Source organism: Delphinus delphis, chromosome 1 (genome assembly GCF_949987515.2).
Source record: "Delphinus delphis chromosome 1, mDelDel1.2, whole genome shotgun sequence".
NCBI lineage: Eukaryota > Metazoa > Chordata > Mammalia > Artiodactyla > Delphinidae > Delphinus > Delphinus delphis.
The window spans coordinates 16650865-16791097 of NC_082683.1; the positions used below are offsets into that span (position 1 = coordinate 16650865).

General features: G+C 55.4%; 3 protein-coding genes across 3 annotated transcripts; 1 reads left to right on the top strand and 2 right to left on the bottom strand.

The window, feature by feature from the left end:
- The first annotated feature begins 9353 nt into the window (after window positions 1-9353).
- Window positions 9354-19044, top strand: LDLRAD2 (low density lipoprotein receptor class A domain containing 2). Its single transcript, XM_059996839.1, is given in 8 exon segments — window positions 9354-9438; window positions 11866-12258; window positions 15383-15454; window positions 15457-15519; window positions 18457-18593; window positions 18595-18640; window positions 18828-18917; window positions 19016-19044. Coding segments are annotated over 8 exon segments (915 nt in total).
- Window positions 19045-19310: 266 nt separating this feature from the next.
- HSPG2 (heparan sulfate proteoglycan 2) lies at window positions 19311-121348 on the bottom strand. Its single transcript, XM_060015721.1, has 98 exons — window positions 121240-121348; window positions 85758-85893; window positions 84491-84535; window positions 78532-78641; window positions 78372-78430; window positions 77907-78067; window positions 76693-76743; window positions 76137-76265; window positions 75686-75940; window positions 75489-75608; window positions 73357-73488; window positions 73061-73205; window positions 72815-72966; window positions 72573-72719; window positions 71047-71210; window positions 70350-70529; window positions 70058-70254; window positions 69802-69949; window positions 68956-69083; window positions 68523-68609; window positions 68376-68434; window positions 68141-68208; window positions 67091-67231; window positions 66789-66965; window positions 66471-66650; window positions 66233-66351; window positions 65478-65589; window positions 65194-65307; window positions 64968-65095; window positions 64498-64584; window positions 63959-64008; window positions 63548-63642; window positions 63093-63233; window positions 62541-62732; window positions 56813-56905; window positions 56407-56487; window positions 55952-56182; window positions 54162-54275; window positions 52623-52750; window positions 52398-52484; window positions 51323-51381; window positions 50965-51132; window positions 50701-50811; window positions 48625-48725; window positions 48346-48526; window positions 47337-47462; window positions 47038-47190; window positions 46815-46957; window positions 46354-46489; window positions 46119-46273; window positions 45750-45900; window positions 44827-45014; window positions 44600-44741; window positions 44006-44157; window positions 43693-43828; window positions 43444-43595; window positions 42162-42297; window positions 41885-42036; window positions 41375-41513; window positions 41132-41283; window positions 40405-40540; window positions 40136-40287; window positions 39797-39935; window positions 39031-39182; window positions 38669-38816; window positions 37482-37633; window positions 36928-37069; window positions 36447-36598; window positions 35919-36060; window positions 35652-35792; window positions 35188-35322; window positions 34754-34935; window positions 34046-34241; window positions 33616-33795; window positions 33046-33306; window positions 31439-31643; window positions 30800-30897; window positions 30113-30379; window positions 29268-29377; window positions 28918-29065; window positions 28719-28835; window positions 27953-28064; window positions 27036-27180; window positions 26853-26952; window positions 26600-26709; window positions 26367-26475; window positions 25702-25800; window positions 25092-25313; window positions 24556-24800; window positions 24044-24215; window positions 23827-23949; window positions 23684-23740; window positions 21846-21921; window positions 21685-21763; window positions 21489-21559; window positions 21206-21289; window positions 20695-20798; window positions 19311-20548 (listed from the first exon to the last, which is right to left on the bottom strand). Exons 1-98 carry the CDS (start codon window positions 121300-121302, stop codon window positions 20376-20378), a joined length of 13275 nt encoding a protein of 4424 aa, XP_059871704.1. The 5' UTR covers window positions 121303-121348; the 3' UTR covers window positions 19311-20375.
- Window positions 121349-132644: 11296 nt separating this feature from the next.
- On the bottom strand, window positions 132645-133507 carry LOC132414561 (uncharacterized). Its single transcript, XM_059997214.1, is given in 2 exon segments — window positions 132645-133357; window positions 133360-133507. Coding segments are annotated over 2 exon segments (861 nt in total).
- Between the last annotated feature and the right edge of the window lie 6726 nt (window positions 133508-140233).

Here is a 140233-nt window from a genome sequence, read left to right on the forward strand (position 1 = left end):
ATAATGTGTATGAGAATTTAACATTCTCAAACCCTTGCAAGTACTAGGCCACTTGTACATCCCTCGGATAGTTTCTGAAATGTCTACTGTTTTCTTTGCCAAGTAAATGCAAATTGGGCTTAGTGATCTTGGGATCTGGAGATAATAGTATTACAAAAAAAGATATTACTAGTATTTATGGTAGACGTTATTTTCTTGGATATATATAGAGATTTTCTGGGATTTCTTTTTTTAAATAAGTATTTATTTATTTGGCTGCATCAGGTCTTAGTTGAGGCATGAGGGATCTTTCATTGTGATGCTCAGGCTTCTCTCTAGTTGTGGTACATGGGCTCTAGAGAGTATGAGCTCAGAGCGTGAGGGCTCAGTAGTTGTGGCACGCGGGCTTAGTTGCCCTGCAGCATGTAGGATCTTTTTTCCCTGACCAGGGATTGAACTCATGTCCCATGCATTGGAAGGGGGATTCTTAACCACTGGACCACCAGGGAAGTCCCTGGGATTTCTAATGTATTAGATAAGAGCTCACAATACTTTTTGTACATCTTGTTTTATTTTGCACGTTTATTTTACTTTTATCTTTGTTTCTATTGTCAATCTTCATTTTTCTTCCAGCCAATCTAATGACTTGTAAGGGCTTAGGTTCACCTAATAATGCCTTCTTTCTCTAATTCAGTAAAAATGACTGTGATCTCATTATTTCATCCTCGACCTTTGTGTTGTAGGATATTAACAACCTTTGTGAAGATCTGGACAGTGGAAAGGGAACAACTATCTCCCCACATGACTAAATGTTGACAAACCTTGCTTAAGATTGTCGTCATGGAGCACTTCCCTGGTGGTCTAGTGGTTAAGACTCAACGCTTCCAATGCAGAGGGCACGAGTTTGATCCCTGGTCAGGGAAGTTCCACATGCATGTTATCATGGAAAGAGCATGGATTTGAAAGTCAGAAAGACACAGGGTCCAAACTCTGGCTCTGCCCATTTTGGCTGTGAAATGAATCTTTCCGCCATGCTTGGCCTGTGTGGAAACTGGGTCAACTGTGACCAGAAAGGTGGGCACTGTCTCAGGTTGCCGGGCAAAACTACAAAGGTGGGCTTTCCCAAGCCTTCTCAACTTTGTGCACACTTCTCCTTCTGCCTGGAACACTGTTGAGCCTCTCCTCATCCACCTAGGTCTATCCACACTTCATCTTTCAGCTCAGACAATTCCTCCTCTGGGAAGCCAGACTGCTTCCCCACTTCCTAGTTATATTTAGCACCCCTGTGCCTCACCTTCTTCATCTGTAAAATGGGGATGATAATACTACCTTCTTCATGGCATTATTGTGAAGAGTAAATGGGCCAATACATGACAAAAGTCCTTGGCAAACAGAGCGCACTCAATAAATTATGAATAACTTATCATTAATAATAATGTTAATTATTATTATTTATTCACTTTATTAAAACTCGTTAGTTTTAGTATTCTCCGTATTCTCTGCTCCAGAGCAGGCTGTGTTCCCTCCTCTCTGTTTCCATGGCCCTGTCTCTTATAATGCTGAAGTGTACTTCTGTTTTTTGTGTCTACTAGGCTCTGAGCTGCTTAAGGGCAGAGGTGTGTCCTTTACCTCTTTAACCCAGCTCCTAGTACAGGGCCAGGTACTTTTGGACTCAAGGTCAAAGTGGGATGATATACTAGGAAGAGAATGGGGTCTGGAGCCCCTTGAAAATGGGCACCTAACTTTGCCTCCCATTTCTGGGGCTACTTTGAACAAGGCCTCTAACCTCGCTGCATTTGGCTTCCTAGTCTATAAAAGGAGATGATTATACCTGTCTCAGGGCTTTTCTAGAGTGAAGGTATTCAAAGCACCAGACTTGGAACTGGCAACAATGAATAGTTATTTACTAGTAGCTTATCAAACTGTAAGTTGCATAAAGAATGTGGCAGATGAGATGTGACAGCCTTGGTGTAGGAATGTCAGCCCATATCCAGGACTCGAGGAAGGTCTGAGGGGAGAGAGCCCTTGGAGATGATCCAGTCTGGCTGACCTATTGTACACAATAAGAGTGCATTGATTGGTGGGGACAATGGTCCTTCTCTAGAGTTACCTGAACATGTAGTGAAGTGACCAAAGCCTCAGTCTCAAGATGCTGAGTACTTGGTTTCTTGGTGAGCTGCCACCATCCCCAGCCCCTAAGCTGAATGGCGTACTGCCACCTCCCAGGGGCAGTTTCTAGGGTACACAAGTTTCCTCATCCTCGTCTTGGTATTGACTGCCCCCTAGTGGACATTTCCTCCAGAACCATGCGTACCACCTAAATACCCCGGAAGGGTTGGGCACTGTCCAACCTATTTGGTCCTCCTCTTCTCTTTCTATGCTCACTCCTGTGGCTCTCTTGCCCCATCTTGTGGCTTTACGTATTTTTCATGTGCTGACTACTCCCAACATTGTATGCCCGGTCTGCACTTCCCCCCTCAATTCCAGACTTGGAGATCCAACCTCCACTTGTCCTCTCCACTGGAATGTCAAATGGGCATCTCAGTCTGAATGTGTCCAGAACAGAACTCATCCTCCCCCAACCCTGCTCCTCTCACAGTTCTTTCCCTCCCACTTATGGCAACTCCATCCTTCCAGATGCTCAGGTTAAATCCCAGGGTACCCTCCTTGACTCATCTCTTTTCTTCACACTCCAAGTCCAATCTGTCAACAGATCCTATTGGCTGTACCTTCAAAGTATGTTCGTTCAGAATCTGACTACTTCTTCCTATTGCAATCCTGGTCCAGGCCACCACCATTTCTTTCTTTCCTTCTTTCTTTCCTTTCTTTCTTTCTTTTTTCTTTCTTTCTTCCTTCCTTCCTTCCTTTCTTTCTTTCTTTCTTTCTCTGCACCACGTGACATGCGGGATCTTAGTTCCCCAACCAGGGATTGAACCCATGCCCCCTGCAGTGGAAGCGCAGATTCTTAATCACTGGACCGCCAGGGAAGTCCCCAGGCCACCATCATTTCTAGACTTATTATTAAATTGGTCTCCTATCTGGTCCTGCAGCATCTGGCCTTGCCCAGTGGTTCTCATCTCAGAGAAAAAGCCAAAGTTCTTACAATGACTTCTAGGGCCCTACATGATCTGACTTATCTCCTATCACTCTCCCCTTTGCTGCATTCACTCCACACTGTTATTGCTTGTGCCAGGCATGCTCTTGCCTCAGGGCCTTTGCACTTGCTATTCTCCCTGCCTAGTATATTCTTCAAAGAACTGCATGGCTGGCTCTCTCACTCCTTCAGATCTTTACTTAAAAGGCCCTTCTCTGCGAGGCCTTTCCAAGCTATCCTATCAAAATTTCAACATCTCTCTGACATTTCACATCTCCTGGCCTTGCTTTATGTTTTTTCTTCTTAATATTTATCACTATTCAATACATCATACATTTTACCCATTTATCCTTCTCTGGAATGTAAGTTCCACAAGGGTAGAATTTTTGTTTATTTTGTTCCCTGAAGTATCTCCAATGCCTCACACAGAGGTCAGTGGTATTTGAAAAATGAATTTACATCTTTCTTTTTTTTTTTTTGGTATGCGGGCCTCTCACTGTTGTGGCCTCTCCCGTTGCGGAGCACAGGCTCTGGATGGGATCTTCCTGGACCGGGGCACGAACCTGTGTCCCCTGCATCGGCAGGTGGACTCTCTACCATTGCGCCACCAGGGAAGCCCTACATTTTTCTTTTAATTTAACCTTCCCAACAATCCAGTAGGATACTTTAGTATTGTCTCCAATTTGTAGATGAGAAAACTGAGGCACAGAGGGGTTAAGTCACTTGCTTACGGGTTACACAGCTAGGAAATGGGACCCGGGGGAATACTGTACCCCCCCTTACCTACCAACCTTATTTATTATCATTATCTGCACTCAGATTTCTCACCAGTTAAATGAGGCTCATAAGAGTGTCCTCTTTGTAGGTTCATTGTGACGATTATGTGTGATAAAGCATGTGACAAGCTTACAGCCAGTGACTGGAGTGTTGCAAACACTTAAGAAATGGTTGCTAGGGATTTGCTGGTGGCGCAGTCGTTAAGAATCCGCCTGCCAATGCAGGGGACACGGGTTTGAGCCCTGGTCTGGGAAGATCCCACATGCCAAGGAGCAACTAAGCCCGTGCGTCACAACTACTGAGCCTGTGCTCTAGAGCCTGTGAGCCACAACTTCTGAGCCCACATGCCATAACTACTGAAGCCCACGCACCTAGAGCCTGTGCACCGCAATGAAAAGTAGCCCCTGCTTGCAGCAACTAGAGAAAGCCTGTGTGCAGCAAAGACCCAACACAGCCAAAAGTAAAAAAGAAAAAAAAAAAAAAGAAGTGGTTGCTAGAAATATGAAAAGGTTGACATGGAGTTCATGAAAGGTAGGGATGTTTCAGGCACAGAGCCCAGTCAAGGGGCCAGGAAGTTACTATTACTGCATTTAACACAGTTTCTGCATGGAAACTCCTATGCATCCTTCAGAGCCCAAGTCAGAAATGCTCTTCTAAAAAAAAAAAAAAAAAAAAGAAATGCTCTTCTCTGGGAAGCATTTCCTGACTTCCCAGGCTACCTCATGTTCCTGTTAAGATTGGGATTTATTTAATGGTTGTTTTTATGTTTATTTATTTGTTTAATCTGAAGCTGCTACCAGGCTATGACCTCCCTGAGGGCCAGGTTATTTGGGTCCTGAAGCATAGACACTTTGACGGCCCCCTTTAAAAATATGAAATTATAAACACAAAAAAATTTGAAAGTGAATATTTATTCAGGATGAGAAAAAAATTCCAGCAATATATATTTTTAAAACCTACATGAGGTTTTTAATGCAAAGATACATCAGTCGTGAATTCCCTGGCTGTCCAGTGGTTAGGACTCCACACTTCCACTGCAGGGGGCATGGGTTTGGTCCCTGGTCAGGGAACTAAGATCCCACATGTCAGGTGGCACAGCCAAAACAAACAAACAAAGAAGAGATACATCAGTTTGTTCTCTAGTCCTTTTAGGAAACCAACAAAAGGTACTTTGACTGGTTTAGTTTGACTGTGAAAAGCAACACCACTTTTGTGTACTGAAAGAAAAATAAAATTTACATTTGGCTCATTGGTTCCATACTTCATCTACCAGTGTATTTGCTGCTACTTACAAATGGAAATGTCTATTTAGTTCTATGTATTAATCTGAATAACAGATGCATATTACAATATTTGAGGCAGATGGTAAACTTTCTTATAGGTCTTACCATGGGGCAAACACTATTTTACAAAGTATAATAATGCTTCATTTTTTAAAGCTGAGGTAAAGAACTTGAGCAACAAAATAGCAAAGCTTCACGGGCAGTGAAATGTAACCTCACGCTCCGATTATGCTCTCTGCCTTTCCATTAGGCCAGTGTAGCTTTCTACCTGCTACAGTGGAAAACAGGAACTGCTTATAAAGCCTGAAAATAAGATGTTCTAAACCCAAATCCCAGAGCGTTTTAGTAGGATTGGCATCTTTGAGAAAAGTACTAATTGCCCAACTACTCCTTCAAAACAGCTCCAGAGAAAAGCTCTGCTTTCTCAGAAGACTTATTCCATTCCATTCTGTTCCATTCACACCTTTTGCTAACTAGGGTGAAGAGCTTTAGACCAAACAGCATTTTTATTAATACTATTTTTCTCTCAAAGCAAGTTCTTCATGCTGACATTTCCAGTGTCAGGAAGCACAAATACTCTTACATTCAAAAGTTTTTATTTTTATTTTTCTAAAATGTATTTTATTGAAGTATGGTTGATTTCCAATGTTGTGTTAATTTCTGTTGTACAGCAAAGTGATTCACATATATATATATATATGTATATACATACATATATATATTCTTTTTCATACTCTTTTCCATTATGACTTATTACAGGATATTGAATATAGTTCTCTGTGTTATACAGTAGGATCTTGTTGTTTAGCGATTCTATATGTAATAGTTTGCATCTGCTAATCCCAAAGTCCCACTCCATCCTTCCTCCCTCCCCCTTGGCAACCACAAGTCTGTTCTCTGTCTGTGAGTCTGCTTCTGTTTTGGAGATAAGTTCATTTGTGTCATATTCTGGATTTCACACATAAGTGATACCATATGGTATTTGTCTTTCTCCTTCCGACATACTTCACTTAGTAGGATGATCTCTAGGTCCATGCATGTTGCTGCAAATAGCATTATTTCATTCTTTTTTATGACTGAGTAGTATTCCATTTGTATATACACCACATCTTCTTTATCGATTCATCTGTTGATGGACACTTAAGTTGCTTCCATGTCCAACAACTTTTAAAGTTTAAAAAACAGACAGGAACTTCCCTGGTGGTGCAGTGGTTAAGAATCTGCCTGCCAATGCAGGGCACACAATTTTGAGCCCTGGTCTGGGAAGAACCCACATGTTGTGGAGCAACTAAGCCCATGTGCCACACCTACTGAGTCTGCGCTCTAGAGCCCGTGAGCCACAACTACTGAGCCCATGTGCTGCAACTACTGAAGCCCGCGCGTCTAGAGCCCGTGCTCCACAACAAAGGGAAGCCACTGCAATGAGAGGTCCACTCACCGCAACAAAGAGTAGCCCCCCCCTGCAACTAGAGAAAGCCCGCGTGCAGCAGCGAAGAAACAACACAGCCAAAAATAAATAAAAAAGAAAAACAAAAAAACTGACAAATACTATGAACAATATAAATTAAAAATAATAGCACATTTTAATTAAAATACTGCTTAAACCTCTTCTATGATACTTTTTTCCTTACTTTTTTTGGCTGCACACCCTTTTATGATTTCTGAGACAACACTACATGATATTTTCTATAACAGGACTAGAAAGATAAGTCAGTCTTTCCTTTTGCATGATTGACCAAAATTAGTTTTTTATTAGTGATCATTTAGACTTTTTTTCTTGAGCTTTGCCATTCGTTATTAGTAAGATTATTTATTCTCTTAAGGACTGTTAAACTTGGGATAACCTCTATCAAATTTCTTACATATGTGAGCTTTAAGATTTGAAAGACTTTTCCATAGACTGGCTTCTGGCTTCATATGTTTCCAACCTTATTTCTCCTCCAATACCCTCACACCAGGGAGGCCAGTCATAATGAATGGTCTCTGATTCTGCACCTTCATATCACAACATATCACAGCATAGAGGGCATGAGGAGGACTACTGGAAGGCATTCTGGGGCATTTATTAGAAATAATAAACCTATACCTGGAAGGAGCTAGGACCCCATAATTATATCCCCCCCAAACCCAAACCCAAACCCAAACCCAATGCCACCTCCCCTTAGCCAGATTTCAAAAATGCCCGTGACCATCTGAAGAGAGGTGCAATGGAGGAGATCGGGGTGGAAAGAGACAGTGATCTGAATTGACTGTGGTTGAAATACCTTAATTTTGTAAATTTTATAAAAATATATAATCTCATGCAAATAATATGTCCTGATGGGTAAGCTTCACGGGTTTCTTTCTTTTTTAAAGTGAAATCAAGTTTATTTAGAGAGATACACATTCCATAGGCAGAATGTTGTCCGTCTCAGAAGGGAGAGCGGCCAGCTTCAAGAGTTTCATGATAAATCCACTCCTGCCAAAGAAGTCCCCCAAGGCCTAGCCTTGGACATCACACACAGTGGGGTATCAAGTTTGCATCAAATGTCAGGTCTAGAAAGAAGAGCATTAGAGAGCAGCAGGGCCAGTGGTTTTAACCTTCTCATGCAGTCTTCAGACTCTGAGGTGGTGTCTCAAAGTCTGAGGTGGGGACGTCTTGAAACATACATGACCTCTGTTTAAGTAATAATGATGACATTAAGGGTCATCATCAGCCTGACGTGCATTGCGCACTTTACTATGTGACAGACACTGTTCTAAGTAAGTAACTTGATACCCCACTGGTATCAAGTTACTTACCCTTTACAATATACCTACAAAGTTGGAACTATCATTATTCCATTTTACAGATAAGGAAACTGAGACTTGAAAAGTTTCAGCTTTATATATTAAGGTTCCATGTATAATGCCTTTGTAAAAAAATGGTTCTACTAATTACAGATTTTGAAAAAGGCTGAAATGGCCCAAGCCCTTCCTTTTACACATGGGGAAGTAAAACCCAGAAAAAAGGGAGGTCATTTGCTCAACGTCACACATTCGTCCTTTTTCTTTTTTAAAACATTATTTATTTATTTATTTATTTTTGGCCGTGTTGGGTCTTCGTTGCGGTGCGCATGCTCCTCACTGCGGTGGCTTCTCTTGCTGCGGGGCACGGGCTCTAGGCGCGTGGGCTTCAGTAGTTGTGGCACATGAGCTCTAGTTGTGGCCTGCAGACTCTAGAGCGCAGGCTCAGTAGCTGTGGCGCACGGGTTTAGTTGCTCGGCAGCATGTGGGATCTTCCCGGACCAGGGCTCGAACCCTGTCCCCTGCATTGGCAGGTGGATTCTTAACCACTACGCCACCAGGGAAGTCCCCACACATTCGTTCTTATTTCCTGGATGCCTGCTCTGTGCCAGGCACTGTTCTATGACCTAGGGCTTCAGAGAACAACAAGACACTCACAGAACACAGTTTTAGTGGGTAGGGGGCGGTCAGAGGACAGTACATACAAGATAGATATAAATAAGCAAAGTAATTCCAGTGAGTGCTGAGATAAATTCGTGGACATGGGACTGAGTGACAGGGAGGGAGAACACTAATTCAGACTGAGAAGTGGTCAGGGAAATGTGGTCTGAGCAGGTGACATGTGAGCTCGGAATCTGAGTGAGCCGGAGAAGCCAGCCATGGACCTCCATGGGAGAGGAGCACCCCAGGTGGAGGAACGGTGAGGGCAAAGGTCCTGAGGCAGGAATACTTTGTCTGTAAAATAGAACAGACTCCTGGGCCAGTGCTCATTCACCACTTGCTGTCTCTCTAGGCCCTCAGAGAGGGCCTTTGATGTCCTGGGCCTCCCTTAAGCTCAGCCCTAAAATGCCAACTTCTCCAGGAAGGCAGCAGCTCTCTGAGGCTGTGGGTCCCCCTCCCAGAAGCCCTGTGGCTGAACCGGATCTGAGTTTCCTGGTTCCTGTCTGGCAGGGGATGAGCAGACATCCTCCCCGCCTTCTCTCCCCAGGCTCCAGCCCCAGTCCCACATCTCCATGGCAACCCTAGACACAATCCTGATCTGAAGAAGGATCTGGAACAGGGAGCACAAACATCACTGAAGAGACCAGAGGAGCTGGCGTACCTGCCTCCCTTGCTCTCTGTGTCCTGCCAATCCCTCCACTGGCCTAACCAGGCCCCTATACCCCAGCCTCCCCAAAGACCCTCAACTGAAGATTCTGCAGGACTTCCCCATCGCTGGGCACAGGAGGGCCTGGATGGAAGCCTGTCCTCTGCAGCTGCCCCAAAGGCTGCTCCTGCTGGGGGCAACTGCCCTGACTGCGTCTGCTCTGCACACAGGGGAGTACAAGGTAGCTTGGCTGGGGCAGGCAGGAGATTCAGGTCCCACCACCCTTTGAGATTGTGTTTCCTCAATCAGCACTCACCCTGATGAGCTGGGATCCCTTGAGTTGGGGGACACTGGGAAACCCTGTGCCTGGTCTTGGCTGGCACCCTCAAGTCCACCCCCACCCCTCTGGGTGGCTGGAACTCCAAGTCACCCAGAAGCAGGTGTCTGGGGGCGGGTGGGGCAGTCTGGCACCGGGAAACACTGTGGGCTTTGGAGTCAGACGGCCCTGCGTTCACACACACACCCTTGACATTACTGTTTCCACTGTCTAAGACTTGGTTTCTTCAGCAGTAAAATGGAAAGAATAATAGGCCCTTGCCCCTTAAGGCAGAGGTCCCCAACCCCCAGGGCCAGTCCGCGGCCTGCTAGAAACCGGGCCTCAAAGCAGGAGGTGAGTGGTGGGCAAGAGAGCGAAGCTTCATCTGTCACTCCCCGTCGCTCCCTGTCACTCCCCGTTGTTCCCCGTCGCTCCCCGTCACTAGCATTACCACCTGAACCATCCCCACCCCCCGACCCCCGTCTGTGGAAAAATTGTTTTCCACAAAACCAGTCCCTGGTGCCAAAAAGGTTGGGGACTGCTGCCTTAAGGGACTATTATTATTGTGCATATAAGGTGAGATAAACCATGCAAGACACATAGACAGTGCCCAGCTCATAGAAGGTGCTCGTTCACCCACTCTCTGAACCTCCGCCTGTCCCGCGTGCCTCCAGGGCAGGTTCTGGCTTTAGTAGGTCTGCACAGATATGAGAAGATGTTCCCACATCCTGAGTCCTAACGGAGAATTTCTCCCCCGAAGACCCACATCCCGGCTTGTCCTCAAGCACCACCGGTGCCCCTACCATGCACCAGAAAAGCCACGTCTTGTTCTCCTTCTATCCTTACAAAAATCAGATGGTTTGAGTACTTATACGTCATCTCATTAATCCTCACAACAACCCTGTACCAGTGAGGATGTTTTGGGTTGTAAGTAACAGTTACCAGACTAAACAGAGCTTAAACCATAGGACAGGGCTTCCCTGGTAGTGCAGTGGTTGAGAGTCCGCCTGCCGATGCAGGGGACGCGGGTTCGTGCTCCGGTCCGGGAAGATCCCACATGCCGCGGAGCGGCTGGGCCCGTGAGCCATGGCCGCTGAGCCTGCGCGTCCGGAGCCTGTGCTCCGCAACGGGAGAGGCCACAACAGTGAGAGGCCCGCGTACCGCAACAAAAAAAAAAAATTAAAAAAATAACAACAAACAAACCATAAGGACATTTATTATTCCACTTAAGAAGAGAGGCCATAGATGAGTCCAGAAATGGTTAATTCAGCAGCTCACCCATGTCAGGGCTCCTCCATAATTCTCATGACCTCATCCTGGCAAGATACCTGCTGCAGCTCTGGGCGTCGCATCCTCAGTCAATAGCTTTCAAAAGCAGGAAGAAAAAGGGGCTCCTCATCACACAGCTCTCCCTCCTTTTTTTTTTTTTTTTTAAATCAGGGAAGAAAACCTTTCCCAGGAACGCTCAGCAAACCTCTCCTTAAATCTCATTGGCCAGAATCAATTCACAGGCCAATCCCTAAACCTGGCAAATGGAATTAGGATTACAAGGCTTGGTTTAGGCCAAAGACCAGGGGGGCTCTCTGATAATTGAGGGGAATTAAGTTTCTCTTAGCAAGGAGAAACGGAATGCCTGTTGGCTGGGCAGGTGCCCAACCGTGTCTCCCCCATCCTTTTATTTTTGGTTGCACTGCGAGGGTTGTGGGATCTTAGTTTCCCGAACAGGAATTGAACCTGGGCGCTCCACAGTGAGAGTGCGGAGTCCTAACCACTGGAGCGAAGGCCAGGAAATTCCCTCCCCCATCCTTGAATAACACTTCCGTGATGCTCATTAAATGCCAGGCACTACCCTAAGCACTGAACCCATACACGTCCACAATCCTTTAGTTTCCACTACAAAATATGAAAAGCTCTGACAACCAAAATTTGTTCTTAGCTAACTAACTGGCAACACCTGACCTGAACTGACAGGAGGCTGTTTACAGTCTGTATTTGTCCTACTTAGGGTAAATGTTCTGTGCAATCGCTCTAGAAAATGTGTTTGATCGTGGAGGGCTGTGGCAGACTCCATTTGGGGCTGCAACATATTATATATCTTTCTAAAACCTGAAAAATTCTGAAACACATCCTAGGGTTTTTGAATACGAGATTGAGGACTTGAATTACATTTTTTAATCCTCACAAAAATTCTGACATTGCTCAATCATCCCCATTTTCCCGACAAGAAGACTGAGGCTCAGAGAGGCTGAGTGACTCACTCGGGGGTCACACAGCGGGCAGAAGGCAGGGCCAGGCTTGGAAGGGGACCGCGTGGTTCCAGGGACGGTGCTTTTCGCCGCAGCCTACCTGGTGGACCTGTGCGGCCGGACGTGGCAGGCGGACGGGCTGCTGCTACACTCGCACTCCGCGTCGCGCCGCTTCTACTTCGTGGCCCCGGACACCGACAGCAGGCTCTGGATGCGGGCGGCGACCCCCGGCGACAGGATCCGCTTCCAGTTCCGCTTCTTCCTGGTCTACAGCCTGACCCCGGCGGCGCCCAACACCTCCTCCCCGGCGCCGGCGCCGGAGGACCCCTGCGCACCCGGGTCCTACCTGCAGTTCTACGAGGGCCCACCGGGGGCGCCATGGCCCTTGGGGGCCCGGTTCTGCGGCCTGACCATCACTGGGCCGGTGGCGTCCTCCGGGGACTTCCTGGGCCTGCGCCTGGTCACCTTCGTAGGCGAAGTCTCTCTTTCCGGTTGGGTGGGTGCGGGCTGGTCCTGAGAGAGGGCGGGGGCTGGGGCCTGGCGGCAGGGTCAGGGGCTTCAGGAAGGGGTGGTCCAGACCCAAAGAGCCAACCCCATAAACCTGACTTCCATGGATGCACGGACCACAGCTGTTCACACACAGCTCCCACTCCCACACGATTCCCACATGCTCACACACCTCACACTCCAGCACCCACCCCACTCACACACACTGTACCTGTGCGCAACTCACACCTCGCACACACACCTGGCACACCCACCTGCACCACACACACTGAAACACCCAACCCACAGGCCTGGCGTACTGTACACTCTCTCCCACACACGGTTCACATCATGCACACCTCATCGTACACAATACCACTTTGCACACTGCCGTGCAACTCACACACTCTCATGTTTGCACACTGGCTTCTCTGTCCTGGGTCCACCCGATGGCAGAGGGGCCGAGAGTTGGGACTCTGGTGGCTGTAAGTGACAGAAACCCACTTAGGCAAGGAAAGGGAACTGAGAATAATAATCCCTCGTTGAGCACTGCCTGTGGCCCTTCTCATGCCAGATCCCATCTGTTCTCACAGCAGCTCTGCTGGGCCAGTGCTCATATCCTCGTATTTATTGATGGGAAACAGGCTTGGAGAGGTTGAATGAAGCAGCACAGGACTCCCAGCCCAGAGGTGGAGGAGCTGGGCTTTAACTGCTAGAGTTTGTCCTCTGCTCCAACTGAGTCAAGGCTTTAGTCCCAGCAGGTTTCCCCAGGACTGAAGACACTCACTGATGTTTCAGCAGAGGAGCTGCCAAAGCCCAGAAGTTTCCAAAACCTCGGAGAAGCATCATCGCCCTCGCTGGCAAAATGTCCAGACTGGAGAATTAAACATGGGTTTGGGGCTTCCCTGGTGGCGCAGTGGTTGAGAGTCCGCCTGCCGATGCAGGGGACGCGGGTTCGTGCCCCGGTCCGGGAAGATCCCACATGCCGTGGAGCGGCTGGGCCCGTGAGCCGTGGCCGCTGAGCCTACGCGTCCAGAGCCTGTGCTCCGCAACAGGAGAGGCCACAACAGTGAGAGGCCCACGTACCGCAAAGAAACAAAACAAAACAAAACAAACATGGGGTTGTGAGCACTTCAAGGCAAGAACAGGGGGGCCTCTGAGAGCCAACACAGGTTCACCAGGAGCTGGACCTCGACATGCCAGGCCCCGGACGGCCCTTCAACCTGAGCTGGTCAGAGAGCACCCCCTGCTGTCTCATGTGTGTCTTTGGGGCCATGACTGATGGTGCCTGGGTTCCCCTTTCTGGCTCCTGGCTGTAGCGTGCCAAGGGTCCTATTATATTGTTTTGCAAGCAGATCTCACAGGCTAACTGGAAATCAACCCCTCCCTCCCTCCTTTCCTCCCTCCCTCCCTTTCTCACCTTCCGTGAGGTACCAGCCAAGCATGTTGCGGCTGCTGTGTGTTCAGCAGGGTTGGACTCGAAAGCAGGCGGCAGTGGCGAAGCCCTGTCACAACTCTGGCTTCCTTGGATCACTTTTCACCACTTTTTACTTGGATTACTCTTTGTGTTTTCTCTCTCATAGATATTCACTCTTACCCCTGCACATCTTTTATAAATCAGAGCATTCATTTGCACATGAAAAAACCCCAAGTCAAGTCGGCTTAAGCCAAAGGAGAATTTGGGGGGGCTCCTATAACTGGGATATTAAGGTGTTCGTTCAGGTATAGCTGGATTCAGGAGATCAAGGAATGCCACCTGGGCTCTATCTCTTTGTTCTCTCCCTTTGCATTGCACTGGGTCTGTTTGGCTTCCATCTCAGGCAGCTCCAGTCCCTCTTTCTACTTGGCAGCAAGGTGACCCTGCAGCTCCAAGCCCACAGTCCCCCTTATAACTCTCATCTCAGTGAAATAAAGAGCGAGGATCTTTTCTCTCTCTCTCACTTTTTTTTTTTTTTTGGCTGCACCGAGTGCCTTGCAGGATCTCTGTTCCTGACCAGGGATTGAACCTGGGCCCCCAGCAGTGAAAGAGCTGAGTCCTAACCAATGGACTGCCAGGGAACCGCGAAGATCTTTTCTTATGGTTCTAGCAAAAGTCCTCGGGGCCAAATTTGATTAGTCACATGGGCCATGTGTCTGTTCCCGGGGCCAGGAATGGAATGCTCTGATCCCCATGTCCACCTCTGAGCCATGGTATTGGTCAGTCCCTCCTGAACCAGCTTTTCTCCACAGAATGGGGTGCTGGGTAAGCCAACCTGTCTGCCACACCCTGTGCACCAAGTCATACCCTTCTCTCACCTGTGTGCCTATTCATTCATTTAACAAAGATTGAGTACCTGCCCTTGTGCCAGGTGCTGTTCTAGGCTCCAGGGATACATGCAGCAGTGAAAGAAAGAGAAGTCCCTGCCCCATTTGAGCTGACATTCTAGTGGGGGAGGCAGACCATAAACAAAGAACCAATCAAATCCATAATCTGCAGAGGTGGTAAGTGCTGCAGAGGAACCCAAATCCGGATAAAGGGGTGGTGGGGGAGGGATGGTGTGCTGTTCTCACGTGGAGGTGAGGGCAGGCCTTCCAACATGATGACATTTGAGTGGAGACCTGAGGGGAGCAAGCCATGCAGTTACGGGCAGGGCTGATGGCAGGTGCAGTGCCACGAGCCGGGATGAGCTTGGCGTGTTCAGGTTGCTGGGCTACCATAGGCTGCATGCATGCACACGTGCACACACACACACACACTGGGTGCCACAGTGCTCATGAGCATGGGGCTGAATTCCTATCCTGCTGCTTAGATACAAGCTGTGTGGCCTTGGTCTAGTGACCTAACCTCCCTGTGCCTCGGTCTTCTCATCTCTAAAATGGGATTGATACTATTGACCCTACAGGGTTAATGTGAGAACTTAATGAGCTGGGATGTGAACCATGCCTGGCTTGGAAGGAGCTCAATAAACGTTAGCTGCCATCATCATCCCCGTCCCCACCATCATCTTTATGATCATACACCTGCCTCATCCGTACTCTCATCTGCACGCACATGGAGACAGCCCCTCCTGCTCACACCTCCCGCATCCCCTCCCCATAGGGCCAAACATTCTGCGGTGCTCAGCATCCTCGTCGTGCCTCCCCTCTCAGCCCCAGGATGCTGTTGTGCCTACTTCCGATGTCAGAACAGCCGGTGCGTCCCCCCGAGGCTGGTGTGCGATCCCCGGGCACGGACAACTGTGGCGATGGCAGTGACCAGCCTTCTTGGCCAGCAGCTAACTGCAGCGGTCAGTGACAGGTGTGGCTTGGGTCCTGCTGAGCAGCTGGGTTAGAAGCTGGAGGCCGGAGGCACGGGTGCGGCAGGAGAGGATGAGGTGAAGCACAGTAGTGGCGAATCCAATCAGACCAGACTGCCTGAGGACCAGAGGATGTTAGAGCTCAAATGGTGATCGAATCCAGCTGCTTCCAAATGTCGTTTCAGTGGTGGAAGCTTTTCCTACACAGAGCCTTGCAGAGGCCCTAGACATCACAAGGAGAGATGCCCTACTTAACTGGACGTGGGAGGCCTGGGCCGCGGCTGACTGATGTCCCACTGAGAGACTTGAGTTTGACCTTCAAGACTTTGAAAACCATTGATCCAGCCTGACTCCCACATTTTATAGATGGGGAAACTGAGGCCTAGGGAGGAGAAATGACTTGCCCAAGGTCATAGAGTCACTGAGTGACATAACCAGGAATGACCTCTGTGGATGGACAGAGGGGACCAGACTAGGTCACCCCTGATTATCCTTCTTAGGAATCTGGACATGCCCCACTCCCAGTCAGGGTTGCCATGTCCTGTTGAACAGGTTGTTCGCTGCAAAAATGCACCTGGCTGAGGGGTAAAACCCAGCTTCCCGGGAGCCCACACTCTCCCCTCCCCAGGCACTCCTCAGGGTCCTCCCTGACACTATGCTCTGTGCGCAGAGGCCCGGGCCCTATGTCCTCTCCTCCAGCTGCCACACCCGTTCCCCCCTCGTTCTCCTTTATACCGTATCGCCAGCTGGACTCGTCTTTGAACACTAGTTATATAACCACCTCCCCACCTGACATCTCCACGTGGCTGTGCAGGCGGGTCTCACACTTAACTTGCCCCAAACTGAACTCATGATCCACAGCCTGCCCTGCGTCCTGCTTCTCACCCGTGTCCCCTTCTCACTCAGTGGCCGCTTTGAATTCCAGTTGTTCAGGCCCAAATGGTTGAGTGGTCCTTTACTCCCTTTTCCCTCTCAGCCCATAACCAAGCCATCAGTGTTGTCAGAATTAATCTGATGTTTTCCTCATGATAAGACTGCAGTCGTGGGTTATGAGGAGGAAGATCCCAGAGGTCAAGTGCACACCAGGCCAGACCAACGCGATCACTGCCCAACACGGTCCACGGATGTTGATGTTGGCCTTGGTCACCGGGTTGAGGCTGTGTTTGTCCGCTTCTCCGCTGTTACTCTGTCTCCTCTCTCCACACCGCCCTCTTTGGGAGGAAGTCATCACGCGCAGCCCACACACTAGCAGGGAGTTAAGCTCTCCTGCCAGGGGAGCATTTTATTGGCCGCACCCCTCGGCTTGCGGGATCTTAGTTCCCGGACCAGGGATTGAACCTGGGCCCCCAGCAGTGGAAGCGTGGCGTCTTAACCGCTGGACCACCAGGGAATTCCCGAGGAGCCTTTTAAAACACTAAGTCAGATCGCATCACTCCCGTGTGCAGGACCCTCCTCACTCCTCACTCAGCCCACACAAGCCTCCCAGGGGTCCCCAGGCCCTGAGTGACCTGGCCCGTCACCTCCCACCTGCTCGCTTGCTCCAACAGCTCCTCCACTCTGGCCCCTGGCAGCTCCTTCCACGCTCCAGTCTTGTCCTGCCTCTGGTCTCTCACTAGCTCTTTCCTCTACCTGGAAGGCTTTTCCCAGAGGTTCACATGCTCATTCCTTTGCCTTCTGCAGGTCTTGACTTAACCCTCACCCTCTCCATGAGCTCTTTCCTTACCCCTTTGTTTAAAAATAGCAACCCTGGGATTTCCCTGGGCAGTCCAGTGGTTAGGACTCTGCGCTTCCACTGCAGGGGCCACGGGGTCCCTGGTCGGGGAACTAAGATCCCACAAGCTGTGCGGCCAAAAAAAAAAAAAACACGAAAAGCAGCCCTGTGTCCATTGAAAGCAAAACAGGTAAACAAAACGTGGTACGTCCACACAATGGAATATCGTTCAGCCCTACAAAGGAAGGAAATGCCGACACATGCTACAACATGGATGAACCTTGAGGACATTATGCTGACTGCAATAAACCAGTCACAGAAGGACGAATACTATGTGATTCTATGTATATGAGACATCCAGAGAACTCAAAGAGACGGAAAGCAGAATGATGGTCGCTGGGGGCTGTGGGGGGGAAATGGGGAGTTATTCACGATGGGTACAGAGTTCCAGTTTTATGAGAGGAAAACAGTCCTGAGAACGGATGGTGTTGATGGTTGCTCAACAATATGAATGGACTTAACACTACGGAACTGTCCTTAAAAACGGTTAAAATGGTACATTTTGTTTTGTAGAGTTTACCACAATTGAAAGAAAACTAGCAACCTTGCCCCTCGCCAGCGCGCCCTGTCCCTCCTGCCCTGCTTGACTTTCCCTCGTAGCTCCTGTCTCCATTTGACACATGGTGGAATTTGTGTTTTGTGTTGCCTCGCCCTAAAACGCCAGCTCCATGGGGGCCCTTTTGTCTGTTTTGCTCACTGTCATATCCCCCAGTCCCTAGAGCAATGCCTGGGGTACAGTAGCAGGTGACTGAAAAATACTCATCAGATGAGTGGAAGAATGAACCTCTCTCTGTCTCCGTTTCCTTATCTGTAAACTGGGGATGATAAACCTACCCTCTCAGATTTGTCATGAACTTTAAGTGAAACCCTGTGGGTGAAGGGCCCAGCGCAGAGCATGGTTCTCAGTGCAGAGAAAATGCTCAGTACAGCATCACTCCTTGAGAAGTAGCTCCGTTCATCCACCCCAGCCCCTGGAGCTAGACTGTGAGTTCAAGTCTGCCCCTGTCACTTCCAGCTGTGTGATCTGGGCAAGTGACTTAACCTCTCTGTGCCTCACTTCTCTTATCTGTGAAATAAAAATACTAACACTAAGAGGTTTGGGGAGGATTAAACGAGACATAATCATACCCTGCAAGGGGCAGATCTCAGTGTGTTAGAGCTGTTATTTGCCACTGCCGGTCCCTCTCCGGTGCCCAGCCAGGAAGGGAGTACGGATGATGGTACCTCCGGGCCCCTGACTCTTCCCCCAGCTCTCGGGTCTGTGGGCCCCCTGGGGATGGCAGCTGAGAGGAGCCCCCCCAGCACGCCGGGACCCTGCACGACAGGAAGCCGCTCCGGAAGGTAGATGGCTCTTGGTTATCACCTGCTGCCGCTCCTTCCGCCGAGATCACACTTGTCCCTCTCCAGTGATGGGTGGGGGCAGCTGGCCCAGGCTGAGGCCTGAGTGCTCTTTCTTTCTACAGGCCTCCAGCCGCGGGGGTGGCGCTGGCCTCCTCGTGGGCCTCCTCTGGAGCTGCTGCTCCTCCAGCCGGCTGGCTTGGGGGGCTGGTGGTGTGCACCACCTGTTACACACGTCCTGGCCAGGTGGCCCCTGGGGGCCTGCGGCTGAGTGAGCCAGGTCAGGGGGGTCATCCTTAGAGAGGCTGTGGGCATCAGAGGAAGGAGAGTGGGCTCTGGGGTCAGATAGTCCCCGGGTTCTGCCCCCACCCCCCACAGGGCTGTCTAACCTTGGGCAGATCATATAACCCTCCGAGACTCAGTCTGCCCCTCTGGAAAATGGGGGCATGGGGGCCTCACAGGGTCATGGTGAAGGCCACAGGAGGCAGCTGACCCTGCAACTTGCATGGTGACTGGCACTCGGCTGGATCAGTGAAGGGCAGGGAGTAGGGGCCTCGCTCCCCTGAAGCTGCCTTGCTTCACGCCCCGACCTCACTTGCCCTGCTTTGCTCCATCCTGGCCCACCCTCAGGTACCACGGGTCCAGTCGTAGCCAAAGACACAGGAGACAGCCCTGGCGGGGATAGCACCGTTTATTAAGAAAGATCAGGATAAAGACCACAGGAGGGTCCCTTCTAGGACACAGAGGCCAGGCGTCCCGGACCCACCTCTGGGGGTTGCTGGTGGGGAGGGCGCTTGCCCCCAGTTGGGCCCTGGGGCTCCCACAGATGGGGCAGGGCTGTCACGCCCCCTTCCTGTCCCTCCCAGTCATGAGTCCCCGCTCCCCTACCCAAGGCATTAACTCTTTCCGACCACCAATGCTCTCCTCCCCCCATGTGCCCTGGGCCTTCACTTCCAGATCAGTGGGGGGACGTGGCCTGGTGCAGGCAGGGAGACACTCTCAGTGCTGGGCTCTGCCTGTAGCAGCTCCTGGTAAGAGTTGAGGTGGGCTTTCCCTTGCAGCCCCTCAGGGCAGGGGCCCTGGGCTAGGTGTGGGGTGGGAGGGATGCAGGCCAGGAGGGCTTGGTGGGAGGGGGGAGGCTGCCAGGGGCCGGTGGCCTGGCTGGCTAGGCGGAGGTGGAGGGGTGCTGGGACATGGGCTGGCAGGGCTGGGGGCTGCCTGCCCAGGGGTGAGCTGCCTTTTGCACCACAGTTAGCACTAAAGAGCTTTCCCAACCCGGAGGAGGGTGGCGAAGGCCATGCGATGCCCTCTGCTCCGGGTAGCTGGTGAGGCTCCAGGTAGCTGGTGAGGCTCCAGGCTGGAAGCCGAGTTTGTCTCCTGTAGAAATGAGGGCTGCCCAAGGGCTGAAGAAACGGGCAGCCCAGCACTACCTCGGGGGGCTCTGTTGGTGGGGGCAGTTCTGAGCCTGCTCAGCCACCGTGCCCGACCCCAAGTCCTGGTGACCCTTTGAGGCACCTGCTCCCATGCAACCCGCCCTGCCCAGCAGCCTGTGGCTTTGCCCAGGTGTGTCTGCGTGGGGTGGCGTGCCCACCCTCCAGTCCAGCCCAGGGCAGTAGCAGCAAAGCGTGGCATCGCCTCCGTTTCTTACAAAATATTCATAATAATAATATTAATAATAATATAGTCGACGCTGCGGGGCTGGGGCGCTGCCCGGGAGTCCGTGTGGGGCAGGCAGTGCCTACGAGGGGCAGGGGCGCGTGTTGGCCCCCGCCTGGGCGCGGTGCTGCAGGTCCAGTGGCTGTGGAGGCGGGGTGCCAGGCCGGGCAGAGTGCAGCACCAGGTTCTTGATACAGCCCGTGATGCCCGAAGAGAACCTGCCCCCGGTCAGCACCGCCACGTCGGGGGCTCCACCTGCAGGGAAGGGAGAGGGCGGGGCCTGTCAGCTCCAGGAGGTGGGGGGAGGAAGGCCCCGTGCTCTACCTCTGCCGGAGCCCCTGGCCCTCCCCGACCTGGAGGAGCGGCCCCAGGCCTGCACGAGGCCCGAGCTCAAGACTTACCGACGTAGATGCTGCCCTTGGTGTTGACTGCCACGTTAGGGCCTGGGGACTGGCCGCTGACCAGCTCCTCTCCGTCCACCTGGATGGAGCCTCTCCGGCCCTCTCTGCAGTGGAACGGGGTCAGGCCCCTCACCACCGATCCCCCGTCCTTCTCAACCCAGAGAGCCCCCTCCCTTTGCTACAGAGACTCCAGTCAGAGCAGCGCGACCCCGCTCCCTGAGTTCCTTCTTGCCCCCTCCCTCCGCTGGATGAGAGATCTGGTCCCACAAACACAACTTCCTAGCACCCCACCCAGGCTTCATCCAGCCCCTAGGGTGCTTGTGCGCCCACCCCATGGAGTTCTGTCCTGCCCTGGAAGTCTGTGCTCCGGCTGGCGGGCTCTCCCCTGACCCTGGCTTCACGTTCTGTCTCCCCAGAGCTCAATGCCTGCCTCCCTGCGCATGACGGGGGGCGTCCTGTCCCAGTCCAGGACTCCGGGCCCTTCGCCCTAGTGCCCGGGGGGCTCCCTTACCGCAGCGCCATCACCCGATGCCACTCGCCATCGTTGATGGGGTCCTCAGAGACAAGGCGGGCCTCCCCACTGCCCAGCTGGTAGCTGCAGTCACACAGGCCCAAGAGGGTGTGAGCAGGGGGCAGGACTGGAGGGGGTGTGGGACGGCGGTGGTGGTGTGCAGCTGGGGCACTGGGCGCTGCAGCTTCTTGCTGGGGGGGCCATGGGGCTGACCGGCGGGGAAGCCACTGAAGGGTAAGGGGGCTGAGGGAAGGGAGAGGAAGGGTCGGGTGCCAGGACCCACCTGAAGACAAGGTGCCCATCCTGAAGCCCAAGACTGATGAAGTCCTTGCCTCGGCCGGACTCTCCCACCTCCTGCCAAAGAAGCACAGGGTTCCGGGGGCTACCGACAGCTGTGGCCTCCTCCTTCCTCTCTCCCACTCCTGTGGCCACCAGGGGTCTGGGAACCCTGAGATCCTGGGCGGGACGTCCACACTTACCACGCCCTGCCAGAGCAGGAGGCCGCTGGCCGTGCTGGTCTGAACCTCCAGCTCGATGGTCTCGGGCACCTCAGGGTGACTGCGGTGCGGGGGAAGTGGGTGAGAGGGCAGAAGCCCCAGATTCCCGTCCCCCACCCTGGGCCCACAGACTCTCTTCTCACCTCCTGGAGAAGATGCGGCCAGGGAGGGCGAGGAAGCCGTCATCGTAGAAGTAGGCTCCGTACTGCCCGGGGGCATCTGTCGGGGGAGTGGGGGCGATGCTGGGACACCTGCTCACCCGCATGGAGTATCCATCCCGCATCGGTGCCCTTGACCCCCACCTCCACCCCGACCTGTACTACTGCAGGGCTCTGAACCTGCAGTCCCTGGAGACCCAAGGGGGCTGGGGGCAGAATTCAGAGGCCTGTGAACTTGGCTTGGAAAACATTATAGTCCTAGCCTTGCTCTCTTCTCCCTGAAGGTTAGCAGTTCCTTTAGTTACGCAGGTAGGCAACACACTGAGGAGGAGCAGGGCCTGTGACTCAGTCACCAGTGGAAGATTCCCTTATTGCATTACAGTTGCTGCAAATATTTCAAAACATTGTTTATGCTTATTGCAATTGTGGTAGCTGTTGGGACTAACGACCCTAACCCTAACCCTAACGCTAGATCTCGTATTTAATGCGTTAATAGAGATGCAAACAACTTCAAATATTTTGATAACCTTCTTTCAGAACAATTGATTCCCTTTGAAATGATATGTATTTCATTCTATGCAGTCAGTAGGGTCCAGGTAGGTGATCAACCATCTCTATTTGCCGGGTCCTGTCCTGGTTTTAGCTCTGAAAGTCCCACATCCCCAGAAGCTCCTCAGTCCTGAGCAAACTGGGGCAGCTGGTCATCTAGGTCAGTGGCACATAAACGGTTTTGAAAGTTTGTACTCCCTCCATCTTACAGACGGGAAGACAGGTTCAGGGATGAGTGACTTGCCCAGGAAGTGGGAAGCCTGGATGGCAACCCAGACCTTCCGGCTGCATCATCCACACTGTGTGTGTGGCTATAACATCCCCAACCCTACCCGCTCAAAGACATCCCACACCAGTGCTGGCCCCTGGGGCCTGGCAGCTACCAGGGTAGGTGACACTTCGCCACCCTCCACCAACTGATGAAGTTAGCAGCTAACAGTTACCAAGCACCTACTATCTGCCGGTCACCATGCAGGAAGTTTCACATCCAGCTACAAACATAATTTTTAACTGGATCCTTGTAACAACCCTATGTCTTTGCTATAATATTAACAAAAGCTAACATTCTGTGCCCACTCTGGACCAGACATTGTTCTAAGCATTTAAAATACATTAAAGAATTTTACTCTCACACAAAATTTTATCCAAAGCCTTGTGGAAGGATGTTACTTCTTTCTATTTTATACGTGAGGAAACTGAAGCACAGAGAGGTTAAGTGAGTCCCCAAGTCACACAGCTAGTAAGTGGAAGAGCTAGGATTTGAATCCAGGCTCTTATCCACTATGCCACTACCTCTCCTGTTATATTAGCGATAAATAAGGTATGTATCTATAACGCAGTTAGCACAGGGCCTGTAAATGTTCAATAAGTATTCATTTTTACAAATCATTATCATTGCTTTTAAACAGATTGTGGAATCCTTGAGAATGAGGGTCCTGCCTTACGCATCTTGTATTTACTGCTCCCAGGGCAAGGATGGGCACACATACGTGTCTGTTGCTGGAATGCACGAATACAGAGGAGGGTACAGAAGTGAAAGTGGTTCAAAGGCCTGCCCAAAGTCACTAGGCAGTGAGCATAGGGCAGGACCCAGCTCTGTGCGGCTGTGCTCTTCTTATTCTGTCTCTCTGTGCCCAAGGAGCCTCTCACCTGGGCTTGTTTTGTTCAGAGGCCAGGATGGAGGGGTGGGGTCATTGGAAGAGGGGCTGAGAGACCCAAGGCCTGGGAGGGACAAGCCTGCTCAGCTCCTCTGGCTGGTCACGGCAAGTACGTACCGTTGCCCCCACTGCCTTCAAGATGCCAGTCGGACTCCGCTATGCCATGTGCAGAGCCTGTGGGGAGACGCAGGGTCCAGTCGGCGGGCTCTGTCAGGCCCCAGCGCCCCAAGGGGGAGGTGGAGAGAAGCTGGGGCAGTTACCTTGTTGGCAACGAGGGCCAGAGAAGCCGGGGGGACAGAGGCAGCGGGTGCCCTGGCAGGTACCCCCATGCAGACAGGGCTCACGGAGCTGGCAGGGGTTCTCCTCGTGCTCGCAGAGGTCTCCTGTGGGCCAGGGAAGAGGCGAGTGGGCATGGGCTGGAGCGGCCACTGACCACCCCCCAACCCTCCCTCCCAGTGCCTGGCCGGGCTCCCTCGCCTTTGAAGCCGTCTCGACACAGGCACTGGAACTCGTATTCGCCGGTGGGCATGCACGTGGCGCCACTGCGGCAAGGCTGGCGCTCACACGGGGAGCTGTCGTAGCACTGCCCGACGCCCCGGCTGCCCAGGAAGCTGTAGGTGAGGTCCAGACGCTTTCCATTCACTGACACCTGTGGGCATAGGGACACCAAGGGACTCGAAGAAGGCAGGAGGCTGAAGCATGGGTGTACCAGCAGAGAGACTACAGCAGAGGGGAGCTGGGAACCCAGGCTGGAACTTGAGCATAACGTGGGTTTCTGGGGTCGGGGGGGAGGACCAAAGTCGAGGGTCTACTGTGTGCCAGGAGCATCCATGAGTGTAGTCCCTCCTCACCACAACCTTCAAAGCAGGTGTAATTATCCCCATTTTACAGAGGAGGAAACTGAGGCTCTGATCTCACGCGCCTTGGGCTGGCTGCAGGCGGAGGGAAATCACCCCGCCCTCCCCGCCTGCCGTCTGGAAGTCGCTCACCTCGCCCACGCAGCCGCGGAAGTGAGCGCTCATGTTGGTGGCCAGGGGCAGCTGCAAGGACGGCTCCACACCACCCAGGTAGAGCAGGGTGTGCAGGTTGAGGCCCTGGCTCTTGCCGGGTGAGGAGCGCAGCACAGGGCGCCCGCCGTTCACCCGCAGGCTGCCGTCCTTGTTGAGACGCTCTGCGGATATGCGATGCCAGCGGCCCAGGGCCAGGGGCTCGGAGCTCCGCAGAACGGCCAGCCCTGGGGAGGATGCCGGCAGGGTTGGCACATGGATGGCCCTCTGCCCCGTCCCACCCCCTACAGGAACTTGAGCAGACAGGGAACCTCCTTCAGCCTCCCAGTGTCCCAGAGGAACCCGAGAGGTCTAGAGACTTGCTTCAGGTCACACGGAGAGAGGAACGCGAAGAACAGGGGACTCCGGTTGGTCTGACTTCAGAATTTATTCCTCCACGCCTCCTGGGGGTGTGGAGGGCCAAGGGGGGCACGGAGCTTGGTGCCTATGGCTCAACTGCATTTGGTGTCAGTGCTCACCTGACCCCAACTCGTAGCGGAACTCCAGATGGCCGCCAACCATCGCCAGGGACACGAAATCCTCCACCGGCCCGCTCTTTCCCCCGCTGAACAGCAGGACCCCGTCAGGTGCCAGCGGCTTAAACTCAACATCCAGGCGTAGCTCGTGGTGCGTGTTGGTGAGAGCAGGCAGCGCCAGGTAGGAGCCCGCGCCCGACAGGGAAGGAGTGGTCACAGTCACACCTGCAGCAGTCACAGCTCAGCCAGGGCAGTGGGGATGCCAGAGTCCTGGGAGGGCTCCAACTATGCAGCCTTCCTCTGGGACCCCTGCCCACCCCACTCTCCAGTCCTAGAGGCTCGGGATCAGCTGGGCAATGGCTGCAACAGCCTAGAAGCACCCTGCCCCCAGCACTACAGACCAGGCTGGATATCCAATTAGATGGGCTTCCCCTTTGGGGCCCTTGTGTACGGGATTCAGGCTGGGCATGAAGCTTGGCCAGGTGACTTTGAGGCCCTCTGGCTCTGGAATAATTTTATCATCCATAGGGCCCGTCATGGCCCCAGAATGCCCTGCCCAGCTTCTCCTGTCCTTACTGGGACCCCTGGGGGTCTCAGGCCCAGCTCCACTTACCTTCCTCACACCTCACGCCCGAGCGGCCCAGGTGGCAGCGGCAGGTGTAGCCTTGGCCGTCGGGCCGGTTCACACAGGTGGCGTCGGGCCCACAGGCCTCTGGGGGACACACAGGCCAATGAGGAGGGCACTGAGGTGGCCTGGGAGGTGGTGGGGTCCTGATGCCAGAACTCTAACTACGGCCCCCCAGGGGCCTTGGCTCCTTAGGGCCGGGACCCCTGGGAGGGCTGCATCGGGTGACCGGGGAGGGGGAATGGATTCGGGCAAGGGTGGGGCCAGAAGGGGCTGGGCAGGGAGAGAGCAAGGCGGGGAGTGAACGAGTGACTCTTTTGTTCTTGAAAGCCTGTACCTGGGTGGTGGGTAGTGGGGTGAGTGCCTTGGTAACAGATGGGAAGGTGGTAGGTACCAGGAAGCAGTGATTGGGGCTGGGGGGAGTGTCCGGGTACAGTGACGGGGGATGAGTGCTTGGGTAGCAGAGACGGGAGGCATGGTGGATATTAGGATGGCAGTGATGGAAGTCAGAATCCAGGAAGAGTGGTTAAGTACTCGGGAAAGATGGAGAGAGTGTGGTGAGTACGGTTAGCAGTCGGGGTGGATATGACGGGGCAGCAACGGGCAGAGGGAAGAGCCCGGAGTGGCAGTGATGGAGAGGGTGGGTTACACACCTGGGTGGCAGTGCAGGGCCTGCGAGTGCTCACAGCGGCTCCCGGTGAAGCCAGCCGGGCACACACACACATAGCTGCTGCTCTCCGAGTCCTGGCACTGGCCCCCGTTCTGCAAAGCAGCCCCCGGAAGTCAGACCGAGAACACTCTGGCCCTTCCCCACTCCCCACCAGGGCCGGCCATGGCTGAGGACAGCGGCCTGGGAGGCCGGGAGGAGTGTGCGGTGTGGGGTTACCTGGCAGGGCCGGTCCCGACAGGTGGGGCAGTGGGAGATGCCGTGCGCTGTAAGGTTGAGGTCATGGAAGACGATCTCCTCACCCTGGATGCGCAGCTCCCGGACACAGCCTGGGGGGTGGGCAGGCAGGATGAGCCAAGTCAGGGGTGCTGGGAGGCCTGCCCAGCTCCGACCCACGCCCTGCAGTGCCCTCCCAGGTGCTCTGCCAGCCAGGTGAGGTCTGGCCAGGGCTGAAGGTGGGGAGGGGGTTCACCTATGAAGCCGCTGCTCAGCCCTGCCTTGGGGATAGCGCCATAGTCGGGGTAGCCACCCAGGTAGAGCTCCTCATTCAGGTCCAGACCCTGGAACTTGCCCTGGACAGGGGTAAGTCAGGAATGGCAGAGGCTGAGCGGAGGTGGGGAGGGGCTCGGGATAGAGGAACGGGGCCGGGTCTCACCTGGGAGGTGCCGTTGACCGGGGCCAGGCTGCCCACGATCAGGGAGCCCTGGGTGAGGCTGCGCAGCAGGGTCACGGTGTGGAACTGGCCCAGTGCTAGCGGTGTGGGGTGACGGATGGTGGCCATGCCCGAGCCTGCATCAAACCTGCTCCATGGGGTGGGAGGGAGGGCCGGGGCAGGAGAGAGCGGATATGGGGTTTGTAGGAAGGGCTGGGCAGGGGGCCCAGGCTGGGCAAAGGGGTCGACGCCATTCCCTGTCATCCTGCTCCGGTTCCTGTCCCTGCCTTGTGCTCTCGCCCCACCCCCACCCCCAGCTCACCCTATCCCTGCCCCTCCCCAGGGGTTCTTCTTCTCCTACACTCTCCCTGGGAGCTTATTCAGAGCAGCCCCCGGGGCTCCAAGTGCCCCTGGCTCTAGGCCCTACAGCCTGGCACCTGGCCTCACTGTTCGTCTGTGCACTCCTCCCTCTGAGATGACCTTGTCTCTTTCCTTCTTTGTTTGTGGCTGGTCTTCCCCAACTAGGATATACATTCCCACAAGGGCCAGAACTTGATTTGTTTTGTTTGTATCCGTGCCTGGTACATAGTAGGTATTCAGCACAAAACTGTTGAATGAATAAATGAATGAACGAATTCTGGCCTGCTGCAGTCCCACCCTGGAAGGACACACTCTAGCATTGCTGAGTATTTCTGCCGCAACTGTGTGCAAGTCTGAGGCTGCTTCCTCCGCCACCCGGCTGGCGCACTGTGCTGACCCCGGCAGCACGGGGGGTCACCGAGGGTAACGGTCACATCTCCTTCTTCTTTCAGAACCTCCGTCGTACAACTCAGCCCAGGGCGGTGTGTGCCTGACGGAAGTCCTGCAATCTAGTCCCCCAGCCCCCCTTCCCCTGTAACCCGGGAGGGTGAGGGTCTCACCGGAACTCGGGCCTCCCGCCCACAAGGCCGAAGGAGATGAAGTCGGGCTGCCTGTTGGCCAGGTTGGTGGGGCTCCCTGGGATCCGCTTCTGCCCGTTGTACAGCAGCATCCCTGGGCGGGCAGAGCTGTGTTAGGGCCTCCCGTCCAGCCACGGGCTCCCTGTCTGCCCAGCCCCGGAACCAATGGCCCAAGCTTGTGAGCCGTTCCCCTCGCTAACTGCTGTCCCTCCCTCCAGCACACCCCACACAGCCAGGGCGTCTCCCTCTCAGGATGGGGCCCTAAATAGAAGGGCCTTGCTGAGAGCTCCTAGAAAGGAGCTGAATTTGCTTCACTTACACTGTAGGGTCTACCTGAAGGAGGAGAGGGAGGCGGAGACTCACCCGAGTAGAGGAGGAGGCCTGGACAGTAAAAGTCAGAGACCCGTAAGAGGTGGGAGGAGACAGATGAGAAAGAGAGAGAGAGAGGAGGGAAGGGTGAGAGATGGGGAAAAGGAGGAAGGAGCAGAGACAGGAGTAGGGAGATGGGACAGAAGGACTGGGGGATGCTGCACCAGTGGCAGAGGGACCGGGGGAGGCTTGGGTGCAGGTATCACACAGGAGGGAATGGAGAAGAGGAGGCATGAGCCAGAGGGGGAGGCCCGGCTGGCCTGGAGCCCCCGGGGCAGGGAAGGCTGAGGACCGGGGGCTGCCAGGGCTCATACCCTGATGGCAGTGACTTTGGAGATCCCCAGCCCCGGGCCCCCCAGTCAGCTCCTCCCCTGCTCACCATCGGCTGAGTCGGGCCGGAAGGTGATCTTGATCTCAAACTTCCTGTAGGCATCCTTGATGGTGGGCAGCGGCAGGAAAGAGTGGGGGGTCTGCGTGAAGTAGGGCACCACCCGCTCTGAGGGCAGAAAGCACAGTTCAAGACGCCACCCACAAGGTGGCGGGCAGGGTGCCGCCTATCCCGGGGTGTGTGGTCTCACCTGGCACCTGCAGATGGGCAAAGGCCTTGACCTTGCCCTGGCGGTTGCTGGCGGTGCAGACATAGGTGCCCGCGTCCTGGGGCTGGACCGAGGGCAGCAGCAGCATGTTGTTCTCCAGGCGGCTGTCGGGCGGCAGGTTCCCATCCAGCTGCAAACACACTGGCACTTTGAACCCTGGCCTTGGCCCACACCTCCACGGGGCCCGTCTCCCATCCCTGCCTGGGGCCCACCCTCAGACATGGAGCGCGTGCTCTGGGCCAAGCCTGGGCCAGCTCCTGGGGGCACCGAGATGGTGAAGACCTGGTCCCTGCCCCTCAGGCACACCCGCTGGTTTCCTGCCTAGCATTTACCTTGCTCCAGGTGATGTCAGGAGTGGGGTAGCCAGAGGCCATGCAGGGGAAGACAGCTGAAGAACCAGTGGGCACACGGACCTCTGGGGGCGTTGAGATCTGCGGCAAGGCTGAGAGGGGAGGAGGAGACACAGGCCATCAACCTGATGACACCAACTGTTTGTGAGCCCAGCCTGTGTCCTGACTCATTTAATCCTCATGCCATCCCTGGAAGGGAGGCACTGTGTCCCCATTTCACAGATGAGGAAACTGTGGCCGTTCACTCCTGGTTGCACAGGTGGAACCAGGCAGAGCCAGGGCTCAGGGACAGGTTCAACTGACTCCACAGACCGAGCCTCTTCAACACACCTGGGTGGAAAATTGTGCCGCCCTCTGGGGACCTGAAGAGGGGGCACTAGGGCAGTGTGGGTAAGTTTGGGGCAAGTGATAGGGCTTGGGGTGAAAAAGAATAGCCTCTGAAGAACACACAGATTGTGTCTGCCTGGCATCATGCACTGTCCACGTTGTACTGTCTTTCACGTCTGTTTTGTGTTTGCGCTGTCTCTGACAGCAGACTGAGCTGTAGGTCTTCCTCGTCAGAGCGGGAGCTCCAGCAGGTGAAGACTACTTATCTGATTTCCTCTTGATGCCCCACGGCATAGCTTTTCCCTGCAAGTTCCAGCTGCCCCAGAGGAACACTCACTGCTATCCCCTGCTGCACCTGCTTGTTATGAAACCTGCTCCCTAAATACACCAAATTGAAAATCCCCAAGAGAGCAGGAAGGAGGAGTAGCGCAGGTAAGGCAGGAGATGGCGTGAGAGCTGCACGCTCTCACGGCCCTGCAGAGCTCCCTGCCAGCATTCACCTTGCACGAGTAGCAGCACGTGGGACTGGGCGGTGCCTGCGGCGCTGGTGGCGGTGCAGCGGTACTGTCCTGCGTCAGCCAGCTCCACGTGGGCGATCCTGACGATGCCTCCGCTCTGCACGATGCCAGGCCGCAGGCGCCCTCCAACTTTGCTCCACGTCACCTGAGGCTTGGGGTCACCCAGGGCCAGGCACTCGAACTCCACGGCATGGCCGACCACCACGGTCTGCACGGAGGTCCGGATGTTGATGAGCACAGAGGGCAGAGCTGCGGGAGGACGGGGCAGAACAGAATGAGGCAGCCTGCTGCAGGCCTGGGCTCAGAGAGGCTGCAGGCTGCCCCAGAAAAGGTGAGCACTGGGGCCCGAGGCACGCAGCATTTCATTCACTTTTTCGTGCGTCCACTCATTAGCACGCTCACTTGTTCGCTCTTTGTTCATTCGTTTTACTCACTTGTGCCTCCGCAGTCATTTTCATTGGTTTGTCTGAGCGCTCCGCCCATCTCCCTTCTTCCCCCCTCCCTTGCAATATTTGTTAAGCCCCCTCACTCTGTGCTAGACGAAAGCAAGATACAATCGAATAATTCTCTTTATTTGTACACATTTAAGGGGTTTCTTGGGGAATATGGTCCTTGTGCACTTCACCTCTGTCCCCTGCTCTTAGCAGAAGCCTGAAGCCACCGTCCTACCTTGGACAACAAGCTGGGCACTGGCCTGGGCCTGTCCCCATGGTCCATGGGCCTGGCAAACATACGTCCCTTGGCAGCTCTGGTCCAAGTTCTGGATTCTGTAAAGAAAAAAATAATAAGATATCAGTGAATAAAAACAATTGGTGAGAATACTTTGCAGTTGTGTGGGAGTTAAAAGTCGTCAAGTATCAGCACACGATGTAAACTTCTAGTCTCCCCAAAACCATGGGAGGTAGGTAGGAAGTCAGGGTGAGTATCACCACACCCATTTTAGACCAAGACCTTGTGGTCTAGAGTTCCAGATCACACAGTTATCAAGTAGCAGAGCTGAGATCTGGGTCACATGTATATATCTGGCCTCAGAGCTTGTTCTCTTCCCTTTAACAATAATACAAACATGGGCCACTGATTACTGAAGGCCTTCCACATGCTAAGCACTGTGTTAAGTGCTTTAGGTTATCTCATTCTGGTCTCATATAACCCACTGTACAGCTGAGAACACTGAGGCTCAGGGAGGTGAAGTGACTTGCCCAAGGCCATTGTTTTATGCTAAGCCCAGTAGGATAGGTATTCTAACAGCCCCACTGGGTGCCTTGGGCTGGGATGCCCAAGTTCAGTCCTGCCCCTGCCCCCACTCACCGGAGCACCCCATCATGTATGCTGTGGCCGGGAGGCAGCTGACCCCCTTCTTTGATCCAGCGGAGTTGAGTGCCCAGGTCGCTGGGCACGACACAGTGGAACTCGACGCTGGCCCCTATGCTCTTGGTCTCCAGCTGAGGCGTGACCTGAACGGTGGGCGCGGATCCTGCTGGGATGGGGGTGGCGGGGAGAGAGCCGGAGGGGCCTGCGGGGACAGGTAAGAGGTTGTGCGTGTGTGTATGTGTGTGATATCCCCGATGCCCCTCCAGGACCCAGGAGACCCCCATCCTAACATTCAGGGGACGTTCCCCTGTTTGCCTCTCGGACCAGGGAAAAAAGACCTTTCATTGGCAGATTCATTCATCTGCTCACTCGTGCAGTCATTCAATCAACACAAATAAGAGCCTGTGGAGCGCTGGGCTGTGCTTCCAGAAGCTCCTGGCCTTTGGGAGGGGAGGGCAGCCCAAGGCGAGAGCGGGAGGGGTCGGCCTTGGAAAGATTCAGACACCTGAAGGAAGGAGAGCAAAGACTATTCTGGCTCTAGTCTAAAATAGGAGAGGGGCTTCCCTGGTGGCGCAGTGGTTAAGAATCCGCCTGCCAAAGCAGGGGACACGGGTTCAGGCCCTGGTCCTGGAAGATCCCACATGCTGCGGAGCAACTAAGCCCGTGCGCCACAACTACTGAAGCCCACGCGCCTAGAGCCCGTGCTCTGTAACAAGAGAGGCCGCCGCAAAGAGAAGTCCGTGCACCGTAATGAAGAGTAGCCCCGACTCGCCGCAACTAGAGAAAGCCTGTGTGCAGCAATGAAGACCCAACGCAGCCAAAAATAAATAAATAAATAAATTTAAAATAGGAGGATCCCAGGTGAAGGCACCTAATGTCCGGGTGCAGGGGACATATGGGAGGGTGGGTCAAATGCATACTATCACCATTTACCAAGTGCCTACTAGGTGCCACGGGCTCTACGTATGTGTCCGTTTCTAAGTCAGCCTATGTGCTGGCATTGTCCTCTCTACTTTGCAGGATGAAGACAGTGAGGCTTGAGGTTCGCTGACTTGGCCAGGTTCACACAACTATCAAGTGATCGGGCTGTGCACTGAACCCAGGACCTGGGCTCACTTCAGTCCGGGCTCTTGAGAAGACCACGGAGATGTGGGATTCTCTGGAGATCCACTGAAACCCTGGGCATCCGGGGGTGGGTGCTGCCCTATCACACATTCATTGTTGTCACCGTCCAGCATTTATGCAGCCCATTCTGGGTGCTGTGGTGGACAAGCCCGGGGCTGCTGAGATGACTGGGTCCAGGCCCTGCCCTCATCCTCTGTCTGGCAGGCGAGGCAGGCTGGGGTACTCATGTAAACATAGCCTCTGGCAGTATGAGGTCAATGCCAAGGGAGGGATGCAGCAGTGAGAGCTAGTTGCTGAGAACACAGTGACCGGGGTCTTCCTGGGGGAAAAGAAGGCGTTCCAGCTAGGGTAGTGGAGGGGGGTCTTCATGCCCCAGGTGGGGGTCCCCCGGCACCAGCTGAGGGGTAAGTGAAAGGCTCGGACAAGCGCCTGGAGGAAAGCTGACCCCATTCTACCCAGTCTGAGCTGGGGCTGCTCACCTCGGACCAGCACCTGGGCGAAGGCCTCAGCTGAGCCCACCTTGTTGGTGACCCGGCAGCGGTAGCGGCCTGAGTCCGCAGGGGCCGCAGGCTCAAGGAGCAGCATCTCATTCCTGGTGGTCGCCCTCCCAGGGAGGCTGCCGCCCACACGGCTCCACTGGAAGGTGAGTGGGGGCGTCCCATGAGCCAGGCACTGGAGCTGCACCGTCTCCCCTGCCTGCACCGACGCGTGCTCCGGGACTGTGGTGGCATACGGCGGGCCTGGGGTTGGAGACACAGAGGTCAGGGCGGCGGAGAGCAGAGGTCAGGATGGCAGCAGGTGCTGGGCCCTGGCGACTTGCCAAAGGACTAGGGAGCTGAACGGGGAGCCCAGAGGACTGGGGATGAGGGAAGCCAAGGTCCCAGGAGGGGACGTGGGTTTTAGGTTAGGGCAGGCTCCGGGGCCTGAGGTGCATGTGACCCTCCAGGTAGGTTTCCTGGAGTTCTGTCCAGGGTGTGGCCTGGTTGGGGGGCTCAGACCTCCATGCAGTGCGGAGAGGGTAGCGCGAGGAGGGTGGACGAGGGCCTTACTCTCTACATGCAGGGCGATGGTGGCCTCAGCATGCCCGGCAGGGCTAGTGGCGTTGCAGATGTACTGGCCCGAGTCCTGCTGGGCTACCCGTGGGATGATTAGCGTGTCACCTTCCAGCTGGTGCTGCCACGGCAGCGGGGAGCGCAGTTTGGACCAGTGGATGGTGGGCGTGGGGCTGCCTGTGGAGTGGAGCGGCAGAGGTTGGTGGGCTGCCCCAGGACTGGCTGGGGGTGGGATGGCCAGGAAGGGACCTGGGTCAGCTTGCTCCTTCATGGGGGGCACAAAGTGGGCACCTCAGCCATCACTGGGAGATTGCCTGCAGCAAAGCCCCCTTCCTGAGCATGACATCCTCTTCAGGTCTCTTGTGTCTAAATTCAGGCCCCAGGGCCCGCTGCTCTGCCTGCCCTGTGTGCCAGCCCCCGTCCACACCTGTGGCTGAGCAGCGCAGGGTGGCCGTGTGTCCAGCTTCCACAGTCAGCTCGGCTTCTTCTACCTGGACCTGGGGGGCCCCTGGGGCCACAGTGCCCGTGTCTACAATTACTTCCACTCGCTTCTGCGCTGTGCCCAGTGCATTCTGAGCTAGGCAGACGTAGATGCCTGCATCTGATGGTTTAGCTGACGAAATCTGGAAGAAGCAAGGAAGTTGGTCATCAGGCCACTGAGGGGGGACCTTGGCATCAGCCCTCTGGCTTGGTTTCACCTCTTTCTTCTACCCATCCCTTTGTTTTTAGCTTTCCTATTTGACTGGCTGCTTGAGGGCTCACACTCAAGATATCCCATTAGTCTATCCATCCACACATCCACCCCCCCATCTACCCGTCCATCCATCCATCATCCATCCATCCACCCATCCATCCACCCATCCGTCCATCCATCCATCCATCCATCTACCCACCCATCCACCCATCCATCCACCTACCCACCCAACCACCCATACTTCTACCCATTCCTCCTTCCACCTTCCTTCTTTCTTCCTGAGCGTCTTCCAATCTAGCCATCATCCACCTATCCCATCCCTCCCTTTCTTCACCAATTCATCACCCATCTGTCCATCCACCACTCTCTCCTCCAGGTAACTGCTCGAGAACGGGCAGTGACTGGGCCTCAGATCCAGAGATGAGACCCCCCTGACATCACCTGCAGCACGGTGTGGCTGTCCACGAGCCCAGGTGCCCGCTGCTCCAAGTTGGTGGGGGCACCGATCCGGGTCCAGCGAGCAGAAGGGCGGGGCTCCCCAGCACTGACACACTCCAGGGTGATGGCCTTTCCCGCTTTCACCCGCACGGGGCTCTCGGGGAGCACAGAGACTGTAGGGGGCCCTGCACAGAGGAATGACACCACTGATACACATGCAGGGCTCTGCTGGTCATGTGCACTGTCACAGCCCCCTTACCAGTAACTGCCAGTGGGCACTAGTCTCCCCACTGCACCTATGTAGAGACCGAGGCTCAGAGAGGGAGAATGCCCAAGAGGGAGGCAGTGGCAGAGGATGGATTTAAGCCTGGAGGTTCTGAGCTCGGAATCAGAGCTGGAAACACGAAGTCAGAGCCCACGGGGTTGAAGGCCCTCACCGTGCACGCTGAGGTTCACGACACTCTGGGCCACACCATAGGCATTGGAGGCCACGCAGCGGTAGGCACCGTGGTTGCTGGGCCGGGTGCCCACGATGGTGATGATGGAGCCGTTGGGGCTGATGTGGACATTGTCTGCGGGGTTGGCATCAAGGAGGGTGTGGTCAGTGAGGGTGTCCTCCTGCCTTGGCGCTGCCAGTAGGCACACCAGTGCCCCATGGTCCCGACCCCTCCAGTCTGGGTGTATCCAGCTCACAGGGTCACAGATGGTTGATAAACAAGTCCTTGGAGACTCCTGGGTCCAGCCCTCTCACCATCCAGACAGGGACACCAAGTCCCCAGAGGGGAAGGGCTTTACCCGGGGTCACACAGAAAGTTTGGTGCCATGGTCGGCTCCGCCCAGCCGCCAGTGGTGAGCCTCGCGCATTCACACCCGCCTCCAGCCCCCCACCCCCCCGGCTCACCCTCCAGCTCCTGGTTCCGAGTCTTCCACTCAAGGCTGATGGGGGCTGCCCCATCATGGATGAGGCACTTGAAGCTGGCGTCTTGGCCCTGCCGCACGGTGCTGCTGGGCGGGTCGATAGAGATGACAGGGCTCCTAAGGCCTGGGGGAGGACGGAGGCAGAGGGCTGCGCTCAGCAGGGCTGGGTGGGCTCCCCCGCCTCCCCTCCCCACTCCTCGGCCCCAGTGTCTCCCCGCCTCCCCCTGCCCGTGGCGTGTCCCTCACTCACGGTAGGAGGACCCTGCACTGGGCGGGACAGTGACCGTGAAGGAGGCCTCGTGCTCAGGGCCCGAGCTGCCAACCACACGGCACACGTATTCTCCGGAGTCGGCCTGGGAGACGTGGTGGAGCCGCAGCCGGGAGCCGTGGGTCTGTCGGAGTGAGGAGAGGGTGGCCATCGTGCCAGAGCACTCGGGACAGGGCAAGTCCCCGAGCCCGGCTGTGCCAGTGCCCAAGAGTTCTCAGGAGCTCAGGGCTCCAGCTGGTGGAGATGAGGAAGCTTCATTCACAGAATTCTACAAGTCCACTCCATCCCCTTTTCAGAGGTAACTGCTGCAGGAAATGATTCAGCAGCAAAGCCAGGAGAAGAACCCAGGTCTCTCAATTCCCAGGCTGCTGAACTCCTCCCCGCCAAGTATTTTATCCCCTGGGGTCCCCAAGCATGCCAGGGTTTGTGTGAAGAAGGTTTGGGATGCAGACGGCAACTGCAGGTCAAAACTTGCCTGCCCTGAATTCTCCCCACCCCTGGCCCCTGTACCTGGTGCCGGGCGGGGAGGCTGCCCCCACGCTTATACCACGTGACCTGGGCATGTGCCTGCCCGGGTACCACGCAGTTCAGGTCCAGGGTTTGTCCTTCGGCCACATGGGAGGAGGAGGCCTCGATGTAGATGGGCTGGGCCAGTCCTGGGGCTGTGGGCACAATGGGTGGGTGAGAAAGGGGCGGCCCCGGGGGTGCAGGCAGAGACCCGAGGCGGTGGCACCGAGTGCCAGCTGGCCCTCCTGGAGGTGCAGTGGCTTGAGAGGGACTGACATGGCTGAGCACCATTGACCTAAGAAGGGTCTCTGTCCCCTGGGGGCTGAGATGCCCTGGTGAGACCTTGGTTCCCAGTGGTTGGGGGAGGGGCTGGAGGACCTTCCTGGAGCCGAGGGCTAGAGCCCTGCTGGATAGCAGGGGGAGCAAGGCCAGGCAGGGGCCCCCAAGCCTGTGCCCAGAACCGCCCGCCGCTCCTGTCACTCACCAGGAATGGGGCCTGGGCTGGAGGCCTCGATTGTGACCAGGACAGAAGCCTCCAGAGTGCCTGAGCTGCTGGCCACTTGACAGGAGTATTCGCCAGAGTCAGCAGGGGACACCTGGTTCAGCCTCAGCAGGGGGCCGTGGACCTGGCCAGGGTGGGGCGAGAGTGAGCCGGGGAGCTGGTGGCCAAGGCCGTCAGATGCCCCAGCCCTCTCATACCTGTACCCCAGGACTGTCATGCACCATTGTGGGCACTGCCTCCTGCCAAAGGTGACCCCCTTTGACACTGGACGTTGTGGGGTATGTTTACTATTATGCTTTTCCTGGCAGGAGAAAGCCCAGTGTCTTGAGTAAGAGATGTCCTTTTCTAATTTGCACCAAGGTACTGGGCAGCCAGTGACGGCCCTACCATGCCCAGCCTGTTCTTGAACTCCTGAGTCCCAGTGATCTCCTGTTGCCATTTTCCTGAAGCCCCGGATGTTGGGGCCACCTTCCCTCCCGGGCAGGGGACGGGGTGGGGTGGGAATGCCCACATCCTGCTTTCTCCAGCCTCCATACCTGGTGCCGGGCGGGAAGGCTGCCCCCGCGCCTGTGCCATGTGACCTGGGCGTGGGCCTGGCCAGGCACCACGCATTTCAGATCCAGGGTCTGCCCTTCGGCCACGTGGGAGGAGGACGTCTCGATGAGGATGGGTGGGGCTCCGCCCGGGGCTGGGGCACAGGAAGAAGTCAGTGAGCTGGGACTCCCTGTGTCCTCAGCCCCTGCCCCTGGGTGCCCAGATGGTCAGGCCAGAGGCCACAGGCAGACGGCCTTGATACCCCCCTTCCCATTCCCCTGAAGCCTGGAGCAGCTGGGCTAGCCTGGCGCCTCATTCTCCCAGCCCAGCCCCAGACAATGGTCCCACCATCCTCTGTGCTCCCGGCACCACTGGCGGCCAGGGCTCAGGGCCAGGCAGCTCCACACAGATCACTTACGTTTCCCAGACTTGAGTAGTATGGGGCTAAGAACCCAGACTCTGGGGCCAGACTGCCTGGGTTCAAAACCCAGCCCTGCCATTTATTAGTCGTGTGACCCTGGGAAAGCTACTTCACCTCTCCATGCCTCAGTTTCCCCAACTGTAAAACAGAACAATCATACCTACTTCAAAGGGTTATTGTGACGGTGAAATGAGTTAATATGTGTAAAAATACCAGGGCCCAGCACCTGGTAAGTGCATATCACGTTCATGACTTAGCGATTCAGGTACTATTATCATGATGTCTGCTACGGCCACGTGCTCCCTGTGCTATTAACTCCTTTACACTTTCAATTGATTCACTTAAGAAAACCCTTAAATGCACAGCCCCATCATAGGCAATGATTTCCATGCAATCATGACAGGTTTGACGTGTTGAGGTTTTTTCCCTAACATTATCACTATTAATATAAAAAAATATTTAATCAGGGCACCACCTAAAATCACCCTCTCAGATCCCAGAGGTGCAATTCCAGCCTTTAAGGAACTCGTGTAATTGCTGCAAGAGCTCTACTAGCCCCACTTCACAGATGAGGAAAGTGACACACCGAGAGGAATCCCTCGTGTAACATTTCAGAGTGTGGACAGAGGAGCCGGGACTCACGCCCACACGAGCCGGACTCCACAGCCCGTGCTCTCGGGCCCTAGGGATGAAGCCCACTTGACCTGGCTCTCGAGCCCTCCTTTCTTCCCTCCTCCTGCTTCCCAGCCCCACTGTAGGGATCCTCACCAGGGACGAGAACAGCGCCAGAGCCAGAAGCCTCGATGGTGACCAGGACTGAGGTCTCCAGGGGGCCAGAGCTGCTCACCACGCGGCACACGTACTCACCCGAGTCAGCCGGGGATACCTGGTGCAGCCGCAGCCGTGAGCCGTGGGCCTGAGCAGGGACAGGACGGGAGAGGAGCAGAAGGAGATGGCACTTGGAATCCTTGAAGGCTGGGGCCAGGGTCCCACCTCTGACGCAGGCAGGCACTGCACCCCACAGGGGATCCCAGGCCCTCCTTCCCGGGCAGAGCTTGGGGGACAGGCCCCTAGCCAGGGCCCGCACATCCAGCAGCCCTCCCACTATGTCCTGCCCCCAACTCCCATACCTGGTGGTGAGTGGGGAGGCTGCCCCCGCGCTTGTACCACGTGATCTGGGCATGCGCCTGTCCAGGGACCACGCAGTTCAGATCCAGGGTCTGCCCTTCGGCCACGTGTGAAGATGACGACTCGATTCTGATGGGCGTGGCCCCGCCAGGGACTGGGCGCACAGAAAGAGCAAGTCGGGGCTTTGGTCATGGTCAGATTTGGGAACACCTGGGTTGGTGGGAGCCTCAACTGGAGAAGCCTCCACCCTCCCAAGGTAGTAAGAATAGCTAACACTTATTAAGCACTTACAGTATGCCAGCACTGTTCTAAGTACTTTACGTGCGTTAACTCACTTAGTCCTCACAAAATTCACATACTTTCTGCGGTGATGGAAATGTTCTATCATCCGCACTGTTCAATGCAGTGGCAACCAGCCATGTGCGGTTACTGAGCACTTTGTTTTTGAAATGTGAGGATGTGAATTTAGGATTTTAACTAATTTTAATGACCATGCATGGCTAGTGGCCACCGTATCGGACAGCTCTCTGAGGATGGAATGATCGACATCCCCACTTCACTGATGAGGGTATGGAAGCTGAGAGGGGAGAGTCACTCCCTCAAGGTCCCTAGTGGTGCAGGCAGGATGTGAACCCTGGCATCCTTCTGCTGAGCCCTCGTCCTGCACCACCACCTTCGTCTGAGGGCTCTGACTACAGGGCCTTTCCTCCCTGGGAAACACTGGTACCTGCGTCTCCCAGGCCCTTCCTGGGTCTTCATCGGACTCACCAGAGGGGCTGCCAGTGCTGGGGGAGACTGAGACCACGATGGAGGCCTCCTGGGCGTCGATGTTGTTGTTAGCCCGGCACACATACTCGCCTGAATCCGCCACGGACATCTGGTGCAGCCGCAGACGGGAGCCGTGAGCCTAGGGGTGTGGATAAGGAAGAAGGGAGTCAAGGGGTTGAGGGGTCACCGGCTGGCTCAGGCCTCCTCCATCAGACCGGCTGAGGCTACCCTCTGTCCACCCAGGGCAGGAGGGAGGACTGCCAGCTAATGCTTCAGGTTCTTTGCCCATGGGGGGCTGTCCCTGAACTGCCCACCCCACTGCCAGGCTCTACTCTGTACCTGGTGTCGAGTGGGAAGGCTGCCCCCACGCTTGTACCACGTGATGGTGGCCTGGGGCTGCCCGGTGACCACGCAGTTCAGATCCAAGGTCTGCCCTTCAACCACCGTGGGGGACGAGGACTCGATTCTGATTGGTGGGGAGACACTGGGCACTGGGGACAGAGAGGAATGCACCACATAGCCGGAGTCAGACAAGAGTGACGGTGCCAGGCACCTCGCTGCCTCCCCCGTACCCGCTTGCCTAGACCCCCTGCCCTAGGAGTTCTCACTGTGGGAGGAGCCGCTGCCCTGGATGGTGACGATGAGCGAGGTCTCCTGGGAGCCGGCACCGTTGCTGACATGACACACGTACTCGCCCGAGTCCGCGGGCGTCACCTGGGGGATCCGCAGCCGGGAGCCCACGATCTGAGGGGGAGCAGGTGTCAGGGGGTGCGGGCAGCACCTCCATGTCTCGGGCGCTGCCGCTGCTGCTTCCCCCGGACTCCGGGAGCCTCACTGCCTTGTCTGGGGTAGCCTCCACCCTGGCCTCCTTCAGAACTCCCTTGGTGGCCTTCCCGAGGCTCTGGGCTGGGTGGACAGTGTCTCCAGCCTTTGGACTATTCTCACCCGTCACCCCTGCAGAAAGCCCATTGAGGCCCTCCCCGGTGACGCCTATTACAGCGCTGTCACATGGCATGTCTGCCTAGCCCTTTAGCCTGTGAGCTCCCTGAGGGCAGGCAGTGGTCTCATTCCATTTGAAGCCTTAGTGCCAGGACCAGGACTTGGCCTGGAGCAGGTTCTCAGGGAAATGTAGTGAGTGAGTGAAGTACAGGATCCAGCTGAGGTCAGTGGGACTTATCTCCATATCCTCAGCACTGGTCCAGGGCCTGTTCAGCAAGAACACTCAGTGTTTGTTGAATGGCTGAATGAGCACAGACGGGCTGTTGACAGCTCTTCCTGATTCCTGTCAGGGCTGGTGACCCCAGCTTTTGCCCTCCCTGCCTGCTGGTTCCATACCTGGTGCCGGCTGGGTAGGCTGCCTCCACGCTTATACCAGGTGATGGTGTGGGGGGCTTGACTGGCCACCAGGCAGTTGAGGTCCAGCGTATGTCCGTTGGCCAGGGAGGCTGAGGATGACTCAATGCGGACGGGGTACACCACACTCTGGGCTGGGAGGGTGAGATGGAAGGCAGGGTGTGGGAGCCACTGACGGTGGAGGGGCCCTCCCAGCCCATTTGTTATGACCCCTGAGACACTCACAGCGGGAGGGGCCGAGGCGCTGCTGGATGGTGACGAGGACGGAGGCTTCCTGGGTGCCCGAGCTGCTGACCACGCGGCACACGTACTCCCCGGAGTCAGCTGGAGTCACCTGGGGCAGCCGCAGCCTCGAGCCATGTACCTGGGAGGGGAGGCAGGTTCACAGCCAGGCTCCCACCCCCTTCCCTGGTACCCATCCCAGCCAGACCCGGCCAGATGGAGCTTTAGGGCTGGGGCAGAAGCTCTTCCAGGGAGAACCACCATTCATGACCCTTCAATTCCCTTGCCCGAGGGTTGGGACTGGGTCCAGTGGGAAGAAGTGGGGGACCGGCACTTGCCACCTATGGGGCAGGTGAGGTGGACAGTGTGAGCCCATTTGGCAGATGAGAACACTGAGGATCAGGGAAGTCAAAGGACTGGCCAGGCAAGGGGCAAAGCAGTGTCCAAACTCAAAGCTCCTTACTCCGCAGTCTCGAGGGTCCTTCAGGCCCCCCGTAGCACCCCACCTCCTACCTGGTGCCGGGCAGGGAGGCTGCTCCCGCGCTTGTGCCATGTGACCTGGGCGTGGGCCTGCCCAGAAACCAGGCAGTTCAGATCCAAGGTCTGCCCTTCAGCCACGTGTGAGGAGGACGACTCGATCCGGACTGGAGGGGTGACCCCCAGCGCTGGGGACAGAGGGCAGAGGGTCAATCCCCAGCTGGGAGGAGAGGGTGTGAGTGAAGGTAGGGACTGCTGGTCTCTGGGGTCCTGCCACTGCTGGAGTGGGAAGCCTCCCCCCAGCACCACTCACCAGGCACAGAGTCTGCAGACTCAATGGTGACCAGGACGGAGGCTTCCAGGGGCACCGAGCCACCTACCACGCGGCACACATACTCGCCTGAGTCGGCTGGGGACACCTGGTAGAGTCTCAGCAGTGAGCCATGGGTCTGGCCAGAATGAAGGTGAGGTCAGAAGGGGCCCTCTTAGGACCCCTGCACCTATAACCTGCAGCCCTGCCTCACTCTGAGCCTGAGAACTGGCTCTTAGTTCTGTCCTGCTCAGGGGTAAAGCGGGTGTCTTGTCCCAGGAGTGAGGGGTGGCCCGGAGGAGCCATGGGGAACTGGGCAAACACTAATACCACACTCCATCCATTCTTACACACTTTAAAAAAAAAAAAAGGATGGAGAAGATAACCTGCATATTATTTTTATTTTATTTATTATTATTATTATTTTGGCCACACTGTGTGGCCTGCGGGATCCCAGCTACCCAACCAGGGACCGAACCCGGGCCCTTGGCAGTGAAAGCATGGAGTCCTAACCACTGGACTGCCAGGGAATTCCCTAGACATACTTTTTAAAGTCTCTGAAATCAAGATGCATCTCACAGTGAATTACAATTACAAATGGCAGTTTTTTTGTTTCTCCTTAGAGGCACATAAAATCATGGTGCATCCTGCAATCAGTGGCATCCTAAATTCTATAAAATATATGAATAATAACAGCTAACGACGGTACTTCCCTGGTGCTCCAGTGATTAAGACTCCGTGCTCCCAATGCAGGGAGCCCCGGTTTGATCCCTGGTCAGGGAACCAGATCCTGCATGCCACAACTAAGATCCCGCATGCCGCAACTAAAGATCCTGCACACCGCAACTAAGACCCAGCGCAGCCAAATGAATGAATAAGTAAATAAATATTTTTAAAAATAGCTAATGATATGACAGTAGTAACGGCTCATAGCACTTTCTATGAGCCAGAGCTCTGAGCACTTTGCATATAAATTAATTCATTTCATCCTTAAGATAATTCTGTAAGGGAGGTACTATTATTACCATTTTACAGATGCTGAAAATATGGTACAGGGAGATTAAGTAATTTGCTGAAGGTCACAAGCGAGGAAGTGGTGGAAGCAGCAGTCACACCTAGGCTGGCTGGTCCTAGAGGCTGGGACCATTGCCCCACACACCTGTGCAATGGGGTCCTAGGCCTCCCCGTCTCAGAGGAGCCTCCAACCCACCCTACCCTTGACCTCCACTCCCCAGTGGCCTCCCTCTTGTTCCCTTCTTGGCCTGTCCATCCTCCGGTCCTGTACCTGGTGCCGGGCGGGAAGGCTGCCCCCGCGCTTGTGCCATGTGACCTGGGCGTGGGCCTGCCTGGGCACCACGCAGTTCAGATCCAGGGTCTGCCCTTCGGCCACATGAGAGGAGGAGGGTTCAATGCGGATGGACTGGGTGCCACCAGGAGCTGGAGGAGAAGATGGTCACTGGTCAGTCCAGTTCTCTGCAGCTTCCCCCGCCTTACCCCTTTCTCTGTCCAAGTGCAGCCTGTAAGTCCCACTCACGGTAGGCGAAGTTGGCTCCCTGGGTCCTGGTTACCGTGACTGTGATGGAGGCCTCCACACCACTGCTGGCCCGGCAAACATACTCGCCTGCGTCAGCTGGTGAGGCCTGGAAGATGTACAGGCGGGAGCCGCGGACCTGGACAGCCATGGGCAGGGGTGTGAGAGGGGGGCTTCTCAGAGCTCAGCAGGTACCCCCTACCCTGTTCCTCTGAGCTGGGAACTGACAGCCCCTCAGCTCAGAGGCTGCCCCCGCCGACCCACAGTCCACAGCTTGGCCTGGCTGGCCCCCCCCTGCCTTTCTGCCACTGTGTACCTGGTGCCGGGCGGGGAGGCTGCCTCCACGTTTGTACCACGTGACCGGGGCATGGGCCTGCCCGGGCACCACACAGCTCAGATCCAGGGTCTGCCCCTCGGCCACCGTGGGGGATGAGGACTCGATCCTGACAGGCGGGACGGGTCCTGGGGCTGTGGGGAAAGGGGCGAGGGTAGCAGACGCTCCCCAGAAGGGAAGGAAAGAACTGTTCACCCTGGAGCCAGCTCAGCCTGTGGGTTCAGTGGCCTGGGCTTGAGGTCCTCGGCTCAGCAACCCTGAGGGGAGGGCTGGGTCAGGAGCCAAGCCTTGCAGAGGGAGCGAGGAAGTGGGAGAGATGAGGATGATTGAGGGAGGAGCAAAAACATGAGTGATGTGGCCAGAGAGAACAGTGATGGGAAGACGGCAGATTACTCAGAGAAGTGGAGTCCTCCCGGGCCGGCCCTGTGGCCAGCCCCAAGGTGGGCTTCCTGCCCCAGTGTGGCTTCCTGCCACCCTCTTCCCCGCGTCAGCAACGGGAGTCACTAGGGCCTCAGCACCTGGGAAGGCTCTCAGCACCCCGCACCCCAGCTTGCCCTGTCACTGGCAGTCACTCACCCGGGATGGAGCCAGTGCCGGCGGCCTCGATGGTGACTAGGACGGAGGTCTCGAGGGGCCCAGAGCCGAGGACCACGCGGCACACGTACTCGCCTGAGTCTGCTGGGGACACCTGGTTCAGCCGCAGCAGTGAGCCGTGGGTCTGAGTGCAAACAGGGACGGTCAGGAGGGGCCTGAGCGGCTCCATCCAACCCCTCCAGTGGGCTGGCTCTGGGGGGCTGCTGTACCTGGTGCCGGGCGGGGAGGCTGCCTCCACGTTTGTACCATGTGACCTGGGCGTGGGCCTGCCCGGGCACCACACAGTTCAGATCCAGCGTCTGCCCTTCGGCCACATGAGAGGAGGACGACTCGATGCGGATGGGCTGACTACTGCCTGGAGCTGGGGCTCCACCAGGAGCTGGGGCTCCACCAGGAGCTGGGGCGCAAAGGAGCTGGTCAGAGGCCTGGGCTCCTGAGCCCCAGCCCTGCAGCCCTGAAGCAGAGGGCCCTGGGATCTGACGAGGCCCTAGCTTGGGAGGGCAGATGGGAGGCCTTCTAGGGCTGGGACCATGCTTTTCTGCCTCAGCAGGGCCAGCCAGACCCCTCTTTCCCTCTCTGACCTTCAACTTGGAGTTCAAGGCCCATTTGCCTATGCATGACTCCTTGATCTGTGATGAGCTGCTCTGGCTTGCAGGGAACCAGAGTCTTTTAGCGCCCAGGCGGGGCCAAAGGATGCAGACAATAAGGCCACAGCTCCCTTCTTTAGAGCGCACGCCGCGTACTCACACTACATGGTAGTGCTGCTGTCCCCATTTCACACGTGAGGAAACTGAGGCCCCAGAGGTAAAGTAACCAGTTCAAGGCTGATAAAGGGCAGAGCCAGCATTTGAACCCAGGTCAGCCTGACTCCCAACTCAGTGTCCAACCCTGACTCTGCTGCTTTTTGATGAATTCTGAAAACAGCACTCTCCCCATGGGGTCCCAGGTAAGTCAGGTCAACCTGTCCCCACCCTCAGTCCCCTCATCTCTCCTTGCAGGGAGTGGAGGGTTGCAGCCTGCCTGGAGCACCTCTTCTTGTCCTGATGGCATCGAAGAGACCACAGACACCAGCCTTGGGAACAGAGGGGAGGTCGGAGGGCTTGGCCCCCACCCAGCCCCACTGGCTCCTCACCTGGGGTGTAGCTAGGGCCCGAATGGCTGCCGTGGAGGACAGAGACGATGATGGAGGCCTCCTTGGGGCCTGACTCATTCTCCACTCGGCACACGTATTCTCCAGAATCAGCTGGTGAGACGTGGGGCAGCCGCAGCCGGGAGCCATGCACCTGGGCCGGGTAAGGACAGAGGCACGTGAGGATGGGGAGGGGCCGCGGTCAGCACTCCCTCTGTGCCTCAGTGCCTGCCTCTGCTCGGAGCCACCCCACATGGGAAGCTGAAGAGGGAGGGAAATAAGGGCGGACCCTGCTCGTGCAGAGTGCAGAGTGCCAGGCTGTGTGAAGGACCACCCCCAGGTCCCCTGCCACGGGCTCAGGGACCCTCGTACCTGGGCGTGGGGAGGCAGGCTGCCCCCTCGCTTGTACCACGTGATCTGGCTGTGGGCCAGCCCTGTCACCATGCAGTTGAGGTCCAGCGTCTGCCCTTCAGTCACGGAAGGTGATGAGGACTCAATCCTCACTGGCGGGATGCTGGCACCTGAGGCTGGGAGCAGAGGGGGAGTGAGTAGGCCTCGGGGGGACCCTGGCTTGCCTTCCCACTCCTTCAGCCCCAAGGCCCCGCACCTGGAAGGACGACCACTTGGATCCGGGCCTGTGCGGTGCCCGCGGGGCTGGTGGCCACGCAGAGGTAGAAGCCGGCGTCGGCGGCAGTGATGGCTGGGATGAGCAGCGTGGCGATGTCTGTGCGCTCAGACCGGGCCTGCCACACAGCGAGAAGGGTCAGCCGCCCGAGGGGCCCAGGCAGCCTGGCAAGGGCTAGTGAGGGAGGGCAGGAGGAGGGGGCATAAAGAGTAGAGGCAAGCTCCGAGCCAATATGAGGGCCCCAGTTGGGCACCAAGGAGGGCGGAGCCGGGCAGCAGAGCAGGAGGCTGACGGCTGCCACCCGCCGGGACGCACGGAGCGGGAGGTCTGAGCAGGGCACCATCTTGGAAGTGAAGGGAACCAGAAGAGGAGATGGGAGGGGCAGGTGGCAAGTGCTAGGACTCTGCTGAGCCCGTGGGCCTGGCCCGGACGGATATCCTCACCTGTGGGGGGAGGCTGCCCCCCTCCTTCCTCCAGGTGATGGTGGCGCTGGGCACACCCGCAGCCCTGCAGTACAGCCTGATGCTGCGGCCTTCATGTACCTGGGTCCTCTCTGGACTCACCTGGACCCTAGGCCCGCTGCCCCCTGCAGACAGAGCCCTGTGAGAACACCTCTCTGGGCCGCCATGAGCTCCCAACTGCCCACCCTCAGCCCCGTCCTCTCACCGTGCACGTGGAGCACGGCCCTGGCCACGTGCTGCCCGGCGCTGCTGTGGGCGCGACACAGGTACTGGGCTTGATCCGAGGGCTCAACGGCTGGCAGGCGCAGGATACCGCCGTGGATTTGGGCCTTCTGAGGGAGCTGGCCACCAGGGCCCCCTGACGTGGAGAGGTGGGGTCAGCACCCACTGGGATTGGCATTGCCAGGCCCCCCCAGGGGTTGAAGTCCACAGCCTAGAGTCCTGCCGCTGGCCCCCATATGCAGGAGAGCCAGGCCCTGACTGTCATACCCGCCACGGCCTCACCTGTCCACTCGAGGGTGGGCGTGGGGTTCCCTGTGGCACTGCAGCGGAACTCAGCCAGCTGCCCAGGCTGCACTGTGAGCTGTGGCGGGTGGATGGAGACCACGGGGGAAGACGGGGTGGCCGAGGCTGACGAGGGAGGAGAAAGCATATGTGGTCACGGTGGGGAGGGACCCATGGCAACAGCCTCCTTGCCGCTCTCTTTGCTTCCACTCTAGCCCCTCGTGGCCGTTTGTCCATAGAACAGCCAGAGGGAGCCTTTAAAATGTCAATGGGGGAATCCCCCGGTGGTCCAGGGGTTAAGACTCTGCCCTTTCACTGCTGAGGGCGTGGGTTCGATCCCTGGTCGGGGAACTAAGATCCCGCATGCCACATGGCGTGGCCAAAAAAAAAAAAAATGTCAATGGGGTCTTGTTACTTCTCCACTTAAGACCTGTCCGTGGCTTTTAGAACAAAATCTGAATTCCCTGCTGTGACCCACTGCGTGTACTCACCTCTGCCCACATCTTCAAGTCCCTCACCCCACCTCCCCTCCATGGCTCCAGCCACGCTGGCCTTGCGTCCCTCAAACACATCAACATGCTCGTGCTTCAGGGCCTTTGCACACGCTGCTTCGTCCGCCAGCTCTCATGTGGCTGAACACCTTCTCTTCCCTTCAGGTCTCAGCTGAGATGTCACCTCCTCAGAGAGGCCCTCCCCAACCACCCCACGGAGAATAGCTCACCCTTCTCCCACCTCATTTCTCACTTTCCAATCACTGTTTACTCCTGTCCCAGCACTGGTCACCCGTGTAATTATGTTGTTTGTCCACTTGTTCCCTACAGAACATGGAGGGCAGGAGGGCAGAGCCCCTGTTTGTCCCCTCCCACCCCTGTTTCTTCAGAGTCTAGGCCAGGACCTGCCATACTATAGTTCAGAAACTGTCAGCTGAATGAAGAAATGGTCACTGGTCTTGGTGGGGGTGGAGGAAGGTCAGGACTGGGTGGGTCAGGCATGGACATGAACAGTGTACCTTGCACGTGCAGCGTGGCTGTGCCCTGGTCCATGGCGAACATGTTGGAGCCGGTGCACACGTAGGTGCCCGCGTCACTCGGCTGTACGCTGCGAATGGTCAGGATACCGTTGAAATCCATGGCTCGGGCTGGCAGTTTCCCATTATGCAGGCGAGTCCACACCAGGGTGTAAGCCGGAGACTGCAGGCAGGACAAGGGAGATGGGGTGGGGGTCCGGGTGGGGCTTGGGGACCCCAGAAGACAGATCCTCACTGATGCCCACTCCCTGCCCCGCCCACCTTGCTCTTGGCTGTGCAGATGAAGGTGACGTCGGTTCCGGGACGCACGCTCTGGCTCCGCTGCTCTTCCACTGTCACTGTGATGGGCTTGCTGGGAGCCTCTGCCGGGACAGGAGGTCGCCCAGTGAGCTGGATGCTGGCTAGGCCGCTGTCCTGTGGCCACTTTCTCTCCCTCTTCATCACCCCATCCGGATGTCACTTCCTTCCCAGTCTGGCTTAGATTCCATTCCACTCCCTGGCACCGCCCTCCCTCATCCTGGCCGAAACCCATCATCTACTTTCCTCCTGCTGGCACTGAGCACCCAGCAGGCTGTGACCAGAGAACATCACACCATGATCCCCTTGGCTCCAATTCAGGATCACAGACCACAAATGAGCTCTTAACACTTCGCACTTCACTCCAACTGGGCTTCTCTGTCTGGTTTGAGTTTCTATCCTCCCAAACAACCATTTCACACCTGCTCCCAACTTTTCCACCCTCCTGAAACCCCCTTCCACTTCCATGGCTTCAACTCACGCTTCTTGAGAGAATTGAAACAATTAGTCAGGAATTTTCCACGTTCCCAAATCTACCCACCTCCCTCCTTCCTGGTCCCTGAAGGATGAGACCTCTCCCCACCTCCCACCCCACCTCAACTCCCCTTCCTGAGTGCTGGAGCCCCTCCCAAGGACCCCCTCCCCCTGCTGTGCCCCCTCCTTTCCTTCCCCATGGGATCATTCTGCTCCACAGACAAATGTGTTCTAGAGTTTCCCATCTCTGAAAATGCCCCCCTGACCCTATACACCCCTCAGTTACTGCCCCATTTCTTGGCCTCCCTTCAGAGCCAGGAGTCTTGAAAGAGTTGTCTACACTGGCTGCCTTCCCATCCCTTCTTTGCCTCACTCCCATCCAGTCTCTACCCCATCTCTCCACTGCAAACCGCTCTTGTCAAGGCATGACCTCCAAGGGTTATTTCTCTGTCTGTAGCTGACCTTCCCGGGGCATCCGGTGAGGCCGGCCACTCTCTCCGGGAAGTCGTTTCCCCTCTTGACTTCCAACTCACCACGTCCCCCGGCCTCCTCCTGTCTACTGGCTGCCCCTGCTCACTCTCTTGCTGTCCTCCCTCCTCCATTTGTTCCAGTTGGAGCTCCTTGGGGCTCTGCTCTGGGCCCTGTCCTCGAGCTACACTCTCCTGGGTAATTTCATCCTGCCCCATCCCTATGCCAACAGCTCCCAAATTCACTTCTCTGGCCAGGGCCTCTTTCCCGAGTTCCAGATTCACATATGCAAATGCCCACCTGATGTACCTACTTCAATGTTTCCCCAAGCTTCTCAAACGTTAACAAGTCCAAAACCAAACTTGTGGTTCCCTCGGACCTGTTGGTGGCAGGTGTTGCTGGGGCCCCACGCATGTCCCCTCATCACTTCAGAACCAACCTGCCTGGCTTCTGCAGCCGCTGCATTTCTTTGCATGAGGGTTTTCTCAGGCCACTGGTGACCATTGTGTGTGCCCATGAGGTGGGACAGAATGCAGGGGAATCGATGCTACTGGAACAGGTCCCAGTCAGTGACTGATACGAGCTGGTGTGCACATACCCCAGCTCCCTGGACCCCAGGGTGGAGGGCAGGGGGACTCCAAGGAGCATGTTTTACTCTGGAGTTTCCCGGGGCTGCCTCGGCTGCGTTCAGTAACAACTGCTCTAGGTGGTAATGTGCTCAATGACACACCGTTAATTGGATGTCTTCTCTTCCCTGTTTCATTTCATTTTCCAAATAAACTATGTACACACAAATCCTTGCCTCAGCCTCTGCTTTTGGCGGAGCCCAAATGAAGGTGCCCTCCTGTGGGATCCTCTCTCATCTCAGTAAATGGCACTCTGCCCAGCTGCTGGAATCCAGACCCCTAGGCTTTTCTCTCTCCCTCAACGACCAGACTCAACTCCTGCCAGTTCTGCCTCTAACATCAGCCTTGAGCCATCACCTCTTTCCATCTTCCTGGCCAGTGTCCTCGTCCACCATCCCCTCTGGTAGATGGTCTGCAGTTTGCAGCCCATCCCAAGACAGGCAGTCTGGTGGACAGAGGACTGGAAACTCACCAGTGACCAGCAGCTCTGCCCGGCTGGTGTTGGCATGATGGAGATTACGACAGGTACAAATGTAGACTCCAGCATCTGAAGGCTGGACGCTGGGGAAGTGGAGCTCGGAGCCTGGTGGCAAGGAGATGGGAGCTCATCAGTACAGATGCACCCCTTTTCCCACCTAGTCCTGCGTGTGGGTCCCTACAGGATCTCAGCAGGGCAGGGACAGACCTGTGCCTCCCTTTCCATTGGAATGGCCGAAGGGCCTGGGGCCATGTGTACCTTGATGTCGCTGCTGGGTGCTGCTGGGCAAGGGCCGCCCATCTTCACGAGACCAGTAAAAGTAGTGGGGTGGGCTCCCACTGACCTGGCACCGCAGGGAGTGGGGACCACCTTGGGGTACTATGCTCCGAGTTGGCTGGACCTGGACCACCAGCGGGGCTTGGTCTGCTGGGGGAGGGAAAGGAGAGGCCATTCAGGCAGGAGGCCCCCAGCATGTACCATTGTCTCAGATATCTCTGCCCTTCCAAAGACTCGCGTGCCCAACCCTTCACCCTGTTCCCCAGACCTAGTATCTCTAAAATTCCCTGGGTCCCCTGCCTTGCCCATCACCTCGACCCAAGACCATGGTCCCACTTACCCTGTGGCAGGCACCGACCCCCTCGCACATTGGGGTTACCCACGTATCCTGTGGCACACCTGTAAGGTGGAACAAGGACCAGCTGTGTCAGACCCCAGGGGACCCAGTGCCTCATAGTGGACTTGGGGAGCCAGAAGCTCAGCTCTCTGCCCATATGGGGTGAAGAAGCTCTGAGCTCTGGAAGGACTTCAGAGACCAAAAAAGCCCCACCACAGGGCCTCTGGGAGCTGAGAAAGGGGAGTGTGTGGAAATGTCAGTAGGTTGGATTCAGGGAAACATTCATTCAACAAATGTTTATTAAGCGACTACGATGCAAGGTTATTGAAACGTAACAGTAAACATGATAAAGTCCTTGCTCTTATGGAACTGACTTGTTGGGAAACTAACATGGAAACTATGTAAATGAGAGTGATGGACATCTATGGGGGTTGAGAGGGCATGGTGGGGAGGCACTAATCTAGCCCTGAAAATCAGGAGGCTTCCCAGAGGATGGGACTGCTGAGCTGCTATATTCCCTTGGAGCAGCCTACTCTGCAGCGAACTTCTCACTGTTTTACCTATGTATTTGTATGATTACTCACCATCTTGTCTCCCATTATAGTTGGGAAACTCTATAAGGGCTGGGACTGAATCTGTTTTGCTCATTACTTTATTTCCAACACCTTGGCACACTGCATGGCACACAGTAGATGCTCAATAAAAATGTGCTGAATGAGGGAATAAAGCTGAGCCTTGAAGGCTAAACAGGAGTTAGCCAGGAACTGGCGGTTTGAGGGTGAAGAATGTTCCATGAAGAGGAAATAGCACATGCAAAGAAATGAACATGAAGAAGTCAAGAAATGAAGCCCAGCTAGAGTACAGAGTTGGGTGTCAGAAGTGGGATGAGACTGAAGAGTGATAAAGCTACCTAAGGAGCTTGGGCTGGTCCCAAGGGCAATGGGGAATCTTGGAAGGGTTTTGAGCAGGGGAGGCACATGATCCTGGTAGGGACCTTTCTGAGCAACATCATCCAGGACTCTCACCTAGGAGTCTACCATATGCCCCTTCCCTTCATCCCTCCTATTTGCAAACTTACTGCTCACAGTACTGGCCAGTGTAGCCAGGTTCGCAGGCTGTGCAGCGGTATCCACCAGCTCCCAGGCTTTCACAGGTGCGGGAGAACCTGGGATAAGAGGCAAAGGTCAGGCCATGGGATGCTCACTCCCCACCCTGTTCCCTCCACTTCTCCCCCAAAAGTCAGTTCAATGCCCTCCACTCCCCAGTGGGAGTTCTTCCTTGAGCCTTGAGCAAGGGCACCCACATGTTCTCTGGGTTGGTCAGTGGGCAGGCACAGGGCTGGCAGTCCTCAGGTGTTCCAGCCGTGGGGTCCCCATAGTAGCCAGGTGCACACAGCTCGCAGAACTCCCCGGCGGCGTTGTGCTGGCATTGCTGCGAGGCACAAGGATGTCAGCTACTTGCTATTTGGCAAAATTTACCAAAAACTGTACAGTTTTGTAATCTCTTGACCTCGAAATTCCATGTTTGTGAGCTTATCTTAAAGAGATAGTCATAGAGGGGCACAATGATTTCACTACAGGATGTTCATCTCAGTGGTGTTTATAAAAGCAAAATGCTGGAAACAAACCATGAAAAAAGAACTGAGAAAATTAAAAAGCACACCCATCCAAATAGCTATCAAAAAGGATGATACTGATTCCATTTCTTACATTTTTCTACCTAAATACCTGTAATATCAGAGGAAAGTCCCCACGTGAGTATGTGGGGGCAGAGTTTTGGGAATAAGTGCTTCATCGTAAAAACGTGTGTGGGTTTTATGTTTTCCTCCAAAGAGATCCATGTTTCTTTTATTAACGTAGCATATTCCTCATTCCATATTCAGCTTGTGGCTCTGTCAACCCCTGGTCCTTGACCACATACCCTGGACAGCTATACATACACCACTCCGAAAAGTTCAGGTATAAAAAACTACTGAAAGGGCTTCCCTGGTGGCGCAGTGGTTGAGAGTCCGCCTGCCGATGCAGGGGACACGGGTTCGTGCCCCGGTCTGAGAGGATCCCACATGCCGCGGAGCGGCTGGGCCCGTGAGCCATGGCCACTGAGCCTGCGCGTCCGGAGCCTGTGCTCCGCAACGGGAGAGGCCACAACAGTGAGAGGTCCACGTACCGCAAAAAAACAAAAAAAAAAAACAAAAAAAATACTACTGAAATATTCAAAGACGTCATGAACTTGTAAGTGAAAAAAGTTGATCATAAAACACAGTGATCCTATGGTTATTTGTAAAACAAAAGGTATACTAATCTGCATAAATATTTGCCTAGAAAAAGAGCAAAAGAGCTCCACAGCCTAAAATTACCTCCAGATGGTAGGATTTCAGGGAATTTTTACTTTCTTTTTAAGTTATCTCTATAGTCTGATTCTTCTACAGAAAACATGTGTCACTTTGGTGATAAGAAATAGCAGGAACCAAAGTTTTCGTTTCTTTTCTTTTAGGCCATGCCATGCGGCTTGAGGGATCTTAGTTCCCCGACCGGGGACTGAACCCATGCCCGCTGCAGTGGAAGCGTGGAGTCCTAACCACTGGACCGCCAGGGAATTCCCCCAAAGTTTTCTTTATAAGGAAGGATGTTACTCCATAGTTCTGGCCACCCCACCATGCCTGCAACCCCTCGATGCCCAGACCTGCTGGGCCAGGCGCTTTTCCCCATAGGATGTGCCCCACGACCTTGCCCCTGGATCTGGGTCTATCCAAACCAAACCCCTCCCTATCCCACAGCCAGCCCTGACACCCCACCCAGGCCCAGCCAAGCTGACCCCTGCCCTGGCCCCGCTTGCATCTTACCGAGCAGGCCCCGGTCTCTGGGTGGCACAGGTCTGAGTGGCCATTGCATTCGCAGAGCTCACAGTGGCCAAGGTAGAGTCCACTCCCAGTGCGCGTGTAGCCCGGGGCACAGTCCTGGGGGTAGAGGGGAGAGTTGGTCTCCGTCTCCATTGTGGTCCCACCCAGAGACAGCAGACCTAGAACCCGTCTCCTCCATCCCCCCTCCACCATCTAGACTCCCATTGGCTCTTGGCAGGGAAATTCCAGGCCCAGCTCTCCACCCCAGCATCCCCTCTTGGTAGCTCTCCTCCCCCATCTTCACTTTTCCAACACTCCAGAGCTGGGACGGTGTCACCCCCATCCTGCCTGGCATCTCCAGTCGCTCTGGATATACTGAAATAACAGTTCATTCTTAATGGAGAACCCTTCTCCAGCCCCAGGACTTCAGCCCTGAAAATTCTTCTGGCAGGGTCTTTATTGAAAAACGTAACCCTGAGATGGAAAAAGGGAGTTCAGGAGACCTGGATTTGGAATGAGTCCTCGAAGACCTTTATGACTATGTTTACATTTGCTCAGTAAAGTGAAAGAGGCGGCACCCACATAACCGAGGACGTTTTTACACATCCTAAGTGAGTAATCATGGGTTCTGACAATAATGAATTTCTGTTTGTTGCCCCTTCTTTGAAATCTCTCCAGGCCCTCGCTCCCCAACCACTTCAAAGGGATGTTTATAAAGCTGTTTTGCTTCACTGTGGAAAACGTGCACCAAGGATTCCGCTCTCCCCAGGGGTTCTCCTTCAAAACGTGTTAAATTTTATAACCTCAAGGAACGTGAAGTTCATCTATTTGGATTTGAAAGTTCTTGTGGACACAGCAAAGGGGCGCAGAGGTAAAGCTGCAGAGATGTGGACTTCCCACTGGGACTTCCTCGGTTGGGTGGGGGGCTAGCTGTTTCCACACTTGACCTCCCTGCCACCCACTTGGCACTGCAGCCCTGCCCCCTTCCCTCCTGCGATCCCCCTTCCCCAGTTCCACATTCATTCATCCAGTGTTCACTGGTTGCCTGCTCCGTGCCTAGGGATTCAGCGGTGAACAGTCAGCTCCGGCCCTGCCCTCGTGTTCAGTCTCCAGCTGAACACTGCAAATGTTCTTGGAGTCCCTCCATCTGCCTGCTCTCTCTTCCACCCCCTACCGCCCTTCCCTCCCGACAGGACTCACTGTCTCTCCCCCGCCCCATCCATCTCATTCACTGGGGGCAGAGGAATTTTCCTGGGGTTCAGTTCCGACCCCAGCACTCCCTCAGCAGCTTGGCAGTCCCTGCTGGAGGGAGCCTTGCTCCAGGCCTGAGGAAGCACCCCCCACTCAGCTTTCCAGGGGTGACCCTTCTGCATCGCAGGCTATGTCCCCACACATTCCTCCTTCTGGGCTTCTGCTGCTTCTGCCCTCCCTGCCTAGAACGCTACTCCAGTCCACGCCGTTCACCACGCTGAGGCATTTCCATGCTCTGCGTTGGGCTAACTGTGTCTCTGTCTCCGGCGGGCATCCTAGGAACACGAGCTGGGTCTTAACCTCTGCAGAGTGTAGCTATGTGCCCTTGGGTAAGTTGTGCACCCTTCAGCGCCTCATTTTAAAAAAAAATCTGTTAAAAGGGGACAATTACACATCTCTCAGTGCTGTTGGGGAGAATAAATGAGATGTTGCTGAGTATACTAAAGTTATGACAGTAATCCCAGGTGGCCATGGAAATCCCAGCTGACCGCATGCTGATCCAGCTGTGTTAGCGCAGAGGCATCTGGGCCGGTCACACTCACCTGGCAGGACGAGCCGACATAGCCCGGGGGGCAGCGGCATTCCTCCACCTCAAGGGCCCGGGGTCCCTCCGAGGGCCCGGGCTGGGCGACCTCCAGGCTGACCGCGCTGATGCTGGCTGCTAGCGGCATCGAGGAGAACGTGGCCCGGACCAGGAGCTCGTCCAGGTCAGCCAGTGCCATCAGGAGGTGCTCCCGGGTGGCTGGCTGCCCATCAGGCCGGCGCCAGAATTCCTGGGTTGGTGGGGGAAGACAGCAGATGAGGGTGAGGGGCGTTGGGCTTTCTGTGCTGTTTCTGCAGTGCCCCCAGCCCCAACACCTGCCTTCCAGGCACTGGCCAAGGACTGTTAGCTGAGGATGGGGGGAGTGAGAGGCAGTGTAGCTGGCATCAAAGCCAGGCTCCAAAGCAGGGTGGAGGGTGCAGAGGGTCAGACATGGTGTGGCCGAGTGCCTCTCACCTCTCGGAAAATGATCTCGTAGCTCTTCCTCTCCGGGCCCTGCAGTGCTGGCTGGGAGGCCACCAGCATGATGTTGTTGCCCTGGGGAGACACGAGTGGGCTTGGGAGGGGAACTGAGGGGCTCTCGGGGATAGTGGGCTCCTCTCCCAATCCCAGTCTCCTACCTCTCCAATCTCCCAAGCTCACGTACCCAAAGGAGTCAGGTACATGCCCACTACCCCATCTTCCAGCAGCTGGGCCTCTGCCTACACAGTGTCCAAACAGATGGTGGGGCGGGGGCATGGGCCTAACTAGTGGGTGGGTGCCAGGCCAGCTGAGTGCTGGACGGAAAGGAAAGAAACACTGAGGGTACCCCCAGCCTCCACCTTCCCCTTTTGCCCACTCGGTGTGGAATCCACGTGCTCACCGTGATCTGGACATCAGGGTCAGACAGCGGGCTGCCCTGGGTCCCCGCTGTGTAGGAGAGGGTGTACCGCAGCTTTCCGCCATAGGCTGCCACCTGCAAGAGGCAAGCCCTGCAGTCACAACCTGACTCTGCCCTCCTCTGGGGTGTGTGCGACCAGAGAGGTGAGGGGGCGGAGTCTCTGGAGGCCTTTCTGCACCCGTGCTGTCCTCCCCACCCAACCGGAGGCCGGTGGTTGCCTAAGTGACAGGACATCTATCAGTTCCTTCACAGTCTCAGACCTGGTGGCAGTGACCCTGAGAAGCCTCTATTCTGTTTTATGGGGTTCCCCATTGTCTCACAATCCCAGCAAACAAGCTCCAAGTCCCTTCCATTAAAGGAATTTCCCATAAAGCAGACAGGGGTAATGACCGTGACCACCACAGGGAGGTTGCAGAAGGTTCAAAAGTTCTCAGCCACGGCGGGGGCAAGGGGATGCTGCAAGTTGCCCCTCAGAACTCTTGCCTCCTGGGTAGGTGGTTTTTGTTTGTTTGCTCAGAGTCCATTTTCCCCGTTGTTTTGAAAACTGTAGTCCTGGTTTCCTTTAAAGGAAACTATGTTTTACAGGCAGCCTGTGTGGTTGGAGGGGCCCCTCCTCCTCTAAAGTGGAGACGTGAGCCAGGTCTGGCCAGTCTGCACATTCCACCACTCCCCGTCTCTGCTCCAGCAGGGATGAACATGTGAACCTGGTACTTCTGCCCTTTCTACTGCAACAGAAAAACCCCCTTTACTAGTCAGATTGGAAGCTGGAGAATGATGCCAGCTGAGATAAAGTCCTAATGAGCTCCTGGATCGAGCCATGCCTGATACCAGCTATCTTTGGGCTTTGTACTTTCATGAGCCAATAGATTCTTCGTTGCGGGCAAGCCAGCTGGACTCGTTGCGGGCAAGCCAGCTGGACTCGGGTTTCCTATTGCTCACAACTGGAAGAGCCTTATGTTTGCTGCTGGGGGCTTCCACCTGGGCAGCCAAGGCCCCAGCTCTGCCCCACAGGACTCTCCTTTCTCTCTGCCGCTAGGGCAGTTGTTCAGGTCAATACCACACTGTGTCAGGCCTAGCCCATTTGCTCATTTGTGATCATTCAGTTGGTGAGCATTTATTAAACACCTACTGATGACATGCCAGGCCCTGGGCTACACAGGCCCTGAGGATGTTCTCCACAAGCTCAGGGCGAGGTAAGGAATTTAGGGGCATAACCAGATAACCATGAAACAGCTGGTTTCCCGTTTTCTTTGGATGCCAGCAAGTTCATCGCCATGTCTAGGACCAAGCTGCAGGTGTGTGCAGCAGGGTGGCTACGGGAGCAGACCCTGCAGTCTAAGACTGGGGTTCAAGTCCAGCTCTATTGGCTGGACAGCCTTGAGCAAGTCACTTAACTTCTCTGAGCCCAACTTTCCTCCTATGGAAATGGGAATAAAAATAATACCTACCTTGAAAGGTAGTATGAGGATTAAGTAATGCAGGCCACGTAAAACCCTGCACTCAGCACAGGGCCTGATGAGCACACAGCCTCAATGCTTGCTAACTCCCCTCAATGCGCCCAGCTCCACGTTGGCTCCAGCAAGCTTCCTACCTTCATTTCCCCCTGAACCAGACTGTCTTGTCTGCTTCTCTGAATGTTATTTTATTGCATATTGTGTGTATTCTTAAGAGGCACTCTACATCATTTCTGGAACAATACCAGTACAAATGCAATACTAATACTAATAATGACAGTGATGATGACGGTGATTCCGACATGACAGGAATGATAATCAGAGTAACATTGAACTCTGGGAGGCCAGGGTCTTAATCTGCCCATATACAGTACAGCACACAGTAAGTACTTAATGCTTCTTGAATGAATGAATGCAGTCCCAAGAGCTAGGTCAGTGATCTGGATACAGGGTAAAGGGAAACCAAAGAAGAGGTGCCTCACCTCCCAGTTAAGACAGCCTTTCTGTCAGGGGACTGTGGCTCGCTGAAGGGTAAGAGCTGAGCTGGGTTTGATCTCAGCCCTACTTTGACCTGAACGTGGGACCGCTCTCTGGGCCTTGGTCTACCCATTTGTGTCATAAAAGGTTTTGACAAAGGGCCCTCTGATATTTTAGGATTTGATGACACCCCTATTCCCCCACCCCCACCCCCAAACCCTTGTTACCTTGTTCCCCAGGAAGGCTTTGGGCAGCTGCCAATAATAGAGGCTTTCAGGAAGCAGAGAGAAGCCTTTGTAGGAGAGAGAGAACTAGGACAGAAGGACAGGTGGTGAGAGTGGATCGAACAGGTCGGGGGCCAAAAGGTCAGAGATGGTCCCGACGCGGGTGAGAACAGACCCCAGAGGGAGACCCAGGAGGGCAGAGGGATAGAAACCCCACCCCCAGCCCCACAGCTCAGGTCCTGGCCCAGCTCTTTGGACAACTTGCTCCCCTGTCTAGACCCAGACACCCCAACTGCTCTCGCTGGCCGTGGTTTGGGTCGGTGTCTCCTCACATCTGGTGCTATGCCCCTTGTGGATCCCACGATGATTTACGGGGCACACCAGAGAACATTTTAAAATTTAGTGGCGATTTTGGGACTACCCTGGTGGCACAGTGGTTAAGAATCCACCTGTCAATGCAGGGGACACGGGTTCAGTCCCTGGTCGGGGAAGATCCCACATGCCGCGGAGCAACTAAGGCCGTGCGCCACAACTACTGAGCCTGTGCTCTAGGGTCCAAGAGCCACAACTCCTGAGCCCGCGTGCCACAACTACTGAAGCCCACGCGCCTAGAGCCCGTGCTCTGCAAGAGAAGCCACTGCCATGAGAAGCCTGCGCACCGCAATGAAGAGTAGCCCCCGCTCACCACAACTAGAGAAAGCCCGCGTGCAGCAACAAAGACCCAACGCAGCCATAAATAAATTAACAAATAAATAAATAAAATTTAGTGGCTATTTTAATGTGTATTTAAAAATGTAAAACTAGCATAATTGAGTTGGTATATGATTGGCTGAAAGAAAAAACTGGAGTAAATAACTGTCCAAGTGGTGTGCAGAAATGGCAGAATTTGTGAAATTGGTTCAGAAAAAACTGAAGTCTAGAAAACACGATGGGTGTGGGGGGTGTCCCTTGGTGGGTGCTTTGGCACATACCTGAGAGCCTGCTGAGGAAGACAGAGAGGCAGAGGAGGAGGGGGAGCGGGAGGGGGAGAGCAGAGCTGCTTGCAGAGCAGCTGCCGGCTGGGGATGGGGCGAGAGCCCCTGGGGAGGGGCCTGGGGGTGGGCAGCAAAGCTGGAAAGGAGCTGCCAGATCTCAGCATCCATCCGCCTCTGGGCCTCATCCACCTGGGGGACCGAGAGAGGGAGGACAGAGGAAAGGAGCAGAAGGACAGAAAGGACACCATGAGGCTCTGCCTGCCCCCAGGTCGTGCCAGGCCCAACCAGCCGCCCACGCCTGTGCTATCTGTTCACAAGTGCCGATGCCTGACGCTCTGGCCTTTGCACCTGCTGCCCTTTTGCTCCCCGTGAGACTGGTGGAGCTCCCTGGAATGGGCCCGGACTACGGGGAGAAGCTCATAGAGTGGGTACCCCTGGTAAGAGAGGGGCAGACAGTTCCGCCCAAGCTCAGGCTAGAGGGGCTGGAGGCAGCCCCAGGGGCATATATGGTGCTGAGACGGCTCCTTGGGCCTCACATTCCGTGCATGCCCATGGTACCAGCCCAAGCCACTCACAGCTCTGTAATGCTTCCCAAGGGCAACACTGGAGTGGTCCGGGCATCAGGTTGGGGCCTGGCCTGGCCTGGGGGAAAATAACCCAGGAAGGCCAGGGCCTCAGCCCCAAGCTCCTACTTGGACTGTGCTCTCTGGTTGCTTCCCTGGGGCCCTTAGACACAGGCTGTCCCCAGCCAGGCCTTGGCTGTCCCCCGTGACAGCCACTGTGTCCGGCCCTTGCCCTGTGGGGGCCCCAGGATCCTCCCAGCAGCCACAGCTGCCTGCAACTGCTCCTCTGAGAGGGACGTGCAGTTCTGATGGGTAGAGGGCACAGGCCAGCTCAGACCCTCCCAGAGCCCCAGAGCTGGAGCCCTGGGGGGTGTCCTCTCCCCGTGGATATGGTGGCCAGAAAGGCCCACGCGGACTGGGGAGAAAGACGCATGCTCCCCTCCCCAGCCTGGCACACAGGGTTAACTGCAGGCCGTGGAGGGCCATACACAACAGATGGTTAACGGAGGCTGCTTGGGAGACAGCGCAGGGGTAACCTGGTGGGCCAGGTATAGTCACGTGGTTTAGCATCAAGTTAGCTTCCTGGCTAACTCAGCCACCACTCTGGCCACAGACAGTTGGCACCAGGACCAGACCACACAGTAGATGAGGCACACACCCCTCCTGGTTCTAACTCCTGCTCTCACAGGGCTTGGGCACAGCAGTGCCCTGACCATGCGCCATCGGTCACGACCTGGGTCCACGTGGACCCATATTGCCCGGGGCTCTGGGCATCTCCCCACGCAGGGCTGAGGGCATCCAAGAACACACCATGCCCACGTCACATCAGTTTCACACCACTCAGGTTGCGGGCCTACCTGGTGAGCCTGTCGCGTCCGCGCAAAATATGCCTCCCTCTGTGGGGCACAGGGAAATGCCAGGAGAGGGAGTCAGAGACAGAGAGAAAGGTCTGGAGCTGCAGGGCAGTAGGGAGGAAGACACGGAGGCCAGGAGAGGAGGAGAAAAGGCAGCCAGCCCTGGGAGGAGGCTGGGATACGTGGGTCTGTCCAAGGAACAGGGACAGGGCAGCCTTGAACACCCCCTCCTAAGTGTCCCTGACCTTCCTGGGGCCCTGGGCGTGGGGACACATCTGCTTGAACGCCGGCCTCAGCCAGCAGGGGATGCCTGTACCAAGGCCCACTTTCGCTGGGTGCCCCCAGGTGGCTCTGACCACTCACAGAACCCATTTGGGCGGCCGTCCTGGAGTCCAGCCCAAGACCCTGCATCCCACCGTGCCACTAACACCATCGCCCCATCACCTCCGCGCTAGACCATGACACTGGAGGAGCAAAGACTCTGACTAGTGTAGTATTTAAGGGCGGCCTCTGACCTGGTTGGAATCCCAGCATTGCCACCTTCAGGCTGTGGGAGCCCAGGCAAGTCACCTAACCTCTCTCACCTCAGTCTTCTCACTTACGCAACAGGGCAGTAGTTGTACTTAGCTCATACAGTTGTGATTTATGACATGTAAAAGTGCTTGCAACAGTGCCCAGCAAGTAAGAGATCAGTAGATATGACCTCTAATAAGAATTACCCAACACCAAGCACAGGGTTGACAGCACAGAGGGAATTCCATGTGTGAGCAAATGAATGAAACTGAAACTGTGTCTCACTTGTCCTTGTGTTTCCAGGGCCTCGCTCAGGACCTGTTTGTTGACTAACTGCGCGAAAGCTAATAATCATTAACAGGCGAGCACTTATTATGCACCAGGCATGAGCTCTAATCCTCCGAACTGCTTTGGAGCTGAGGTTTATCAAAAGGCAGCCAGCTGGGAAGCGGCAGGGCTGGGTTTAGACCGAGGCCTATGTGACCCCAAAGGCTGCATGCTTAACCATGACATGGCTGATGCCTCCCTGCCAGCCCAAACTGCTCTGAGGCCAACTCGTGTCTGAGTCCCTGCTGGCCCCAGGGCTTGGCAGGGGCCTGGCTCAGAGCTGGCGATCAGGCAGGGTCTGCCAGGCCCTGCTGCATGTCACACCTTGTCTCCCTGGTATGTCTCCGGCAGCTGCCAGTAGAAGGACTCGTGGCCAAGGTTAGCGAAGTTGCCAAAAGTAAGCTGGGCACCCTCGGGCACCGGTTCCACGGTGAAGCCTCCTGTCAGGTGGCTGTTCCGCTGTGGGTTCACCAGGGTGAAGCCTTGGAAGTCCCCAGGGGCAAAGTGGGTGGAGATCTGGCAGCAGAAGGACAAGGGTCAGCCTGGGCACTGGGGCAGGCACCTTGGTGGGGGAGGGGTGGGGATGGGCATTAGAGTGGGGAACGGGGGGATGGTGAGACCAGGGCTAGGACAGAAATAATGGGGAAATGGAGAGGACATTTCAGGGAAGGAGGGGGTTGGGGTCAGTGATGACATAAGCAATAATGGGGTCATGGGGAGGGCATTAGGGGCGGGGGCGAGGGTTGCTGGGATCATGGGCAGTGACGGAGGCATGGGGATGCCACTGGGCTAGGCTTCTCACCTGCCCTGACCTAGTGATGAGCCAGGAGAGGCCGGCAGCAGGCCCCGGTGCCGGGGCAGTGTAGGGGCTCTTACCAGGTGGCGTGTGTAGGAAGAGCTGGTGCACTGCTGGGTGACGCCCATGCAGAAGCAGGGCAGGCAGCCAACAGGGTTGCTGGCGCTCAGGTGAAAGTGGTGGGGCCGGCAATAGCTGCAGGTGAGGCCTTCCACCTGGGCCTGGAGGATGGGTAGAAAGGTGGGAGCGGGGAGCTTGGATGGCTCTCTTGCACCTTCAGCAGCCTTTGAGGCCAGGCTTCCCAGCCACTTCCAGCAGTTCTGGGGAGCCCCTGCTGCCCCCATGCCTAGGCCCCAGCTCCCATCAGATGCTGCCTGACTTCCCACGAGGACCCGAGCAGTAGGGCAGAGATGCGTCCTGCCAGGAAGGGTGGCGGGGGCGTAGGGACAGCCCTGAGGGTATGGTGACAGGGAAGGCCTGGCAACCGCCGTGGCTGCGGTTCAGGGCCTCGTGGAGGGCAGGGGTTTGTACTAACCTTGCACTGGCATTGTCCAGCAGAGTCACACTGGTCGCTGACGCTGCCCTGGGGGTCACAGCCACAGCCGGTCGGCTCTGGCAACTGGCCATCTCCTGAGGTGGAGGGAAGGCACAGCTGGAACCCCAAACCTGCCACCGAGCATCCCCATTTTCACCACCCTCTGGGCATCTAACTCGCCACCTGAGAGAGGAAGCGTTTGCTTCTGAACCTACCACGCCCAGGCATCATACACATTCACAGCAGCCCTCTGGGGTACGTGGGCCTTTTACTGCCCCCGTTTTACAGATAAAGAAGCCGAGGCTCAGAAAGGTAAAAGTCACTTGCCACAGGTTGAAGGAGAACAAAGGCTCTGTCCTAGCTCCACCCCTAGGGTAGCCCGATCCCAAAAGCCTCCCCAACCGGACTCACTTCGACAAGGCTGGCCCTGGCTGGGGTTGCCATAGTAACCTGGGGCACACCTGTGGTGAGAGAAAGCACTGGGTGAATGGAGGGAAGAACCAGAGAATCCGGGACTGTGCTGGGGGCCCCCCGTATTGGACTCAATGACCTCAGAGTGCTGGAAGGAAACTGTTAGCCTAACTCACCCATTTCACAGATGGGGAAATAGGTGGGAGAAGAAGGGCAGGGACATGCCCAGCATGGTCAGTCCTCAAACCCAGGACTTTCAGCAAGAATGAGGGGTTTTCTGGGAAGATTCTGGCCTGGTTGGGGCAGGGGGGCAGGGGGTGTTGGGAGTGGGGGGTAAACTGCAGGCCCAGATCTCTGAGGGCCTCGAATGCCAGGCTAAAGGTTTAGGCTTTCGGGTAAAGGAGGTGATTGTCTTCTGGGGGCCTTTGTGAGGCAGAGTGGGCGGATTCTGGTTCCTTCTGGTCAGGAGGGCTGGGCCTAGCCTGACTCCAGGGGCAGCCCCTCCTGCATGCTCCCCACCCTGCCCGCACCTGCCTCACCTCTCACAATGACGCCCGCTGTGGCCTGGGGAACACGCATCACAGGTGGGGTGGCCATCTGTGTCCAGAAAGCAAGTGTGGGTGGCTCTGTGGGTGTGGGGGGCAAATTTCCAGTTAGAAGGTCAGCAGCTCTTCTTTTAGGACCAGGGCAGGAGGGAGAGGAGGAGCGGGCATGTGAGTTAACGTGTCCTGAGTGCCAGCTACATGCCAGGCTCCGTGCTAAGAGTTGCATGGCATCATCTCATGCTCACACCAGGGGCCAAGGTGGAGGTACGTCATTATCGCCATTTCACAGATGAAGAAATTGAGGCCCAGAGAGAGAAGTGTATCTTATACAAAGTGACACCTTGAGGAAGTGGTGAGGCCACGATTTAACCACTGCCTCTCAGAAGGGTCTGGGAAGAAGGGAATCTGGGACAGGGCAATGGACGTTTCAGGAAAGGGCAGGTACATGCAGGGACTGGACGCACTGGCCAGCAGCGGGGGCTCCATGACAGGGGCATGGCTGGCAGTCTTGTGGTGTCCCACGCTGGGCATCCCCGTAATATCCGGGCTGGCACTGCTCACACCGGGGGCCTTCTGTGTGGTGTTGGCAGCCCTGCGGTGGGGGGGGGGGGGGGGGTAGAACGTGGGTTGAGGCTGAGCCCCTGGAGGCCACAGATCCCTGGGGTAGGAAAGAAGGAGGGTGGGACTCACCTGGCAGGAACCTGTTTCGGGCTCACAGACCTCTGTGTGGCCATGGCAGCTGCAACGTTCGCAGGTGCCCAGGTAGAGGCCGCTGGGCATGCGTGTATAGCCTGTGTCACAGTCCTGGGGGCAGGAAGATGACGGTGGAGGGACTTCCTCAGCAGGGGCCATTCTGGGAAGGGACCACTGGATGGCTGGGGTGGGCTTGGGGAGGTGGGAGAGCTAAAGGAGGAGGAGCCAGCAAGCACCGTGGAGGGAGCTGGCTGGACAGGTGGGTGGGGCCCAGGGCTCACCTGGCAGGATGGGCCACGGTACCCAGGTGGGCAGGTACACTGCTCCACTTCCAGTGCAGGGTCCTGGCCGGTGTCCTCAGGCACAGCCACATCCATGCTGATGCCAGAGACCCTGGGTGTGGCAAGACCCACTGTGAATGAGCGCGCGCTGGGCCTGGCACCCCTGGAGCCCTACACACCATCACCTCGTTAATCCTCCCAGCAGCCCTGCTGTGATGCTCCTGGGGCCCCTGACTGGGCGTCCATGCCCCAGCAGCTGCAAGGGCTGTGGTGAAAGGCTTATACCTGTAACTTCCTCCAGGGAATGAGCATTCCTTGCCAGGAGAGGTCACACTGTCCCACTCCCTTGGGGTGACCAATGACAGACTGACCCAGGGTCCAAAGTCCCTCTGCCTCAAGGCAGGATGACTCTGCAGGGCTCCATGGGGATGAGACCGAGGCTGGTCTTCACCTGACACTGCTTCCTTGCCTGGCCACTTCTCCCTCCTGTGCCCCTCCCTCCCAGGTTCTCCTTGTCAATCACGGGCACCCAAATCCCCATCTCAGCCTTTGCTTCTTGGGGACCCGATCTAAGACAAGCCTTCTGAGGGAGGTACTGTTATCATCTCCATTTTACAGATGGGGAAGATGAGGCACAAGAAGGCCGCAGAGCCAGAAAGCAGCAGAGCTGGCAGTCTGGGTGCACCACGTCGCACCGCTTAGCCTGGCGCCACCCCCAAGTCCCCTCCGGTCCTCCCGCCCCGGGCCCCAGACACCTGCTCTCCGCTGGCCGCTGGGTGTAGGATGCCTGGATCAGGAGGGTGTCGATGCCCGCCAGTGCCATCAGCAGGTGCTCCCGCGTGGCCGGCTGCCCGTCAGGCCGCTGCCATGCTTGCTGCCGAGGAAAGAGCTTATGGGCTGCAACCCCTGACAGCCTGACACCTGAGTGAGAGGGGCAGGGGGCCTGCCCGCCCCCCCCCCCCGGGGGGGGTCTCCTGGGATGGCGTTGCTCACTTCTCGGAAGGGCACGGTGAAGGTGCTGGGCTGGCCGGGGCTAGGCTCCTGGGAAGTGTGGTGCTCCAAGATAATGTTATTGCCCTGCAGGACCACCAGCGGCTGCCTGTGCAGGGCCGCGGAGCCAGGCTGGGGCCGCTGGGTCACTGTAAAGCGCAGCTCTCCGCCATAGGAGGTCACCTGGGACACAAGGCAGACAGGTGCTCAGCTGGGGCCCCCACCGTCGGGCCCTGCCACTGCTCCGGCCACCTCCTCCGCCTCTTCTCCAAAGGTACCACGCTGCCTGGAATTCCCTTTCTCTTCCCACCCCCCACCCACCTTGTCCCCCAGGAAGCGTGAAGGGAGGCTCCAGAAGTAGGGCCCAGGCGGGAGGCTGTGGAAGGAGGAGAAGACCAGTTCCCCGGGCATGGGTGACGAGATGCCCTCGCTGGTGTTGTGGGTGCCCGCGGCGTTGGTCAGGCTGAACGGAGTGGGCTCCTCAGAGGCCCCCAGCACCTGGCGGGGGGGGGGGGGAGAAGAGGCCGGGATGGGGGCCGTGGCCTGTGACTGGCCCTTGGTCCACCCAGCCCTGGGCTTGGCGGTCCCGCCAGTCTGCCAAACCACCCGCCTCGTGTAGGTACCTGTGCGCGGCTCCAGGAGGAGCTGGTGCACTGGCGACTGACGCCCATGCAGAAGCACTTGAGGCAGCCGTCAGGGTTGCGGGCGCTCAGGTGGAAAGAGCCAGCGACACACTCGTTGCACAGGCGCCCCACCACGTTGCTCTGCAGGCACAGAGCTGGGAGCTGCAGGGTGGCCCACAGGAGGGGCTGCCTGGAGCTTCCGGTCCAATCCACCCATATTCTAGATGGGAACCCAAGGCCAGAGGGAGCCGTGAAAAGAGCACACGTATGAGGGTGGCCACCATGTGAACAATAATTCCTCATTAACGGGAGCTTATACAACCAATCGTTTTTCTCTTTTCTCTTTGGTTGCTAGGGGGCTCACGAATAAATTTTCGACTTGAAATATAGCAACGTGGTCAGAATAATTACTGCTACTATGAATGGAGTGTTTCATGAACTGTGCTAGTTTCTATTCAACCAGCACCTCATTTAACTCCTCTAAGTCCCTTGAGAGGGATGTGACATCTCCATGCTTCACACGAGGAAACTGAGGCTCAGGAATGGGAAATGATTTACACAGGGTTCCTCAGCTTGCTAATCCACTCTGGGATGTAACGTCAGGAATGCCTGATTCTAAAATCTGCCCAGTTCTTTTTTCTGCAGACACTTGATGCTCCCACCCTCAATGCAAACCATTTCCCTCCTCTGAGCCCCCATCTCCTCATCTGTGAATGGGTGATGCTACTAGCTACACCATTGTGTCAATGTGGAATGAAAGCACGGTTAAAGCAAAGGTACAGTACAGCTGCAACGGTCACACAAAGAATGACTAGCAAAGGACCTGAGACTTGAACCCAGGTCACCTGCCACCCCAAACCAGTGCTCCTTCCTGATGCCGGGTCACCTCTCGTGAAGGGGAAGACGAGCCCACCAGGCCCATCCGCCTGCAGCTAGGTCACCACCCACTGGCCAAGGAGCGACGGAGAGCATGGAGCCTCCTTCCTCCCTCGCCCAGCTGTGTGCTGGGACCCAAGGCCCCTGGGGTGGGGGAGGGGAGGGCACGCGTACCTTACAGAGGCAGGCCTCCCCAGAGGTCCCCGCGCTGCCTCGCTCATCACAGCGCACGATCTGCTGGTCTGGAGACACAAAGTAGGTATGGGCAGGCAAGATGGGAGTGGGATGGACATAATCTGGACAGAGTGGGGCGGCTCTCCAAGGATCATGGGGTTCGTGCTGGACTCGGGGACTGGGGCCTGGTGGGCAGCCCGGGGAGGTGCCAGGGGATGGTGGCTGCGGTACTCACTGGTGGGCCTGCACTTCCCGCCGGGCTGGATGGGGTTGCCCTCATATCCGGGGGCACAGCTGGGGGAGAGAGAGGGTTGTCAACGGCACTCCCATGCCCCCACCCACGATGGCCTGCTTCTCCCAGCCCCCACCGGCTCTCCCTCACCTCTCACAGCGGCGGCCCGTGTAGCCTGGGGCACACGCATCACACGTGGCTTGGCCATCCGTGTCCAGGAAGCAGGTATCTGAGAACCTGTGGGTACCAAGCAGACAGGACATGGGGCAGGGCTGCGATGATGGGCCAGGCGAGGGCTTACAGTCCCACTCTGGGAATGACTGCTGTCCACAGGGACACAGCAGGCTATGAAGCCCACCTGCTCTTGGTCTGCAGCCTCATAGCAACACTAGGAAGACAGATGGGCCCATTGTATGGAAAAGGAAGCAGGCCTGGAGAGGTCAAGGGACCTAGTATAATTTAGCGACCAGGTGAAGATTTGCACCCAGGCAGGTCTCCCATCTCCCTGCCCAGAGGATGCCCCTAGCCTGCAGCACTCCCCACTCCCTCAGCCCTATGTGCCCCATCTCGAGCTGGGTCTGACCTGCGGGAGGCGTCGATGTATGGGCAAGGGCAGGGCCGGCAGGCAGTGGCCGTGGCCTTGGTGGCGTCACCAAAGAAGCCGGCCTTGCATTTGTCGCACTGTGGCCCCTCTGTGCTGTGCTGGCAGTTCTGGGAGGAAGGGGAGGCGGTGGTTCAGGTTCTACAGAGCAGCCCTCTGACCCCAGCGTGAGGCCACGTTGGACCAGATGGGCTCCTTGAGGGGGGCCTTTGAGGCTAGCTGGATCAGCCCCTCCCATCATGCTGGAACTACCCCACAGCTTTGCAGACAGGGGAGCACCCGGCTCCATCCTGACGGGGAGCTCACCACCTCACGTGGCAGCCTGTCCCACAGAAGGTTCCAAACGCCTGCTTTGTATTGACCTAAACCCACATTCTTCTTCCAGTCCGCACCCACTGGCTAGTTTTGCCTTCTGTAGGCCGTTCCTTCTACCCCTGACAGCTCTTCAGGGATTTGGAGATAACAGTTTTTCCCCGCTTGAGGCTTCTTCCTGTCAGCTCCACAATCCCAGCTCCGCCACCATTCCTAAGGCATAATGTATGGTTTGTAGGCTCCTTCCTCTTAGGAATGCCCTGCTGAGGGCCGTGCTTTACACAGTACTCTCCAGGATCGGTCTGACCAAGGTGGAAGAGAGTAGCTCTTTCACCTCTCCTATCTGGACATAATATCTCTGTTAACGCATCCACAGGTCATGATGGCTTGGCTGGCAGCCATGGCAGTCACTCTGGAGGCTTGTGCTAAGCTCTGGGTACAAGGAAGCCTCAGCCTGAACCTCCCACTGAACCCTTGCCCCTAGCCAGGATCCAAGTGCCAGCTGGCATGACTCACCAGGCAGTGGCCATACACAGGGTCACAGGAGCTGGCATGGCCATTGCAGTTGCAGCCAGAGCAGGTGCCCAGGTAGGGCCCACCAGGCACCCGGGTGAAGTGGGCATCACAGCTCTCACAGGACAAGCCGGAATAGCCAATGGGGCATCTGTGGGGACAGGATCAAGACAGTGGCTGCAAGAACCATGAGGCCTTGCTGTTTCTCCCCTATCTTTGCCAGGGTCCCTGTGGTCCCCGGCCCTGCCGGGTCAGGCACCTGCACTCCTCTACGCTGTGGGCGCGGCCATGGCTGGTAGCGTGGGTGACAGTTGTATCCATGGAGATGTCACTCAGCCCCACGCTGGCCATCTTGGCGTTGTACACTGTCTGGATGAGCACAGCTTCCAGGCTCTGCAGCACCTGCAGCATCTCCGCTCGCTGCACTGGCCGGCCAGACTCATGGACCCAGTGCTCCTGGGTGTGGACAAAGGTGGGAGGGGTCATGCATCAGCACCTGCCCAGACTGTACCCCCTTCACCGCCAGCCCTGAGGGATCAGGCCCCACACACCTCAGAGAAGTGGACTTGGCGCAGGTTCACAGAACCGGGCTGGGTGGGTGTGTGGCCTCGGGACAGCAGGCGATGTCCGGCGCCCACCAGGACCACGTCTGGCCGCTGCACTGGCTCCAGCATGCCACGTGCCAGCTCATAGCGCACCTTGTAGCGCAGGGAGCCACCGTAGGAGTCCACCTGGCCGAGATAGGGCAGATCAGGGCTGGGCCAGTCATGGGCACGCTTGATTCCCACTGTGTGTCCACTCGTTCCCCTCCTCCCTCACTCTGCATAGCCGGTACTGCGTGTCCAGCACGGAGCTGGGCACAGGGAAGCAGAGATGGGTGCGACGGGTTCTGCCTTGGGGATGCTCAGTCCAATTTGGGGGAGGAGTCTGATAATACTGTGTAAAAGGTGCCCAGGGAGGCCGGAGGAGGGCACTGGGCCCAGCTCAGACGTGGCGAGTGATCCGAGAGGGCTTTCCAACAGCTGAGTCAGCATTCCTTCCAACCTGACAACGGCAGGCCTGACCCTGCCCTGAATGAATGAGCCGCTGCCCACGGCGGGCTGCGCTGGGGCAAGACAACATGTCTCCCAGAGCAAAGACTACCCTGCTGCCCCCCAGCTTCAGAGGGAGCGGAGCCCAGGCAGGTTCTGGGCATGTGCAGCAGGGCTCGGCCACCTCCCCATCCAGGGCAGCAGCCCAGCCTGTCACCTTGTTGCCCAGGAACTGCTCAGGCAGAGCCCAGAAAGAGTCATGGACCAGGAAGCGTCGGGACAAGTCGACCAGCTGGAACTCCTGCAGAGCGGTGTCGATCTGCAGCTGGGTGGAGGAGAGGGGCGGCATGCCAGGCTGCGTGGGCGTCGTCACATTCACGCCTGGGTGGCAAAGGGGAGGGGTGAGGGCCATGCATGTTCTGGCCTGAGATAGCCCCCTTGAGGGGCTGTAACCCAGAGAGATGGGAAAGTTTTGGGAGAAGTGTGATTTAGAGAGAACGTTAGTCTCTCTCCCAAAGTCAAATAAAAGCAAAGTTTTTTTTTTCCTCCTGAAGTTCTGAAGCGTCTCCCAAAGCATGCTCTGGGCAAAGCCAATGCTTCAGAATGATGGCTGGGAACCATCTGGGAACCCCAGGGTCAAGGAAAGATCAAGGGGATTTTTTGCAGCAGGACTTTTCAGAGCCTTTGCTTGCCAACAGATCCATGGACTGTCAGGGTTGGAACAGCCCTCAGGAGGCAGTACAGAGCTACACAGGGCTGAAGAATGGGCACCCAAGTCCTGGTTCCACCACCCTCCAGATGTGTGATCTGAGCAAAGGCCTCAGTTTCTCTGTCTGTAAAATGGGGGTAAGAGTGGCTTCGGTTAGCTGTTACTGTTGCTGTTATTATGACGGGTCATCTAGTCCAGCCCTCTCCTACACACACACACACACACACACACACACACACACACACGGATTCTCTCTACAGCACCTCCCAGATCTCGAGGGAAGCACCAACCATCCAAGAGATGGCACTTCTGTGATAATGGCAACGTTCCTGAACCCAGGTCCGTTTGACGCCTGGGCCCACGCCATTCTGTCTCTCAGAGCCAGAGAGAACTGAGTCCAACTCCCTGCCTTTACGTTTGGGAAAACAGGCCCAAAGAAGCCAAGAGTCTCAAAGTCACACAGGCAGTAACTAGTGCATCTGGAGGTCAGCCCCGGGCTAGGAAGATGCCAAAGCCTTGGCTCTTAATGCTGTGGGGTCACTGGTGCCTCTGCATTCTGCAGGGTGAGGATGATGAGGACAGTGAGGATGACAGCAGGAATACTTACTGGGCACCTACCAGGGACCAAGCACTGTTCTCAGTGGCTTATGCATATTAATCCATTAAGTCCTTGTAACAACCTGGGTAGTTAATATTTTATCCCCATTTTGTAGATGAGAAAACTGAGACACAAGATAGTAACTTGGCTAAGGGCACACAGGCAGTAAGGGTCAGGGTCAGGATTTGAACACGGACTCCGGCTCCAGAGCCCATCCTCATCGTCACCTAACGCAGGCGAATATCAACTGTGGGTTTGGCTTTTCCTAAAAATGTTTGTTTTCCCCTGAAATGCTCTTCTTACAGGGCTCAGCATTTCTTCAGCAATGCCGTGTCCCTCCCTGAACTGGCTCCACGTGTCCAGGGCATGCTGCTCTCCCATGTCTGCACTCTGAGCCCGCTGGAGCCTGCCGCTTGCCTCCCATCCACCAACGCACCCTTGAAGTCACTGGGCCGGTCAAAGCGCAGCCGGATCTGGTCTCGGAAGCGGCTGCTGCTCTGGCACACGGTGGTGATGCCAAAGCAGAAGCAGGGCAGGCAGGAGGCGCTGTGCTCCAGGTAGAAGTGCCCGTCGGGGCAGGGTCCTGTGGGGCGGCAAGGGAGCAGGCTACGGCCGGTCCCAGGCAGGCAGCCCCGGCTCCAGCCCCACGCCCGGTGCCCACCTGCCCATGGGCCGTACCTCGCTGCGGGATAAGCTCCAGGACACCGTCGGGGATGCCGAACACCATGCCTCGGGTGTTCATGGCCTCACAGGTGTAGGCGCCCTGGTCTCCCTCCTTCACATCACGAATGGTCAGCGTGCCACGGCCTCCCTCACTCGTCATTGTCACCCTGGTGGGCCCCGAGACAGAGGTGGGGGTCAGGCCTGGACCCCTGGCCGCACCTCCGCCACACCCCCAGCTCCTGCCGGGGCCCAGAGCTGTACCTGGGATGAGAGGGGATGTGGCCCCAGTTGAGTCTCCAGTTGATGATGGGGGTCGGGACGCCGATGGCCACACAGGTGAGGGTCACTGTCTGGCCCCGGGAAGCCTGGACCGACTCTTGGGGAGGGGTCACCACCTGGGGAGGCACTGGGAGATGCGAGCAGAAGTGAGGGGTGGGAGGGGCAAAGGGAGGGGGAGCGGGGTGGGGGTGGGGCAATGGCTCAGAGGAGCCAGGCCGGAGAAGAGACGGTGGGGAGGGGCCCAGGGCCCAGAGCTTGCCGCCCAGCTCCCCGCTCACTGCAGCCAAACTCGTCGCTGCGGTCGGGACAGTCGCTCTCGTCGTCACAGTGGAAGCTGGCCGGGATGCACGTGCTTGTGGAGACACAGCGGAACTGCGTGGGCCCGCATACGTCCTCGGGGTGCTTGGCGGCTGGGGACAGAGCCAGGTGGTGTGGGCAGTGGGCACTGCCCTCAGGGAGGACCCCCCATTACCTACCCATGCCCAACAGCCCACCCTGCCCACCTTCCCCAGGTGTCCCCAGGATCACTGTCTCATCTCGCCCACATGACAACACAGCTGCCCTGACCAGGCCCAGACCCAGACTCTGCTGCCACGACGCCGTCCACAACGTCACGGTCACCGGTCAGCAATGAAGCACACTCTAACTGCGTTCCCCAAGGCAGTTCTACCTGGCACGCCACAGTCACTCAGCTCCTCCCACAGCCAGCCACCAGAGAAGCACAAGACCGCTGGTCAAAGGCACAGCCCCAGTGGCCAGGATCTCTGGACGCCGGGAACACCTGGGCAGTTCTGGCTACTGGAAGGGTTTTGCGAGGGCCTGCCGCAGCCTGGACCTCGCTGCTCTGGACCCCTCTAAGTAGCCTGACCTGAGGCCATCTAGGGACTGGCCAGAGGCCTGGAGCTGGCGTGGCCCCAGGGCTGGGCCCCAGCTAGACATCTCTAGTAGATGGTAACTGACATTCTATTTCTGGAAGATTGAGCGTGATACAGACACACAGGCAGGGACAGAAAGGGCAGAGTGGTGCAGGAGTAGAGGTCACCCGTCCACAGAGAAGGCACAGAGAGGAGACCGGCAGGCAGCCACCTACTCCCACTCCCTCGGGGGCTTCTGTCCCAACACCCCACGAGCCCCCAAAGTCATCTGGCTTTCATGCTCTCTGTTCTGCGCTCTGTCAACAAGGACTTGGTCTTCCTTAGACTGTTCCCCCGCAGAGGCCTCTGAGAAGGGCTTTTCAACTAAAACCCTCAATTACTTCTCTGTCCCAAAGGGCCATGTTGTCAGGCAAGCTCAGAGCCACAAAAGGGCATCATAAAACTCTGTCAGTCTGCAGCACGACGCTGCTTCTCTCCAGGGTTTGCTGCAGAGCAGGGAAGGTGAGGGGAGGCAAGGAGGAGAAGCCGGACCAGCAGACCCTAGGAATGTCAACACGCACTCAAACATGTGACCCAGGATCACAGAGCAATGGTTAGAAGATTATCCTCAATCTTGGACTAATAAGCCCCAGGGTTCACCTCATAGGACAGAAACCACAAGATGCTACCTGATATGGTCTCTGAGTCTCCAGTCTCACCCATTTGACTGTCATAACGTTTATAACATTGACTAGATGGATGGACGAGCAATGGATAGATGGCTGAACAGATGAAGAGGAGGAAGGAAAGATGTTGGCTATATGAATGGCTGGCTGCCCGGAGAGCTGGCAAGACGGATAATGCATGGATGGATGATAGATGGACGGATGAACACAGGGTGGCAGGAAGGATGTTGGACAAATGGATGGATGGACAGACAACAGATTGATGGATGATAGAACGGATGATGAAATGGACAGAAGGAAGGATGCTGGATACGTAGATAGGTAGACAGACTGATGAAGAACTTTGCAGATAAATAATGGATGGATGGACAGTTGGATGAGTGCGTGGGTGAATAAATGGATGCAAGAGAGGAAAGATGCTGGACAGATGGACGGACAGATAGTGGATAGTTGAATGGTCACATGGATGAAAAGCTGGGCAGATGGAGGAACAAATAACTCAGAACCAGCTCTAGATGAAAAAACTCTAGACCCGTAAGAGGAAGGCTTTGACTCACACATACATCAAGGACCCCACCCCTTCATCAAGGGACGCTCGTGTATCAAGCCTACTCGTCTGACCCCCACACAAGCATATATGACAAAGAGAAGATGAATGGTAACAAAATAAATAAAGAGACATTAACCACGGGTAGTCTACTGCTTGCTACAAAGGCCAGCTCAGAGTCAAAGAGAGATAAACCTTAAAGTTTGTCCCCAGGGCCTCTACCACTCAGCCAGGGACAGCACGCAGACCTGCCCTCGAAGGGCTGGGGCTCAGGGAGCTAGGCCAATGGGCCGGAGATGCCGGAAGGACACCGGGACACTCACGGCAGTCGGCTTCATCGGTGCGGTCCTCACAGTCAAAGTCGCCATCACAGCGCCACAGCTTGAGGGCACAGTGCCCGTTTCCACAGGGGAACTCGTTGGGTTCACAGGGTGGGGTGGGGCCTGGGGGGACCAGGCAAGGTTCAGTGGCCATTTCCCCACCCCCTGCATCCCCTCCCACGCCCCTGCCCGGCCCTCACCGCAGTCCAGCTCGTCACTGCCGTCCCTGCAGTCCTCCTGCCCATCACACACGTAGTCTTTGGGGATGCAGTGCCCACTGCGGCATGTGGCCTCGTGGGGCCCACAAGGCACGGGCCTGCCTGGACTGGGGAACACAACCTGGGGAGCAGGGGTGGCTGGGAGCTGCCATGGGATGGTTGCCTCCGGCTGGGACGGTACAGGTGGTGTCTCCGCCAGAGGTGGTGGCTGCGAGCTGAGCTTGGGGACTGGCTCCTCTGTGGACAGAGCCCGCTTAGCGTTGGCATGAAGGGGTGGCTCCTCACCCCTCGCCCCCTGCCACTCCCCAGGCCCTGACCCTGTTATCACCCCTCCTGTGTCCCTGCCCACCTCCCACAGACCCCTTTGCCTGCAGCAAACCCTCGCAGCCCCGGACTGACTTGGAGGCCACCGTGTCCCCAGACCGCCCCTCACCACAATCGAGTTCATCAGACATGTCCCTGCAGTCAGGCCTCCGGTCACAGCGATACTCCAGGGCCACACACTCATTGTAGCGGTGGCAGGCAAACTCCGCCTCGGTGCAGACCCTTGGGAACTGGGGCACTGCGGGGGTGTGGGACAGTCAGAGAGGCAGGCAGGAGGTTGGCAGAAAATGTCACGGGTGGCACAGGCGCTGCAGAGCTGGGAAGGGGCTTTGGGGCTCCGTGTCAGGCCACGTGGTTTCTGGCAGACTCAGCGAGGGCACAGAGCACGTGGTGAACACATCCACAGCACATGTGGGATGTGGGCTATGTGGCAGTGGCCTCACCCATCCCTTACACAAACCCCACACACAGTTAACACACCACACCATGCAATGACCACAGCACACACGTGCGGGGCACAACCAGGCCTAGAGAGGATGCGGAGGAAGGGGAGGAGGGGCGGCCTGTGGGCTATGCCCAGCCATCTTGCCCTCATCCTTCCTTCCCCTCCATCCATTAGCTCGTCTAGTTACCCGGCTCAGGCTGGGTCTGGCTTACACTCTCACCTGGTGTCACTGCGGCCACCACAGCGGCCAGGGGGGGCGGGGGTGTCTGTGCTGGAAAGGAAGGTGTGATCAGCAGCCGGCCCACCTGGGACCTGGGGGCTATGGGCTGCAGGGCTGAACCAAGCCCATCCTACCATCCCTAGCCAGGAGGACTCATTGGAAAGTGGGGATAAGAGGACTGGAGCCTCAGCAATCTTCAGACCTGGGCCTGGGGATGCCCAAGAACAAGCTTGATCTTCGGGCACATGGACTGAGGTTTTACGTGCAGAACAAATGATTTCACCCTTTTTTTCTGATTGGGCGACACTATGGTAGGGATGAAGTTTGTTCAGTTCTGGGTTCCGCTTAGTCCGGGATGGTGACATTTCCCAGAGAGAGGACTGAGATGGAGACTGGGATGGGATGGGAACTGTAGCTTGTGAGGAATGAACTGGGACTGCTTGGCCTGGAGAAGAAAACACTCAGGGAGTTGAAACAGGAGACAGAGGGTGCAGTGGAAAGAAAGCTGGGCCTGTATAAAATGAATAACTAATAAGAACCTGCTGTACAAAAGAAATAAAAGAAAAAAGAAAAGAAAAAAGAAAAAGAGAAAGCTGGGCTGACTTGAGGGTACGAAGGCCGGGCCTGCGCATCTAACAGCTGTGTGGCCTGGGGCCAGTTTCCTGTTCTTTCTGAGCTGCGTTTCTCAGCTCGTCTCATCACAGGTTCTGGCAAGACCAGCAGAGACACAGGGTTTGGTTTACATTCTGGCTTTTGCACTATCTGTGTATGTGGATTTGGATAAATCATTTTTCCTCGCTGGGCCTCAGTGCCCTCATCTCTAAAACAGGAGAAATAATATCTGCTTCACAGGAATTCTTATGAAGACTGAACGGTCAGTGAAGAATTGTTGGTTATTATTAAACACAAAAGTGTTTTTGGACCTGAAAGCACTGTATGAAGAAAGGAATTATTATTACCTATTGTCGACATAGAGAGGTTAATAGAGAGTGGAAGTTGGGTCTACTGAGTACATGTTAGAGGAAACACAGGTTGCTCAACCCAAGCCAAGACTGCATAAAGATGGATGGGGCAGACTCATAAGGTAGTGAGCTCCCTGTCCCTAGTGGTGTGCAAGGCCACGCTAGGAGAGCCCACGGTAGTGACACTGGAAGGGGGCCCACATGAGTCTGAGAAATTGGAGGAGGTGACCCTCAGTTCCAGGGCGGGCTCACCTGTGCCCAGGCGTCGGAACTGGAATCCCTGGGGAGAGGTGATGTAGGAGGCGATGGAGCCACTGGAGATGACGGTGTGGAGCACCTCCTGAATCTGAGCCCCATCTGCATTCCCTTCGGAGCCCACATCCAGCTCCACAAAGACCCAGCCGTCCAGCTCCCTAGGGACGGGTGTGGGGGGCAGGGCAGCAGGGTGAGGAAGACGCCTGGGGTCTCAGCTCCTCCCTTGGCCCCCTGCCTGACGCTCAGACCTGATCTCTTGACTCTCCCCCTGCTTCTGGATAGCCTGTACCCCATGCAAGGCAACTTAAAGTCCAAATTGTACCCCTACCGATTCCCGAATTTCTACCAATAGAGGTTCAGCCCATTAGGCCTCTCTTGCCTCCCCTCCTGGCGCCCGGCCCCTCCCCATCCTTGTCAGTCCCTCACCAGCCCCCACCCCCCACCCCAGGGGACCCTTCTCACTTGATGAACACCACACTGACAACCTGGTCTCCAGGAATCTTCAAGTACTCTGACTCCAGCTGGAGAGGGACACAGCACCATCAGCCTCCAGATCCCTTCACCCCACCTTCAGTCCCGCCCTGCCCTACTCGGGGAGCTCCCCAAAGCCCCTTCACCTCACCGTGTCTACCACAGCCTCGGACACCTCTCGGAACTCCTCGGAGCCTGCATCCTCCAGCTGAGGGCTGTAGTCGATGGAGCGAGTGAAATTTACCAGGGCTCGGAAATAAACTGCAGAAAGGAGTGTGGGGGGGGTCGCTATGAGGGGCCCAGCCTGGCAGGTAGTGGCCTCAGGCAGCTGGGCCAGTGGGTGGAAACGGGGGGGGGGGGATGGTCCCCCAGAGGCCTCTCGCTGAGGCTGACACCTGTGTGCCCACAGCTGTGCCCAGCACTACCTGTAGGAGCACGTGCTGCAGTGACCCTGGCAGGCCGCCCAGGGATGAAAGCCGAGGCCCCACCCTTGAGTGAATGGCTTCAGCTAACAGGGAAAATGGCCCGATCCAGATACCAAGTGATAGTGCCGAAGAGAAGACCTCCACTGGCTCAGAGGAAGGCTGGGTAAGAAGGGGTGGCTTCCAGAGGAGGAGGACCTGGCACAGAATTTTTTTTTTGGCCGCGCCGCACCGCTTGTGGGATCTTAGTTCCCCGACCAGGGATCAAACTCGGGCCCCCCGCGGTGAAAGCACTGAGTCCTAACCACTGTATCGCCAGGGTAGTCCCCCTTTTTTTTTTTGGCACAGAAATTACTCGAGAGTGACCATGACATGCTTCCCCACCCCCCCATTCATGCCAGTCATCACCCTCAGGGCTCAGCTCAGTCATCACCTCCTCCAAGAATACTGCCTGAGCTGCCCTCCTTTCCCAACCCTGTCTGGGTAGAGGTCTCTCCTCTGGGGGTCCCCCAGCCCCCTGGCTTCTCCCATCAGAGCACCTGCTACCCCACGTGGCACAGATCCTGCCAGAGCATCGTCATAAAGATCGTGGGTTCTGAGGTCAGCCACACATCAGGCGTGGACCTTACCTCTCTGAACTTCTGTTTCCCTTTTGGTCAAATGTGCATATTAATTACATTTACCACACTGGTGGCTGTGGGGAATAAATGATATCATGCTTACAAGGCCGTCTCCCTGTGCACGAAGATGCAGCGCCTGACATAGAGCAAGTGCTAGGGAATCAGGAGCTGCTGTCATCTTTCTCTCTACTGCTAGACTATAAACTTGATGGGGGGAAACCTCGGATCTCATTCACCCTGTACCCCAGTGCTTGCATAGAGCCTGGCACAGAGGAGGTGCCTAATAAGTGATTGCTGAATAAATTCATAGCAGATTGGGGTGAGCATACACTTACAACTATTGTTTATTAAGCACCTACTATATACACTTTACACACATTAAATCTCATAATGTTCAGAGTGCATAATAGAAGTTATAAATATGAGTTGCAAATGAATCATATATATGTACACATACACACACACACACACGCACACACAGTGCTTAGATCAGAGCCTGGCACATAGTAGGGGCAATATAATATGAGCTATTACTATATGAGAGGCAGTATAGCTTAGTGGTTAAAAGCTCAGCCTCTGGAGCAAAATTTCCACTTACAATTAAAATAACTTAAAATTGCCCTGTGACCTTAAGCAAGTTACTTAATCTCCCTGTGCCTCAGTTTCCTCATCTATAAAACAGGGACGATAGTAGTGCCCACCCCAGAGGGCTGTTGGGAGGATGAAATAAGATAATGAATGTAAAATGCTTATGGCACTACCTGGCTCACACTAGGGGCTGCATGCGTTAGCTGTATTATCTCTGGTCTTTTCTTTTTTTTTTTTTTTTTTTTCAGTACGCGGGCCTCTCACTGTTGTGGCCTCTCCCGTTGCGGAGCACAGGCTCCGGACGCGCAGGCTCAGCGGCCATGGCTCACGGGCCCAGCCGCTCCGCGGCATGTGGGATCCTCCCGGACCGGGGCACGAACCGGTATCCCCTGCATCGGCAGGCGGACTCTCAACCACTGTGCCACCTGGGAAGCCCCTATCTCTGGTCTTTAAGGCAAACTGAAGGAATGGATTTGGTTTTATTTCTTCCCATCTGAGAGAGGCATTCATTCATTGCTTTATCGAATCTATACTGAAGGTCTTTCATATGCTTGGCAGTGTTCTAGGGGCAAGGGATATAGCAGCGAACTTCATAAAGATCACTTTCTAGGGGGAGGAGAAAGGAAATAGAACAAATGGGCAAGGAATATATGGACTATGAGGGAGAAAAAAACAAGGGCTGGGGGAGCGGGCGTGCTGGCGTGGGGGTAGCTCGCTACTTCCCCAGGGCAGCCAGGGAGGCCTCTCCGCAAAGGGGATGCTTGAAGGCAGAGAGTAAGGTACTGGGAGGCCTCTGAGAGAAGCGCACTCCAGGCAGAGGGGACAGCAGCTGTGCCTGAGGCAGAAGTGGGCTCTGAGAAGTGACAATCAGCGTGTGGGCAGCAGAGCAGGGAGTGGCACTGGCTGGGCCTGTCCTCTTTCCCCTTTACTCTGTCCGGCAGGTCCACAGGTGCACACGCCCTCTGCGCCTGGACCCTCCCGCTCTGCGGCTCACGGAGCAAGTCCTGGGCACATCAGGACGGCAGCCTAGCAAGCAGCCGGAGGGAACTCCTGCACCAAGAGAAGGTGCTTGTGAGGGCAGCGCTGCCTGCGCTGAATCACGGGGACCATGCTGGGCTGGGCTCCTGGGTGCCGGGCGGGCGGGGCCCCGTGGGCTGGAGCGTGAGGGCCGCAAGCTTGGCCACAGAGGCCTCTTGTGAGCTGGCACAGAGGCCCATTGAAAGTCCCCCACCCTGGCCCCTGGCCTCAGCCCTGCGGCCCAGCGCGGGCGAGGGGGCCAGGCCTGCCCAGGAATGTGCCCGCTGCTGGGGGAGGGGGCTGAGGCTCCACAAAGCCCCTTTCTACTAGGGCCTGGGAAGGGCACGGACCCTCCAACCTGACCCCACCCCCTGCCTTCTCCCAGATCAGGGGCAGGTCAGGATGAGCACACCCCCTTTTCCACCCTGAGCGGCCTCCCTGTGGCAGGTATCCGAGGGCTGGGGCAGAAGGTGAGTTTCAGGAACCAGCCCCCAGAGCTGAGGGTGCTGGTGGGAATGATGCAGACTGGGGTGGGAGTGCTCTCTGGGCGCCTGCCTGGCTGACCAGCTCCACGCTGGTCCTCATCTGACCCCATCTGGACAGCTCAGTTGGAGCCAATGGCTGGAGGGACGGGAGGCCCAGAGCTGCCCGGCACCCCGAGTGGGGTGGGGGACACACACCTGACCACCCCCAGCCCCGGAGCCAACTACCCCACCTACGCTCGATACCCTGTCCCTGCTCAACAGAACTCGTCCCCCACACACCTGGGCCCCCGAACCCCAGCCCAGTCCCTCTGGGTCCCCAGGATCAGCGAGGCCCGAGGCCCTAGCCTTTTCCCCGAGGGGTTGCTGCATCCATCCTGCCTACACCAGGGGTCCGGCCCACTGGGCTTAGATTGTGTGCCCGGCTGGGGCCTGGCTGCCTCCTGGGCAGGGGCAGGGGAGAAGGTGAGGCCAGCTGGGTGGGGACAGAGGCAGGCCTGGCCCCAGACTCTGCAGAGAGGTGCCTCTGACCTTCAAGTGTGACCAAGTGTAGGTCGGGGCCGGGGGGGGGGGGGGGGGGGTGGGGGGGGGGGGTGGGGGGGGTGGGGTGGGAGGTGCGGAGAAGACAAAGGAGTGAGAGGAAGAGCTAGGAGAGAGGAGGGGGAGGGAGAGAGGGAAAGGCGACTCCTCCTCGGGCTCCAAGACCATCACACCAGCCACGGGAGGGTGGCCCGGGGGTGGCCCAGGGCCTGCAGAGAGGGAGGTGAGGAGGGGCAGAGACAGCAGGGAGGTGGCGAGACCAAAGGGAGAGACAGAGGGGGGAAATGACAGAGAGACACAGAGACTGATGGAGACAGAAAACAGAAAGAGATGAAGCAGACAGAGAGAAGGAGACAGAGACACAGAGAGATAGATACAGGCAGAGACACAGAGAGAAAGTGGTGGGGAGAATGAGAGAGAGAAAAGACGAGACAAAGGCAGATTGAAAAGAGGGAAAGACAGAGGGACATGGAAGCAGAGATGCAAGTCCAAGAGGTGGAGGGAGAGAGGCAGCGTGAGACAGAGACACACAGAGTAGGAAAGAGATGGCCCAAGGCAGGGGAGGGAGGGAACAGGGGAGACATGTAGACAGTTTGTCAGCAGGACAGACAAAGAGACAGTCAGAAGGTGGAAAGATTGGGCGAGGGGAGGTGGGTAGGGTTCCCAAGGTGGGGAGGCAGAGCCAGGAGCTGTCCAGGAGGGGTCCTGGCCTGGGGGTGGCAGTCAGGGCTGGGACAGAGCCAAGGGGAGCCGCAACCCTGCCCGAGGGAAGGGGTGAGGGAGGAGCCGTCTCAGACATTCCAGGGTCGGGGGTTGGGTCAGTCAAGGGGTGGCCAGGCACGGCCCCATCATGGTCAGGACGGCCCTTGCTCACCAGAGTTAGGAGGGACCTGCCCTTGGGCAAGGCTGAAGCAGGCACCCTGACCCTGGGAATCAGGGAGACTTATCTGATGCCCCCTGGGCTGAGATGCAACCCAGCTGCCTGGACCTGCCCCAGGGGCAGCGGGCTGGTGCCAGCGTTTGGGTCCGGAGGGCCTAAGGCCCCACATCTTCCCACAGATCAGCCCCACCTACAAGGAAAGGCTCCTGCCCTGCCCTTGGGCCCTCCCCGGCTGCTGCCCCCCATCCCCATCCTTCCCCCACCTCTGGCTTCTCTCGCCCTCATAGCTGCTTCTCATGGGACGAGGTGGGCTAGCAAGGACCACTCAAAGCAGGTGGAGCTGCTGTGAGCAGCCCCCTGGGAGGGGCTCTAGATATTTCTGAAGGGACAGGGTGGACTGGCCCAGGGCCGCAGCAGGCAGACTTGGCTTGGCAAGAGGCAGCTCCCAGAGACGCATCAGCACAGGCCATTCTGGGGTGAGCATTGTGTGCATGGGGCCCACCTGACACCCGCACACAGGCCCCACCCAGCTCCCAGGCATCTGCAGCCCTGCAGAGACCTACACATGGAAAAGCTTCAGGCACTGTCTGCGTCCCAGGTGCTGGGAGGTCACAGTCAGGACTGTGCCACCCAGGGGTCAACCCTCCTATCCATACTGGCCCGGTTAGGATGCCACCCTCTGGCATTGGGATGCTTCTGATACTCCAGCCGTAGGGAGGCAACCCCGTCCCTGGAGGGACCCAGGCCAGACTCGCCCCAGGCCTGCTGGGGTGGGCAGCACAGGGATGCAGCGGGGCCGCCCAGTGGTGACTCTGAGCTGAGCTCCATCCTTGGCCCTGATCACGTTGTGCCCAGGCACTGGCTCCCAGAGAAGGCAGCAGGAACCGCATGGCTTTGTCCCGAGTAGTTCCTTCTCTCGTCAGAATCCCAGGGTGGGAGGAAACAGAGACTGTGAAGCCCCGGTCCCAGCGCTGGGCCAGCTCCTGCTCTGGCTGTGCACTTGGAGTGCTGGCAGAGTGGGCAGCTGACGGAGGCCTGATTCCTTTCCCTCCAGGAAGCCCAACCCTCTTTCCCCAACCCAGGAACTTCGGCTTCCCAGCAGGTGACCCGACCTAAGGCAGGTTCCCTCCCAGGTCCAGCTCTTGGCTTACCCGAATGCCTGTGCCACAGAGTCCCCTCTCTCTGCCCACCCCTGCCTGGGGTCCCCCACTCTGCAGCATTCACCCCCAAGGAGGGCTCTGGGGAAGGACTCCACAGCTGAGCCGCCCAGGGAGGTGAGAATCTGGCTTTGAATGCTGAGTGGCTGACTTTCAGTCCCTATCAGAACCGGGCATTTCCCAGCACAGGCAGGCACAGAACCTGTCCATACCCAACCTTGCAGGGACTGGCCAACCAAGGCACACAACTGTCACTCAGCGGGGATGAGACCATCCCCATGGCAGGCACAAGGAGCCCTCAAGGCCCTCAGTCCAGGAGATGCCGCCTCTGTGGCTGGAAAGACCTAGTCTGGGGCTTCCCCGGGGGCAGGATGGGGGCCTGTGCGATGCCCCCAGATACTTACCCATCTGGAAGTCCCCGCTGCCCAGGTCCCCGCTGCCCACACCATCTACAAGTAAAAGAGAGACTTATTCAGCAACAATTAATCTTTGTTGAGCACCTACTGGGTGTCAGGCACTGTTCTGGGCACCTGGCACACGGTGGGGAAGGTCATGAAAACACAGCTGTTGCCTCCTCTCCACACTTAGGGAGGGCCGGCCTGTAACCAGCTTGGAAGCCTCCATCAGAGAGGGTGTGGACCAGGAGGGATGGGGCGGGTGGCGCCAGGTCCGACTGGCCTCTAGGTGAGAATGGGAGGAAGTGGAGTAGGGGGCCGTAATCATCCTCCACTGTGCACTGCCCACCACCCTCCCCTTAGGTCCTGCTCAATCTGGGCTGTAAGGAGAAGCAGCCACCAGTCCCGGGTCACACAGTTTTAAGTGGAGGATCCTGCGGTCACTGGGACCAGGGCTCAGGATGCACGCAGCTTTTAACCCACCTCTTTTTTTTCTGAACTAAAAAAAAATTGAAGTATAGTTGCTGTACAGCATTATACAGGTTACAGGCATACAATATAGCGATTCTCAATTTTTTTTTGTTTTTGGCTGTGCCACGTGGCTTGTGGGATCTTAGTTCCCCGACCAGGGATCGAACCCAGGCCCCCGGCAGTGAAAGCACCAAGTCCTAATCACTGGACTGCCAGGGAATTCCCGTGATTCACGATTTTTGAAGGTTATACTCCACTTATAGTTATTATAAAATACTGGCTATGTTCCTCATGATGTACAACATATCCTTGTAGCTTATTTTACACCTAATAGTTTGTACCTTTTACTCCTCTACCGCTATATTGCCCTTCTCCCCTCCCCTGTACCCACTGGTAACCCACTAGTTTGTTCTCTACATCTGTGAATCTGCTTCTTTTCTGTTATATTCATTAGTTTGTTGTATTTTTTCGATTCCACATATAAGTGATATCATACGGTATTTTGTCTTTCTCTGTCTGACTTATTTCACTTAGCATAATGCCCTCCAAGTCCATCCATGTTGCTGCAAATGGCAACATTTCATTCTTTTTTAGGGCTGAGTAGTACCTCATTGTATATGTATATACCACATCTTTATCCAGTCATCTGCTGATGGACACTTAGGTTGCTTCCATATCTTTCTTAGTCCATCTCCTGAAGTGCCACCTTGGGCAAGCATCCTGGAGCCTCTTTAAGGACCGGTGGGAAGAACCCCAATTCCGTCCTTACCCCTTCCACTCCCAGCCACCAGAACCCTCTGCTCACCTCCGGAGGCCTCATCAGCCAGGAAGTCCTCATCATCAGAAAGGTCTGAATAGCTCCAGCCAGCACGGCCCACTGTGACTGTCTCTGCATCCTCGGGCAGGGACAAGCCATCATATGCCCTCAGCCCGCAGGTTACCTGTGGGACACCACACGAGCAATTGTGTCAAACTCTTCAACTCCTGCCAAGCCCAGGACCCCTCTTCTCACTTCAAGGGGGGGGCCAGAGTCCCACCCCAAGGCCCTCCGGCAGTTAAATCAGACACGGTTTGGCGAAGACAGTCAGGCTGGGGCTGTACCATTGTTTTTGACTCAGTTTCCCCAAATCTCATTAGCCCCTGCATGAATCCTCAAATAAACTTATAAGTTTGTTTTGGGCCACACTGCACGTCTTGTGGGATCTTAGTTCTCCGACCAGGGATTGAACCCGTGCCCCCTGCAGTGGAAGCGCGGAGTCCTAACCACTGGACCGCCAGGGAAGTCCCGACAACAAACTTAAAATCCCTTTGGTAAGTGACGACTCTTCTTCCTTTGGAGAAGGCAAGTGATATCCAGGACATGCGTTAGTGGACAGGGATACACAGGCAGGTAAAGGGTGACCAGGGCCAGCAAAGATGGGGGATGTGGGCAGGTGACAGGGTGGCCAGGGGCAGCATGGATGGGGGACAGAAGCAGAAATGGAGGGGAGGTCAACTGAAGCTGCTGCCGCCGACAGCAGCCCCCTGCGCCCCGCCCCAGCGGTCTTGGCCACCTCTTTCTGCCTTGGTGTGGCCTCCAAACCTCCAGGCCACAGGGAACACATTCCAGCCACGCTGGAGATCAGCTCTGGCACTTGTGGGCACACTGACAGGATCATCTGCACACCCAGAAGCGGGGGTGGAGCCCAGCTGCTGGGCTGAACGGGGGCAGGTCAGGCGTGGTGTCAACTCATGTGACCTCGGGCTGCAGCTGAGCCCAGCACAAGCTCCACCTCGGGCTCCCGTTCCACAGAGGGGCGGCTCGGACCCCGCACCTTGCAGGCCGGCGCAGAAGGGCCCCCGCAGCCATGACCCCTGCCTTTCTTGGGGATGGGTGCGGACAACGAAGGCCTCTTTCCACTTAGACAAGATTGAGGTGTTTCCAAAGGAGTTTTACAAAATAACTTAGAGGAAAACAAACCCAGCAGAGCCCCCAAGGGAACCCCAGAGCCCCCAAGCACAAGAGTGCATGGATTCACACACCCAGCCCCAGATGGCCTGGCGCGAGTGTCTCAGGCCTGCCCTGGCCTCAGCCCTATCTGGGGAGCCCAGCCTGACCAGAAGGAAATAGTCTCACTTGTGAAAACCAAACCCGGCCCTCACTGGCTAGACAAGGTGGTGGCAGCAGCAGAGAGGGCCAAAGAGAAGAAGAAAAACAGAGAAACAGCCAATCCTTCTCCCTCCCTGCTTCCCCAACTTCACAGAGCGCATGTCTTGGAGCCTCTGGCCTTTTCTCAGCTGGTGCCTCTTTTGGAATGCCCTTCCTCCTTTTGTTTACCGGGCTAACTCCAGTTCATCCTCCGAAACTCACCTAAACATCACCTCCTCTAACTACTCAGTAACAAAATGGAACAAATTCCATATAGGCCTGGAAACATGGAGGAATCTCAAACACATTATGCTGAGTGAAAGAAGCCAGACACAGAAGACTCCATAGCATATGATTTCACTTATATGAAACCCACGGGGGAAAAGTCTAATCTATAATGACAGAAAGATCTGTAGTTGCCTGGGACCAGGGATCGGGTGCGGCTGTCCGGGAAGGGTCACAGGAAACCTTTTGGAGTAACGGTCCCCTGGTTATATACAACTCATTCTCATTACTGAATTGTACACTTAAAGTGGGTATGTTTTATTGTATGTAATTTACACCTCAATAAATATGACTCAAAAGAAAATCTCCTCTGGGAGGCTTTGTCATGACTCCTTGGCCTTTCCAGCCACCTCTGCCCCTAGGCTGGGTTCTGGGCCCTCCAGGGCTCACACTGTAATGACCTGTACCTCCACTGGAATGACAGCATCTTGAAGGCATGGCCTGTGATGAGCTCATCTCTACCTTCTCAGCACTCCATGTTCAATAAATGCTTGAATAAACGAATGGACAAAAGTGTCATCACCTATTAATTCTAGCTGCTTCCTGAACATGACTTGTTCTGAAGGTACCACCCACCCTCAAGCAGTCTATATGCATCTCCCTCCCAGGCTGGGAGCTCCCTGGGGGGAGGGGCTGGGTGCCAATTGGTCATCTTTGTGTTTGCAGTGCTACCAAGCCTCACGTAATGTCTGCACTGCCCATGTCTTATCCCCTAAAGCCCTTCCCCACACAATCCACGGGCATATCCCTCCTCCTGTTCCTTTTTTTTTTTTAAATGTATATATTTTTGAATTCACATGTATTTTATTTCATTATTTTTTGGCCACACCGCGCGGCATGTGGAATCTTAGTTCCTCGACCAGGAATTGAACCCGCGTCCCCTGCATTGGAATCGCAGAGTCTCAACTACTGGACCACCAGGGAAGTCCCTCCTGTTCCTTCTCTCCCCTCCCTCTCCCTCTGGACAAGTGCCCATTCCAGCCCTGGGTGGCCAGTAGACCTCTGGGCCATGCCCATGAGGTCTGCATCCAGGAATAAGCCTTAGAACCTCAAGGAGCTGGTGAGAAGTAGATTCCTGGGCTCCTTCTCAGAGCCGCTGAGTCAGACTCTCCCCACCCCAGCTGGGAGGGTTAAAGTCGTGCATGCTCAGGGGATTCTGACACTCACGGGTTACGAACCACAAGACTAGCCCCCTACCAGGGTTTCTCCTTCCTCCCCTGGGTAGGGGTAGAGGGCAATGTTCCCACTGGGTTGGGGGCAGGGGTGGTCCTGAGAAGGCCCTGATTGACCTAAGGGGAGTGCGGCTAGGGCTGGTGCAGGGGCACTGACACTGGGCAGAGGAGGTTAGAGGGGCAGGACCCTCCCCACTTGGGGAGGGCTCTCTTTGTGTCATTGCCACCCCCTCTCCCTCCCCATGGAAGTAAGGCTGTGGAGGGCATGCATGGTGCACAGAGATTCCTGGCACCCCCTAGACACCAGACTGCTGTCTGGAAAGGAAAATCCTGGTGGTAAGCAAGGTCTAGAGCTTCTCCCAGGGAGGGAGAGGCCACCGGGGCTCGGGAATGGACAGGAAATAGCAAAGATTCAACTTGGAAAAAATGCTAGGAACACACATCTGCAGTGAGAGGAGAGAATCCAGAGCATGGCGGGTCCTGGACCGAAGCCCCTCCACCCCAGGGACCCCAGGAAATGGTCTCTGTGCATGCCAGCCTGCCCTTGCTCGCAGTCCCTACCCCAGGACCTGAGGCTTTGGGGTCAGATAAGGGCCTGCAGCAAGGCACAAGCCAGCAAGTGCAGAGACTTCACTTGTGGAAAGCTGAAGATCAAAAGGTTTTCACAGCTGTATTTTACATCTAGGAAGGGAGATGAAGCCAGGCTGCAAAGAAGCTTCCAGAAAGAGCACAAAAGAGCTTAGGACTTTTGCTTAGCACAAAAAAGTCTTAGGACTTGACCATAGAAGGGAATTTGGATTCAGAGCTGGAAAGTCCAGGGTCTACGTGGACTAACATTTACTGAGCACTTACTATGCAGCAGGCACTCCTCTAAGGATTTTGTAGGTGTTAACCCAGGTCAGGTGTCAGGTAACCCCACTGTAACGACGGGGAAATGGAGCAGAGTCAGGAACCTGCTTGAAGAGCTAGCACAGGGTAGAGCTGGGATTTGAACCCTGGTGGTCTGGCCCCAACAGCTAAGTCCTTACCACTGTGCCACACCACCTCTGTAACGAAGGCTGTGGAAGAGACGAACCAACTGAGGTCACTGAGAGTCACTCCCACATAGCCTCTCAACTGCAATTCCCAGTTTACAGGGCATTTCCTCAGCCTCAGTGTCATGTGACCCTGACAATGACCCCCTGAGATGGATGAGCTGGTGCGGATGGCCCCCCCTGGCTGGCAGAGTCAGGACTGCCCCAGGACCTCTGAGCTCCCTACCCCAAGCCCCTGCTCCCCAGGAAAGGACATGGGGCTGGAGCTGGGCCTCTGGGCTGGCCATGAGGCCCAAGCAATGGGCAGGGCCAGGAGGCCCAGGGCTGACCAGTCTCCATCCCCAACCGGACCAGCTCCCAGGATGGCTCATGGGATGCCTGAGCTGGCAGCGTCCTGGACCCATACAGTGGGTGCTTAAGGTCCCAAGGAGGGCCATCAGTGGCTCCAAGGTCAAAGGCAGAAATAGAACCCAGGTTTCCTGCGCTGCAGCCTGTCTCCGGCTGTGAGGGAGCCCTGCTTCCTTCCAGAGGAACCCCGTGCTTCAGGCAGGCGTTGGAGCCGGATGGCGGGGCCAGACAGGAGGGGTCCAGAGGGCAGGCCTGGGTCAGAGAGGAAGGAGTCAAACAGAGAAGGGGATTTTCCAGACCCTGCAGGTTCCTGGCGAAGGAAAGGAAGGGGCAGCTGACTCACACAGGCCAAGGACTGTTCTAGACTGCTAGGAACAATTGCGTGCGGTGGAGGTGTGGGCAGAGTGCCCCCACACACACAATGGCCAGGCGCTCCCTGAACACAGGCAGGGTGAGGCAGTGGGGGGGCCAGACAGGCAGGATATCAAACAGACGGGGGACTTCTGGGAGGCGCCCACTCTCAGAGGCTGGGTTGGATCCAGGCCCTCCAGCGAGGATGAGGTCGCACATGGAGCTCCAGGTCCAAGTCCTGCAAAGGCTCCTTGGGGACCGGGGACATCGGCCGCACCTTCCTCTCCTGGCCTGGGTGAGGATGCAGAAGGAGCCAAGGATGTCTGGGAAGAGTGTGGGGGTGAAAGGTCAAGCCATGAGCGAGGGGTATAGAAGGCAGAGGTTTTGGGGTACAGGGGTAGGTACAGATACAGATAGTGGATATGGGGTGTGGGGTTTTCAAAAGGAGTTTTTAGGGGCTTCCCTGGTGGCGCAGTGGTTGAGAGCCCGCCTGCCGATGCAGGGGACACGGGTTCATGCTCCGGTCCGGGAAGATCCCACAGGCTGCGGAGCGGCTGGGCCCGTGAGCCATGGCCACTGAGCCTGCGCGTCCGGAGCCTGTGCTCCGCAACGGGAGAGGCCACAACAGTGAGAGGCCCACGTACCGCAAAAAAAGAAAAAAAAAAAAAAAAGATAAAAAGGAGTTTTTAAGTGAGGATTGTGGGTCTTGTGGAGGTTACGTGTATAGACAAGAGTTTCCGGCGCTGCTAAAATCAAAGCTGTAGGAAGAGACACAGCGGCAAGTGAAGAGACGACCATAAAAATGGTCACTGTCCGCGGAGGGCTTTCCCCGTGCCAGGCCCTGTCCTCAACATACTCAACTAATCCTCACAGCAACCCGGGAGGGCTGGCACTACAGGGCCACTATCCCTCATCTGCAATAAGGGAAATCCAAGGAGCTCCGAAAACCAAGAGTGGTTTTTTTTGTTTTGTTTTTAGTAAGTTTATCGCAAGCTCATTTGGTGTCAAGTCCTGACCTAAATTGACATGAAGCTATTAATAGCTTATCCACTCCACTTAGGGTCAACAGTCATACATTTTGCCGCAGCAATATTAATGTGTTTGATTATGGGGTGTTGCCCCAGACTCTACCGAGGATGGCACATCACAGCTGGCATATGCTCTATGTCACCTTTCTCAAGTTTGGAAACTTCTGAATTCCAAAACATGGCTGACTCCAAGGGTCTCAATTAAGGGACTGTGAACTTATAACTGTTATTTCCATGTTGCAGGCTCGGAGAGGGTCATCTGTGTAAATGGGAGTAAGCACGTAAGTCATCAGCCTCGTACCTTGCATAGGTAGTGCGCCATAAGCATTAGAATTAGTACCGTGCAGGGGCACAGGGTAGGGGTGAAGGGCTGAGAGGTGATGAAGTGATGCACTTCATGATGGGATTTGGGCTCGGGCCTAGGGTCACCTTCCGGTCTGGGATGAAGGGAGGGGTCTGGCTCTGCTGCCCAGGCCCTGGGCGGGCTGGCTGGGTGGGGCCCTGGCTGGGGGTGAAGCGTGGTTTCAAGGCTCAAATGGTCTGCCTGCTCTGAGGTTGATTCTGGGAGGACTGGAGGACTTCGGGCTTCTCCAGAGACATTCTTCCCATGTCTTGGGCAGCCAGCCCATGCCCTCCCCCCACCTCCCCATGGTCCAGGCCTGGGGCTGAGCCCTCCACCACCCCACAGCTGGGCAGGAAGGCCTGAGTACCGCAGTCCCCAGGGTGGCTGCAGCTGCCTGGAGTGAGCTCACTCCATCAAAATCCAGAGACAGCGTGCGGGTGGGGGACAAACGAGCCGCTGCCTGCCCACCTGCCTTCTGCCAGCACAGACTCTGCCCCCTCCCCCACCCAAGGCGGAGGGACCAGCAAAAGCGTGACCCGAGGCCCCCGAATCTCCAGGGAGGGACCCAAACTCAGACAAGTTCCTCCTCCCACTCTGCTGTGACGCAGGCTCCCAGATAACTCCCAAGTGCTCCCCACACTCTGCTACAACCCAGGCCCCAGATACGGGGTCAAGGTGCCATGCCCCACCCCCAGGCTGCTGGGTACCTTGTCCACGGGCAGCAGACGGCAAAGGGGAAGGAATCTGTCGGAGCAGCACTTTGTTGTGCAAACTGCCAGGGGCGGGAGGGCCCAACACAAAGGCCAAAAGGCCTTTAATCCCCTGGCAGGCTGAGAGGGGCGCCGGGCCGGAAAGGAGGCGGCCGCAGCCTCCTCTGGATGCCTGCACTGCCCGTGCCGCTCGGGAGCCCTGCCAGCTTCCCACACTTGGGCTCCCAAGGCGGCAGGATCTTCGCCAGTCAGGTGGCCGGGAAGGACACAGATCCCCCGAATAAGGAGAACGACCGAGGCTCATCAAGTGCTCACCATGTGCAGACGCTGAGATAAGGTCTATAAGAGGCTTATCTCACGCAAACCCACAACCTCACAAGGCAGATACTGGCGGCTCCCCCACTTTTCAGATAAGGAAAGAGGCTCAGAGAAGGCAAGTCACCTGCCCAAGTACACACAGCTAAGGCAACAGAAATCCAGTTTGAAAGTGGGGCCCCTGTGCTAGCTCAGAGGCACAGCTGCCAGCAGGCCCCTCCTTCTGACCCCTGCCCTCTGTACCATGGCCTGGAACTTGGAAAGGCAGCATTCCAGCCAGCATCCCGAGGGAGTGCTGAGGCCCAGTCAGGGTCTTCAACCCTGGCCAAGGGAGTGGGAAGCTGGGGCCTGGGGCTTCTCATCCCAGCTCTGCCCCAAACTCACCACGTGACCCCGGACAAGCCCCTCGACACCCTTCCCTTTTAGCAAACTGCAGCCATCTCGGTCAATGTGAGCCAGAGCACCAGGAGGACAGGACAGTGATTTTTATGTTTTCATCATTGCTGCATCTTCAGAACAGACAACACATAGTAGGTGCTCAATTAATATCTGCCGATTGAGGGACTTCCCTGGTGGTCCAGTGGGTAAGACTCCATGCTCCCAATGCAGGGGGCCCAGGTTCGATCCCTGGTTGGAGAACTAGATCCCGCATGCATGCTGCAACTAAGAAGTCCGCATGCTGCAACTAAAGGATCCCGCGTGCGGCCACTAAAACCCGGAGCGACCAAAGTGAATAAATAAATAAACAAATATTTTTAAAAAATCTGTTGATTAGGTGGCATGGTGAAAGAATGAATGAATGAACAAACGAACTTGCCCAACAACCCTGAGGTAGGAATGAGCCCATTTGACAAAAGAAAGCAAAGTTCAGAAACAGAAAGTAAGGACTTGTCCAAGATCACACAGCTAGCATATACCAGAATTATCTCTGGGCTTCATTTCCCCATTGGTAAAATCGAGGCCATAACACCTCATCCCAAGAGAAGCAGGGGACTGAGTCACACACTCCCTGAAATCCATCCTGGACACCTTGCCCTTGGATTACAATCCTGCCAGGTCTCAGTTCTCTTGGTGATAAAGATGGTCTTGGCCACACTTCCCAAAGCAAAGCACCCTGCTTTGTTTGCTTCCTTCCTGGGGCTGCTGAGAGCGACAAGTAGAATGAGGGGTGACCTGCTTTGGGAAGTGCGGCCAAAGACCCTGAATTTGTCTGGCTCTTTTGCAAGTAGACCTGTCCCGGGCTCTGCCTTGAAGGCCCCTCTAATGTAGCTGGGGCGGGCGCCCGAATGGGTCTGCTATAGCCATGGCCAAGCAAGAGCAACTTATCCCTGCGTCTCAGAGAGATGCGACCGGTGGGGCAGAGAGGGTGCACAGCCCCGAACCTAGGCCACCTCGGCCTCTTTCTAGCTGGGTGGGCTCAGCTTCCTCATCTGTTAAAAAAGGGTCATCAGTCAGACCTACCCCATAAGGTTCAATTCCAGTCACTCTGACCTCTATGTTTTGGGCATCTAATAGGTGTTGGCCCTGAGGATAAAATGAGGAAGTAGATGGTCACGGAGCTCCGTGTGCCTAGTGGAGACAGACCACGAAACCGAGTGATGACAACACAGTGTGCAGAGAACCACGAAACCGAGTGATGACAACACAGTGTGCAGAGAACTCTGCAGAGGAAGGACAGAGGCTGGGAGAGCCCAGAGGAGGGTCCGCCCCACTTAGCGAGGCTGGGCGGAGGTTGCGGAGGGTTTCCCAGAGGAAATGACAATGCAGCTGGGTTTGAAGACGATTTTGCCTAAGCAGGATGGAGAAGGGAGCAGAGTATGCACCAGGCAGAAGGAAGGTGGGCTGAGGGATGGGAAGAAGTTTGGTGCAGTGGGACATGCTGTGCCAGGTGGCAGAGGATCAAAGGAAACCAGCCCTGAATGGGCTTTCCCACTAAAGAGCAGTGCCCCTTTTTGTGCTGTTGTCATGGTGCTGGTCACAGAGCCCAATTCTCCCAGTGTCCCCGGAGTCCCCACACTCTCTTCCTGCTCTTACACCCCAAGTATGGGTCTCCCCTGGTGCTGAGTGCGCTGCCTGCCGCTTACAGGGAGGAAGCAGGAAGCTACTGGGAAATGTCTCTGCCCCACCCATGTGCCAGGTGGGGCCACTGTGGTGGGAGTGGCCGAGTGGCAGCTTCCGGGCTGGGCCGCCCAGCAAGAAGGTCCCCAGGGGTTGAACGTTATCCACCAAGTACTGTTGGTGCCAAGGGCGCCTGTGGTGTTCACGTGCCTGCCTCCTGCCCACAGCCCGGTTCGGTCCTCAGATTCTCTGGCCATGGAACACTGGTGTGCCTGTGGGCCTTCGAGGCCACAGCAACCTGGTCGGGTGTGCCCATGCCTTCTGGGGTCACGACCCACAGATTTCATGAATGAGGTCCCTAGCACAGTGCCAGTCCTACGGGAGGATGCGGGGAGTGTTCCACACATTTTCAATGAAACGAGACACCACTAACAACAATGAGCCTGAACAGACTAGGTTAGGCCTTTCCAACTGCTCTCGACTCACCAAAGAATTAGGAAAAAAGCCCTTATTATGGCCAACCAGGTCCCGTGTGATCTACCTACACACACGTGTATATACTTATACAGACCTCTGCACTTCCTCTCCTACTGTGCCCTCCCTACTCTCTGCCACATTTGTCTCAACAGTTCTCAAACACACCAAGCCCCCGCCCACCTCAGGGCCTTTGTACTTGCTGTGTCCCCTGCCTGGGACACCGCCCCCAGGTGTACACATTCCTCTTCCTCTGGTTTTTGCTCAAATGTCACCTTTAGAGAGACCCACCCCGACTATATCCCAGGTCCAGAAACCATTATAGTTGGCTCTCTGTCGCTTCCCTTACTTTGCCTCAGACGACCTCACCACTTAAATTCTACCCTGCATTTTACATGTTTATCATCAGCTCCGTGAAGGCAGGGACTTTGTCCATTTTGTTCACTGCTGAATCCCCAGCCCCTACAAGTGCCTGGCACACAGGAGATGCTCAATAATATTTGTTAAATTAATGAATGAATGGGGTTTACAAATCAAGAGACAGTCTTAGAAAGGTGACTTGCCCATGGCCACAGAGACACTGAAGCCAGACCCCTGGTTCCAAACAGGGAACTCTGTTCTACCTGAGCCCTCCTCCTGCCATCTCTGACACCTGGAGCTTTGCAGCCAGGAGGCCCATCTCTGGGGGCACAAGAAGCTGTCCACGGTCACTGAGGAGAGACCTGCCCGCTGCCCAGACCAGCATCCCAGGGAACGGGCGGGGATCTCAGAGGCAAGCAGGCCCACAGCTCTGGCTCCAGGGCCTTGCGCAAGGCAGCCAGACAGCCAGGCCTCGGTGACTCCATTCCTGCTTGCTCCCGTGGCCATCGGCAACAGGAAAAAACAGGCTGGAATGGCAGCCCAACAGCTGCAGCCAAAAGGGCCAGCTCCCCCTGCCCCCGGGGCTTTCCTCATCTGCTTCCTGGAGGGGGAGGAGGGGCAGGCAGGGCCAAGCCCATGGTTGAAGATAGGCCTGTGGGCAACAGAGCTGGAAATAAGAGGAAGGGCCCCTTCCTTTTGAAGCACCCCCCCCCCCCCCCCGTCCCCTTTCCTCATGACTAATGTCCATTCCAGGGCACAGTAACTCTGGACAGGAATAGGTATGAGGGAAGGTCTTGCAGACAAACACTTCTGGGGAAGGCTGGCTGCACAAAGCTGAGCTGGTTCCCTAAGTCCTAAATGTCCCAAATACCACGATGAGGGAAGGGGGACAACTATTTAGTGTTTCCCAAATGTGCTTGATTTGGAACCCTTTCTTCATGCAGACCTCATGGGACTAGGGTTCCACAGAACATACTTTGGGAACACCCACCCAAACATCCACCTTTCCCTCAGCTAGCTGCCCACTGGCTCTCCCAAAGGAAGGCTTTAGACGTAAGCTATGAGCCACCACCACAGGGGTTTTGAAGACAGAAAAGCCCCAAGGCCACACGAGAAGTGCTGACAAAGGAAAAGTGGGCCAGGTGACAGCTAGCTGGTGGCAGGAGGATATGCTCTCTCCTGGGGTGAGAAAACCCAGACAGGAGCTGCTCCTTCCCTCCCTGGCCATCAGCTGCCCTCTCAGAAGATGAGTCCCTCAGAGAGGACAAGGAGGGTAGCCCAGCACCTGGTCACTCCCAGTGCCCTAGGATCAAGGAGAAGGTCCCAGGGTATCCACGCCCAAAGACAAAGGGAGCAGAGTGATCAAGGGAGGGCTCAGCTGCTGAGTGCAGAGATGGGGACGGGGATTGCTGGGGGCGAGGGGAGGTGGGAGGGATTGGTGGTCCTCCAGGCAGCAGGCGGGCCATGAGGGATGGAGAATGGGCTTCCAGCTCACCCCGATGTCTTGGGCAAGTCCCTTCCCCTCTCTGGGCCTCAGGCTCCCTTGTCAAATGTCGCAGTAGGCCTAGATCACTGTTTTCCAGTCTGTCCTCAGGGGGTGGGCGGGGAACAGGTAGAGTTTGGGCCCACTCCCCCAAATACTCACTTCAATAACAAACAAATTCCATCTTTTCCCATTTTATATTCTGACCTTCTACATAATATGTCTGGTTCAGTCCCTGGTTAGCTGTAAGCAAGTCACTTCACCTCTCTGTGCCTCTGTTTCCTCAGCTGTAAAATGGGCATGATAATTTATAATAATAGTATCTACCTCATAGGGTTGTTGTAAAATGCTACCACATGGTGGAGGCTCTATAGGTGTTTGCTGTCATTTATCAAAATATAATAGTATTTAACCAAAATACCATTATTTTGATGTAAACAAGGGTTGCACTGCTTAATAATACGTTTAAAAGTTTTCAGCTTAGACGATCCCAAAGGTTCCTTCTGGCTTTGCCATTTTATGACTCTGAAACCCTGAAATGTTAGAATTCTCAAATTCTAGGCTGTGACTCCCACCAGCAGAGAGAGCGGGGCTCGGGGAGGGAATTACAAAGTGAGGACCAAGCCATAAGGAACAGACTTCAGGAAACTGACCAGCGAAGGGTTACCATCTTCATCATTGTCATTTACCTGTTTACACCTCCCCCACTACCCTGTTCTAGAAAGACTCAAAGCAGCTAACAAAGATATACACGTAACAGCAAGAGAAAACCAACTAAAGATGCATAAGCAAAACTGTATTACAGCAGACAGGGCCTGGACTGGAGTGAGACGAGTAGGCGGGAAGCATGTGCTCAATTCTGGAGGTCTGGGAAAGTGACAATGCATTAGGTTCTAAGTTTTCCAGTGGCCAGTGGAAGAAGGAAACCTGACCGGTCCCTGGATTCTGTGTCCCAGTAGGTAAAAACAAACCCGTTGCTTAGAAGAAGCACAACTGGGCTTCCCTGGTGGCGCAATGGTTAGGAATCCACCTGTCAATGCAGGGGACACGGGTTCGAGCCCTCGTCCAGGAGGATCCCACATGCCGCGGAGCAGCTAGGCCTGTGCGCCACAGCTGCTGAGCCTACGTGCCACAACTATTGAGGCCCGTGCGCCTACAGCCCATCCTCTGCAGCAAAAGAAGCCACCACAATGAGAAGCCCGCGCACCGCAACGAAGAGTGGGCCCCGTTCGCCGCAGCTGGAGAGCGCCCGCGCGCAGCAACAAAGACCCAACACAGCCAAAAATACAGTAAATTAATTTAAAAAAAAAAGAAGCAGCAGCACAACTATTCCTGATACTGACAGCATGAATGCCCTGAGGGTAAAGATTTATCTGGCACCCTTCTTTACCCTTGCCGGGGGGGGGGGGGGGGGGGGGGGGGGGGGGGCGGGGGGGCGGCATCCCACTGGAGTCCACTGACCATGACCCTTTGACAATGAGGTCAGGGGCAGAGGCCATAGTGTTCAAAGATCCAAGAGGCTGGAATGGTGGTCCAGGGAGCGCCCCCAGCATCCTCGGTCTGGGCAGGATTACCCATCCCTCCCCATGCCTGAACACAGCCAGTGCCCAAAATAGCCAGAGCAGGAGAGGGTGCCAGGAGGCCCGGGGCAGGGGACCTGGCTAGGCCTGCCCACAGAGGAGGGCCCAGTGGGCCAAAGCACACACATCCCTGCGGTACAAAGCAGCACCTTCACTTGGGCACATGGCCCTCTCTGGGAGTCCCCCACCCACCAGGCTCCCCCCTTGGCTGCACGTTGCTCACGCAGTCTAGGCAGCTGCTCCACCCTTTCCACAAGGCAGGCCTTCCTGCAGGAGCCAAATGGAAGAGTCTTCACAAAAACACCACCCGCACCCTACAGGGAAGTGCTTGGAGACCTCCTCCTGCTCCCCACCTCCAAGGTCTGCCTCCCTCAGGATTCTCCTGGATCTCCCCAGCTGTAGGCCAAGACAATGGGGGCTATTTTGGGCTGCATGGGGTATTTAAAGCTCTGGCTGGGCCTCATTCCTGGGGAACAAGAGGCCCTGACCTCTGCAAGGCCTTCCTGAAATTGTTGCTGCTCATATTGTGGTGGACGTGTCCCAACCTCTCCTGCCAGGCCTTAAGGCCCCGAGGGATGCCGCACAAGCGCCTCCTCCTCCAGGAAGCCCTCAGGGCCGCTACCTAAGACACTTGGAGGAGCTGGGTCCTGGCCCCTGCTCAGCCACTGATCTTCTCAGCCCACACTTTCTGCATTTGCAGTTTTCTCATCTGCAAAATCTGGATAATACCACCAGTATGTGTAAAAGTACTTGGAGGCTTCTGTGGTTAAAATGAAGCTGTGTCCCCCCAGCTACCATGTGGGGGAGAAGGTAAGCAGGGTGGAAATCTTGTCTGTTTTGTCACTGCTCTTTTTCTAGCACCTGGCACACAGTAGGTGCCAAATAAATATCTATTGACTGATATAAATATTTGTGGAATGTGTCTGTAATCCCCACAGAACCACCCACAGTGCTGAGTACACAGGTGGTTAATACTCTTTGGTGATAATATGGCCAGATCTCATTTTGGGCACTTGGACCATGCCAGGCCTTATGCTAAGTACTATACATTGATTATCTCATTTAATTTGCTCAGCAATCCCAAGAGGTCGGCACTATTATTATTTTATAAGCAAGAAAATGCGAGTTCCACTCCAAGTGGTTAAGGAGCTTGCCTGGGGTCCTAAAGCTACAAAGCGGCCTAAAACTACAAGCGGAGGAACGCTGTAGTCTCTATAATCCTGCACAAAAACACCCCCAAGAAAGGCAGCGGGGTGAGCACTGAGCTGGGAGCCAAGAGCCTGAATTCAGCCATTCAGTAGCTGTGTGACTTCAAGCAAGTCACTTGGCCTCTCTGGAACTGTTTTCTCTTCCATAAAAACAGGAGCATTTATTCTTGTTCCTTTGTGTCATTAGTAAAATCAGAGGGATTTAGGGATGTGACCACGTCCCCCATGTTAGCCCCAACCCCTCCCCAGGGTCAGCAGCTATGAAGGACGGTGGGAAGATGCCCTGGAGAGGACGGGGGTGCCCACTGCTGGCTCTGGAACAAGGCTTGGCAGTGGCTGACAACAGCTGGTATGAGTTCTGGGCCCAAGTAGGGGGAGAGGGGTGGGCTGAGAGGTCACCTCTGGTCCTCCTCTGTCACCCTTCCTTGCTGACAGCTGCTGGGGCCTCAGGGCCAAGGGCCCCGCAGCAGGAGGGGGTGGGAGCCGGCTGGCTGGCGTCATCTCAGTCCTCATGCTGCCAACTGCTCAAATCCCAGGGTGCCTGGCCCTGCCGGGCTCACTGGCCAGGACGCAGGCCTCACTGCCCCACCCCGTAGCCCTTTCCCCAGTTCCCTGGGAAGTCTGGGGTGAGGGTGGAGGGGCTGGAGCAAAGGTCTGCAGGTTGAACATGCCTTGCTTGGAGACTGGGCTGCCCCAGACCCCCTGAGGGGAGGTGGCTGGGCAGGTCTGGGTAGGAACGGGGTTCTAGGAGGGGCCTTGTGGTTTTCCTGGCAAATGGCCGGGGTTGCAAGCCCTGCAGGGACCCTTCTTGGAGCCTGTGAACTCAGCCTGGCCTGGCCCCACCCCAGACCCCTCTCAGCCCCCATAGCTCCACTCCCAGCTCACTGCCGAGCCTTTCCAGTCTGCTGCAGCCCACGCGCCTCTTGCTCCTCTGAACTCCTGCCTACCCATAATTACCACTGACCATATTTTCCAAAGCGAACATGAAGAACAGTTTAACAAAGGATTCTTGGGCCACTTCCGGGTGTCAGAGGCAGCCTGGGAGATGTAGTCTGGATTTCAAACTCTAGGACATGTTCACAGTGTTTTGGAAGGACTTTTTTTTTTTTTGGCCACGCCGCGTGGCACGTGGGATCTTAGTTCCCCGACCAGCGATCCAACCCACGCCCCGTGAGGTGGAAGCGCAGTCTTAACCACTGGACTACCAGGGAAGTGCCTGGAAAGACTATTTTTATATTATTTTATTCATAAATCAAAGCCATCCTAGGAAACGTGTGTTGGCCACATGCCACCTCACACCAGTTAGAGCTGACTGGACACCCCAGCCTGGCAACTTCCTAGCTGTGCAGCCCTGAGCAAATCACTTGACCTCTCTGAGCCTCTGATGCCTCATCTGTAAAACAGGAATCAAAATAGCCACCTCAGCGAGGGGGGGAGGGAGGGAGACGCAAGAGGGAAGAGATATGGGAACATATGTATATGTACAACTGATTCACTTTGTTATAAAGCAGAAACTAACACACCATTGTAAAGCAATTATACCCCAATAAAGATGTTAAAAAAATTATCAAGAGAATAAAAAGGAAAACAAGAGAGTACAAAAAAAATAAAAAATAAAAATAAATTGCCCCCTCACAAGGCTGTTGTGAAGATTCAGCAGGACAATCCAAGAGCTTAACCCAGTGTCTGACACTTACTAGGTTCAAGTGTCACTTCTTGCCTTTCCTCTCCTCCCACTCCTACCCCACCAAGACCTTACACGCCAAGAGAGTGAGCTCCTCAGAAACCCCTGGGGAGAACAGTCCCTGTTCTGCCCCCTTACAGGCTAGACAGGGCTCAAGAGGAACCTACCTACAAAAGGCTCCGATGGATTCCTGGGTCCTGGACTGTCAGGGCAGGAAGGGATCACCTAGCCCAACACCCTCACTTACCAGAAAGGGAAACCGAGGCCCAGAGAGGGCAAGTAAGGACATTAAGGAGGCCCAGCAAGTGTTGAAGGGGCTGAATTCACACCCATCTCTGCCTGACTGCCTCTGGGTGACGTGCGTGACATCTTGGAGCTTCCTTTTAGTGTCCCTCCCCACTGGAGTATTGTCACAAGAAGTTGGATTATGTATGCAGAGTTCTTACAGCAGTGCTGGGTTCGGAGAGGACGTAACAGCTCAAGGAAGAGAGGAAGAAGTCTCCCTGCAAGTTGATGGCAGAGGTCGACTCAGGGCCCAGGTGTCCTGGCTCTTAACACAGGGCCCTTCACTTTCCACGATGCCCCCTTCTTCCCATCCTTCCCCAAGGCTGGGGTCCGGGCCGCACCGATGAGGACTCTGGGAAGGTGGCATTAGGCTGGGTCTTTGCGGTGGGCTGATCGAGGCCTGAGACCCCAGTCTCAACCTCTGGGATTGAGAACTGGTTCCTCTGGCCCGCCCCAAGACCCAGTCAGACAGGCCCAGCAGAGGAAATGGCAGGAAGGGTTGGCAAGCAAGGGGTGCGTGTCCTTGGCAGGGAGAATTCACCTCCCAGGGACTTGGGTTACCGGAAACGATAAATCTCCCACTGCCTGCCACCTTCGACCAGGAATGTCGGCTGCTTGGAATGTCGGCTGCCTGGGGGAACATCCTGTCCACCTGCCCCAGGACAGCCCAGGGACAGCCAGGACCTCGCCCACCCCCTGCTCCCTGCCCTGCCCCTGGGGCCTTGGCTTGGTCTCTGGGGCTCCGCAGCCAAAGGGCACCTGTCATTCTGGGAAGGTTGGAACGGTTGTACATTACCAATCACAGGAGGAGAAGAGGGGGCTGGAAGGGGGACCCCCAAAATATTGAAAGCCACCCCTAAACCTGATTCATTCAATCCTGTCAAACATGCATTCTGAGCCCCAAGTTTGGATGAAGGCTCCGATCTTGTTAACCCAAGGTAGGAGGTGGCACAGGGTAAGCTCTGGGCTAGGATTAACCCGGTTGGAGGCCCAGCTCTGCAACTTGCCAGTCGGGAGGCTTTTGGCAAGTCACTTCAGCACCTCCCACCCCTCATCTCTGATATGGAAGCGACACGGCCGTGAGGGGCACCCTGTGACATTCACGGAGCTCAGCTGTGAGTCGCTTAGCACAGGGAGGGTCTGGCACACAGCAAGGGCCCAATACACAGTGGCCATTAGGTATTGGGAAGTGTCGGGAAGAATCGTCGTGTGAGTAGGTATTTGAGCCATGCATGCTCTCTGCCATCATGGAGCAGCTGGATCATAAACCAGTACTTGTTAAATGCTGAAAGTGCTGAGAGGGAAAATACTGCAGGTGAGGGGGCCACGGAGCGGCTGGGTGGGGGCGGCTACTTCACACAGGCCATCTGTGCACAAAGAGCTGTCTGAGCACAGGGAACAGCAGCGGTAAAGGCCCCAAGGCAGGAGCATCCTTTGAATGTTCTGGAAACATCCAGGAGGCCAGTTATCTAATACCCATAATTGCCCTGGGAGTGAGTTATAATTATCCCCATTCCCCACATGAGGAACATGAGGCTCAGAGAGGCTGGCCAAGATCACAGAAGGAGTAAGTGGCAGAGCTAGAATTCCAACCCTCCTTCTCAGCAGAGTCCAGGGGCTGCTGAGTCCATCAGAACTCCCACGGGGAGGGAGCGGGCGGGAGAAAAGTATGCAAGGTGTTCAGTCAAGGACCTGATTCCTCCAGACTGGCTGCGTGATCTCAGGCAGGTTACATCTCCTGCTGGGCCTCCAAGGCTTCAGCCTCATGGACCAGCCACGCCTGTTCCTCCACCTCCCAGCTGATGAGGGAGGGGCCAAAAGAAGGGGGAGGGGAGAGTTTGATGCCGGGAGGTGACCCTGAGCTTTTCTGGCACCTCAGACCCAGAGCGCCTCCCCACAGGTGTGAATGCCACATACAGACCAGACCAACCTGAACCACCCAGCACGACTTCTTGCCTGCCCCCTCCCCCCGCAAAGAGTTTGCACCCTGCCTACGCCTGCCTGGGCCTTGTCCCCGCTCAGCACCCAGGGCCCAGCCACAGCCAGGAATCTGTCCTGCACTCCAGCTCCAGGTGCCAGCCATGCGTCTCCCCCCAGCACCCAGGACTCAGCCCGTGAACAGCTCCTGGCGGCCCGTGACCGGCCTTTGTAACCAGGGGTGCCAAAGCAGGCCAGCCCTCATGGGCACCAGGCCAGACCCTGAGGCCCAGCCAAGTGCAAACAGCATGCTTGGCTCCCAGATACAGGCACGTTAGAGCAGGCAGGCTGCCCACTGCCCCCATCACAACGAACTATCATCTCCGCCCTGCCGAGAGGGGCCCAGGCAGCCCAGGCAGCCAGCACCTCTGCTGGGAGCTGGGGACTGCCACGGGAGGCCCCACCCCGACCCCGAGAATGGGCAGTGGGAATCTCCGAGGCTGGACGTGGAGAGTCCAGATGCCAGCAGCTGAACGGGGAACTAAGCAGAGACAGGCTGAGGGGAGTGGGTGGTAAATTTAGGGGGGAAGGGTGGGCTGGATGGAGCCGAGTCACGGACTTTCCAACATTACGTATGGAGTTAGGCAAGGGGAGAGTGAGACCTCCCCAGCGCCAAGGAGAAAGTGGGTCTGGCACAGTGTGGCAAGGGGGGGCAATCCTGTCTGCCTCCATCAGGGCCCAGGGGTCTCGCAGGCCTCCACAGACCGGGGCTTCCAAAGCGGGACAGGGATCTAGTAAAAATGCCAACAGTGATCCTTACTGAGTGCACGGTGCACTTCATATGCACTGGTGCTATCCACCAGAGCTTGCTGCAGTGACGGAAATGTTCTATATCTACGTTGTCCAATAAGGTAGCCATGAGCCACCTGTGGCTATCGAGCACTTGAAATGCGGCTGGTACAACCGAGAAACTTGAACTTCCTTTCATTAAATCTTAAACAGCCACGTGTGGGCTGGCAGTCACCATACTGGACAGTGCAGATTTACACCATCGCCAGTCCTTACACCAATCCTGGAGGGAGTGCTATCTCCATTTGACAAAGGAGGAAATTGAGGCTTGCCCAAAGCCACACAGCAGGCAAGCCACACAGAAGAAATCAGAACCCAGGCCTGGCCCCTCTGTTGTGCCCCGACCCAGGGTCAATATCAACCCTGGCAGAGACTAACGGAACTTGTACATGAGTGGGCGATAAGGCTGCCCGGTTGATCAAGGCATCAAGTCTCTTGCATTTGGCGCGAATTCTGTCGGTGTTTATCACATGCTGACCAGACGGGCCATTTATAAAAGTCTTTGATTTCTTGACATGAAGAAAAGGCAGGATGATGACGTACTAATCGCAGCTGGTTGAGGAACCAAGTCTTTGAGAATGCTGGGAATCTTCAGGGACGAGACAGCTGGGCTTGGCCTTCCCCACCTCATCACCCCAGACCACACGCAGCCCCCCAAGGCTCCTGAGATCTGCACGACACTCTCATATGGCACATTTTCCTGCCTCTGAGCCTTTATGTATGCTGTTCCCTCCTCCCAGAATGCTATTGCTCTGCCTCCCAATCTAATCTACTCATCCACCCTTCAAGGCCTGGCTTAATTACCACCTCCACTCTGAAGTCTTCCTGGACCCCCCACAAAGACATCTTTCTCCCCCATACATCCGTAGGACTTAATTTCTACCTCTTAGAGGGCTAGAGATTTGGTCTTAAATACAGACACTTGAGTAAATGTCTCTACTCTCTTGCTGGAACCAAAGCTCCTTGGGAACAAACATCAGCTTGAGTTTTTTTCATCATATTTATATATGATATACTATATATATATATTTATTTTTTAACCTTTAGACACTGCCCGATGCCAAGCAACAGCTAGTGGATAATAAACAATATTTACTAAATTGAATGGAATTTTAATAGTGGCTTAGAAGTTTGGGGACTCAGTGTCTTACGATTCTGCCCTAATCTCCTGTGATCCTGACAGGCAAGTCCCTTCCCTGCCCTGGACCTCAATTTGTACATCTGTAAAATGGGGGCAATGATAGTGCCCACCTTGTTGGGAGATTATTTGTACTTCTTACATTTATTTGACAAACACTATGCGCCAGGCACTTGACAAATATTATCTTCTTAACAACCCCATTTTATAGAGGAAACTGACAGTGAAATTAAACAGGTAACAGAGATAATGCAAGTCAGGGGCTTCGCACAGCATGTGGCACATGGTAAGTGCTAAAGAAACTATAGCAACACTTTTTTCTTTTCTTTTTCTCTTTTCTGTATAATGAAGAGTCTACAGAATTGGGAGAAATTGAGGATACTTTCCCAGGGCTGGGTACATAGTAGATGCTCCTTAAAATATTTGCTGCTAGATTGACTCAGTCCCAAGAGTACCAGTGATAGAAGGGGTGACCCTACTGAGCCCCGGGAAGCTCCTGCTCTGACTCCCCGCCGCCCCACTCCCCAATCTGCCAAGCAGTGGCCACAAGCACAGTACAGAACCCTTTTCTTGCCCCACCTTTCTCCAAGGACAGGAAGTGTGGAATGCCTTTGGGGAGATGACTCAGGTCCAGCTGTGCTGATCCCATGGGCAAATGGAGAAAAGAGAGTCTGATTAAGTCTCAAAGACAAGGGATATTCTTGTCCTTCTCCAGTCCTGCTAGGAGCTTGGACACCCCACTCTTCTCCTCAACCCCAGCTCAGACCAAAAGAGGGGAAGGAGGAGGAGAATAGTGAAGAAAATCAACACTGATGGCGTTTCTATGTTGGCCATCTCTCCAGGCCCCAGTTTTCACAACTGTCAAATGATAATTCCTACATCATGGGGGTGGTTTTCAAGATAAAATGAGACAGGACTTCCCTGGTGGCGCAGTGGTTAAGAATCCGCCTGCCATTGCAGGGGACGCGGGTTCGAGCTCTGGTCCGGGAAGATCCCACATGCCGCGGGGCAACTAAGCCCGTGTGCTGCAACTACTGAGCCTGCTCTCCAGAGCCCGTGAGCCACAACTACTGAGCCCACGTGCCACAACTACTGAGCCCACGTGCCACAACTACTGAAGCCCGTGCCTAGAGCCCCTGCTCCGCAGCAAAGAGAAGCCACCGCAATGAGAAGTCCGTGCACCGCAATGAAGAGTAGCCCCCTCTCGCCACAACTACAGAAAGCCCGCGCGCAGCAACGAAGACCCAACAAAACCAAAAAAAAAGATAAAATGACAATGTATGTAAAGCAGAGCTTCTCCATCTTTAACATGCACAGGAATCAGCATGGGATCTTGGGATCTTGTCAGTGTACAGATTCGGATTCCATAGGTTGGGGTGGGGCCTGAGACTGCATTTCTAACAAGCTCCCAGGTGAGGCCCCAGCTGCTGGTGCATGGACCACCCTTTAGGTTATGAGAACAAAAAGGGACTAGAACAGCACCTTGCACACAGCAGCCCTCAGTAAAAGTTAGCTATACTTCTTCTTCTAGAGATTTAATCACTAAGAATCATCCCTAGGGGATTAGAACCGTTATATCACCCCAATAATACTGAGGTCCTGCGAGGCTGAGTGGGTTGCCCAAGCACAGAAGGCTAGGACTCAAGGCAGAAGCAGGGGACTTCCCTGGCGGTCCAGTGGTTAAGACTCTGCGCTTCCACTGCAGGGGACACGGATTTGATCCCTGCCGGGGAACTAAGATCCCGCGCGCTATGAGGTGTGGCCAAAAATTTAAAAAAAAAAAAAAATCAAGGCAAAAGCAGGATTTGAGGCCATGTCTGCAGATCCATCCTTCCCATGCCTCACACCATCCCAAGCCCCACCAGCCTCAGTGGCAGCCAGGGGCCTGGAGCTGAGGACACACCAGCCCTGCCCCTCAGCCCCATTGCAGGCCCCTGCTGGGCCAGACAGGCCTCCAGGCAAAAGCCCAAGCTCCCCCAAGAAAGGCCTTGCACCATCACTTCCACTCCCCCAGCGGCAGCTTCCAGCAGTCTCCCCCTCCATCGCCTTATAAAGCAGCCCCGATCTGCTCTTTTCCAAGCTGCAGTTTAATTTTACATGGAGTGAACCAACTGTCCTTTCCCTGCAGCCTCGCCCTGCTTCACACATTCCTTCTGGAGCAACATTACCTAATTTAACCATAGCCCCTGCTCTCCAGGGCTCTCAAAATAGCAGCTGCTGGTGGGGGAAAATGCCCTAATGTTATCAAAATAAACAATTCTCCCTCCTCCTCCATTCTTGGCCAGCACCAGCCTCAAGACTCAGCCCAGGGAGGAGTGAAGGCTGGGAGGATCAAGGTGGGCCTGGGGTAGACACAGGTCCCGCCAAAGCCCTGTTCTCACCATCCTTCCAGCCCTCTCATACGTGTTCCTGGGACACTGTCTCGTATATGTTCCTGGGACACTCGCTCATACGTGTTCCTGGGATCTCCCCAGGCCATCCCCAGGCCCAAATCCTCCAGTTCATCCCGTGAGCCAATGTTGCCCTGGTTACCCAAAACCAAGATTCAACTTTCACTTTCTCCTAATAACAAAAACTACAGTAGTGATAATTGCTACCATCCCCCAGGTATTCATTATGAGCTAAATACTTCCCACACCTTGGCTCACTGACACCTGCAAGGTAGAGATTTAGTATTCTCTCGTTTCAGATGAGGAAATGGGTGCTCAGAAAGGTGCAGTGACTTGCCCAGGGTCACGTAGCCTGGAGGTGGCAGAGGTGGGATTGGAACCCGAGCCCAGCTGCCCCAAAGCCCTAACCATGTATTACCTTCTAGCTGGGACGCCTCTGCAGGGTCTGAGCCCAGGAGAGGAGGAGCGAAGGGGGTTTGGGGGGCTAGAGAGGGCCTGCTCACCTGATGTATCATTGTAGGGTCTGCTCACATGGCTGGTGCCAAACCACAGGGGCCTGTTATACCCTAGCTTACATTTCACCCAGGTTTTGTGAGTCCTAAGTCTGTCCCTAGGACTCCAAGGGCACAGGCTGCCTGTCAATCTGTGAATCCAAGCCCCTACTCCCTGCTCCCCCCATCCCATGTGCCCCAGAGCAAGGCTGCCACATTAAAGCAGGGAACAAAAAAAAAAAAAGCAGGGAGCACCCAAGTGCTGACATACCTCAGGCGCAACCAGTGGTTAAGGAGCTGGGAGGGCGGGGCCTCCCCCTGCCCTGCTCTCTTAACATACAGAGTAATCATTAACCAGGGCAGAGCATCGCACCCCCAGGGCCAAGGCCAGACGCTCCAGACCCTTCCCACCTGAGGAATTCTGGGGCCACTTTCCCAGCCACACCACTGGGATACTGAGGTCCCTGGTACAAGGGAGGGGTGACTGGACCAGGAAGGCCTAATCTGATATCACTATGCAGGTGGCCCAGAAGGTGCCTAGAAGGCACTTAGGAGCATCTGGGCCCTCTTCACTCACAACCCTTCCTGCCCTGCTCCCCTCCCAAAACTATGAAGATCCATAAGTGAAGAGGGTTGGACAAGAGGTTGGACCCTGGGGTTTGCAGCCTCCTCAAAGGTCAGGTGGAGGCAGAACGAAACCAAGCCCCAAGGTTTACCCAGGACGAAGTACCAAGGGCAGTCTTGAAGGGGAAAAAGGAAAATCACAAAATAATAGTTCCTGTCATACATCAACTGCCCGTTCTGGCTGGCGGTGATTTAAATGATGTCTAATCTTCACTAAAACCCTGCAAAGACGGTATTACCAGTCCCAGCTGATAGCTAAAGCTTAGAGAGGTTAAGTCACCGGCCCAGGGTCACACAGCAATAAGTAATGGAGCTAGGACAGGACTCAGGGCTGTGCCTCCTGCCCATGACACTGTCCCAAAGTATAACCTGCAGAATTAACAGATGGGGGGCTAACAGGCCACATAAAGGAGCCTCTGAGTCCCCGCCAGAAACCCCAGGTGAAAGAGCGGGTAGGGGTGGGGGTGGTATGCAGGGTGTCCCCCATATCTGGATGTGTCAAGTAAAGGTGGCCCCTAGGGCTTCCGGCACCTGAGGCCTGCGTGAGGTGGGTGGGGCCTCCTGGAGTGTTGAAGGGTGGTGGGTGGGACCTGCACCCCCTCCCCCAGGAGGTCACTTAGAGAATTCCCTTCAACTGCTCAGGTGAAACCTAGGTGAGGCCCAGGCAGGCTGGAAGCTTTGATCTTATCGCACATTCCTGCCCCAGCCATCCCGGTCCTTGTCCCCTCCCCACCTCCTCCCATCCAGGAGGTGGGAAACCAGGCAGACTTAACCCTTTCCTCCCATTTCTTCAAATCAAATCCAGGCTTGAGCTGACTTCTGCCTCCCTCCAGATCCCCCAGAAGAGTGGGGAGAGAGACGAGAGGAAGTAAAGTGGAAAGCAGGAGTTGCAGCCCTACTCTCCTTGTTTAACTCACTCAACGTCACGGAGCCCCAAACCCGAGCTCCATGGGCAGCTTCCATTTCTCTTAAATTAAAATAACCAGACTCAGTATAAATAAGCCTCGCTGTTTTCCACATCCATGAGCTCACCTGAGACTCATGGCAAAACCAGACTGCTCTCCTCTCTGCCCTGTGGGTCTTCTCCCCTGCCCTAGCCCAGGGGGGCTGTCTCCCCAAGACCCCTCTTCCCACAAGCTAACTGGAGGGAAACAGACAGTAACTAGAATAACAAACAGGGGCTGAGACAAAGTCACAAGACCCCAGCTATCTCCCAGAGGTCGTGTGGCCCTGAAAAGCTGCTCCCAAGCTCTTAGAAGACTCTTCCTTGAATGCAGCCTCCTTTTATTGAATCACCCTCCCCTTTTATTGACTAGTCTCCCCTGTCAGACTAGAAGCTCCTTCAACCCATGCTAGGTGTTTAAACCTAGCACAAGGCTGGGCATAGAGATGGCACTCCATAAGTGTTTGCTGTATGAATGAATGAACGGTCCCATTTTGCATCTGGGGAAAATTATGCTCAGAGAAGTTAAATGACTTGCCCTGGATCCCACTGACAGGGCAAGGAGTACAGGAATCCTGTGACTCCTAGTCTAGTGCTCACTTGCTCAAAAGACATTTACAAGGCCTCTGGATCTTATTAGCTCAGCAGCAGGTGATCTGATGTGGGCGGACCACTGTAGGAGTGACCCCAGGTCCACACGGGAGGACAGGCGAGGCTTCAGGAAGGTCTAACGGAGCAGGGGGTCTTCTCCTTCATCTGTTTCCCTGGCCCAGGGTCTGGCACTCGTCGGCAGGTAGTCAGTGAAGGACGACATGAGATTGGTAAAATGGTGGGCTTTACCTGGTAGCTACCACCAAGTCTTGAGGACAAGCTAACAGTTTTCTCCAAGATTTCAACGTCCCCTTCCTCTGAATTGGCAAGTGGCCAAAAAACAAGGAGCCCATTTTGTGGGTAGGAAAAGCGAGGTCCGGGGAAGACGGTCAGTAGTTGGCTGGCAACCAAGTGGAGGCCCAGGCCTTGACTTCTTGCCTCCTGGTCTGACCAGTTACAGCGCAGGGGACTGGAATGCTTGTCACCTCAGCTATCTTGGTGACTTCCTCTCATTCTTTTCCAGTGTTAATGACTCCAGCTGCAGGCTACAGCCTTCCTGCTCACACGCTTGACAACAATGCGAATCTAGGGAAGATGGGGACAACTTCTGGAACCCTGCCCTGGATGCCTTCCTCCTCCACCAGCCAAATCCTCCTTGCTCTTGAAGCCCCACTTCCTCCAGAAAGTCTTTCCAGAGAATTCATGCCCAACTGACCTTTTCCTTCCCTGACAATCTGCTATTGTCTAGACTGGAGTTGTGCTGGGTAACCATGGTCCATGAGCCCTACCTCTCCAACAAGACCCAGAGCTTCTGGAGAGTAGGGACCACCATTCTCATTTCTTACAGGAGGACTGACAGAGCTGGATTCAGCTCCCACCTTCCTCTGCACCTGGCTGTGTGATCTTCGGCAAGTCACCTCTCTCCTCTGAGCTTTCTCTCATCTGGGAAATGGAGGCATAATCCCAATTATGTAGGAAAGTTGAAAATGCAGACAAAACACTGGCACAATGTCTGGCACACAGCAGGTCCTCAGGCAATGAATGAGTGAATAAATAAATGGATGGACGAAGACTTGATTCCTCTGCTGCACAAAGATGTTCAAATGACACAGTTTCGGGGACTTCCCTGGTGGTGCAGTGGTTAAGAATCTGCCTGCCAATGTAGGGGACATGGCTTCGAGCCCTGGTCCGAGAAGATCCCACATGCCGCAGAGCAACTAAGCCTGTGAGTGAGCCACAACTACTGAGCCTGCACTCTAGGGCCCGCGTGCCGCAACTACTGAGCCTGCATGCTGCAACTACTGAAGCCCACGTGCCTAGAGCCCGTGCTCCGCAACGAGAAGACACTGCCATGAGAAGCCCGCGCACCACAACGAAGAGTAGGCGCGCTCGCCGCAACTAGAAAACCCCCCCGTGCAGCAACAAAGACCCAACGCAGCCAAAACAAAGAAACAAAACAAACAAACAAAAAACAAATTACACAGTTTGGGACTTGTATATAGATTCTGCTCCCAGCTGTGCCACTATTGAGGTGAGCACAGGGCTGCCTCAGAGCAGGCCCCACTCAGCAAAAATCCATTGAACTCCAAACAAGGCAAAACCTACAGGCCCCAAAGGGAGCTTGGGACCTGACTGAGAAGGATCCAGGTTTCCAAGGGTCTCGATCTCAGGGAAAGCCAAATCCACCTCCCTGGGGAATGTTATCACTAAACTGAGCTGGATGCCAAGGGGCAAAAGGCACCCAAGTCTGAGATGCAGGAGCCGGATAAGCCCACATGGCAGGTACACAGCTTGCTGCACCCTCCGCCAAGGCTGGCCCAGTCCACCTCTTCCAGGCAGCCTGTCGTGACTACGCCAGTCCTCCCAGACCGTCCTCTCTCTCCCTGCAACAGGCCAGACCCACTCAGGAAGGGATGACAAGTCTGGAGTCAGACAACCTGGGCTCTATTCCCAGCTGTGCCAGGTACTGAACGGATGACTTGGGCCGGCCATGCCCCCCCCCCTCGGTGCCTCATTTTCCCCAGATGCACAATGGAGATAATAATGCCAACAGCAAAAGACCGCTGTGAGGATTATATGTGATAATGCCTGGAGAGAGCTCTGCGTGGGGCTTGGCTAAGAAAGGGTGGCAACCCGGGTGACTGAGGTCACTGGGAAGGAGACCCTGGAAGTCCCAGGGCACAGAGACTGGTCTGTCCTCAGGAAACTCCTAGGTCTCTGTTCCTCTGGCCAAAGGGTCACAGGAAGGCAAGTGGCAGGAGGGGGAGAAGAGCTGTTAAGTGATAGAGGCCACCGGGGCTAAGATTTCTGAGGCCAGAATTTCAGAGCATCCAGTCCAGCGAGAGATGCAAGAAAAGGCATGATCCCAGTTCCCAAGTATTTGAAAACTGGGAACGCCAAACAAGGAGAGGGATGAGTCAGCTGGGGTGAGGGGAGGCCAGGACCAGAAGGAGGGGGGCAGAACTGGCTCTTTGCGGGTGAGTTTGGGGAGGCGGGGGAGACAGAGGTGGAGGCAGGCACCTGGAGGTGGGCTGGGAAGGGGCCAGAGGCAGCTGGGAATTCCCAGCCCCACACCAGGAGAAGAATCTGTGGGGTCACCTCAGGCCACCTCTAAAGTCCTCCCCCTGCCAGCCCCGGGCTGCCTCCCCATCCCCACAGCCCGGGATTGGGGAAAAGATGCCAAATGTTAAAAAATGAAACACCTGGACGTGACCCATCCTACTGGGGAAGGGGCATGTCTCTACCCAGCAGCCCAAGGCCAAGGCCAAGTCCCAGGGTACAGGGAGCGGTTACCAAGCACGAGTGCGTCTCTTTCCTTTTAGCCCTGCTATTTCTCTAAGAGCCCATGGGAGTCAGATTTAAAGCTGTGCAACTCCAGCTTCCCTGGCAATGGACCTGCTACAGGTTTGCCCAGGGCTCCCCGGGCAAGGTCCTGTCTCCTCCAGTGGGCCTGAGGGAGGGTGGGGCTGGGATGGAGTCCCAGGAAGCCCATTCCCCTTAAGATGCATGAACATCCTTTCTGTACCCATGGGAGCCACTTGGCCACACTCTCTGTTGCTCAGAGCCCACCAACTGCACACATCTGGGAAGGGGACAATGCGTCCACAGGCTCCAGCCTTTCCCAGGCCACACCCTGCGGTGTGCCCCCACTCCTTCTCCCCCTACAGGAAGGAGCAATCAGGGTGGAAGGGTGGACTTTTTCTTGCAGCTGCAGCCTCAGTGGGGGAAGGGGAGCCAGTGACAGATCAGATACGGTTACATCCGGGGCTCACAGACTGAGAAAGAGAGGCAGAGGGAGCAGGGAGGATCCCTTAACTCGGTCATTCATTCAACAAGCCCAGGGCTTCCCTGGTGGCGCAGTGGTTGAGAGTCCGCCTGCCGACGCAGGGGACGCGGGTTCGTGCTCCGGTCCGGGAAGATCCCACATGCCGCAGAGCGGCTGGGCCCGTGAGCCATGGCCGCTGAGCCTGCGCGTCCGGAGCCTGTGCTCCGCAACGGGAGAGGCCACAACAGTGAGAGGCCCGCGTACCGCAAAAAACAAACAAGCAAACAAAAAACAACAAAAAAAAACAAGCCCAGATCAGGGCCTGGGTCAGTAGGTGGCAGCAACTGCAATCAGGAGAAGGTGTGTCATGCTGGGCACTGGGAACCCGAGTCAAATACCACTCTGGCTGTGCCCTCAGCAGGAACCAGCCTAACAGAGCAGCCACTGACTGTCAAACACTCTCACAGCCCAGGTACTGCGTGAGGTGCATCCACCTGGTCTCATATTCACCTGGGAAACAGGCATCACGATCCCCATTTCTGTCCTGAGGCTCAGAGAAATGAAGCAACTTCCCCAAGGTCACACAGCCAGTTGGGGCTGAGCCAAGGCATGACCCGCTGAGCCCACACCTTTCCCTTGTCCTCAGCGCCCAGAAAAAAGGGCTCCAAGTCCAGTCGGGGCACAGAAAAGCAGAACACGGCACGGTGGGCACCCTGGCTTGTCTCACATCCTCCAGATTTCAGCAGAGACCAGTGGCTGGGAGGAAGAGCTCCCCTGCGTCCAGCCTCAGCAAGGAGCCTGGGCCTTCTTGGCCAGCTGGCTTCTTCAAGGCCATTAGTTTTTTTTTTTATTAATTAATTTATTTTTGGCTGCATTGGGTCTTTGTTGCTGTGCGCGGGCTTTCTCTAGTTGCGGCGAGCAGGGGCTACTCTTCGTTGCGGTGGGCATGCTTCTCATTGCAGTGGCTTCTCTTTGTTGCGGAGCACGGGCTCTAGGCGCGCGGCCTTCAGTAGTTGTGGCGTGAGGGCTCAGTAGTTGTGGCGCAGGGGCTTAGCTGCTCCACGGCATGTGGGATCTTCCCGGACCAGGGATCGAACCCGTGTCCCCTGAATTGGCAGGCAGACTCTTAAAACACTGAGCCACCAGGGAAGTCCTTCAAGGCCATTAATTTATTCACTCAATAAGTGTTCATCTACTATTGCCCAGCAGCCTAGCACCGGGCAAACTGTAACAAACAAAACTGAATGCCTGCCCTCTAGGTGGGGAAGACAGTGAATTTCAATAAAACACATAAATATACAAGCTTGAGCTTAGGCTGGGGGGTTCCAAGGGATCGGTGTCTGCAGCTGCACAAATGTATTCTCAGCAAGAACCCCCTCCAGGCCAATGCAGAGGCTCCAGCTTGGGGTCGGGGCGTGGGGCTGCCCTAGCTGAGAGTCAGTCCAACACTGTCCCCTCCCCCATGCCATCCCCTCCATCACCTGCCGTTCTCCACCCTCCTCCCAAGTCTGCTCCTCTGGAGCTCTCCTACCTCAGTTAGTGGCAGCCCCACCTTTCCAATGCCCAAGCCAAAGCATATGGAGACGTCCCTGACGCCTCCCTTTCTGTCCCCTCACCCCCATAACCAGTCCATCAGCAAATCCTGTTGGTCCTACTTTCAAAATATACTCAGGATTCAACCCTTTCTTCGTGCCTCCACTGCCCTGGTACGAGCTCCCATAGTCTCGGGGCTGGGTCACGACCTCCTTGCTTTTGACCTTGATGTTCCATGTTGTCTTCTCCACACAACAACTAGAGTGATCTCTCATCTCACTCAGAAGCAAATCCAAACTCTTTCCTGTGGCTGAGGCTCTGCCCCACCTTCCCTTGCCAAGCCCCTGGCCGCATCCACCAACCCTCACCCATGCTGCTGCAGCCACGTGGGCCCCCCTGCTTTGCGCAGACGCACCAAGCACACCTCTGGGCCTTTGTGTCAGCTGTTACCCCTGCCTGGAGAGCCCTTGCCCTAGATACCTGTAGGGCTCACACCCTCACCTCCTTCAGATCACTCTCTATCCTCTTCCCTGCTTTATTTTCTCTTCCAAACACTTATCGCCACCTGCCATATTATATTTATTGTGTGTCTCCCTGCACACGCTATAATGCAAGTTACCTGAGGGAAGGGAATTGGACTTTTATGTTCTCTGCCGCAACCTCGGCACCTAGAACAGGGTCGGGTACTTAGAAGATGCTCAATAAATATCTGTGAAATGAATTTTGAGTCTAACACTTCAGGGACTTTAGTTTACAGAATATTTAATTGCATACATCATTGTCCACTCATTCATTCAACACAGACCGCAAGCCTCTGTGTGCCAGACACCACCCTGAAATCCAGAGCAACAGAGAAACAGGGCGCCCTCCTCTGTGGCTCAGGGACAGGCCTCTGGTAGGCAGCCGGGAGCTGGTCCTCAGGACATCTCACAGATGTCACGAGGACCCCCTACCCTGGATGCTCTGAGGTCCCTGCAGCCCTGGCACACATGGGCATCAAGGAAAGGAGGGGAGGGTGGGTTCTGGGGGCGGCTGACACTTGAAGGCCCCGCATTCCCAGGCCTCAAAGAGCCGCCTTGTTCCCAGGACTTTCATGACGGTGCCCCTGGCCCAGCCATCCCAGCAGCCATGAGCCACTCCCTTCTCACGGCCGCTATTGACATGCACCCGACGCCACCAGGCTGGGCAGTGAAGCTGGCGGCTCCCCGCGAAGCGAGTTCCACACATTCTTCTGGGTTTCAGTCAGCCAGCTCTGGGCGCTGGGGCGGCCAGCAGGCCCTGGCCAGGCCCTGGAAGCAGGAGGGTGCAGCAGGGCCAAAGAGGCCAAGGCCGGAGCTGGGGCAACATTCCAGCAGGGCCAGGACCCTCAGCCTACCCTCCTGCTTCCTGGCAGGAGAGAGATGAGGGGAAGGCCGGCGTGGGCCCTGGGAGGAAGGGCAGGGGGCTCCGCAGATCCTTGGGAAGCTGCGGGGGGGGGGGGGGGGGGAACGCGGCCACGTTCTGCCCCTCCTCCTCCAGCCTGAGTCCTCACAGCTGGGAGTGGACTGGGGCAGGGGGCAACAGGCCAGGGCTGGGAGTCCTTCCCGCATGTCCCGAGTGGTCTGAGGGTCCAGAACCCACATGTCTGGCCTCCAAGTGGCTTCTGAATCATCGTTCCAGATCTTTCCACATCCTGGGCGGCCACCTCACCCTCCCTCCTGAGACATGCCCCAAGGCCAGGCAGCCCTGAAGCCTCTGCAGATTCACCCTAAACCTTCAGCCCCCAGGGAACAGCCAGGGGAATCCAGTGAGGACTAGGGCCAGGCGGCTAGCCATTCTCCCCTTCACTTCCCACAGAGGGTAGGGCCTGGCCTGGCGCACTTAGGCCTTAAGGCCCCTGGATTAATTCAACTGTCTCTAGGGTCTCAGGGAATATTGGTGAGGAAATTAATTAACAAACCTACAAACAAACAGGCAATCCCAGAAATGACTGCCCTAGAGTTAAGTTTTTCTAGGCTCCCGCCAGGGCAGGTATCCCCAGGAGGCCCCGTGGACACTCGGGCACACCCATCCTGAGTGCCTCTGTCCCCAAAGCCAGACCCCGACCTTCCTTGCCCGAGGAAGCCCTTGCACCACCTAGGACCTGAGTCCTTTTATCAACATCAGTGGTGACAGTTTTATCAACACCCACCGCCTGCTGGCTACGAGTGAGCGGGATGCCGGTAGGGTGGTGAGGAGCCTCGTGTGGCTTCAAAGCCTGGCTCGTGGGGCCTCCAAGCAAAGTGTACTGGGCAAGTTAGAGTTGAGTTATTGGGCAAGTTACACGATCCCTCTGTGCCTCAGTCTCCTCTGCTTAGAAAATGGGGACTGCACTAGTAGCTATAGCTTAATTCAGTCAACAGACATATTTACTGAGCGCTTACTACCTGCCAGGTGTTAAGGAGACAGCAGCAGTGAACAAAAGCACATAAGGTCCTGCTCGCATGAAGCTTAAATTGGGGGTGGGGTGGTGATAAACAAGTAAAGAAATACACATCAAATAGTGACAAGAAGAAAACAAAGCCGTGTAAGGGGACAGCGAGCGTCGGGCAGAGTAGTAGGGGACTTGAGGGAAGTGAGGCAGAGGGTCACGCAGATATCTGGCGGACAAGCATTCTAGGCAAAAGGAACAGCAGATGCAAGGCCCTAAGGCGGGAGCGTGTCTGGCACGGTCCAGAAACAAAGACCGGCATGTCTGGAGTGCGCAAGCAAGGGGCAAGTGGGCAGGAGGAGAGAGTTGAGAGGGAGGGGGAGGCCAGATCTGTAGGGCCTTGGGGGCTAAATTAAGTCAAGGGCTGGGGTCTGACGTAAGCAACACGGGGAGGGCAGGGAGGCTGTGAGCGAGGCAACAACGTGTGAGGATCTGCTGAGAAACTTCACGCATGGCAGGGAGTGGGCGCTGCATAAAGGTGAACTACCCATATTATTTTGTCAGCATCTGGCCTGGTGCCCCAAGACTGCCCTCCCCACTACTGCAAGCCCTAAACCCAGCCACCTTCTGCCGCCTTCCTTCCACCCATCTCCCGGGCTGGGCCTCAGGCCCGCAGATCCCAACTTGCCTGCACTCAGCCTGAGAACAGGCCCGGGTCGAGCCGGTCGGGGTCCAGGACTCCCCGGACACGAGGAGCTCGGCTGGGGTGTGGCGGGGTGGGGGTGGGGCATCCATCTCTACCCCCGCCAGCCTCTGCCTCCCTCTGTGGACAGACCTGCACCCTCCCTCTGGAAATCTCCAGCGCACACTCACAACCCCCTCCGGGCGGCAGATCTGGAGCAAGGGGGAAAGACAGCGCGGCCAGTTATGTCAAGGGGAGGGCTGAGGTAACACTGCCCCTGAGGGAAGGGGAGGCTCCTCCATTTCCCGCCTGCCCACAGCCTCTCCAGCAAGAAAACCCAGGGGAGGCAGGAAACAGGTATCTCAGTGACTTCCCCTCTCAGCGCTGGAAAACACCACTATCACCCTCAAGAACCCTGTCTCTTGGCGGCGCCGGCCCCAAGAAAGGAAGGGCTAAGGCCCCAGCAGGCCAAGGCAGGACCTGAGTCACTCAGGCCTGGTCCCCTCCCCCAGCAAGCCTGCCCACCTCCTCTGAACTGAAATTACTCCCACACTTAATCACAGACCACTATTTCCTCTGTCTCCTGCCCCCAGTGAGGTCTTGAGCTCCCTAAGGACCACCTTACCCTCCCCTTGTGTCCTACCCTCACCCACTCACTGTGGGCTTGCAGACATGAACTGAAAGGCACGAGAGCTAAAGGGCAGCAGACGAGGAGGAGCCCGAGGCTGGCTAGGGCACAGGGCTAGAAGCCTGCTGGCGTTTAAAACTTACAACAAACTTCTCATCCCCATTTTACAGATGTGGAAACTGAGGCTCAGAGAGAGGAACTTGTCCCAGATCACACAGCTAGGAAGTGGCAAGAGCTGGGATTCGAACATGGGTCTGTAAGACTCCAGAGGCCAAGCTCTTTCCAACCCTTCTACCCTCAGCCTAGGCTGGGACCATGAAGACCTCAGTGTGGTTGCTGAGGAGACTGTAATCCCACAGGATCAGAGCTGCCTGTTCACCCATCTCAGTTCTGGGAGAGTGCAGCCAGGGCCTGTTGCTGTTCACCCATAAGCCCCCATTGCTGGATGCACTGGTGCACAGTAGGTGCTTAGCGAGTATCTACTGAATGAATGAACCCTGAACTCCTACTCACTGTCATGGAATGCTGCCCAAAGATGTGGTGAACGAACAAGTGAATGAGGATTAGCTGCAATCTGGGAATTCCTCCCCCACACAGCAAACATCTCCTTCCCTCCTGCCACGGCAGAACCCCTGATCAGGGGGCAGAGCTGGGGTAGGGTCAGAAAAGGAACATTTCATGTGCTAGGTTGGTGTCTACTTTTTGGAAAAGTAAAGATCAGTGTTGGGAGGTGCAAGTTCAGGTCAAGACTGGGGAGCAACTGGATGGATGGGCCCTGCTGGATGTGTTGAAGTGAGAGGCTGACAGAGGATTAAGGAAGCTGCCCTGATGCGGATGGGGGAGGAGAGGTGCTGGGTGGGTGGGGCAGGAGAGGTGAGGGGTCAGGTCTGGGGTGGGGGTTAACGAGTGACTCAGGAGGGCAGAGGTGAGAGGGAGCCGGCAAGGGGAAAGGGAGTCAGTCACTGGTAAACACTGGCCAGCTTAGATGAGTCCCTCTCTTGGCTCTGAGAACAGGGGACAGGGATGGCCCAGCACCACCTGAAAGAGGGTGGGTTGGCTCTGTGGTTCGCCACGCAGGCCCAGATCCCCAGATGTGCCCCATCCACATCTGCCACCAGCTCCCTGCCCACTGACCCCGCCCTGCCCTTCTCAGGTTCACTGGGTCCTCAGAGCCTCTCCGGGCCAAGTGCCCTCTTTCTCTCAGCATGGACCCATCCAAGCTCAGAGTAGGGGGCTGGACTGCAGGGGCAGGCCTCCCCCTGCACCTTGAAGACCTGGGGAGGAGAGAGCTGGGGAAACAGATCCACTCACTGTCCACCGCAAACCGGCTCAGCAACAGGCACTTTGAGGCCGTGTATTCTGAGTTCCCCCTGGGCATGTGGGCTGGTCTCAGAGAGGTTAACAACATGCTGGAGGTCACACAGTTGCTCAGTGAAGAGCAGAGATTGATTCAATTCCTGGGCTGTGGGACTCCAGGGCCCGTGGGTGTTCCACGCAAGAATCAGTTGTGTCCAGAGCGGTTCTTTACTTGTGCCTGCCTGGTGACCAGCTCCCCAAGGGGAGAGACGTCGTGGTAAAGTTCCAGTGAGGATGGATATGGTCCCCATCACCACTGAGTGCCCCTGTTTCAAGCTGGCAAAGAAAGGCGTGTCCTCGCCCTGCCGAGTTCCCACCCTGCTCGAAGTTTCTCAGCCTGGCCCCCAGGAATGGCAGGCCGGACCATGCCTAGCGCGAGTCTGAGACTCAGCAACGTGGCCTGGCGACCCAAGGGCTCCCACGAGGGCCGGCCCCGCCCCCGGCCCATCGCGGGGTCCCCTGGGTGCCCTTCGGCACAGCCCCACGGAGGAGGGTGGCGCCGGCCTGTACCGGCCCGGGGTCCCTGGCGGGCGCCGCCGTCCCGGGCCAGAGTCTCAGCCGCGCAGCCTCCGCGCCCCAGCCAAGTTGGCGGGGGCGGCGAGCGGGGCCCGGGGCGCCTCCCACCTCTCCGCCCCGCACACTCACCCCGAGCAGCCGCCCGTGCAGCACCAGCGCCAGCAGCAGCGCGCCCGCCGCCTGCCGCCCCATGGCCCGGCCCGCTCCGCTCACTCGCTCGCTCGGCGCCCGCCCGCAGCCGCCCGCTCGCCTGGCTGCCGAGTCCTCGGGACAGGGCGGCCCGCTCCAGCCACCCCCACCCTTCCCGCGGCCGCCCCGCCCCCGGGCGAGGCCCCGCCCCCGGGTCTCCCCGCCCCGGGCACCAGGCCCCGCCCCCTGGACCGCCCCGGGGCTGAGGGCTGCGCTCTCCCCGGCCCGCTGCGCAGCCAACTGAGCCTTTGTCTGGGCCCCCAGCCCCCTCCGGGCGGGCCGCGGCCCAACCCGGCTCCCGCCAAACCCGGCCTGGAGTCTGGGATGGGACTGGGGCCGGGGCCCTGAGCGCTGGACCACCCTCCCTCCACGTGCACGCCTCTCCCGCACCTCCCCACCGACCCCCGGACCCCTAAATCCATCTGCTCTCACACCCTTTCATACTCCGCAGACGTGACTCCACGCGGGCCGCTCTCCAGGACCCTCCAGAATAGCACGCGCTCACACGGGCGCGTTTGGTACACGCGCTCACTACAACTTGGGCTCACGAGATTACCTGCACACTGTTCGCACGCTAACGTGCTTGTCCACTGCCCGTGAACGCTTGCACACGCTCACTCCCTTCACCCAACTTTCATATAGTAAGAGTCCTCCCCGACTCAAAAGATCACTCTATCCCTTGAAAACCTTCACCTCTACAGGTGACACAGTGGACACAGCTTATACACACACACACTCAGCTGCCCACGTTCATAGTCACATTTTCACACACATATATGAATCCCAGGACAGGAAGCGGAAGGACGTTTTCATACTCAGATTCCCCACAGGGTCTCACAGTTCACACACAGGCCAATACAATTTCTTTTTTATTTCTTTTTTTTTTTCTTGCGGTACGCGGGCCTCTCACTGTTGTGGCCTCTCCCGTTGCGGAGCACAGGCTCCGGACGCGCAGGCTCAGCGGCCATGGCTCACGGGCCTAGCTGCTCCGTGGCATGTGGGATCTTCCCGGACTGGGGCATGAACCCGTGTCCCCTGCATCGGCAGGCGGACTCTCAACCACTGCGCCACCAGGGAAGCCCCGAACATAATTTCTTACACGCACAGCACCTGCATTTTTTTACATTTTCTCAGTACCTCACAGTGGGCACTCAATACGAACCTGAATTACCCCTGATACACACCATTCTCCACATAAATCACTCACAGACCAACTTTGATTCACATAAATCACAGCCCCACTGCCAGAGATGCACCATCTCACACACCCAGGCCCAGACACAGACACTGCCAAAGCCCAATCACAGATGCTTGGGAGGTAAATCCCAGACCCTGATGACACAGACCCACAGACAACACACACAGCCATGCCACCAGGCCTCCCCAGGCCATGGTCTCCTTGCTGCCTGAAAATTTCTAGGGCAGCCCAGGCTGATGGGTGGAGAGAAAACTGGGGTGTGTAGGTGTGTGTGTGTCACTTAGAGGAAAACCTTTTCTGAGTAACGATGGAGGAGAATAAGAACTGAAGTTTCCATTGTTTCCTGTGAGATTTGCTAGGTTCCAGAGACTCACAACCAGGGTTTGCAGCCAGGAGTGAGGTGAGCTGTGGACAGAAGGAAATGCCCAGCTCACTGGGCGGCACCAGGCCTGGCTCCGGAAGGCATGTTCCCTGTGATAAGGGCCAGCCTGCAGTCTCCCAAGCACTCTGAAGCCTCCCATCTGGGAGATGGGAAACCACTGGCATCCTGACTGGCACCTGGGGGATTAAGAAAATACTGGCATCCTGACTCCCTTCCCAGATAAATGCCCCATCTCCAAAAGCTGGGGTCTTCTCCACCCTGTGGGGTGTATCTAGGGGACCAGCTCAGAGCTGTAAGGGGCAGAAACTACATTCACAGTGGTTTGGCCAACTCCCCGGCCCCAGCCCAGATGCCAGACACAGCACTGAATAAGGTCTGTTTCTGCTCCAGACAGGGAGGTAGGGTGGACAGAGGAGGGATGCCTGATCTTGGCCCTTGGTGAACCCCTAATATGATGGAGGGAAAAGGGAGGCTATAATCCCTGTCCTCATGGTGTTCTCAGTCTGCTGGAGGATCCTGCCTCCATCATCTTGCTGTGCAATCTTGAACAGATTTTTCAATCTTTCCATGACTCCATTTCATCATTTAGACAAGGAGAATAATGTTCAGACCTCCATCACAGTGTTGTTATGAGGATTTAAATGAATTAATATATTTATTTTTTAAAAAGAACAGTTTTGGGCACATGGTAAGCCCTAAATAAGCGATAGCCATTTCTTTCTCTCTTTTTTTTGTGGCAGGGCAGGGGTGGTGCGCGCTGCGGCATTCGAGATCTTAGTTCCCCGCCCAGGGATGGAACCCATGCCCCTGCATTGGGAGTGCAGAGTCTTAACCACTGGACCGCCACGGAAGTTCCAGCCATTTCTCTTATTACTGTTTCTGGGTGAGCTCCCAATCTAGAGAGGGAGACACAACTCTTCCCTCAGGGGACTCCAGTCTGATGGAGGAGCAGTCCCTGCACCCAGTGTCACTCTCAGTCTGAAGGCCAGATGCAGCCCCCAACCCCAATGACCTCTAGTCTGATGGGGGAGTACAGCCTTGCATTCATCAAACTTCCCTGATGAGGAAAACTACAAAACTCCACTGACTTCAGAGTTGACAGGTGGCCAGCCTTGGTGGCAGGATTTTTCCAAGGCCTTGCCTGTCCGTGGAGGGTCAGCATCCTTGACAAATCGCATTTTGTGCGCTGCCTCAATGTTCCCTACCTCGGGCCCTTTAAGTCCCAGAGCCTTGGCTTCTTGGATGATTTGTTCATAAGCAAAGGAAAAGGAGAACAAGCAACTCTTTGTAGATGTTTGGTCAAGACTAAGTCTGAGCTATAAGTCTTGCTTCCTAAAAGAGGTTGAGGAAAGACATGGTAAAGCTTACTGGACTGGAAGGAACTGGGCTGACGTGGAGGGCAGGAAATATGGCCTGTCGAGAAAGTTCCAGAGTAACTCCACCTACCCTGAGGCTTGGTCATCCCCTTGTTTATTCTGCATCCTCTCCTTCCCACTAAGGGATTTGGCTGGCTCTGTTTTATTTTGCTGTCCTTGATATCTTTAGTAAATGTTCTCAAGTTGCTTTGTCTAGGGCCTGGCTATCTCCTCATATGGCTTAGAAGGGGAGCAGAGGCAAGGCCTTCCAGGCGCTTGCTGAACCCAGGAGGCATCTATAATTGCAGTGTATGTACTCATAACTCTGGGTGCTGGTCACACTCTTTGGGAGAGAAACAACTCAAGCCTCACACAAGGTTCCTTCGATAAGGGGAGACTACGAGAGTTTGGATAGGCAAGAGCGGCCAAACAATTTGGCTTCTGAGAAACAGGAGTCTGATCTAGTCTGATGGGGGAGTACAGACTTTTGAGTCACCTGTCTGCCAGAGTTTGTGGGTCACCTGTCTGCCACTACAAAATTGACAAGACTCAACTTCTACTGGCTTCCACTCCTACTCCAAACCTTTTCTTTGCCTTGGAGCTTCTCACTCATCTCATATTCCTTTATTCATTCAGGGCTGCAGTGGACGGTTGGGCAGGTTGTTCACTGAACAAGGGTATGCAGCCAAGGGGATCCTGTTGTGGTGTTACATCTGCCCAGAGGGGGTACCTTTTGTAATATGAGCAAAGGTTAGCTGTGGCCCTGCATTCATTCAACAATGAAAGTAAACATCTATTATGCACAAGGGATGCAATGCCTGTGTGGGAAAACAGATGCCGGCAGGGCAAGGATATGTACTTGGGTAAGAAAATGGAACAGGAAATTGGTGTGAAAGGGAGTGGGATGGAGGAGAGGGAACCAGGAGATGATGTGGAGAAGAGGAAGAAGAGGAGGGAGGACACAGTTTAAGCAGGCAGTGAAAATTCATGGACAGGGAGGGAAGCATGCAAGGCAGGGAGATGCAATCCTGGCCAACTCTCCAGCCACACGCCTCCCCCACCCTGGTCTTTGCACATGCGGTTCCTTCTCCTTAAGGGCTATTCTCACCCAACACCCACCCCACTTCACCCTACTACTCTCTTTTAGGATTCAGCTCAAACCTCATGTCACCATAGAAGCCTCCCCAACCTCCCAGGTTAGATCATGTCCCTCACTATGCTTTCCCACAACCTCCCTCCCCCATGCTTCTCCCTCTTAACATTTTTGACAATTGCAATAATTTGGAAGACCATTTAATATGAAGAGGCATAATGAAGGCAGAGAGCGTGACTACCTGCTTTCTGACTTGTTCCCAACTGTATCCCCTGTGAAGGGCACAGTGCCCGGCAAAGTTGGCATTTGAATTATTTTACCTGAATGAAAGAACAAGTTGGTTCAAGCAAAGCATAAGGCATAAATGCCCCCTTTCTGGTTTGTACTTGGGGCAAAGATAAACTCCCCTCACAGTCTGATCAACATTGAATCTCACTTGATCACAGTCCTAGGCAGTAGGCAAGTGAGTGTATTTTATTACCACCCTTTTCAGACAAGGAAACTGAGGCCCAGGGGATGAAGTGGCTTGCCTACATTACACAGTCAGTGCCAGGAGCCGTGATGGAGCCAGGATTCATGTCCATGTCTGTCTGACTCTAGAACCCACATTCTCAACCCCTCCTAGTATTTCCCCAACACCCCTCGTCATTATCAAGTGCTTTCTTGCTGAGCTTCCACCTTGGGGCCTCACAGATCACCTGCCCTCTGAGATACTCCTTGCAAAGGGGGTTCCCTGGTCAAGAAGTTTGGGAACTCTGTACTCTTTCCCACACTTTGGCCATCTCGAGGGACACTAGCACAGGAAAGTTTCTGAGCAGGCCTCCAGTAAAGTCGCCTGTCCAACGCTGCTTAACCCAGCATTCCTCAACATATTCAAGAATGGAACCCAGTTGTTTTTTGGAAAAAACCTTTTAACATCTCACAAGACTGGTGTTTCTCATAACACACTTGGCAAATACTGCCCCTGACTCCTGGAGCTGACCATAAATGGTCTCTGTAATTGGAATTTGTCACTCGAGCCCCTCACGCCCCCACCACTCCCCTCTATCCAGGCTGGAGTACTCATGGCCTCCATACAACCCCTCACATTCCGGCCCACACACCCCTGCTTCAGCTCTAGAAGGCGTCTGCGTGGGGGCCGTAGTTGGGGCTCCATAAATGCTCAGTTTCCTTCCTTTGTCACTGCACACATGGGCATTTTACCTCCTGTGATCAGCACATGCTGACAATTTCCTGTCTTGTTTTTCTCACTTAACATTTTCATAAACACAGTTCTATGTGTCAGTCAAGACCAGGGCTACTTAAAAATGGCTCTGTGGACCAGTGCCCAAAATGTGTAGTACCAGTCCGATATGAGATAAGAAGTTTGCTCAGAGCGTGAATCAACTGTGTCAGTAAGCACTCTGTTTAGCTCAGCTGACACTATTTTTTTCTTGGAATACTTGGTCCGTTTTGGAAGCAGCTCATGGATTTACATTCTGGTACGAGCTCTTCATTGCAGTTGGTAATTGTTAACAGTTTGTGGGCCAGCGACTCTGAATAGCAGTCGTGTTGACTTTGCACGTAATATTTCTTTAAAAAAAATTTATTTATTTATTTGGTTGTAGTTGCGGCAGGCGGGTTCCTCAGTTATGGCGTGAGAACTCTTAGTTGCGGCATGCATGTGGGATCTAGTTCCCTGACCAAGGATCGAACCCGGGCCCCCTGCATTGGGAGCATGGAGTCTTATCCACTGCACCACCAGGGAAGTCCCAATATTTCTAATAATTATTTGGTGTCAGGTCTCATCACCACACCGTTATTCATTAGCCCTATCCTGTCTTTGGGTATTTGGGCTGCCTCCAGGTCTCTGTGATTCATAAAGCATCGCTCTGAGCTGATATGTATGCATCTGTGGGTTTATTTTTATAGTTCCCTCAGTTTTTCAGGACCACAAACCTGAGGCCAGAGAGGTGGGGTGGCTTCCGCAGGGTCACGAGTGACAGAGGCAGGCCTCCCACTCAGACCTCCTGACCCCCAGCCCCTTGTTCCTTCCTCCAGCCTGCACTGCCCTTCCTACTGGGCAGACTTTCCGTCCCTTTCATGCTTTTCTTTGCTAGGCTATGAGCCTTCTGCAGTGTTCCCACATGTTGTCTTTTGGAGCTCGAGAGAAATCCTTCTGGAATGTCCTGTGCCTTCTCCCTCGAGTTCCCGGCTTTGTTCAATTGTTCATGAGAAATTCCTGCCCTGTTGGGAGGGGCTCAGGAGGCTGTGAAAAGAGTTTGCCAAAAATGGTGGTACCCACTCGGGCACAGCACGCGTCTGAGGCTCTGCCTCTCTTGAGATTTCTGCTTAAAAGGGGGCCGTGTGGATGCAACTAGTGGGGAGGGTGTCACACACCCCCAGTTTTCTGTTTCCTCTGTAGAGCAAGCAGCACCAGTCGCGTGCTGGCAGAAGAGATAAAGTGGGCCTCAGGAAGGGGGGTGAGGTGGGCTAAGGCTGAGGGGGTTAGGTCCAGAGATGAGGAAAGTTTAGGGTATGGTGAAGGTCAGGAAAAGGATGAGTGTGTCTCGGCAACACACACGTGGGTAACACAAAAAGCTGTGTATATTTCCTAGAATCATAGATTCATGATATCAGATTAACTGTTTGAAAAGGGCCATATCAGACTGGTTTTTTTTAATAAATTTATTTATTTATTTTTGGCCGCGTTGGGTCTTTGTTGCTGTGCGCGGGCTTTCTCTGGTTGCTGCAAGCAGGGGCTACTATTTGTTGCAGTGCATGGACTTCTCATTGTGGTGGCTTCTCTTGTTGCAGAGCACGGACTCTAGGCATGCGGCTTCAGTAGTTGTGGCTCTTGGGCCCTAGAGCGCAGGCTCAGCAGTTGTGGCGCACGGGCTTAGTTGCTCCGCGGCATGTGGGATCTTCCCGGACCAGGGCTCAAACCCATGTCCCCTGCATTGGCAGGCAGATTCTTAACCACTGAGCCACCAGGGAAGTCCCCCAGATTGTTTTAAATACACAAAAGGAATTCTAATGTCATGCACCTATACTCAGTGTTACCAAAGGCCACAGGGACCAGTGGATTGGGTAATTGAGACCACAGGTGGGCTTTGAGGGAATTTCTCCTTTTGTTTATTATTTCCTGGGAAGAATGTATTTGAGGTTAATGCTGCCCTGATCAGAACACAGGTGTTGGGGGCAGCCCGAACCTCCAGGTTTAAATACCATCCTTGCTTTGTCTAAATTTCTGCATATTTTGAGGCCAAGATTTACCACTCTTTCTCTTGGAATCTGTTCAATAAATACTGAGAAAGAAACTGCACTTTGGATAGAAAGGGCACTGGTTGAGGGGCAGAGCCCTGGGGTAGAATCCCAGCTCTGCTATTTACCAGCTGCCTCAGTTTACCCCTCTGTAAAATGGGTACTAAAACCTAGCCTCGCAAGGAGCAGAGGGCTGTGAGCCTATGTTTCAGGCCTTGGCAGCATGCCTGACACACAGTGTGGGTGCTCAATAACAGTGACATACGTCTGCAGGCGTGAAGGACTTTCCCCGGCCACCCTCAGCTGCAGGGACACGTAAGCTGCTTCTGTAACACAAGATGGACATCACAGCAGCCTCTGGCATTGTTTTGCAGCCGGTGTGCTGCTTCCTGTTTACATGGACCCTGCAGATGCATGGCTTGAACAGTGGACATGGGGGACTTCCTGTGACCTCTGCATGGCCACACAGAGCAGAGAGCCTTCTCTAACTAAGAACCTTCTCTGGACTTGGGCTGAGTGACTGATGGGAGAAAATCATGAGTAGTGAGTTTCTACCCTGAGTAAGAGTTAGGGCAGCGCAGGGATCCTGTCCATTTTGGGTGCAATCTAATCCTCAGTCTTCAAACTTGAGCACTCGCTATGTACAGAGCTCTGCACTGACATCTATCATTCACTGAGCACCTACTACGTGCAAGATGTTGTAATCATGAAGATAATTATTATCACTGAGTGCCTGCTCTGCACATACTACTCTATAATGAAAATGTCAACCTCTTTTTTTTGGCTATGCTGCGGGGGGCGGGGGGGGGGGTTGAGGGATCTTAGTTCCCTGACCAGGGATAGAACTCGGGCCCCGGCTGTAAGAGTGCCGAGTCCTAACCACTGGACCACCAGGGAATTCCCTCAAACCGTTTTTCTGGAGAGCCACTGTGTTCTATAACTGTAACCATCTTCATCATAATCATTTGTTCCTGACCGCTCTGTGCCTCAGTTTCCTCATCTATACAATAGGGACAATCCTTTCTTAAAGGATTGATGAGATGATTGAGTTAATACACACAAAGCACTTAAAACAATGCCTGGAGTATATTTAAGAGCTTAATAAATGTTGGCTGTCATGATTAATATTATTAGTTATTGAATATTCATTGTGTGTGAGACACTGTGATTCTTCTTTTTTTTTCAAAATAAATTTATTTATGTATTTATTTTTGACTGCGTTGGGTCTTTGTTGCTGTGCGTGGGCTTTCTCTAGTTGCGGCGAGTGGAGGCTACTTTTAGTTGCAGTGCGCGGGCTTCTCATTGAGGTGGCTTCTCTTATTTCAGAGCACGGACTCTAGGCGCGTGGGCTTCAGTAATTGTAGCACATGGGCTCAGTAGTTATGGCTCACGGGCTCTATAGCACAGGCTCAGTAGTTGTGGGCTTAGTTGCTCCGTGGCATGTGGGATCTTCCTGGACCAGGGCTCGAACCTGTGTCCCCTGAATTGGCAGGCGGATTCCTAACCACTGCACCACCAGGGAAAGCTGTGATTATTCTTAAGGTAATAATAGTTAAGGTTACTGAGCACCTATTGGGCACGAGAGCTTGTAATCAACATCAGTGTAATAACTGAGCTCCTCTCGTGAGCCAGAACTGGGCTAGATACTGGAGACCCCGAGAGCTGTGTCCTGGTCAAGGGTCTGATTCTCTGATTAGGGGAAATTGGCCTGTTTTGAAAGTAGGCCTCTCCAGGAGAGTCAAGGTGGACTCGAATGCAAATATGTGCCTAGAGCAAGCAGGGGATGCCTTGAGTGGCCAGAGAGAGTGTTTAGGAAACAGGACACTCTTGAACTATCTCTTGAGCGGGGCCAAAATGGACCCCAACAAGCTGTGTTCCTGTGAATGTTCGCCTGGGCAATGGGTCACTAGGGGCCTGAGCACCCACCAGACAAAGGCCAAAGTCTTCTCCCTGGGGAGGGAAGGGGTGCAAGAGACAGAATAAAGAGTGTGCTGCACTGCTGAGCTTTGGACCCAGGGAGGATCTCCCCAGTCCTCAGAGATGGAATAAAAGTGGAGGTGAGGGCTTCCCTGGTGGCACAGTGGTTGAGAGTCCGCCTGCCGATGCAGGGGACAGGGGTTCATGCCCCGGTCCGGGAGGATCCCACATGCCGCGGAGCAGCTGGGCCCGTGAGCCATGGCCGCTGAGCCTGCGCGTCCGGAGCCTGCGCTCCGCAACGGGAGAGTCCGCGACAGTGAGAGGCCCGCGTACCGCAAAAAAAAAAAAAAAAGTGGAGGTGAATTCAATGGGCTAGGGGTTCGGTGCCTCCTTCCTTCCTCCTGCCTTGGGGCCACCGTGTCGTGTCAAGCTCATGGATATTGCAGGCTTGCTGCCTTCTCTGCCTGGTCACAGGGCTAGGCCATGGCAGGCGACCTCCAAAAGCCATGGAAATTTGTAGACCTCCAGGTTCTGTGTTATTTCAAGGTCAGCCCCATTCCACATTCTGAGTTGCTGTTGGCCCTCATATTTCCAAGGAGAAAGGAAAACTCCAGCAAGAAGGGACTGGGCCCGAAATTCAGAACCACAGAGAAATGGGCCCTGAGACCTGAAATGGCCCCTGGGCAGCCTGGAAAGATGGCTCAGGACTCTGGAAGCCTGAATTCTTGGGTGGAGGCACTCTCAGTTCTCAGCTCAGGAAGCTCCAGGCCTGGCTTTGGACTTGGAGGAGAGACTCAGAAATATTCTAGTCCGAGGGCCTTTAGAGACCATCAAAAGAACCCCACTCATGTTACAGAAAGGGAAACAGAGGCCTGGAGAGGGGAAGTGATGTCCCCAAGGTCTCAGGGCAGGCTGGTGGCAAAACTCATCTGGAATCTGGTCTCCAGAGTCCCTTAGGCAGAAGGATGGTGAATAACTGGGTGCCTTGTGGGGCCTGATTCCTCAGCACCCAAATCAGTTGAGTCTCTGAAGGTTTGGAGCCCTCGGTGGCCCAGGGAACATTTTCCCAGATATTCCCACCTCATTCTGACCCTTCCAGCTCTCACCTGGCCTGGACAGACCACTCTCCTCAGAGATTTCCCAGGAAAGGCTGTCCCCCAACCTCTACCCATCCCTGGTTGCCTGTTCCAGCGCATGTCACACTAGCCATCAAGGTTTGCTCTGCATCTACCCTGGGCCCTGGTCATTAAAACCACATCTTTAAAAGAACAGATATATATAAAGTACTTAGCACAGTACTTGCCACATATTAAGTGTTCTGTGAGGCTTTCCTATCATCACTGTCATCCTCATCATTATTACTTCTACCTTTCTTCTTACATGGGGCTGTGCTAAAATCAATAACAATTCTTTTTTTTTTTTTTTTTTTGCGGTACGCGGGCCTCTCACTGTTGTGGCCTCTCCCGTTGTTGCGGAGCGCAGGCTCCGGACGCGCAGGCTCAGCGGCCATGGCTCACGGGCCCAGCCGCTCTGCGACATGTGGGATCTTCCCGGACCGGGGCACGAACCCGTGTCCCCTGCATCGGCAGGCGGACTCTCAACCACTGCGCCACCAGGGAAGCCCAATAACAATTCTTAAAAAAAAAAAAAAAGAAGAAGAAGAATATGAATAGGGATTGAGAATGAACAGCCTCAGCAGAGGCTAAGGGAGGCTGAGAAGCTCCCCAGTGATTCATTCAAGGTGTAAATCAGAGATTCCAAACTCAGATCTGTGGGCCTCACATTCAGCTTGCAAGTACTTTTGTTCAGCCCTCAAACACCATGATATTTTTAAATTTGTTGCTAACACATAGAAAATCAGATTCCTGGCTTCTCTTGAAAAGGCAACCGCCCGTTTGAGAGCTGGGTTTAGAAGAGGTATCCTCTCTCCACTCAGTCACAGTCTCCACCACTCCCTACTACCACCCAGCCCCCTTCACCCATTCACTTTTACCTGCCCGGCCCTTGTAGGTCCTCAAGTGCCTAACCCCCCTTCTAAATGGCTGTCCCCACCACCACTCCCAATGGAGGATTGGAAGGTACATTTTGCCACAGACAATTTACTTTCCACAACTGCAGGCTGATGGATGTGTGCCCACTTCACGGCTGGTGTTGATGTCACCACCAGCTACAGGGCTTAGAGATGGGCTCGGGGGCTCTCCAACCCAAGAGGATTGCTTCCCAGAACTTGGGCAGATGACTTAAGGAAAAGATCCCGTTGCCGAAGAGAGGGAGCTCAGGCAACTTTATCCCCGGCTTCTGCGGCAGCATGGGAGTGAGGTTCCGGCTAGGAGGCCCGTGAGGGCAGCTCGGGTTGGTAGAGCCATCCACGTACTGCAAAGCATGGACAGCCCTGGAGGACGGCACCACGCAGGTGCTGGCGCAGGAGTTGTCAGAGGCGGCCAGTCTGGTGCTGGGGTTGGAGTACCTGTGGGGGAAGGAGTGGTCCAGGTGGTCCAGGTGGTCCAGGTGGATGGAGTTGGCGGCGCGTGCCAGGTAGCTGGCTGCAAGCCTCGGCAGGCTCAGGGATGACTTAGGGCGGTTGGTGTAGAAGGCATTGGTGGATCTGTCAAGGTAGTTGATGCCTCTGATGAGTTGGTCCAGGGAGGTGGGGCCAGAGGGACCCGAGGGACGATCTGTACAGAGCAGGCAGTGGGGACTGCCACGACAAGCAGGCTTTCTGGCCACCTTGGGGCACTTCAGCAAGTGGCTTGTCTCCACACACCTGGAGTTGTAGGGCCGGCCCATGCAAATTCTCCTCACTGGAAGTCTGGGGGAGCCGGGGTTGTCAGACTGCTCTGAAGGGCTGCTGCTTGCCTCTGAGCCACTCAGGTACGAGAGCACTTGAGGTTGTTAGCCCAGGTCACGCTGGGGCCGTGGGGCCAGCCTGGAGTCCCAGCCCGGGCCAGAAAGGACACATTGGTGGGATGGTTCAAGCGGCTGCAGGTGTTAGAACGGCTCACTTGGCGTCCAGGCATCATCCCGGTCGGGCAGACAAGGCTTCGTGGTGCGGAACTGCTGAGAATTCACCTGGAAGCTGGTCCCCCGGGCCTGGCGAGGAGAGAGCTGGGTCACCTCTCCTTGCCACATCCCCTGGGCTTTCTTGCCGGGTGTTCCTCTTCCCATCCTCCTCCCAGGCCCAGGGATTTTCAAGCTGGAAAACGGCCACCCTATTCTTCAGAAAGCACAGAGGACAAGAGATGGGGAAGAAGGCAAGACCCTGAGAACAACTGAGGCCAGAGGACCCCTAGGAAAAGTGGGGCAGTCTCTGTTTTCCTTTAACTCTAGCCCATATTCTGAAACTCCCATTTACCTGTTTTGTTTTTTTTTGCGGTACGTGGGCCTCTCACTGCTGTGGCCTCTCCCGTTGCGGAGCACAGGCTCCGGACGCGCAGGCTCAGCGGCCATGGCTCACGGGCCCAGCCGCTCCGCGGCATGTGGGATCTTCCCGGACTGGGGCACGAACCCGTGTCCCCTGCATCAGCAGAGGGACTCTCAACCACTGCGCCACCCAGGAAGCCCCCATTTACCTTTTAAGCAGGGACACTAGGAGACCACAAAAGCAAAGGACTGAATCTCTAATGGTGAAATTCCAGGTACTGAGACACACATTCTTTGGAGGTAATATCAAATAGCTAACCATCCACTACTCAATGCACCCTCATACTAAAAAATATATCTTGGAAGCGATGTGATACATGCCCTCTCTCTTTGCCCAGCCCTTTGCTTGTGCCTTACATTGTAAGTCTCACTACAAATCTAGGAGGTAGTTACTGTTCTATTCCTATTTGACAGGTGGGGAAACTGAGGCTCAGAGAGATGACGTGACTTGCCTCAGATAACACAGCTTGTAAGTGGTGGGGGCCAAGATACTATCTTGAGCGTGTCTGATGACCCTTAAGAGACAATGCCACATTGTCGGGGTGACTTTGCCCCCCCCCACCTCAGTCTACTGAGGAAGAATTCTCACCACACCTGTTGTCCTGTCTGCCTGGACGGGGGCACTGATGGGGAAAACCAGATGGAGAGGAATGCTTGTTAACCCTGTACCTGAGATCATCTTGACTCTATGAACCCCAAGTTGAGGAAGCGGGGGCAAGGTGGTGCTGTAAGTCTACTAATGGGGCTGGGCTTGTGAGACAGAACCTTCCAGGATATTTGGTCTTCATCCTCTCTGACAGTAGGGAGCTCCTCATCCACCCACAAGAGAAGTGGGCTTTGGGATTCCTACTCCTCCTGGTCTAAAAGTGGGCACCTCACAGGGACTAGGGCCTGACCAGGCTCCAGTCCATTTAACCCCGCCTCCTGTCCCTGGGCCTGCCTGGGCAGTGGAGCCCCACCCCCATTCCCATTGTCCCTCAGGTCCCCAGTAGTCCCCCTTACCAGAAGGAAGGTTCTGATTTCTCTCCCCCACTACCGCCGGCTTGATGCTAATTTTCCACTTCTGCCTAGTGAGAACGGAGCAGTATTTGAGCCTGTCCCACCCGGAAAACAGCTGCCTGCCCCTCTCCCAGCCCAGGGCCCTTCAGCTGCCCTTGTCCATTGGGTCTGAATCGCGTGGAATGTCCAGACTCTCGCCTCTTCCATCCCCGGTCCCCCCCGCCCCATCTCCTCCTCCAGAAATATGGGAGGTGGCTGAGGGCTGGTCCCCAAGGCCCCCCTTCCCTTCCCTTCCTGGCTGCCTGGTCCCACCTGCTCTAAGCGCCCTCTCGCACTCTCACTCTACTTTCAGGGGGTAGACGACTTAGCCTGACTCAGCCCTCTGCTGGGGAACACCCTCAGGCCACTACTCCAGACTGCTGGCCATGTCATACAATCATGGAATCCTGGAGCTGGGAGAGGCCTCCAGGGGTCATCCTGGTCAGGCCCCTGCCTCAGGGCAAGTACCACGTTAAGCTCTCCATGACAGATGGGCCCTATTTTTAAAGTGAGGCTAGGGTGGACTTTTTCCAGTGTTCCCTGTTGTTTTTCTAGTGTTTAATTATGCTGAGAGTCAGGAAGTTCCGTGCCGGGCCTGATATAACTCTCGTTGGCTGTGGTCAGCATCAATTTTCTTTTCTCGTTGGGTCAGCAAACATTTATCAAGTCTCCCTAAAGTGCTGTCCCTTTGAGTGACCCATAACATAACAGCACTGTCTTTCCTCCCTTCTTGCCTGGTCCTCACGCAGTCAGCAACCCCGTGTTGGGTCCCTACTGGGTGGTGGGCTAGAGCCTGAGGATTCCTTTCAGAGCTCCTGTGCCCCCCACCCCACTGGGTCCTGGTCCATAAGGAGCATCTTGGACATATCCGTTGAATGAATGAACAAGATCCCCCTTTGAGATTTCATGGTATTTGCCCTCCATCATTTCCTTCCCGCAAGTATTGAAAATACACTTTGAAAATTTCAAACTTTTTCAAAAATTTTCAAACTTACTGAAAACTTACAAGATAATGAACTCCCATATACTCTTCATTCGACTCTACGAATTATTAATATTTTGCCACATGTATCACCACACACACACATTATTATTATTTTGAGAGTAAGGTGCAGATAATGGCAGCCTTTCCTCTTGAATACACCTTTACTTCAGCGTGTATCTCCTACAAGCTGGGAGAACAAGGACATTTTCTCACATATCCAGTTATCAAATACAGGATACTTAACAGTGATACAGCACTGTTAGCTAATACACTGTCCACAGTTTACCGATGATTATTCCCTCCGACGTTCTCCATGGTAGTTGTATATCTCCAATCCAGGAGCCAATTCACAATCAGGCTTGCCTTTAGTTTTCAGGTCTCTCTGGTCTCCTTCAACCTGGAAGTTCCTCAGTCTTTGTCTCTTATGACATCGATAGCTTTGAAGAGCACAGGCAAATTGTTTTGGAGAATGTTCTCCAATTTGGGTTTATCTGATGTTTCCTAATGATCAGATACAAGATCACAAAGCACATATACACAGAAGCCTCCACTGGACATTCCCCAGCCGTGAAGGGCCTTTTGCCCTGGGGTGGGGTGGTTACAGCCACTGAAACAGGGAGCCAAGAGGAGGGCTCAGAGGGACCCCGGAGAAGGAGGAAGAGGGGTGTAGGGAAGCTCAGTGGGCCAGGGAAGCAGTGGCAACCGTTTCCTTGTGGGGCCTCAGCCAGGCCTGCTTCTGTTCTGGGCCGGGGGCCGGGCAGGCAGGCAGGCGGCCAGCAAGAGGGCTGGACCTCTACGCCGTTTGTCCTGAAGGTACCCAGGCGCCGAGATCACTGGCCATTTCTGGCCTGGGCATTAAGAGCCTCTGGAAATAGCTCCAGGACAATTATTTCAGGAGGAATGTGCTATTCCTCCATCTTCCCAGAAAGCCAGGCTGTGTCCCATAAGATCAGGAATGGCTCTCTCCGGCCTCCCCAACTCCAGGGGATCCTGAGGTCCTCTGGGGGCCACAGAGGCCTCCCGAGCCAGGAGAGTCTGGGAGGCCAGCATGGGGTCAAGGAGACTAAAAGCCCCCTTCTCCCGTGAGGGGAGGTGTGGTTCTGGCCTTAGGTCCTGGGCTCTCAGGGCCCAGCCTGGAGTCAGGCCTGCTGGCAGGGGTCCAGCTGACTCCAAGCCCAGGGACACAGGAGGGAGGGTGATGGGGAGCTGCCTACCCCACCTCCTGCCCAGGACCACCCCTGAGAGACTGACCTGGTAGAGCACCTGTTATGTGCCAAAGCGCCTGACATTGTCAGTACCAGGGCCCCACATTCACCCTCTCATTTAATCCTCGCAGCACCCCTAGGAGGTAGGTATTTTGCTTTCAAGATGAAGTCACTGAGGCTCAGAGAGAGCAAGAGACTTACCCAAGCTCACCCAGCAGCCAGAATTAAAACCCGATGTTTTGGCCCCAGAGCCTACGGGCTTAAGCACTAAGTGAGGAAGAGGGTGGGTCACCCACTCACTCAGTGAGGACTCAGTAAGTGACCCTATGAACTGAGAGGTTTGGGGAGGGGTCCAGCCCCCTTCCTCCATCCCCCAGCCAAGGCCAGCTGCCTCTCCCTCCCTAGCACTGCAGGACGGATGTCCTCGTCGGTGGGGTGCCCCTCTCCACACGGTCTCCAGCCACAGCGGCCCCCACCCTTGCCCCATCTGGGCCGCCTCCAACCTCGGCTCCTTAGCTGCATTTACAAACCAATTGCAAATCATGGGCTTTCCGTCAGCCCTTGCCCCTCCCGCTCTGTCCCCTCTCACCTGACTGCCCCTCCCTGCAGTCCTACCCACATCCCTCTCTCCTCCTGTGCCCCACCAAGACCAACAGGGGTCCTTTCCCCACCCCAGGTTTAAAGAGTTCAAGGGCATCTCATTCCCCTGGGCTCCCCAAGAATGGAGGGAACAGCCCCCTTCTCCAGAGACCATAGGACCTGCCCCATTAGTGCATAGGCTGCTCATTAAATCCTCTCCTGCCACACAGCAATTGCCCCCCACCCCTTGCCCCTGGCCTTGAGATGGTGGGAGGAGTGTTCCCTTATTCTTTCAGCCACGTGGCACTTGGAAGCATCACAGACCAGGAGCAAACCCAGCAACTCAGCAGCCATACTTGTGAGTCCATCGCAGTCTGGGGAGACAGCTAGAGCCAAGAGCCGGGACTCTATTGTCATTGTCCCACCCTGCCTGGAGGACATCTGTCCCAGCCTCTTGGCAATGTGACTCACCTGAGCCCTTATCTGGCTTGGGGCCAGCCTGCCTGCAGGGCTGAAAGTCTCTCCTGGGCTGGGTTCTGGCCCTCCCCCGGCTACAGCCTTCCATCCACCCAAGCACAGTGAGTCACACACACTCATCCCCTAACACCCTCAAGGATATGGGCTCTCTGCTCGCCAGCTGCCAAAGCAGCACTTCCCTAAACCCCTGTATGGCAGGAGCAAGCCAGGACACGTCTGAGTTCAGGAGCGCTGAGGCAGGTGTGGCTTGGCAGGAGCCCCAGCCAGCAAGAACTGCCCTCTCGCCAAGCCGCCTCGGCGCTTTTGAGGTAGAGCAGCCAACCTGGGAGGGGACAGGACTCTCATCGTTATGCGGCCTGGGAAGTTCCCTCTAAGGGGGCTGGGGATGATGGTCATGTGTAGACTTATATACAGCCTTATACGCACCCCTGCTGAGAGAGGACTTGGGAAGCAGGACAGCAAGTAACTGGTCTGTGCTGTGACCTCGGGTAAGTATTGAACTTGTCCGAACCTCAATCTCCCTTTCTGTAAGATGGGGGTAAGGAAGGTGCCCAGTGAACATTGCTGGCTCAACAGACTTACAATAATAGCTAATGTTGGGGCTTCCCTGGTGGCTCAGTGGTTGAGAATCCGCCTGCCAGTGCAGGGCACACGGGTTCGAGCTCTGGTCTGGGAAAATCCCACATGCCATGGAGCAGCTAGGCCCGTGCGCCACAACTACTGAGCCTGTGCTCTAGAGCCCATGAGCCACAACTACTGAAGCCCGCGTGCCTAGAGCCCATGCTCTGCAACAAGAGAAGCCACTGCAATGAGAAGCCCGCACACCGCAACAAAGAGTAGCCCCTGCTCGCTGCAACTAGAGAAAGCCCGCGTGCATCAACGAAGACCCAACGCAGCCAATAAATAAATAATAAAATACATGAAAAAAAAATAGCTAATGTTATTAGCTAATAATAGCTGAATGCCCCCATGTTGCAGGCACAGTGTGCTATAGTGGTACGTGGGATTCAGCTCATACTGCCTCACAAAAGCCAATTCTGAAATATTCTAGAATCTGGTGAACTCCTTGTTAAACCATCGGTAGCTTGAAATCAACCATGGCAGGAACATTTATACCACAGGAATTGGCAAATGCAACAAATCAGGGGTTTTTTGGGTTGGGTTCTTTCTTTTTTGAGCCCCTAGGTCACCAGCACACCGCTGAAGCCATGTCACTATGGCCAAATGACTTAATCTTTTTTTAAGAAATTGGAGTATAGGTGATTTACAATATTGTGTTAATTTCTGCTGTACAGCAAAGTGATTTAGTTATACATATATACATTACCTTTCTTCTATATTCTTTTCCATTATGGTTTATTACAGGGTACTGAATATAGTTCCCTGTGCTATACAGTAGGACCTTGTTGTTTATCCAGATTTAACTTTTTGAACCTCTGTTTCCTTACCCATAAAACCACAATAATAATGATCCACATGTAACGAATGCTTCCTGGGTCCCAGCTGCTGTGTGTAATTTTATGCATTGACTAGACTGGACCATGGGATGCCCAGATACCTGGTTAAACATTACCTCTTGAGTGTGTCTGTGAGGGTGTTTCTGGACCATATTAGCATGTGGGATGGTGGACTGAGTAAAGCAGACCGGCCTCTGCTTGTGGATGGGCACCATCTAATCTGTTGAGGGTCTGAATAGAACAAAAAGGCAGAGGAAGGTTGAATTCATTCTCTGACTGACTAGTTGAGCTGGGACATCCATCTTCTGGCCTCGGTCCTCCTGGTCCTCAGACCGTCAGACATAGGCTGGAATCTACACCATTAGCTATCTAGTTCTTAGGCCTTTGAACTATACCACCAGATTTCTGGGTCTCCAGCTTGCAGACAGGGGATCATGTGACTTCCCAGCCTTGCATAACTGCGTGAGCCAATACCTAATAATAAATAAATATATGTATGTATATATAAATACAAAAAATATAGCATATGTACATATATATATACAACATATACTATAGCATATAGTATTACATAACATTGTACTA

Excerpts from the sequence above, each read along its gene's own strand:
- HSPG2 (XM_060015721.1), bottom strand. The coding sequence starts at position 121,302 with ATGGGGCGGCAGGCGGCGGGCGCGCTGCTGCTGGCGCTGGTGCTGCAC. Across the intron at positions 67,232-68,140 it reads GGGAGGCCTGCCTCTGTAAG|AGCAACGTGGTGGGGCGCCT; the intron begins GTACGCGTGCCC and ends CTGTGCCTGCAG. Across the intron at positions 21,922-23,683 it reads TGAAGGCAGTGGGGGCAACG|ATGCCCCCGGGCAGTACGGA; the intron begins GTACGTACTTGC and ends CTCCCCCGACAG.